The sequence below is a fragment of the Pleurodeles waltl genome, chromosome 4_1, assembly GCF_031143425.1.
Source record: "Pleurodeles waltl isolate 20211129_DDA chromosome 4_1, aPleWal1.hap1.20221129, whole genome shotgun sequence".
Taxonomy (NCBI): Eukaryota; Metazoa; Chordata; class Amphibia; order Caudata; family Salamandridae; genus Pleurodeles; species Pleurodeles waltl.
Window position 1 is genome coordinate 257099535 of NC_090442.1, and position 144179 is coordinate 257243713.

The window sequence follows — 144179 nt, forward strand, 5'->3', positions numbered from 1 at the left end:
CGCAACCTACGAGTGTTCCACCCTTTATATATACCTTGTTGTTGTGTAATTGCGCCATCACGTTAGGTGGAATGGATGGATTGTGCCCAACCTAGAGCAGACGGGAGTCAACCCCCTTTGTTAATTTCTCCCAGCTCAGGTGAGTCTCACCATGTATGATTTCAATTAGCCTAAGGATTTTCAGGACAGAGCAATTGTGATATTTTGGAAGAGATACAAACCATAAAAAAATCCAGAAGCTTTGAAGTTTTGGGCGACACTTGATATTGTTAGCCTGCGAGAATCATGGTCTAAGGAAGTGTTTTTTGTGCATTACTTAACCTGGCACCTCTCTAAGTTCGAACTGCAAGAACGGGAGACTCGAGGTTACAATTATTTATATCACTGAAATGGGATCAGACGGTACTTCATAGAGCCATTAAGACTATGGGGGTTATTACAACTTTGGAGGAGGTGTTAATCCGTCCCAAAAGTGACGGATATACCACCAGCCGTATTACGAGTTCCATAGGATATAATGGACTCGTAATACGGCTGGTGGTATATCCGTCACTTTACCGTCACTTTTGGGATGGATTAACACCTCCTCCAAAGTTGTAATAACCCCCTATATTCTGATCCTCTATATCATAAGGCCTTATAAACAAGCCAGCGAGACCTTCAAACTGATATTGTACGATGTCTATATTCCGCGGACTCACATAGGAAACGATTGATACAGAAAAAACCCCTAGATAACACTAGGTCCCACATTCACACACAAGCAGACTCTAAGTTTTAATCACAGGGGACTTCAGTGACATCTCTGATGTCTCCCACTTACTATTTGAGCACTCTCAAAGAATAGACATTACATGAGACATTCCAGAAATTATTTCAGCATACCTAATTAGATTAACAGATTGAATATTATTTGGAGAGAACTTCTTTCACTATGTTTAAGAGCCGGAATTGGAGAATAATGCCAGATAAACCGACCAGAGCTACACACTTTTTTCTGGAAAAATGCAACCTGCTTGCCTATACCTTAATGTCCACATCTGTCATATTGGTTATGTTTTTATCACAAGCCCCAAACATGTTTCTTTGATATGACGACAAATAAACACCTGTTATGTGAACAAATGGGGACGTCAAAGATAGTAGAAACAATTCTGAAAGTGAAATGGTCCTAAAGAACATTAGACATGTTAGCGGAATGGAAATGTAATGTTGGAAGCAAACTATGTTTAAATATACAGGGAAACAAGAGTATAGGTTCGGAAGTTGTTAACCAATGAGAGATTTCAGTCCAAGGTGTAGCATACTTTCTCGCATTCCCCTGTTAATAAATCATACCAGAATAAGTTATAACTAAGGGAAGAAATGAGGAACAGGATACAGGACTGGTTCACCCCAGAAATGAGACAAAAAAGTTTGGTGCTTAACAGACTTGCAAAAAAATCAGAGCTAAACCCCAATCATACTCTAAAGGTTGCAGAGCTAAATGAAATGTACCAGAAACAATAATGGATATCCAAGGGATCTTTCTTTCCAAAATGTTGGGCAAATATCATCAGTTGGGCACACTGAATCCGCTCTTTTGGAGAACTAGTGGTAAACTTGGACAAAGGTCATGAACATCTGAATATCAATATTATACAGTCATGTTGGACATGTAAAGACACTATGGACCTTATTTCGAGTTCGGCTGACAGTTTAGGCCGTCCGCCGAACTTCCAACAGGGAGGTTGCCATCATAATGGCTACCTCCCCGCTGGGCCCATTAAGAGTTTCCTGCTAGGTCAGCGGGCGAAAACCTGATTGTCCACCCCCTGGCCTAGCGGGACACAGCCTACAGCATTGTCTCCGGCTGGTAATCCAGCCAGTGGCAATGAACATTCCGACTGTGCTGACCAAGGAGGCCCATGCCAAGTGCATGGGTAGTGCAGGGGGCCTCTGCACCCGTTCTCCGCTAGCCTTTTCATGCCGATGCTACTGCCATGAAATGGCCGGTGGAGAACAAGGTCGTAATCCTCAGGGCAGCACTGCCCTAGCGGATTAGGACCGCCGCAACCACCAGACCACTGGGATCTCCGATCCTGGTGGAGCTGGTGGTCCCACTGTGGCCCAACCGCCATGGTCCTAGTATGGCGTTCAGACCACCGCATTGGTGGCGGTCTGACGCCATCCGCAAGTCTGGTAGTCAAGTGACTGCCAAACTTGTAATGAGGCCCTTAATCATAATCTTATCATTTGGAAACCAATTTATCACCATGTTCTAAATTTAAGCATACTGACAGGATGATCTGGTCAAAAATCATTTTAGTATTTTGATCAAATGCTCCTCGGTCTAATGGGCTCCAATTTAATGCCATTAAGGAGGACTGTAATTGTTGTCTATTACTGCTTTATTTATGGTCACACTAGAGCTTAAAATAATCTCAGACTCGTGACAGAGATTGATTCTATACCTAGTATTTAAAAAGTGGGCACAAATATGTAACTATTTTTGCCAATATTCTTCTTGAAGATATTGAAACCTAGGTAGAAGACAGAAATCCTTGACACACATACCAATCCATTGCCCATAAGGAAACCAAGACAACTAATTATATTCTTGCCTTGAACATTCTAGCTCTGAAAAACAAATTGTCTTAAGGCAATTAACTATTGACCAGCATTTTAGATTATCAATCTGCCTTTCATCAGGGAAATAGGTCTATTTTATGGAAATAATTGTCTCACTGGGTAATCTCCGAAGCACTGCTGAGAGCAATTCAGTTATTACAATAGAATACCTGGGTGTGATTTAAGGTAGGAGGCAGGACCAGGGTGGGCAAAAAAATACCATTGAGCAGAGGGCTGAAACACTGACATCTTTGCTCTTTAATTTGTATAGCACCAATATGGGTGAGAGTTTGAAGGAGGGGGCAATTCCCAACAGAGGGGGAAAATCTTTTGTTGCTAAAAGACGCAGAAGACACATGCATTCTCAACACTACTCCAATTGCTTGGAAAATGTCTCATAAAGTAATAAATGCCTATGACATATTTTATTAAATCACCGCCAGTGTTGCTAAATCAAAAATATTAATATATTAATCAAAAATATTAATATATGGTAATATATGGTGAGTACAGGAAGGCATTCGCTTGGAGGAGAAGAGTGGAACTACTTGCTCAGAAATGCATACGATGGGGGGGGAGGTGAAGAAAGTGCGACACAGTCGCCCAGGTGGGCCAGGCTCCTGTACACTGGTCGCTGGGCCCAGAGAGCACTTCTGGAACCGGGAGGACCGTAAGGAGAGCAAGCGGCCGGGAAAGGAGGGCGGCCCGGCTCACCACAGCAGGCATCGCCTTTCCGGACAGCAGGCTTCGGCTGGACTGCAGGCCTGTGGGGGGAAGGCGGCCACAACAAGGAAAGCGATGTGGCTGGGCCAGAACAAGGAGGGAGAGGAAAAATAGAGGAGCAACGGCCCGAGGTAGAAATGTGACAGTGGTGGGGGCCCGTTGCCCGGCGGGGCAGGGCCAGCAAGCAAGTGAGTGTGGGATGCAGAAGGTGAAGGTGGGAGGTAGCAGCCTGGGAGAGGTCGCGGTGGTGGGGAGGTCCCCCCTCCAGAGGACGTGTGGGGGGCAGACTGAAAAATTATGAAACCAAAGAGCCACCCAAATGCTCAATTAAACAAAATGGACAAGTACACAGTGGCGAAGCAACTGGTGGCGAGTGAGGTGGATGAAGAGCCACAGGGGGCCTTAGAGCACTCCTTGGGAGCCATAATGGAGGCCATTCGAGACCTCAAGAACTCGCTAGAACCTAAATTAGATGCGGTAACGCTCGATGTCAGTGCCCGGCTAGCGTACTTCCACAAGATATCTGAAAAGGTTAAATCTGCAGAATCACAAATGCACCTATTGCAATCTACAACAAAAAAGCTGGAAGACCAGGTCCAGTCTCTAACAAAACAACAGGTTCAGATGGCGGCCCGGTTGGAGGACCAAGAAGGCAGGGCAAGGAGAAACAATATTGAGTGGTGGGGGGGTCCAGAGGGGGCGGAGGGGCCTGCTGTAGACGTCCTCCTGGAGGACTTGATCACCAACCACCTCCGTCCAAAGAGACTCTCCAAATTTTTATCTATCGAGCGGGCACATAGGGCACCAGTGCCACCGAAAAGGCCGGGGGCCCCACCGAGGACTATTATAGCTAGGATGTTTGATCACAGGGAGGGAGATGCCATTCTGAAAGCAGCCTGGTCACAGGGAGACTTCCTTTATGAAAACACCATGGTGAGGCTCTTCCCTGACTTTACACTGCAAGTTCAACGCCAGCGATGAAGTTTTGATGAGGTCAAGAAGGCCCTCAAAAGATATCAAATACATGATGCTCTTCCCAGCCAGACTGAGAGTTGTGTCGGAGGGCAAATTATGGTTCTTCGCTACACCAGCAGAGGCATGGGACTGGATTGAGGGCTGGCACACAGGGGGTAAGCGTACCCCAAGGAGCGAGAAGCCAGCCAGGACCTCGGACCAACAATCTATGGACACGAACGTACAATCGGTATCATTCACACCGGACCAGAACCCAGCTTAGGACCGGAGTAATTGTCGAGATGGGCACCGGGGAGCAGAGATGGTTCTGGTAGACACTGAGTCGCAACAATCAGGGGACAAGGAGTGAACATAAACAGACAGATGGCAGAAAGTTGAGAAACATATTCGGCTCAGAGTGTTGATATCCAATAATGGAGGACTGCAGTCACCCTACTATGAACAAAACACTGTCTATTAGGAAGTTTGGTAGAACCAATGTTTGGTTACAAGAGAGTGACAAGGGGTATAGGATACGCACATTCACTTTCTAAACACTGATTGGCAACACCAGCCAGTCCTATTCTAGTTAGACTGTTCCAAGGCGACAGGCGCTCTGCAAGTTGGGGAGGTGGGCAAGTTCAGGTCCACAATGCAGGGTAGCAGGGTGGGGGGGAGGTTTGGGGAAGGTTATCCAGGGACAGTTCCCGTCCCTTTAGAAATGTTTGTCTCAGTTCAGCAACACGATGCTCGCAGGGTGGGGACACGGCTACGACTCGTGAGGGGGTGGCACACACAAACATGACATGTCAAAGCAGACTAAAACAGAGGTCAAGATTATGACCTGGAATGTCAATGGCCTTTGAAACAAAATTAGTCCTACAATACATCCGGCAACACGCACCAGACATTATCCTGCTTCAGAAAACTCATTTGAAAGGGAACAGCTATAAGGCACTAGATCAAACTGGTTACTCCCTGGTGGCGCATGCGGGTTATATAACCAGTTCAAAGGGGGTTTGGAATAATGGTCAACACAAAGGTGATATATACCACGGGTACTACGCGCGCAGAGCCCTTGGGCAGATTCGTAATACGGACAGGTACCTGGGAGGGACAAACGATAAACATTTGTTCGCCCTATATGCCACCCAGGTTACAAGGGGAAACACTCTGAGAGCTGGGGGAAGCTACTGGGGCTTCCCAGGGGCATCTTGATCCTGGGTGGAGATATGAACGATGTTATGGATGCCGGGAGGGACAGACTGTCAGGGCTCAAAGTGGGGGCAGGGGAGAATCAGAGTCAACTCAGGATGTTTGTGAATGCGGAGGGTCTGGTAGACCTCTGTAGGGAACACAACCAGGGGGGGACCCAATATATGTACTTCTTGACGGCACACAACATCTTCTCATGACTAGATTACATCTTTACACTCTATCCTCAGACGGGACAGTTCTATGGGGCGACTCATCTTGGGAGAGGGGTCTCTGATCACTCCCCGTTGACGGTGATTCTCAGCGGTCCAAATAGGGAACGAGGGCTGCCTCCAAGGTTAGATACCTGGCACTTCACAAATCTGGACTTCAGGGTTAAGTTTCGCGAACAGACAGCTCTGTACTTCCAGGAAAATGACGGGTCTGTGGCATTGCCAATTATCCTATGGGAGGCGTACAAAACAGTGACCCAAGGCCTAAACAAGCGCTAATTGGTGGAATAAAAAAGGAACAATGGATAAAAGCAGAGGGTCTGGAAGCAGAGATCGGGGCACTAGAGATGGCAGCCGTGCAGAGCGCTCGACCGTGTCCTGAACGATCCCATCAGCTTAGGCTTCTCCAGTACGAGTTGGGCGAGGGCGAGGGCTCACGAGCTCGCAACCCAACGACGAATGTACGATGTAGGGGATAAGGCCAACAAACTAATAGCCTGGTTTGAAAGGAGAGACAGGGGGAGAACGTGGGTGGTGACAATTAGAGATGAGGTGGGGCAGGCGTGCACGACTAGCGGGGACATTGCTGTGCCCTCTGCAGAATATTACGAGCGGCTGTATGAGTCCAGGGTCGAGTTCACTGGGGTGGAATGCGCAGAACTTCTGGGGGATGTTTCCCTACAAACCCTCACTCCTGAGGACCACAATGCATTGAAGGAGGAAATCACGGAGGAGGTAGTACAGGCCCTCCGAGTGTTACAACCCAGAAAGGCCACTGGGCCAAATGGTAGTCAAGGAGGTGGCAAAGTATATGCTGTAAATGTTCAGGACAGCAAGAACAGAAGAGATCCTACCATGGGATCAGAGAATAGCCACTATAGTGTTAATCCTAAATAAAGGGAAAGACCCAGAGACCTGCAGTTCGTGCAGGCCCATCTCACTGTTGAATGTGGACGTTAAGGTCTTGGCAACAATCCTAGCCTACTGGTTGAGGAAGGTAATTACAAGACTAATTCACCCTGACCAGGCAGGGTTTGTGCTCAAGAGGGGAACTAGACTCAACCTCCCTTGCCTGTATGGGGTTCTGCACATAATTAATGATGCAGACCACGAGGACATGGTAGTGCTGTCACTAGATGCCAGGATGGCATTCAATAGTATAGAATGGCCGTACTTATTTGCGGCCCTAAATAGGCTGGGATTCGTCCATGGATTCTGCAAATGGGTGCGGCTCCACTACTGGTCCCCCCTAGCGAGGGTGCAGGTGAACGGGACGGTGTCCTGCCCATTTGCGCTGTACAGGGGGACGAGACAAGGATGCCTCTTGTCCCCCATGATTTTCAAACTGGCACTAGAACCACTGGCTGCTTGGGTACGTCAGAACCTCTTGGTATACAGGATAAGAGGAAAAGGGAGAGGAGAGGAGCGAATCTCCTTATACGCCAACAACATTCTGCTCTACACTGCAAGACTGAGAGTTAAGGTAGATAGGCTGCTCCATATCGGTAGCTACTCTGGATACCAAATTAATTGGGACAAATCATTGATTTACCCGCTCATGGGGGAGCCCTGGAGCTGCCTGCGTGGTGTGTTGCCCCTGTGGGAATGGAGGGGTTTCACTACCTGGGTATGTATGTCACATGAAGCGTGTCCAGGTTCTTGGAAGAAAATCTGTTGGTACAGCTGAGATGCCTCCAGGTGGATATCTCACACTGGAGGGGCCTCCCAGTTTCCCTGATGGGATGGGCTGTACTCTTTACGATGGTGGCCCTTCCACGTTTGCTGTACTGACTGCAGAATACCCCATACAAGGTGCCACTTGGACTGTTTCAGAATCTAAATAATGAACTAAGGAAGCTCCTCTGGGATTGGGGTAGCTCACGCATCTCCCTGACTAAACGCCATAGGGCAGTCTTTGAGGGGGGACTAGCGGTCCTGGACATACATACATACATGCATACTACTTGGCGACACAATTGTGCATAATCAATGACTGGATGTTTGGGGAAGGAGAGGACCCAGCATTTAGGGTGGACTGAGAGGCAATGGGAACCCGGGGCGTTCAGACGCTCCTCTATGGGGTGGGCAGTGGGTCGACTCCTGGTCCATAAGTAATCGGTGGTTAGAGCTTGGAGGGTGGCCAATAGATTTTTGGGTTGGGAAGGGAAACTCACCAACAGAACTATGGGCCAGTGCACTGCTGTAGGAGGTGGGGAAGCTCTGGGGATTTCGGAAATGGGAGCTCATTGGGATAGAGTCCCTGGGAGATGTGTGGAGAGGGGGAACATTAGTGATATTTGAGGACCTTGAATGTGAGTACGAGATGTTGCAGTCAGAGCGCTTTAGGCTGTTGCATTTGGGACACACACTACATAGGCACAGGGTGGAGGTAAAGCAGCTGCCTGAGTCATCCCCTCTGGAAGATAGACTGCTGACAGAGCCTTTGACGAGAAAGGGTATCTCCCTGATCTACTAGAAAATAATTAACAGCTCCCCAGACCCTCTGAAGTCTTTACGGGCCGCCTGGGAAAATAATCTAGGAACGATCAAGGATGAGGATTGGATGGAGGCGGTACAGAGCCCCTGGGAGATAGCTATAATGGCCCGCTTCTGTCTCATACAGTTGAGGGTTCTCCACAGAGCATATTACTCCAGAGCACTATTGCATAGCATGGGTCGTACTGACTTCAGCCTGTGTGCCAGGGGATGTGATGCGGTGGGATCCTTTTTCCATACCCTGTGGGGCTGCTCAGTGATCCAGGAGTACTGGCAAAGGGTGGTACAGGAAATGGGTAAAGTAACGGGCTGACTACCGCTGGAGGCGAAATGGCTACTACTGGGCATTATGGGAGACGAGCGGTGGCCCAGACGGTGGCTGGCATGGCTAAGTGAAATATTGCATGGGGATAGGGGGCAAGGGGCCATCCACAGCCCGAAGATTGGGAGAGAGACTTAGATTGGTGCCAAAGGGCGGAACAAGTAATATTCAAAAGCAGGGGATGCAAGAAATAAATATGAAAAAAATGGTCAAAATGGGTTTCATACAGAGACACAACAGAATAGCTTGGAAGGAGTGGTTATCGCTTGGACCCCCGGGAGGGGAGGGGAGTGGAGGTAGGAGTGGTAGGTCATGGAATAAGAGATGGTCTAGGTACAGTGGTCATGTGACGTTGATTGATTGCCAGATAATATTGTCTACCTTGTCCGAGCTACTATTACTATGTAATTGATACGGGTTCCACTTGTATGCTGAGCTCTGTTTGCAATAAAAAGATTTTTTTTAAAAGAAAGAAAAAATAAATTCATATCTTTGTTCACATAGCATGACAGTAGCCCTAATTCTTGGAGTGATGAAAGCTAAACTAACCATCAGTTTCATATAGCATTTCATGTTGAGCGATAATATTCTGGTATCAGGTTTGTATACGCATACAGCCAATGTTAGGCCCAACTAGACACAGGACAACAAACTCACATGTAGATGCTGTTGCCTGTGCGGGAGGAAATGGGAATTGATATCACCCCTACTCTGCGTATGTCCAACAATCAAAAGTGATCACATCAAACTCCTAGGCCAATTGTACGAAAGTATAATACTCTCAATCACAGATGCAATAAAGCTATATGCATTATGAACCGTTTGAAGCTGTGTCAGAAGATTGACAGGGTTTATAGAACTTGCATTGATTCATTTAGAAAAGAAATCAGACGGTACACATCATCTCACTTGTACTCATTGAAAACACACCATATGTGTTGATATGGTCATTCTTGCAGCATTTCTAATCCCAGTTTAGGTCCAACTTCAAATGAGTCTACAGGATGTTTTAAGAAAGGAACTTTTATACGGTGTTCCATCGTGATATTATAAATATACATGTTTTTATTGCACTCCAATACACTCTTGTACTACCTCATATAAGATTCCATGATGTTTTAGGAATTGAGTTTTTACAGGTGTTGCACTTTGATTACCTTTGTATACATTTTTGTTATCCATCAACATATTTTTTAAATATCCAGGTAACTGTTTCATATTTCTACTTGTACATAAGAATTTATAGTTTATTTAAAAATGTTAGCTGTGCCTAAAGTCATCAATAAAATAAATTAGGCTCAGTGTTTATAAAATAATACAGTTTCATCTGTTTATAGGGAGAGCAGTATTTTGCGCAAGCCAAAACTCAGTCTACTGTCAGCGTGGAAGTTCCTAAGCAGGCAAGCTAGCAGTTTAATTCCCAATACAAACAGGAGCAGGGAGAGGGGGCATCCTTGTTGTGTGTCTCTTGTGACAGGTGTCAGATCTGAGCTCAAGCCCTTCACTCCATCGTAACCATAGGCTTAGTACATATGAGTTTAATCCAGCTCAGTACTTGATTGCCCACTACCATCCTACTCAACACTATGGAGTCAAATGCTTTGGCTACGCCGAGAAAGACTGTAGCCACATGAAGGTTAAGCTTAGCTTGGTGTACAATACAGGATAGTGTGTGCAGATTTGACGTAACTCTGCATGGTATGAAGCCGGCCTGGCCCAGTAGAGACAGCCCCTGCAGGTATGGAAGCAGCCTATTTGCTATCACTTTTGCCAGAATCTTGTCTATATTTATGAGAGCTAAAGGGTGATATGATTCCATGACCTGGGGGAAATTGCCAAGTTCAGGGGTGTAGCTTGGTTTGTATGATTGGAGGGAGTGTGAGCTTCATATTTCCTAACAATCACACTGGCATATAGGCCCTCATTACAACCCTGATGGTCGGTGATAAAGCGGCGGTAATACCGCCAGCAGGCCGGCGGTAAAAAAAAAAGAATTATGACCATGGCGGAAACCGCCAACACAGACAGCCACTTTAACACTCCGACCGCCACGGCGATAGCAACAAACACTGTGGCAGTAACCGCCAACGGCCAGGCGGAAGACAATGTACCACCCACAGTAGTATGAGAGGCCAAGCCGCCAGCCTTTCCAGGGCGGTACCAATGCCATCAAAAGCACAGTGGAAACAGTACACAGAAGGGAAACGACTCACCTCTCGACACTCAGGGAAGAAGCACGACGCCATGGAGCCCGAACTGCACATTTTTCCAATGCTGGTCTTCCTCTTCATACACAGGAACACGAACGGCGGCGAAGATGACCACGGTGAGTACCGCACCTAGCACACAATGGAGGAGGGGAGGAAAAAGAGAGTGACATACACACACACAACACGCAACACCCCCAACACCATACACACAAACAGACCAAAAACATTACATATGTACCCCGTAATCCTCAGGAATAACGCAAGGACAAAAGGAATTGATTGGATTGAGTGTAATAGTACAATATTAGATAAATACGTCCTTAAAGCAATAAACAGTATGTACAATATATACAAATGGAGGGACAATGCCCACTCGAAAATGTCCGTGGCCCACGGGGCCATAACACATAGGCCAAGGCCAAACTTGACTCCTGCCTCAATACGGAGAGAACTGCTGCAGGGGCATCAGGTCGAAAACACACAGGCACCTCAGGGGGACGGGGAATGGGCGGCACCTCAGCCGGAAGATGGTACAATGCCCACTGCTTGGTCCTGGGGAGTGCAAAGAAAAAAACTCCTCTCTCAGGTTATTCAAACAGACAGTCAAAACATCAAATAATCCAAAACATTAACTAACATATAAACAAATACATAATTATCAAATATTTATTCATAATAATATACAATAAATACAATTGAATCAGCACCGGACATGGAAAAACAAAAAAGACAAATGTCACACACAGACATAACTCAAGACTTCAGACATATACACAACAAATAACACAATTCACGACAGGCTCAATATAAACCTTTCCTATTTCAAAATATACAAAAGAAAAATTTAATACACTAATACATCATACATGCAACAATAATATAAATGCTTAAATTTATCATCAGCTGTAAAAAAACATTTTTTTCTTTCATCCACGTATATTTTTCTTAAATCACCTTTATATAGTCCTTATATTTCAAAGAAACCTATGATTCTAAAGAAAGTTCTTATTGATGGATCCAAGATATATCCACAAATATATATTTTCAAAAAGCCTCAGCTGTATTGATCAAGAAGCAAGAGTATAGGTCTTCAGCCAGCCATCCAGTTCATCGCCGACACGCGTTTCGGTGGGTAATCACACCAACAAATATTTTTAACCACTTTCCTCAGGGCTGTGCACCAAAGTGCATAAATAGGCTGGAATCTTATCTCGCTATATGACTCTTCCTCATTAGTTGTCACCAAAGAAGGGCTGTTTACGAGCCGAAACGCTCAATTTCAGATAATTGGTACTGCACGCTATTTCTTTTATGCCTCGCTTTCCATAACCATGCGTGATCGTCGTTACTCCATTTCCGATAAGCCGACTAAGTGCAAAGCCATTGTCTCTCAAGTGGGTGGTTTGCCCACTGCTTGGTCCTGGGGAGTGCAAAGTCACAGTCTCTCAAGTGGGTGGTTTGCCCACTGCTTGGTCCTGGGGAGTGCAAAGCCACAGTCTCTCAAGTGGGTGCTTTGCCCACTGCTTGGTCCTGGGGAGTGCAAACCCACAATCTCTCATGTGGGTGGTTTGCCCACTGCTTGGTCCTGGGGAGTGCACAGACACAGTCTCTCAAGTGGGTGATTTGACCACTGCTTGGTCCTGGGAGTGCAAATCCACAGTCTCTCTAGTGGATGCCTTCTTCCACTGGTTCTGTAGGGGGCTTTGTGCCCAGTGTGCTTCATCCTGGCAAGGAGGGGGTGAGTGGATGCCTTCTTCCAATGGTTCTGGAGGGGGCTTTGTGCCCAGTGTGCTTCATACTGGCAAGGAGGGGGTGAGTGGATGCCTTCTTCCACTGGTTCTGGAGGGGGCTTTGTGCCCAGTGTGCTTCATCCTGGCAAGGAGGGGGTGAGTGGATTCCTTCTTCCACTGGTTCTGGAGGGAGCTTTGTGCCCAGTGTGCTTCATCCTGGCAAGGAGGGTGTGAGTGGATGCCGCCTTCCACTGTTTCTGGAGGGGGCTTTGTGCCCAGTGTTCTTCATCTTGGATGGTGCAAGGTCACAGTCTCTCACCTGTGTGTCACACCTACAGGCATTGCAGGGGCCAGGACGCACTGCAGCCCATGTAGTCATGACTACACACTGCTCGCCGACGGTAACGGCTGCTCAGTGGATGGCAGTTGCAGTGCAGGTGGCGGATGGAGTCTCCAGCCCTTCCCCTGCAGCCTCGGAAGGCTGCCCCCTGGGGCTGCTGCTGCTGGCAGTGGTGCTGGTGGCGGTGCTGGCCGTGGTGCTGGCTGCGGTGCAGGTGGCGGTGCTGGCCGCAGTGGAGGTGGCGATGCTGTCAGTGGTGGGAGGAGACCCCATCCCTTCCCTTGCAGCCTCGGACGGCTGCCCACTGGGGCTGCTGCTGGCAATGGTGCAGGTGGCGGTGCAGGCGGCAGTGCTGGCCGCGGTGCAGGTGGCGGTGCTGCCCACGGTGCAGGTGGCGGTGCTGTCAGTGGCGGGGGAGGCCCCAGCCCTTCACCTGCAGCCTCGGATGGCTGAAGTGCCATGGCTGGTGTTGTTTCCCCCTTCCTGCCCTTGGCAGATGGTGGTGCCTCCTTGCTTCTTCCAGCTGGTGTTCCCTTATTGCCCTTCCTGGCTGGTGGTGCCTCCTTCCCCTTGCTGGCTGGTGTCCCCTTCTTGCCCTTGCTAAGTGGCGGCCCCTTCTTGCCCTTGGCAGGTGGTGCAGGCACACTGGCTGTGCTGACGGGTGCCTCCTTGGAACCTCCTTGGGTGCAGAAACTACAGTGGCCGTGGACTGGGTAGCTGAGGTGCTGGGCTGGGTTCTGGCCACCCTGGCCCGAAGTGAAGGACAGGGGGAGGGGCAGGGAATAGGTCAAGGGTTGCGAGGAAAAGGTTCTTAGGGTCACTGGGGCGGGAAGAGGGTGAAGGTTTGAGAGTGGAGGAAGAGGGAGTGGTTGTAAGAGGTGTCTGCTGTGTTTGGGTGCAGGTGCATGGGCTGGATGCTGTTGTGAGGTGGATGGCTGTTGGGTGTGAGTGCTTGCGTTTGTGTACTTTGGGAGCAGGGGTCACAGACACAGGGGGAGAGGACGCAGGGGACGTGTGCATGGATGTGGGGGTGGTGACTGCCAGTGAGAGGCGTGTAGTGATAGGTGTGCTGGTGATGGAGGTAGTGGATGAGGATGTAGTGCATGCAGGTGTGAGTGGAGACGCTACTGGGAGGGAGGTGGACGAGGGGGAGGAGGGGACACAGTGGAGGCAGTGGATGTTGGTGTGTCTGCATCTGGATGGTGCTTGTGTGAGTGCCTCTGGGATGAAGTGTGGTTCTTGTGTTTGCCTGAGCCACTTCTGTGTGTTGATTTGGGTGACTGCAGGTCTGAAGATGTGCTTGGGATAGGCTAGGGTTGAGGGGATTGGGACTGGGTAGAGGAAGTTGGAGGGGGGAGGCTGGAGACAGGGACAATGGCTTCCATCAGTGAGTTGGCCAGAGTCTGGAATGCTCTCTGTTGGGCCGCCACACCAGAGTGAATGCCCTCCAGGTATGCATTTGTTTGTTGCAAATACCCTGCTAGACCCTGGATGGCATTCAGTATGGTTGACTGCCCAATAGATAGGGATCTCAGGAGGTCAATAGCCTCCTTACTGAGGGCAGCAGGGCTGACTGGGGCAGAGACTGAGGTGCCTGGGCAAAGGAGATGCCCACCCTCCTGGGTTAGTGGGCATGGGAAACACTCTGAGGGGCTGTTGGGAGGGCGGTGCTGGTACGGGGTGGCGGCTGTACCTGTAGTTGGGGTGGGCGCAGAGGTGTCCGCCACCCCCAGGGAGCTTCCATTGGAGGAGGAGTCGCTGTTGGTCTTTCCCCTACTGTCTCTGCCGTGGTGCTCCCCTAGCCCTCTGGCCCACTGGTGCCCTCACCGTCGGTGGATTTGGCCTCCAGGCCCATGTGGGATGCAGCTCCCTCTGTTGCCGGTGCCTCTGCTCCTCCGCCAGATGATGCTGATGCACACAAGGACAGGGTGACAAAACAAAAAGGGGGGGGGGGAGAGACAGAGGATTCACTTGGTCAATGCCAGCAACAACACTACCGTTGGCGAACACAACTCAGAGGGAACAGCCCTATGCACTAGGCCATGCACTACCAGTTACAATGCTAGTCACCATGCCATGGGGTACAATGCCTAACGCCATTAGCTGCACACCTGAAACCCACAGGACCCTGCCCAGTAGTAGATACTCACTAACATAATTGGGGTTGGAGTGCATCTGAGCTTGCCCATCATGGAACCTACCCTGCCATGTTCTCCCTGGCCTAGGGACACCCAGAGCCCATATCCCCCACCCAGGTAACACCTTAACATGCGCAAAGTCATGATTCTGAATCTGTACTCACCCCTTTGTGGCTGCTGTGATGCCTTCAATCGCCCATCCAACTCCAGATAGGCCACCGCCAGGATGCGGAACATCAGGGGGGTCAGGGTACGACGGGCACCCCTCCTCGTTGGGAGGCCAGCGCCACCTGGACCTCCGTCGTCTTCCTTGCCCAGCGGCGCAGGTCCTCGCACCGTTTGCGGCAGTGGGTGTGAAGAACCGGGAAAGGCGGCCTCACCTCTCCCAGTGTTGGAGGGGACACCCTAAGTCTTCAGGGTCCTTTACCAGCAGAGAACACAACAGACGGAGTCACAACTGATGAAGAAGAGTTTTATTAACAACAGATAATAGCTCGAGCTAAGCACAGAGTCCCAGGACAGTCTGATGGACTTTCCTGCGGAGGCTGCTGCTTCATTCCGCAGCATACAATCTTATATAGTTAAGCTGCCCCACAGTCAAGAAGCCACCCTTCCCCATCTTGTGAGCGCAAAAAGCTTCAGTCAGCTCTCCCTTTGACCCGGGAGCATCCTGCTGACATACACACTTTAGATTTCATTTTTCCTGCCTGCACTTCCACTGTCTCGGGAGTATCCTGCTGATACACAGGCAAAGTGACAGTTCATCTATCAAAAGTTAGTCTTTCAAGGCCTGTCTGATAATTTACGAGGATATCTCATGTGAAAGGCTCCTGGAAGGAGTTGGTACGAGGTATAGTTTCGTTTTTGCACAGAGATAAGCAGGATGCAGCTGTGGCTCGTATTTCTAAGAGTCAGCTTAATTAGATAGAGTGGAGAGGCCTGGATCATGAGAAGGTTTAGTCAAAGCAAAGTTGACAGAAAAGTCAACTTGCACAGTTCGATGAAGAGTCAGCTTGTCGAGCACATGGCAATAGTAAATGAATAGCCAAAATGGTGCCTGAGGGAGACCAAAATTAGATTTTTTTTGTGTACAGACCCCTGGTGGACCTGGCGACAATGGAGGACAGGCACATTATCCTAACCTACAGATTTGATAAGTCCACAATCCAAGAGCTGTGTGCCAAATTGGAGGCAGACCTAATTTCAGGTATCCGCCACCCAACAGGTATACCCCCCTCTAGCGCAGGTCCTGTCAGTGCTCCATTTCTTGGCAAGTGGTTCCTTCCAAGTGACAGTGACCATGGCATCAGGGATGTCACATCCTATGTTCTCAAACGTGCTGACCAGAGTGTTGTCTGCCCTGTTGAAACATGCCCAGCTACATCGTATTCCCCCAGGTGGAGGATTTGGCCACAGTCCCCCCCACCTGGAGAAATGAACAGGTGTTCAGAAATCGAAAGAGCTTTCACTCTCTGAATGTGCAGATGGTGTGTTTGGTGGACCAGTACATCTCCCATGACAATGCAAAGTATCCTGGGTCTGTGCATGATGCCTTAATCTTGAGGAATAGCAGCATCCCATATGTGATGTCTCAACTCCGGAGGCACAGGGTGTGGCTAATAGGTGAGCCCATGGTCCCCACCCAGTTGATGTAGGTATATGGGTGTGGGTTTGGCTCTAAGGGTGAGTGACTGGCTAACAGGTATCCCTCAATATTTTCAGGTGACTCTGGTTACCCCAACCTTTCATGGCTAATGACCCCAATGAGGAATGCCAAAACAAGGGCAGAGGAACGTTACAGTGAGGCACATGGGCAAACAAGGAGGATCATTAAGCGCACCTTTGGCCTCTAGAAGGCCAGATTCCGGTGCCTCCATCTGACAGGTGGATCCCTGTACTACTCACCCAAGAAGGTGTGCCAGATCATAGTTGCATGTTGCATGTTGCACAACCTGGCCTTGAGACGCCAGGTGCCTTTTCTGCAGGAAGATGAGACTGGAGATGGTCGTGTGGCAGCGGTGAAGCCTGTGGACAGTGACAAAGAGGAGGCAGAGGAAGAGGATGTGGACAACAGAACTACTATAATTCAACAGCACTTCCAGTGACACACAGGTAAGACACTGTAACTTCACCTTCCATTGCAGTTTTGTGTTGGACATTGTACAAAGCAGCCTGAATTTCCGATTTCTGTGGCCACTTACTGTACCCTTTGGCATCTCTATTTTCAGATATCTGTGCCACACTCTGGCTTCCGGTGTGTTTACTGCTGCCCACTACAGGTCATACCTATGTATATGTAACTGTACATTTGAATTGCAGTGTTTATAGCTTGTTAAACTAAACTGTCAGTTGACAGACTCCATACTTTTATTAGTTCCAAGGGTGTTTATTTCTGTGATAATAAGTATAGGGGGTACTGCAATGGGCTGGGTTGATGGTGGAGGAATGTCTAGGGTAAAGTTCCAGTCTATTTGTATCACAGGTGCATTGTCCAAGGGGGCATAGGAAGTGGAGCAATGGCAGGTGACGGTGGACAGGGTGACAGAGTGGGACACAAGGGTGACATTCAGGGGAGTCTTATTTCCTGGCGGGGCCTTGGCAATGTTCTCTGGCTTCTACCTGGATCGCAGGGACCTTTTGCATGGAGGTTCTCCTTCTGCTGGTGGCCTGTTGTTCCAGTGGCGGGGCCTCCTGTCCACTAGCGTCAGCGGAGGTGGAGGGCTGTTCATCGGTGTGGCTAGTGTCAGGGGCACATTGGTGTGCCACTGCCTCCCTCATAGTGTTGGCCATGTCTTGCAGCACCCCTGCAATGGTGACCAGGGTGGTGTGGATGTCTCTCAGGTCCTTCCTTATCCCCAGGTACTGTCCCTCCTGCAGCTTGGCCAGTATCTGGCCCATAGTCTCCTGGGAATGATGGTATGCTCCCAGGATGTTGGTGAGTGCCTCCTGGAGAGTCGGTTCCATGGGCCTGTCCTTCCCCTGTCACAGCAGTCCTCCCAGCTTCCCTGTTGTCCTGTGCCTCTGTCCCCTGAACCGTGTGCCCACTGCCACTGACCCCAGGTCCCTGATCGTCCTGTGTTTGTGGGGTTGTCTGGGGTCACTGTAGTGGTGGACACACTGCTGATTGACGTGTCCTAGGGACAGAGGGATTGGCCAACTGGGTGGGTGCTGTGGTGGTGTTTCCTTAAGGGGGAGGCTCTGTGGTGGTTTGAGAATGTGGCTGGGTCACCGACTGTCCAGAGGTCCCTGATGTGGCAGGTTGGTCATCGAGATCCAGACGTGCAGAGCTGCTGTCATAACTGTGGCCCTCTTCTGTGGGGGGACTGGATGTTGCTGACACCTCCTCTTCCGTGACGTTGGATGGGGATGTAAATGCAGTGATATTGTTTCAGCGTATGACATCTTGTGCATGGGTATATTCCCCTCTATGGTTGTTATCACCAAGGCATCTTTGGCTTGTGTGAGTTGTGATTTGGTTGGCTAAGTGATTGTCACTAGTGTGCATGCTGTGGTGATGGATGTCCATGCATGTCTGTGATGGGGGTCCATGCATTGGTGTAGCATGCAGGGCTTGGTATTGGGATGGGTGGTTTGTGATGGTGGGGTGTATGTGAGGTGGTGCAGTGATGGGGTGAGGGTAGGGGTAGGAGTTTGTGATAGCATGCAGGTAGGGGGGACAAAGTAGTAAAGGTGTGACTTCCAGAGTCCAGTCCTCCTGCTACGCCTGCCAGGCCCTCAGGATGCATGATTGCCAAGACTTGCTCCTCCTATGTTGTTAGTTGTGGGGGAGGTGGTGGGGGTCCACCGCCAGTCCTCTGTACAGCTATCTAGTATCTTGCTACCACGGAATGCACCTTCCTCCGTAGGTCGTTCCACCTCTTCCTGATGTAATCCCTTGTTCTGGGGTGCTGTCCCATGGCATTGACCCTGTCCATGACTCTCCACCATAGCTCCATCTTCCTAGCAATGGACGTCTGCTGCACCTGTGTTCCGAATAGCTGTGGCTCTACAGATTTCCTCCACCATAACCCTTAGATCCTCCTCTGAGAACCTGGGGTGTCTTTGTGGTGCCATGGGTGTAGTGTGTGTGGTGTGTGTGAGGGTGTGTGGGGTGATGTGTTGGGGTGTGTGCTGTAAGGTGCCTGGATGGTGTATGGGTGATGGTGTTTTGTGGCTCTGATTCAGTGGGTGCTCCTGGCTTGTCTCTCTCTCAGTTGTCAATTTGTTTGTCGTAAAGGGTTGTGGGTAGTGTGTGTGTGTTTTATATTGGTGTGGGTGTGGTGTGTGTATGTGTGTCAGGTGTGTTTAGTTTGAATTGTCCGATGTGGTGTTGTTTTGTTAGTGTGTGTGTATTTTGAGCGCAGCGGTATGTACCGCCAATGGTTTACCGCGGTTGAATGTCCGCTGCGGTGATTCGTGGGTCATGGTGTTGACGTATTTCTGTTGGCGTAACAGTGTGGGTTTTGGTACCGCCATTTTATCACTAACCTTTGGGCTGGCGGACTTGTGTGTGTGTCTGTACAGTAGCGGATTTCTTTGTGTTGGTCATAATCCGCGTAGCAGTATACCGCAGCGGTATGTTGGTGGCAGTAAGCGGCACTTACCGCTAATGTCATAATGAGGGCCATAATGTTAAAATACATTATAGGCAGGGCCACTGGAATTGTGCGGCAGGAGAGAGCCAACTTATGTGACAGGGTTGAGTAAATATCGAATCACTGTACTGGTAGTTCATTAGTCTCGCTATGACACATTTTTTACAGCTTTAACAATTTGCATCAGCACCAGTTCCAGCCTAGGTGCTAAAGAATGATGTGCCCTCTCCACAACAAACTTCTATGAAAAGTGCAACTGTTCTGCTCTACTGCAAACTGAGAGGCGATGAAATAAAAGCAATGCCAAAAATGAAGCACTCAGTCTGAGTAATGAGTTTATTAAGACACTTCCCAAGTCTCATGCACAAAAAGAATAATGTGAGCTTTTATTTCAGATGCAAAAACTTGTGCAATTCTGAAAATGATCACAGCAGTGAAATAATACTGATCAAAGAATTCAACAATGGTTATAATATATATATATTGATTATGTATTCATGCATGCACAATGCAAAGCTAAAAATAAGAATTAAAAATGCATCACCATGGGGCTTGACATCTACATCATCCCTTCATCTGCCAGTTTTAGGCTGAGGAACCCTCACAACCGAGACAGAGGGAGTTTTTCCCAACTGCATGGGATTCTGAGCAAGGAATCCCCCCTCAGAATGAGTTGATTCTAGTCCCAGTTGTCAAACATCCTCCTCTTATAATCTTTAAACAAACTGAAGAGGAGAATTCTAGAAACTCCCCCTCCCATACCATAAATTGTTCCTCAAACGCTGGCCGCACCAGGTCGGTGTTGGAAAGGAACACGCTTGAGACTGGCCAGCTCTCACATGATTTTGCAAGACCGAGCTGTTCCCTGCCTTACCATAAACATTCTCAGCCTGGTACATCTTATCCCTGATACTCCCCCATGTTATGTATCTATCCTTGGTGAAAAAGAGAAAAAACATGTTGCACAAGCTATGCACGGAAAAATAGGGAAAAATACCTGCGCCACCAATGTGATGGTGTGTAAGGCTAAGCTAAGCGCAAAATGGAGTCAGTGGTCAAGACGGAGCTGGTGGTTAAATACAGATAGCACTACAGCAACGTATCAAACTAATTAGTGATCTTGTTTTCAAAATATAGATTAAAAATCACCTATGTCAGTTGATTCATATGTCATTTCTTCTTGATGTGGACTCCAGATCAAGAAGAAAAAAAATCTAATTTGGGTTGTATAAGGCCTCTTTCCAGGCTTTGATAAGCTCCAACAATTCCTCCATTTTCAATTGTTTTTAATTTCTAACTGCCATTTAATCTTCCACCTTGGATATGCGGTGCAGTGCCATGTTGATGTGTGTGCCTTGTTTGTCAATCTTTCCTTCATTGCACCTGCTCTGATGGTTATTGAGACAATTTTACCATCTGTGGTAGATGAGTTTTTCCTCATATCTGTGGTAGTCGGTTTTGACTCTTATCTCTGCATTACGACTTACATTATCCAGTTTGCTTGCATATTTGTAAAGTTCAGACAGGTCAAAGGTCTAACTTTGATTACCCCGACTTTTGCCCTACTTATAGTTTAATTAAAATGGTACTGGGCATGGCAGAGGATAGACTACTTCTTTTATAGTCATCTCACATGTGACTATGCATTAAGTCATTGAATTTGCATAGCTGCTGCTACGTAGCAGTTACCACCCCTATGTGGATTGTGGAAGCACTTACCCACACATATAGCACACTACACTGTGTAGTATGTGTGTTATTAGAATGGGGTTTATTTTTGTATTGAGGCTATGAGGGAAGCATTATAATGTCATGCGTGATGACCACTGAGGCGCAGTTACCGTATATGGAACACAGAGCAGGATTAGGATATAGGAGAAATAGATGCACAAATTATAATTGCAAATTAGACTAACCATATTAGCTACAGGGACAGCAAGATGGTCTGTGCCTGTACACCAAAAAAGGGGGTAAACAGAGAGGGCCCCGTAATTTACATGGAAGCATGCTCTAGGTAAAGATTCTGTCAAATGAGTGAAAGGATGCCAAAAGGACAAGAATGAAAATTGGAGACATAAGCCGCAACTGTGCACATTAAGAATTCTTATTTATGTATTTAATACTTCAGCCGCTGGTCTCCTGAGCTCCCTTGGTGGCATTCAGACATCGCTTCCACTCCTGTGATTTGCTTTCGCGCAGCTTATATAGCGATGACAAATTTTTCATGATGATAATGTTGGATCTTGACCATCCTGGATCTCAGCTCTCTGTCTCTTACTATTCTAACTCAAATCCAAGTAATATTTGGAAACATGAATATATTTGTGAAGGATTTAGGGTCAGAGTTACTATTCTAGCTCCTGTCTAAAAGCATTTTGGAAAATGCAAATGTTTGGAGGAGGGGCAGATTTACAATTCTAACTTTAATCCAATAAACATTTTCGAAAGTGATTGGGGTACATCTGATCTGCCATTTTAATTATGGCCCGCAGACATTAGAGAAAGTGCACAAATATGGAAAACAGTGTGGAGTGGGGGTAACATTTTCTATCTTATTTAGGGTCTAAATACAGTGACAAAAGTGTATTTATTTAGGGGTGAGATTTACTATTGTTATTCCAGTCTAAGTAATGAGCAAAACGCTCATATATAAAGGTCAAAATCCATGTTCCAATTCGAGTCCAACAAGCATTAGGAAAAATTGATATATTTTAGAAGGGTATGCATTTTGGGTGGAAGATTTATTATTCTAAGTCCTGTCCCAACAAATATTGCCAAAAGTATACTCTTAATAGAAATGATTCTAATAATTAAAATGAATAACACAACCATAAATGTAATTAATTTACATTTTTTAAAAATATATATTATTTAATATTTGTTTTAAATAATATTTTATCCCAATAATCCATACAACCCAAAATGAAGAAAAAAATGAAAATAACACAACATACAAAATTAATTACAATTTACAAATTAACAATCACTGTATCAATAAAATAATATCAAATATTATGGTGTTCATTATGATCCTGGCGGTCTTCTGTCCGCTAGGGTTAATGTGGCGGTATCACCTCCAACAGGCTGGCGGTAATGACCACCAAATAATGACCATGGCGGTAAGCCCTCCCATAGACAGCCAATGTACCACACCAACCGCCAGCGCAGTACGAACAACGAACACGGCGGTAGCCACCTACAGGCAGGCAGAAGAGAAGGATCCGCCCACCATATTATGACAAAGCACACCACCAGGATTTCTGGGGCAGTAGCAACAACACCAAAAGCCTGGTGGAAACACATCATACAAAAGGAGACACTCACCTCCAGGGACATATAGGAGGATTCCGTGGCAGCAATGGAACCTGAACTGCAAGTCTTCCCAATGCTGTACCACGCCATGGCCGTCCTGGAGCACCAAGCCCGACGAAGACAATGACGGTGAGTACTGCCGCCTAGCACACAAAGGAGGGAGAGGGGGAGAGTGACACGCACAACACACAGCATACACACACCTCACACCCAGAACAAGATGCACAGGAAAATAACAGTAACAGAACTCCGGAGTAAAGAAACCCAGGACGCATACACTGTTCCAACCACTGTATTCCTGTTGTATGAATATGTAAAATGCAAAAACATACACAACTGCAGAAATAAATACATGCAGGCCCAAAGGCCAGTCCAAAGTCACAAATGCCCCCAGGGCAATGCCCAAGCCCCAACCTGACTCCTGACAACAACGGGACTCCACTGTTCTGGGGCATCATGTTAGAAATTGGCAGGCACCTCAAGGGGTGTGGAGGTTGAGGGGGGCACCCATGGGGAGGGGGCTTCCTGCCTACTGGTTCTGGAGGGGGCTTCCTGCCCACTGGTTCTGGAGGGGGCTGCCTGCCCACTGGTTGTGGAGGGGGCTGCCTACCCACTGGTTCTGGAGGGGGCAGCCTTCCCTCTGGTTCTGGAGGGGGCTTCCTGCCCACTGATTCTGGAGGGGGCTGCCTGCCCACTGGTTCTGGAGGAGGCTGCCTGCCCTCTGGTTATTGATGCGGCTCCATGGCCTCTGTTTCGGATACTGCTCCTTGGCCTCTGGTTCGGGATGCTGCTCCTTGGCCTCTGGCTCTGAATGGGGCTCCTTGGGCACAGTTTTGTAGTGGGGCCTCCTTGGCCATGGTTTCGAGTGGGGCTTCCTTGGGCATAGATTTGTGTGGGCCCACCTTGGCTTTGGATTTTGGTGTGGGCCCTCCTTGGCTTTGGATTTTGGTGTGGCCTCCTTGTCCTTGTCCTTGGATTTTGGTGTGGCCTCCTTGTCCTTGGATTTTGGTGTGGCCTCCTTGGCCTTGGATTTTGGTGTGGCCTCCTTGGATTTTGGTGGGGCCTCCTTGGCCTTGGATTTTGGTGGGGCCTCCTTGGCCTTAGTTTTTGGTGTGGTCTCCGTGGCCTTGGATTTTGGTGTGGCCTACTTAGCCTGGGATTTGGGTGGGGCCTCCATGGCCGTAGGTTTTGGAGGTGGCCCCATGGTCTTGCCAGTCAGTTTGGGAGGGCGTGGCACTTTAGGCCTCTGTTTTGAGGGGGGGGGTGTCCTTGGTGTAGAGGGGCGGCGTCGCACTCATGTGCCCCTTAGAGACTTTGGTGGTGGAGCTGTGTAGGACTGGGTGCTGGAGGTACTGTGTTGGGGTGGTGGGACCTTCCTCTTACAGGCAAGACGGGGAGCGGGAGGGAAGAGGTCAATGCGGGCAAGGAAAAGCCTCTTAGGGCCAGTGGGGTGGGATGTGGGAGGAGGGATGGGAGTGGAGGTAGAGGGAGTGGCTGTAGGAGAAGGAGGGGTGCTGGACTTGGGTGCAGGTGCATTGACAGTGTGCGTGTGTGAGGTGGATGGCTGTTGGGGGTCTGAGTGCGAACGTGTGTGTCTCTGGAGGGGGCAGACAGGGTGGGGGTGGACAAACAACGTGAGGATGGATTTTGTAGTGGGGTCTGCAAGTGAGGTGGGTGTGCAGCATCAGATGGTAGCGGTGGTGACTGCGCATGTGGTGTGTAGGGTGCATGTCTGCGGGTTTGCTGTTGTGGTGACTGGGCAAGGCTGTGCAGGTGGCAGGGTCTGGGACTGTTGATACAGTGCTTGCAGGTTTGAGTGAGTATGTGACTGTGAGGAAGGAGGAGGACACAGTGGAGGCAGTGGATGATGTTGTGTGTGCATCTGTGTGTTGGCTGTGTAAGTGATTGTGGACTGAAGTGTGCTGCCTGTGTTTGTGTGTGCAAGTCTTGTATGTTGTTTTGGGTGCATGCTTGTCAGAATGTACGCGTGGGATGGGTTCGGGGTGACAAGACTGGGACTGGGTAGTGTTACTTGGAGGGGGGATGCTGGCTGCCATCAGTGAAGAGGCCAGAGCCTTAAACGATGTCTGTAGGGCCGCCAAGCCACTGTGGATGCCCTCCAGGAAGGCATTGCGTTGCTCCATCTGGGATGCCAGCCCCTGGATGGCATTCACTATGGTTAACTGTCCTACAGAGATATCCTCCTCATTGAGGGCAGCAGGGCTGACTGGGGCAGGGCCTTAGGTGCCTGGGGCAAAGGAGACGCCCATTCTCCTGGGTGAGCGGGCACGGGCAACTCGGTGGGGGGCTACTGGGACGGCGGTGCTGGTACGGGGGTGGTGGTAGAACCTGTAGCTAGGGTGGTCCCAGAGGGGTCCGCCACCACCAGGGTGCTCCCATCAGAAGATAAATCAGAGTCAGTGGTATCACCTCCTGTAGGTAGACAAAAGAAGAGAGAGGGAGAGAGAGAAAGGGAGCACAGGGTCAATCTCAGCACCAACAGCACAGATGGCAGACACATCACTGTCACACACTAAGACTGAGAATGGCCAGTATGGACCACACTGGTATACCATTGGCTAAGTACCATAGCAGGTAGGAGCCAAACACTGCAAGCTACACACCAACTGGGACCAGCTAAGCCCTGTCTGAGATAGGAATCCACCTCCCTAGCTATCTAACACATGTTTTTCACCCTATTAACCTGAGCTGGACCATGCAGCAATGTCTGAACTGGCATATTGGGTCATCCACTGACTAGTACCCTGCACCCAAATCCCATGCCAGGCAACAGAGTTGGTTGACAAACCCACTGTACCCACCCCCTTGTGGCTGCTGTGATGTCCTCAAGCGCCCAACCAGCTCTGGGTTGGCCACTGCCAGTATGCTGGCCATCAGGGGGATCAGGTTCCAACAGGCACCCCTCCCTCGTTGGGAAGCCATCCCCAGCTGGGCCTCCGCAGTCTTCCAGGCCCAGCGTCTCAGATCCTGCCACCATTTCCTGCAGCGGGTTCTCTGCCTGCTATAAACCCCCAAGGGTCAGAACCTCCTTGGCTATGGAACGCCACAACCCCTTCTTCTGATGGGCTCTAACCTGCAGAGGAAACACATAAGGTGGGACACCGTGAACCAGACAATCCAGCCTGTCATATATACGGCCCACAAAAAGCATTATCCCCTCATCAGACACCCACCTGACTCGTACTCCTCCATTTGCGCTGCCACCAGCCATACCCCCCACCTGACACACTGCCAGCACACACACACATCTCCATGGAGCCATGTCGCATGCAACGTACCCATGATGTACTCACCTGTTGGTCTGAAGGCCCATACAACTGCCCATACTGGGGTAGGACCCCATTCACAAGGCTCTTCAACTCCTCCAACGTAAAGGCCGGGGCCCTTTCCCCTGTTGCACGAGCCATGGCAGGTTCCAGACACAAGTCACAGCAGCACACGCAGTGGAGATGTTGCCCTGTGGAAAGTCAGTAATCAATTGAAGTGGTAAAAAGGAAATGGCGATCACGTCTGCAGCGGTGAACACTTTCAGCGCCGGCATTGATCATCATTGGTTCCCATTCTCCATAGAGGTCCATGTTAGCCAATGAGGAATTCCACGGTGGTGCAGACCGCCTTCTGCCATGACGCGAACGCCAGCATAGTGATGTCACTTCCACCTGTCCATGAATACAGGACAGGCGGGTTCCATTTTCTAATGCTGGTACACATGTACAGATTGATAAGTGCGTCATTGTAGTTGAATGTACTCACCTACACAATTCCAGTGTCCAACATACAAGCATGCTCTGTGTACACTGCTGTAGTGTGTTCACGGTTCCTGTTGTCACTCCTTTCTTACATGTGAGTCCTTTAGGTACCAACCACTGCGGAGGAATAGGAGGAGGCAAACACCTGTGTAGAGACCCCTTGTGGACTTGGCTATACTGGAGGACCAGCACATCATACTAACCTATCGTCTGGACAGGGCCACAATCACAGAGCTCTGAGAATAATTGAAGCCAGATCTGATTCCTGCTATCCGTAGCACCACAGCAATCCCCCCTCTTGAGCAGGTACTCTCAGTGCTCCATTTCCTGGCGACTGGCTCTTTCTAGGTGACAGTGGGCTTGACAGCAGGGATGTCACAGCCAGTGTTCTTGATTGTGCTTGCAAGGGTTTTGGCAGCCTTGCTCAAACACATGTGCAGCTACATCGCATTTCCCCAGGTAGATGATTCACCCACTGTGAAGGCTGGATTCTGTGCAATGGGACATATACCACATATTATTGGGGGTCATTGACGGGACCCATATTGTCTTAGTCTTCCCCAAAGCCAATGAACAAGTGTACAGGAATCGGAAGAGTTTCCACTCACGCAATGTCCAGATCGTGTGCCTTGCTGACCAGTACATCTCCCACGTCACTGCCAAGTGTCCAGGGTCGGTGCATGATGCCTTTGTCCTGAGGAATAGCAGTGAACCACAGCTAATGGCACAACTACAGAGGCACAGAGTGTGGCTAATAGGTGAGCCTGAGTCCCCACCCAATGGATGTCATTGTATGCCTTCAGGAGTCATAGGCCATGGCATTGTGCAGGGCTAATGTCTGTCCCTTACTTCTTGCAGGTGATTCCGACTACCCAAGCCTGTCCTGGCTCCTGACCTCTGTTAGAAATCAGAGAACAGGGGCTAAAAATAGGTACAATAATGCTCATGGGCGCACCAGGAGGATTGTAGAAAGGACCTGTGGGCTCCTGAGGCTAGGTTCAGCTGCCTCCATCTGACAGGTGGATCCCTATGCTTCTCTGAGAAGGTCTGCAGAATTGTTGTTGTGTGTGCATGTTGCACAACTTGGCCCTCAGACGGCATGCACCCTATCTGCAGGAGGAGGGGGGTGACAACGCAGCTGTACCAGCAATGGACACTGAGGACAGTGAGGAGGAGGATGTGAACAATAGGTCACATTTGATCCTGCAGTACTTCCAATGACACTCAGGTAAGACTGTTGAACTAAACATTTCTCCAGTTTAGTGTTGTCCTGTGTGACTTCAGCATGATGCAAGTCATTACCTTTGCATCCCACCTGGCTGTCACCTATGCCTTCCCTTATTGCACATTTTGGTGTTGTTCCAACAGTGTACTGCTGTGATGTTTACAGACGGCTGAGACACATTTGTTGGATTGATCAAGATGTTACTGTACATTTATACAGGATCATGCAGTTCATTACAGTTCAATACTGTTTGAAATGGGGTTTCTGGTTGGCTAGGGTATGCACCTCAGCCAGGCAGAACTTACCCACTTTAGTCAGGGCAAGGGAGTTACACGTCCAAGATAACCCCTGCTCACCCCCTTGGTAGCTTGGCACAAGCAGTCAGGCTTAACCTGGAGGCAATGTGTAAAGCGTTTGCACAACACACACAACACATGTGACGCAATATCCCCACCACAAAGGAAACACAACACCAGATTATATGAAAATATACTGTATTGTACACAAGGCAATTATCAGACCAAACATCACATATCAGTACTATCCTGCTACCTTAGCAGTTGTCAGAACGTTACACATTAGTTACTCTGCAACCTAGCAGTAGTCACACATAACACACAGGTTACTCAGTATTCTGCAACATAAGCAGTAGTCAGGAAAACACGTTATTACATCACAGTACTTGTCATAAGAATATCATAAAATGCCCATAGTAGGAACATTAGAAAACATATGGCAAGATAGGAAAACATATTAGCAAGCATGTCCATAAAAGGAACATTTGCATACACATATGTAAAAACATCAAACGCAGGTAGGTAATATATGAATCAAATAAAAGTCTGTAGAAAGAACTTTGGATTGCAACTATATTGGTCCTTTAAACAGTACCTGGTTGGATGAAGGCACCTCCAGTGCCTAGAAGGCAAACAATGGGGCCCCCGGCGCTCCTATGCGCAAAACGGGGGCCTCCCTTATACTCTGGGGTCAGAGGAGGGCAACATGCACCTCCTCTCTTTTATAGACAGGCCCCTTCGGGGACTGTGATTACTGGGGGCCCCCCAGGGCCTCTACCGGCCCTCACGAGGGGGGCCAAAGCCAGCAAAAACAACTTAGGGCAGGAGGGGGGCCCACGCACCCCCTCCGGTTTAATGACAGGCCCCTCCCGGGACCCGTGATCTCTGGGGGCCCCCCCCGGGCCTCCACTGGCCCTTCCACCAAGGGGGGGGGCCCACAATAATGCCCGTTTTACCCAACAGCAGAAAAGGAGCGTCCTGCTCCTAACGCAGAGGCCAGGGGGAAGGGGGCACTCCCCGCGCCTTCCCCTGGTTCTGCCGTGAAGCCACAAGAAGATCAGACCCCTCCTGGGGCCCGAGCAGACACTCGCCTGCACCTGATGCGGTACGCGAGTGTTCTTCCAGCTTCCAGGGCAGCTGCGGTGATCTTATTTAAAGGGGCACAATGCAGCAAGGAGCCTACGAGCTCCCAAGGCTCCATAAGCACGTTGCAATCAGCGCATGGCAGCCGCAACCACAGAGAAGCACCCCTCATGAAGAAATGGATGCAGGGGTCAGGGGCCACAGCACCCTGCCCCTGGGGAGCAGAATCTTAAGACAAGGTCCTCAGGTGGAGGGCCCAGCTACAGGCCAGCACAAGGGAAAGGCAACAAGTGGCCAGTCCTTCCCAGTGACCAGGCAGGTCACAGGTCAGCACAGCAGCAGTAGTCCATGGCGGTTCCTGGTGAGTCCTAACAGCCTTTGGTGTCCAGTTCCAAGATGATTCCAAGAGTCTCCAAATTGTGGGGAAAATTCCCCTGTACTTATAGTCAGTTCTTACAGTGTTTTACAATGGTAGGGAGAGGAGGTTCCAGCCAGTTACAACTGGATCTGGGAGTGTCCCCTCTCTCCTTTCAGCACAGGCTCCAAACATCAGTGGGGGGTTAACAACCCTATTGTGTGAGGCCAGGGCACAGCCTTTACAAATATAGGTGTGCCCTGCCTCTCCCTTCTCTCAGCCCAGGAAGACTATTCAGTATGCAGATGCACCTCTGTGACACCTCCACCCTCCCTGTGTACAGGCTGTCTGAAAAGTATGCACAAAGCCCCAACTGTCACTCTGCCCAGACGTGGATTGGAGTCAAGCTGCAAAACACCAGAGTCATAAGATAAATGTGCACTTTCTAGAAGTGGCATTTCTGTGATAGTAATAAAAAATACACCCACACCAGTAAGCAGTATTTATCATCACCATCACAACCATACCAAACACGCCTACGCTACCCCTCATAAATCAGACAATACCCTTTACACATAAGGCAGGGCATTTCTAATGCACTCCTATGAGAAGGCAGCACTCACAGCAGTGAGACACCAAGTTAGGCTGTTTGTCACTACCAGGACAGGCCATGCAATATGGCACATGTCCTGCCTTTCTACATACATGGCACCCTGCCCATAGGGCTAGCTAGGGCGTACCTTAGGGTTGACTTACATGTAGTAAAAGGGGAGTTCTGGGCCTGGCAAGTAAGTTTAGATGCCAGGTCCCTGTGGCAGAAAACTGTGCACACAGGCCCTGCGCTAGCAGGCCTGAGACAGGCTTGAAAGTCTACTTCAGTGGGTGGCGCAAGCAGCGCTGCAGGCCCACTAGTAGTATTTAATTTACAGGCCCTGGGTATAGAGATACCACTGTACAAGGGACTTATAGGTAAATTAAATATGCCAATTAGGTATAAGCCAATCATACCAACTTTAGATGGGAGAGCACCTGCACTTTAGCACTGGTCAGCAGTGATGAAGTGCTCAGAGTCCTAGAGCCAACAGCAAAAGGTCAGAAAAACCAGGAGGAAGGAGGCAAAAAGACTGGGGATGACCCTGCAAAAAGTCCAACAAATACATTGTACATTACCTGTAGATAAAGCACTATTCTCAAGTTGTGTCCAAGGGTGTTTATTGAAAATTGGTATACAATGCAAAGTGCAATAGAGTAGGGTGATTGTCGGGAAAAGTCAAGTGTAGTGGGCCAGTCTGTTTGTAGCACAGGTCCAGTGTCCAAGAGGTCATAGGAAGAGGAGCAATGGCAGTTCAAAGTGGAAAAGGTGACACAGTGGAACACAAGGGGGACATTCAGGAGGGCCTCATTTCCTGTCGGTGGTCTTTGTCTTGGCAAGTGTCTGATGTCTGTATGGGTCGCAGGGACTGTTTGTGGGGTGGTTCACCTTCACAGGGGGAGGGGTGCTGGTGGTCTGTGGGTCCTGTGGCAGAGCCTCCTGTCCACTAGCTGCAGCAGTTGTGGAGGGCTAGTCAGTAGACTGGCTAGTGGAAGGGGCCCACTAGTGTGATGTGTAGTCCCTCATGATGTTGGCCATATCACCCAGCACCCCTGCAATGGAGGCAGTGGTGGTGTTCAGGGCCTGCAATTCTTCCTTGAGCTCCAGGTGGTGTTCCTCCTGCATCCACTGGTTCTCCTGCTGGAATTTTAACACCTGACCCATCTTGTCCTGGGATTGTTGATAAGCCCCCAGGACATTAGTGAGTGCCTCCTGGGCAGTCGGTTCCCTGGGCCTGTCCTCCCCCTGGTGCACAGCTGTCCTTTGACCATCCCTGGCCTCCTGTGCCTGTGTCCCCTGAACGGTGTGCCCACTGCCACTGACCCCAGGACCCTCATTGTCTTGCCTGTGAGCTGTGGACTGTGGTCCCTGTACAGGTGGGCACACTGCTGATTGACATATCCTGGGGACAGAGGTCTGGGGACGTTGGGTGGCTGCTGTGGTGTTGGATACTGAGGAGGGGAAGACTCTGTGGTGGACTGGGTGTAGGCTGGCGTAGCCGACTGAACAGTGGTCCCTGATGGGCCATGGAGTTCATCCAGATCCAGAACTCCAGAGTTTCTGTCATCACTGGGGGCATCTTCTGGGGGGGGGGACTGGGTAGTCGTGGCACCTCCTTGCCGCTGAGATTGGCTGGGGCACCTGTGGGGATGTAAGTGGTGTATTATGCTACATGTCTGTGACATATTCTGCAGCCCTAGCTTCCCCTATATTATTGCTGTTGCCTTGCCACCTTTGTGTATGGTGATCGATTGTGGGATAGTTAGTTCCCCATGCTGTGCATGCATTGGTGGTGGGTGTACATGCAAGGCTGAAAGGGATGTGCATGCAGTGGGTATGGCATTCAGGGCTTGGCATTTAGGTTTGTTAATTGTGGTGGAGCACTGTGTGGGATGGAGAGGGGTGATGGGTGCCAGGGTGATGGGTGGTGGTGGCATGCAGGTATGGGGGGAGATAGGTTATAAATGTTGACTCACCAGTGTGCAGTCCTCCGGCAACTCCAGTGAGTCCCACAGAATGCAGTAATGCCAAGACTTGCTCCTCCCATGCTATCAGCTGTGGGGGAGGAGGTGGGGTCTACCGCTAGTCCTCTGGATAGTGAGCTGGTGCCTTGCTGCTGTGGAGCGCCCCTTCCCCTATAGTTCATTCCACCTCTTCCTGATGTCGTCCTTTGTTTGTGGATGCTGTCCCACGGTGTTCACCCTATCCACGATCCTCCGCCACAGCTTCATCTTCTGGCAATGGATATCTGCTGGATCTGTGCTCCAAACAGCTGTGGCTCTACCCTAACTATTTCCTCAACCATGACCCGCAAATCCTCATCAGTGAAACAGGGGTGCCTTTGTGGGGACATGGTGTTGTGTGGTGTGTGTGTTGTGCAGAGGGTGTTGAGTGTTGTGGGGGGTAGTTGTGGTTTGTGTGTGAAGTTGTCTTTGTGATTTGCATGGCTAGCTGTTGCGGTCTTTTCGTGTTTGCAAAGAATTGTGGTTGATGTAGGTGTGTGTTTTATAGTGTTGGTGGGTGTGTGTATTTGTGTCAGGTGTGGGTTTTTTGTTCTGGCCAATGTTGTCTTGTTTTGTATTTGTATGGCGATATCCACTGTGGCGGTATTCACCACCAATGGTTTACCATTGTTGAATGTCCGCTGTGGTGATTTGCGGGTCATTATTTGGAGGGCGTACAATTGGTGGCGTAATGAAATGGGTGATAGTACCGACAGCTGATTACGTTCAGTGGGTCTGGCGGATTTGTGGTTGTGGCTGTTTTCTGTTGGTTTTGTATATATGTGTCATAATGCGGCAGACGAATGACCGCCTCCGCAGCGGTATGCTGGCGGCAGTCAGCGCGCCGGTATTCTGTATTTACCGCCAAGGTCATAATGAGGGCCTATATGTTTATTTAAAATACAAACAACCAAATTCTCCAATAAACACCACAACTCCAAAAAAAAACTACTGTGAAATAATTAAACATACATGTGAATAAATAATTACCAATTTGAAAATTCACATAATTAATATGAAGAAATATATATTTGAATTAACATAGTACCCATACAATGGCCCAGAATCCCCTCAGCCTAAAATTAATCATAATAAGCAATACGTATTAAGAAATACAGTACCCACGCAGTGCCCCCAACAAATCTAACAGCCCCAAGCCAAAAATTATTTGGTATCCCCAAAAAGAATGAAACATGTAAATATAAAATTTACCAATTTAAAAATTACCTATTTAGTAAAATAATCTTTATAAGTTATTATACATTTTAAATAATGCAATCAATCCGCAATAAACATAGCAATGTGAAAGTAAAATAAATAAGAAAACACAAATATTTAAACAAAGAAACCATAAACATCAGTTTAAAAATGATACAAATAACATATCAATCAAGTAATGTTGATTAACATATACTTTAAGAAACTGCCCACCTAATCCTCCAATAACCCCAACAACCTCCCCAACAAATTACATGTTACTATAATTTTAATAAACCATTATGAAATCAAAATGTCACATTAAGATAAAGAAATAAAAACGTAATATAATGCACTAAAACATTATAATAAATGCTATATTTTAGTGAATGCAATTTTAAACTTCAATTTTATTGTAACAAATTTAAAAAAGACCTACCTTCTGAACTTTTGTCCATGATATTTTTGTAGTTCCGATATTATGACCATGATGTTATGATTAGACAATATTTCTGAGTTAAGATTATGGAGGGATGTCCCTTTTAATATCAATGCTGCTAATTTCCTTACAAGGTAGCAAATGCCTTTTAAGAGAAGGTAAATGCTATGACAGAGAATGATCTTGAGTTTGCTGAAAGAGGGGCATGCTTCTTAAGACTATGATGCTTCAGCTTTGGATTAGGCAGTGGCCAAGTGTTAGGAGATAAGCCTCCCCTACCCCTGAGATCCCTGTCTATCCTGGCAATATAGCAGCGCACCATTGAGGAAAAACAGATTTGTTTGGAAATGCCAGAGCACACTGCTTGTTAGTATCACTGCTGCTAACTCGCTTGCAAATGCCCTTTCAAGTGGAGGCAAAGAGTGAGAGAGAACATGGTACAAACCAGCATGCTTTGGCTTTGTATATGGCAATGAACAGCTGTTGGGAATCCACCACATGGAAGCCACATACACCACAGCTGCAAAAGCTGCATAAAGGAGACAGACAAAGCTTGGCACTGATGGACATGGCTGTGTTCCACTCGAGCACCTGAGGGAACCACGCGTCTATGGTTTGATGTCTTGGAAAAGTAATACAAGAAATCATGGACTTATTGGTGGAATTGAAGATGACATGCTGTCACTAAAATGCTGTATCATGTAGTCTACCCCTATAGGGGTGATTGCTTCCACTCTACCTCTTCTCAGTGGGAAGGCCTGTCAGCAACATGCCAAAAGCTAAAACAATCCTGCAGCCCAATGGGGAGTATGTGTCCCCCTCACACCTACTGTAGAGCCTGACATCATCTCCTTTACCAGATTGGCATCATTCATAGCTAGTGTAAGGAAATGCCTCCTTGGCATGGTTACCTCCTAACATTTTGCCTTTGCTGATGCAAAGTTATGATTTGAAAGTGTGCTGGGACCCTGCTAACCAGGCCCCAACACCAGTGTTCTTTCCCTAAACTGTACCTTTGTCTCCACAATTGGCACAACCCTGGCACTCAGGTAAGCCCCTTGTAACTGGTACCCCTGGTACCAAGGGCCCTGATGCCAGGGAAGGTCTCTAAGGGCTGCAGCATGTCTTGTGCCACCCTGGGGACCCCTCACTCAGCACATGCACATTGCCTCTCAGCTTGTGTGTGCTGGTGGGGAGAAAATAACTAAGTCGACATGGCACTCCCCTCAGAGTGCCATGCCCACCTCACACTGCCTGTGACATAGGTAAGTCACTCCTCTAGCAGGCCTTACAGCCCTAAGGCAGGGTGCACTATACCACAGGTGAGGGCATATGTGCATTGTAGGAAAGTACCATCTTGCCTGGCATGTTACCCCCATTTTTCACTGTATATATGTTGTTTTAGTTGTATGTGTCACTGGGACCCTGTCACCCAGGGCCCCAGTGCTCATAAGTGTGCCTGAATGTGTTACCTGTGTAGTGACTAACTGTCTCACTGAGGCTCTGCTAATCAGAACCTCAGTGGTTTTGCTCTCTCATTTCTTTCAAATTGTCACTAACAGGCTAGTGACCAATTGGCTTACTGGAACACCCTTATAATTCCCTAGTATATGGTACTGAGGTACCTAGGGTATTGGGGTTCCAGGAGATCCCTATGGGCTGCAGCATTTCTTTTGCCACCCATGGGGAGCTCTGACAATTCTTACACAGGCCTGCCAGTGCAGCCTGAGTGAAATAACGTCCACGTTATTTCACAGCCATTTTACACTGCACTTAAGTAACTTATAAGTCACCTATATGTCTAACCTTTACCTGGTAAAGGTTGGGTGCAAAGTAACTTAGTGTTAGGGCACCCTGGCACTAGCCAAGGTGCCCCCACATTGTTCAGGGCCAATTCCCCGGACTTTGTGAGTGCGGGGACACCATTGCACGCGTGCACTACATATAGGTCACTACCTATATGTAGCCTCACAATAGTAACTCCGAATATGGCCATGTAACATGTCTATGATCATGGAATTGCCCCCTCTATGCCATCCTGGCATAGTTGGCACAATCCCATGATCCCAGTGGTCTGTAGCACAGACCCTGGTACTGCCAAACTGCCTTTTCAGGGGTTTCACTGCAGCTGCTGCTGCTGCCAACCCCTCAGACAGGCTTCTGCCCTCCTGGGGTCCAGCCAGGCCTGGCCCAGGATGGCAGAACAAAGAACTTCCTCTGAGAGAGGGTGTTACACCCTCTCCCTTTGGAAAATGGTGTGAAGGCAGGGGAGGAGTAGCCTCCCCCAGCCTCTGGAAATGCTTTCATGGGCACATTTGGTGCCCATTTCTGCATAAGCCAGTCTACACCGGTTCAGGGACCCCTTAGCCCTGCTCTGGCGCAAAACTGGACAAAGGAAAGGGGAGTGACCACTCCCCTGACCTGCACCTCCCCTGGGAGGTGTCCAGAGCTCCTCCAGTGTGCTCCAGACCTCTGCCATCTTGGAAACAGAGGTGCTGCTGGCACACTGGACTGCTCTGAGTGGCCAGTGCCACCAGGTGACGTCAGAGACTCCTTCTGATAGGCTCCTTCAGGTGTTGCTAGCCTATCCTCTCTCCTAGGTAGCCAAACCCTCTTTTCTGGCTATTTAGGGTCTCTGTCTCTGGGGAAACTTTAGATAACGAATGCAAGAGCTCATCCGAGTTCCTCTGCATCTCTCTCTTCACCTTCTGCCAAGGAATCGACTGCTGACCGCGCTGGAAGCCTGCAAAACTGCCACATAGTAGCAAAGACGACTACTGCAACTCTGTAACGCTGATCCTGCCGCCTTCTCGACTGTTCTCCTGGTGGTGCATGCTGTGGGGGTAGTCTGCCTCCTCTCTGCACTAGAAGCTCCGAAGAAATCTCCCGTGGGTCGACGGAATCGTCCCCCTGCAACCGCAGCCACCAAAGAACTGCATCACCGGTACCCTGGGTCTCCTCTCAGCACGACGAGCGAGGTCCCTTGAATCCAGCAACTCTGTCCAAGTGACTCCCACAGTCCAGTGACTCTTCAGTCCAAGTTTGGTGGAGGTAAGTCCTTGCCTCCCCACGCCAGACTGCATTGCTGGGAACCGCGACTTTTGCAGCTACTCCGGCCTCTGTGCACTTCCGGCGGAAATCCTTTGTGCACAGTCCAGCCTGGGTCCACGGCACTCTAACCTGCATTGCACGACCTCCTAAGTTGTTCTCCGGCGACGTGGGACTCCTTTGTGCGACTTCGGGTGAGCACCGTTTCACGCATCCTCGTAGTGCCTGTTCCTGGCACTTCTCCGGGTGCTACCTGCTGCTGAGAGGGCTCCTTGTCTTGCTCGACGTCCCCTCTATCTCCTGACGCAATTTGCGACATCCTGGTCCCTCCTGGGCCACAGCAGCATCCAAAAACGCTTACCGCACGATTTGCAGCTAGCAAGGCTTGTTGGCGGTCTTTCAGCAGGAAAACACTTCTGCACGACTCTCCACGGCGTGAGGGATCCGTCCTCCAAAGGGGAAGTCTCTAACCCTTGTCGTTCCTGCAGAAACCTAAGCTTCTTCTGTCCAGTAGAAGCTTCTTTGCACCCACAGCTGGCATTTATTGGGCATCTGCCCATCTCCGACTTGCTTGTGACTTTTGGACTTGGTCCCCTTGTTCCACAGGTACCCTCGACTGGAAATCCATCGTTGTTGCATTGCTGGTTTGTGTCTTTCCTGCAGAATTCCCCTATCACGACTTCTATGTTCTTTGGGGAACTTTAGTGCACTTTGCACTCACTTTTCAGGGTCTTGGGGTGGGCTATTTTTCTAACCCTTACTATTTTCTAATAGTCCCAGCGACCCTCTACAAGGTCACATAGGTTTGGGGTCCATTCGTGGTTCGCATTCCACTTTTGGAGTATATGGTTTGTGTTGCCCCTATCCCTATGTGTCCCCATTGCATCCTATTGTAACTCTACATTGTTTGCACTGTTTTCTAAGACTATACTGCATATTTTTGGTATTGTGTACATATATCTTGTGTATATTTCCTATCCTCTCACTGAGGGTACACTCTGAGATACTTCAGGCATATTGTCATAAAAATAAAGTACCTTTATTTTTAGTATAACTGTGTATTGTGTTTTCTTGTGATATTGTGCATATGACATTAAGTGGTACTGTAGGAGCTTCACTCGTCTCCTAGTTCAGCCTAAGCTGCTCTGCTAAGCTACCATTATCTATCAGCCTATGCTGCTAGACACCCTATACACTAATAAGGGATAACTGGGCCTGGTGCAAGGTGCAAGTACCCCTTGGTACTCACTACAAGCCAGTCCAGCCTCCTACATTGGTTGTGCAGCGGTGGGATAAGTGCTTTGAGACTACTTACCACTCTTGTCATTGTACTTTTCATAAGAGAAAAATATACAAAACAAGTTCAGTGTGTGTACACATAGTAAAAAGTTTTGCATTTCCTCTTTTCATTCTTTTCTAAGTGCTGAAAAGTACTTCTAAACTTTCAAAAAGTTCTAAAAAGTTTTAAAAGTTTTTTCTCTGTCTTTCTAAAAGCTCTGACAAACTTTTTTCTCTTTTGCTATCACTTTAACTCTCTCTAAAAATGTCTGGCACAGGCCAAAATGTTGATCTGTCCAAAATTGCATATGATCACCTTAGCTGGAAAGGAGCAAGGAGTCTCTGCATAGAGAGAGGTTTGAGTGTAGGGAAGAATCCTTCCTTGGAATTGTTACTTAACATGCTTAGAGAACAAGATAAGGCTAAAAGTGCCCCATCTGTTGAAAAAGTAGCTAATGGTTCCCAATCTGATCCAGGGACTCCCCAAGGAAAAGATTCAGGAAAGAAACTTCCAAGCCTGCCCATTACTAGACAGTCTAGCATAGTTGGTACTGATGTTGAGTCACACCATACAGATAGTGTTGTCTCACATCATAGCAAGAGCATTCATTCTCATCACAGTAGAAATGATGTTTCTGTTAGCCAAGCTGTTAGGGTGCCCTCTGTAAGGGACAGGTCTCCTTCTGTCCATTCTCATCATACTTCTGTTTCAAGACATGTCCCTCCCACCCACCCTGATGACAGATTGTTAGAAAGGGAGCTCAATAGATTGAGAGTGGAACAAACCAGACTGAAGCTCAAGAAGCAACAGCTGGATTTGGATAGACAGACCTTAGAAGTAGAGAAGGAGAGACAGAAACTGGGTTTAGAAACCCATGGTGGCAGCAGCAGTATTCCCCATAGTCATCCTGCAAAAGAGCATGATTCCAGGAATCTGCACAAGATAGTTCCCCCTTATAAGGAGGGGGATGACATTAACAAGTGGTTTGCTGCACTTGAGAGGGCCTGTGCTGTACAGGATGTCCCTCAAAGGCAGTGGGCTGCTATCCTATGGCTATCATTTAGTGGAAAAGGTAGGGATAGGCTCCTTACTGTGAAAGAAAATGAAGCTAATGATTACAAAGTTCTTAAGAATGCACTCCTGGATGGATATGGCTTAACCACTGAACAATACAGGATAAAGTTCAGAGAGACCAAAAAGGAGTCTTCACAAGACTGGGTTGATTTCATTGACCATTCAGTGAAGGCCTTGGAGGGGTGGTTACATGGCAGTAAAGTTACTGATTATGACAGCCTGTATAACTTGATCCTGAGAGAGCATATTCTTAATAATTGTGTGTCTGATTTGTTGCACCAGTACTTGGTGGACTTTGATCTGACCTCTCCCCAAGAATTGGGAAAGAAGGCAGACAAATGGGTCAGAACAAGGTTGAACAGAAAAGTTCATACAGGGTGTGACAAAGATGGCAACAAGAAGAAGGATGGTAAGTCTTCTGACAAGGGTGGGGACAAATCTAAAAATGAGTCTTCATCAGGCCCACAAAAACACTCTGGTGGGGGTGGTGGGCCCAAATCCTCTTCTAATCAAAACAAGGAAAAGAAACCATGGTGCTATTTATGTAAAATAAAAGGCCATTGGACAACAGATCCCAGTTGTCCAAAGAAAAGCACCAAGCCTCCTACCACTACAACCCCTACTGCTACACCTAGTGTCCCTACTAATAGCAGTGGTGGTGGGAGCAAACCTACTAATAGCCAATCCAAGGGAGTAGCTGGGCTCACTTTTGGTAACTTAGTTGGGGTTGGTCTTGTTAGGGAGACCACAGAGGCTGTGTTAGTCTCTGAGGGGACTATTGATTTAGCCACCTTAGTTGCTTGTCCCCTTAATATGGATAAGTACAAGCAGCTACCCCTAATAAATGGTGTTGAGGTTCAGGCCTACAGGGACACTGGTGCCAGTGTGACTATGGTCATAGAGAAACTGGTCCTCCCTGAACAACACCTACTTGGTCACCAGTACCAAGTAACCGATGCTCACAACAACACACTTAGCCACCCCATGGCTGTTGTAAATCTCAACTGGGGGGGGGGGTTACTGGTCCAAAGAAAGTTGTGGTAGCCCCAGATTTACCTGTAGACTGTCTACTAGGAAATGATTTGGAGACATCAGCTTGGTCAGATGTGGAGTTGGAGGCCCATGCAGCAATGCTGGGCATCCCAGGGCATATTTTTGCTTTAACCAGGGCTCAGGCCAAAAAGCAAAAAGGACAGGGAAGCTTGGATCTTGAAACAATGGACCAAGTGCTCCCTAAAGCTAGGGCTAGTAGAAGTAAAGCACTTCCTACTATCCCTCCCTCTACAGTGGATTCTACTTCTGAGGAAGAAGAATTTCCACCCTGTGCAGCACCTACACCAGAGGAGCTGGAAGCAGACACTGCTGAGCTTTTGGGTGAAGGGGGGCCTGCCAGGGAGGAGCTGAGTGTGGCACAGCAAACCTGTCCCACACTAGAGGGTCTAAGACAGAAAGCTGTCAAACAGGCTAATGGGGATGTCAGTGACTCTCACAGAGTTTACTGGGAGGACAACCTCTTGTACACTGTAGCAAGAGATCCTAAACCTGGAACTGCCAGGAGGTTAGTGATTCCTCAGGAGTACAGAAAGTTCCTCCTAACTCTAGCCCACGACATTCCCCTAGCTGGACATCTGGGACAAATGAAAACTTGGGACAGACTTGTTCCCTTGTTTCATTGGCCTAGGATGTCTGAGGACACAAAGGAATTTTGTAAGTCCTGTGAAACCTGTCAAGCCAGTGGCAAGACAGGTGGCACTCCAAAGGCACCCCTTATCCCACTGCCTGTGGTTGGGGTTCCCTTTGAAAGGGTAGTGGTTGACATAGTTGGCCCCCTTGACCCTCCTACTGCTTCAGGCAATAGGTTTATCTTGGTGGTAGTGGACCATGCCACAAGATATCCTGAAGCTATTCCTTTAAGGACCACTACAGCACCTGCAGTGGCAAAGGCCCTCCTGGGAATATTTTCCAGGGTGGGCTTCCCAAAGGAAGTAGTATCAGACAGGGGAAGCAATTTCATGTCTGCATACTTAAAGGCCATGTGGAAGGAGTGTGGTGTGACTTACAAGTTCACTACACCCTATCATCCACAAACAAATGGACTGGTGGAGAGATTTAACAAAACTCTCAAAGGCATGATTATGGGTCTCCCTGAAAAACTCCGCAGGAGATGGGATATCCTGTTACCATGCCTCCTTTTTGCCTACAGGGAGGTACCCCAGAAAGGAGTGGGCTTCAGCCCCTTTGAACTCCTCTTTGGTCACCCTGTTAGGGGTCCACTAACACTTGTCAAGGAGGGTTGGGAACAACCTTTAAAAGCTCCAAAACAAGATATTGTGGATTATGTACTTGGCCTCAGATCAAGGATGGCTGAGTATATGAAAAAGGCCAGTAAAAACCTTCAGGCCAGCCAAGAGCTCCAAAAGCAATGGCATGACCAGAAGGCTGTTTTGGTTCAGTACAAACCAGGGCAGAAAGTGTGGGTCTTGAAGCCTGTGGCCCCAAGAGCACTCCAAGATAAATGGAGTGGACCCCACACAATTGTTGAGAAAAAGGGTGAAGTCACCTACCTAGTTGACTTAGGCACTGCCAGGAGTCCCCTTAGGGTGCTCCATGTCAATCGCCTGAAACCCTACTATGACAGGGCTGATCTCACCCTGCTCATGGCAACTGATGAGGGACAGGAAGAAGACAGTGATCCTCTACCTGATCTCTTCTCTTCCACAGAACAAGATGCTCTTGTGGAAGGTGTAGTTCTGGCTGATTGTCTTACTGCTGAGCAGAAAGACCATTGCATAAATCTCCTGGGTCAGTTTTCTGAACTCTTCTCTACTGTGCCAGGTACCACTTCTTGGTGTGAGCACACTATAGATACTGGAGACAGCTTGCCTGTCAAAAGTAAGATCTATAGGCAGCCTGACCATGTCAGGGACTGCATAAAGCAAGAGGTGCAGAAAATGCTAGAACTGGGAGTGGTTGAGCACTCTGAAAGTCCATGGGCTTCTCCTGTGGTACTTGTACCAAAACCTCATTCCAAAGATGGAAAGAAGGAAATGCGGTTTTGTGTAGATTACAGAGGTCTCAACCAGGTAACCAAAACAGATGCTCACCCTATACCCAGGGCAGATGAGCTCATAGATACACTGGCATCTGCCAAGTATCTAAGCACTTTTGATTTGACTGCAGGGTATTGGCAGATCAAATTATCAGAAGATGCTAAACCTAAAACTGCATTTTCAACCATTGGAGGACATTACCAGTTCACAGCAATGCCTTTTGGTTTGAAAAATGCACCTGACACTTTTCAGAGGTTGGTGAACACAGTCCTGCAAGGGCTGGAAGCTTTCAGTGCAGCATATTTGGACGATATAGCTGTCTTTAGCTCCAGCTGGGATGATCACCTGGACCACCTATGGAAAGTTTTAGAGGCCCTACAAAAGGCAGGCCTCACTATCAAGGCTTCAAAGTGCCAGATAGGGCAGGGAAAGGTGGTTTATCTGGGACACCTTGTTGGTGGGTAACAGATTGCACCACTTCAGGGGAAAATCCAAACTATTATAGATTGGGTTCCCCCTACTACTCAGACTCAGGTGAGAGCCTTCCTAGGCCTCACTGGGTATTACAGGAGGTTCATTAAGAACTATGGCTCCATTGCAGCCCCTCTTAATGACCTCACATCCAAGAAAATGCCTAAAAAGGTATTATGGACAGCAAACTGTCAGAAAGCTTTTGAGGAGCTGAAGCAGGCCATGTGCTCTGCACCTGTCCTGAAAAGCCCTTGTTACTCTAAAAAATTCTATGTCCAAACTGATGCATCTGAATTAGGAGTAGGGGCAGTCCTATCACAACTTAATTCTGAGGGCCAGGATCAACCTGTTGCTTTTATTAGTAGGAGGTTGACCCCTAGAGAAAAGCGTTGGTCTGCCATTGAGAGGGAGGCCTTTGCTGTGGTCTGGGCACTGAAGAAGTTGAGGCCATACCTGTTTGGCACTCACTTCATTGTTCAGACAGACCACAAACCTCTACTTTGGCTAAAACAAATGAAAGGTGAAAATCCTAAATTGTTGAGGTGGTCCATATCCCTACAGGGAATGGACTATACAGTGGAACATAGACCTGGGAGTAGCCACTCCAATGCAGATGGACTCTCCAGATATTTCCACTTAGACAATGAAGACTCATCAGGTCATGGCTAGTCTTATTGTCCTTCGTTTGGGGGGGGGGGGGGGGTTGTGTAGGAAAGTACCATCTTGCCTGGCATGTTACCCCCATTTTTCACTGTATATATGTTGTTTTAGTTGTATGTGTCACTGGGACCCTGTCACCCAGGGCCCCAGTGCTCATAAGTGTGCCTGAATGTGTTACCTGTGTAGTGACTAACTGCCTCACTGAGGCTCTGCTAATCAGAACCTCAGTGGTTATGCTCTCTCATTTCTTTCGAATTGTCACTAACAGGCTACTGACCAATTTTACCAATTTACATTGGCTTACTGGAACACCCTTATAATTCCCTAGTATATGGTACTGAGGCACCCAGGGTATTGGGGTTCCAGGAGATCCCTATGGGTTGCAGCATTTCTTTTGCCACCCATGGGGAGCTCTGACAATTCTTACACAGGCCTGCCACTGCAGCCTGAGTGAAATAATGTCCACGTTATTTCACAGCCATTTTACACTGCACTTAAGTAACTTATAAGTCACCTATATGTCTAACCTTTACCTGGTAAAGGTTGGGTGCAAAGTTACTTAGTGTGAGGGCACCCTGGCACTAGCCAAGGTGCCCCCACATTGTTCAGGGCCAATTCCCCGGACTTTGTGGGTGCGGGGACACCATTACACGCGTGCACTACATATAGGTCACTACCTATATGTAGCTTCACAATGGTAACTCCGAATATGGCCATGTAACATGTCTATGATCATGGAATTGCCCCCTCTATACCATCCTGGCATAGTTGGCACAATCCCATGATCCCAGTGGTCTGTAGCACAGACCCTGGTACTGCCAAACTGCCTTTTCAGGGGTTTCACTGCAGCTGCTGCTGCTGCCAACCCCTCAGACAGGCTTCTGCCCTCCTGGGATCCAGCCAGGCCTGGCCCAGGATGGCAGAACAAAGGACTTCCTCTGAGAGAGGGTGTTACACCCTCTCCCTTTGGAAAATGGTGTGAAGGCAGGGGAGGAGTAGCCTTCCCCAGCCTCTGGAAATGCTTTCATGGGCACATTTGGTGCCCATTTCTGCATAAGCCAGTCTACACCGGTTCAGGGACCCCTTAGCCCTGCTCTGGCGCGAAACTGGACAAAGGAAAGGGGAGTGACCACTCCCCTGACCTGCACCTCCCCTGGGAGGTGTCCAGAGCTCCTCCAGTGTGCTCCAGACCTCTGCCATCTTGGAAACAGAGGTGCTGCTGGCACACTGGACTGCTCTGAGTGGCCAGTGCCACCAGGTGACATCAGAGACTCCTTCTGATAGGCTCCTTCAGGTGTTGCTAGCCTATCCTCTCTCCTAGGTAGCCAAACCCTCTTTTCTGGCTATTTAGGGTCTCTGTCTCTGGGGAAACTTTAGATAACAAATGCAAGAGCTCATCCGAGTTCCTCTGCATCTCTCTCTTCACCTTCTGCCAAGGAATCGACTGCTGACCGCGCTGGAAGCCTGCAAAACTGCAACATAGTAGCAAAGACGACTACTGCAACTCTGTAACGCTGATCCTGCCGCCTTCTCGACTGTTTTCCTGGTGGTGCATGCTGTGGGGGTAGTCTGCCTCCTCTCTGCACTAGAAGCTCCGAAGAAATCTCCCGTGGGTCGACGGAATCGTCCCCCTGCAACCGCAGGCACCAAAGAACTGCATCACCGGTACCCTGGGTCTCCTCTCAGCACGACGAGCGAGGTCCTTTGAATCCAGCAACTCTGTCCAAGTGACTCCCACAGTCCAGTGACTCTTCAGTCCAAGTTTGGTGGAGGTAAGTCCTTGCCTCCCCACGCCAGACTGCATTGCTGGGAACCGCGACTTTTGCAGCTACTCCGGCCTCCGTGCACTTCCGGCGTAAATCCTTTGTGCACAGTCCAGCCTGGGTCCACGGCACTCTAACCTGCATTGCACGACCTCCTAAGTTGTTCTCTGGCGACGTGGGACTCCTTCGTGCGACTTCGGGTGAGCACCGTTTCACGCATCCTCGTAGTGCCTGTTTCTGGCACTTCTCCGGGAGCTACCTGCTGCTGAGAGGGCTCCTTTTCTTGCTCGACGTCCCCTCTATCTCCTGACGCAATTTGCGACATCCTGGTCCCTCCTGGGCCACAGCAGCATCCAAAAACGCTTACCGCACGATTTGCAGCTAGCAAGGCTTGTTGGCGGTCTTTCGGCGGGAAAACACTTCTGCACGACTCTCCACGGCGTGAGGGATCCGTCCTCTAAAGGGGAAGTCTCTAACCCTTGTCGTTCCTGCAGAAACCTAAGCTTCTTCTGTCCAGTAGAAGCTTCTTTGCACCCACAGCTGGCATTTCCTGGGCATCTGCCCATCTCCGACTTGCTTGTGACTTTTGGACTTGGTCCCCTTGTTCCACAGGTACCCTCGACTGGAAATCCATCGTTGTTGCATTGCTGGTTTGTGTCTTTCCTGCAGAATTCCCCTATCACGACTTCTATGTCCTTTGGGGAACTTTAGTGCACTTTGCACTCACTTTTCAGGGTCTTGGGGTGGGATATTTTTCTAACCCTTACTATTTTCTAATAGTCCCAGCGACCCTCTACAAGGTCACATAGGTTTGGGGTCCATTCGTGGTTCGCATTCCACTTTTGGAGTATATGGTTTGTGTTGCCCCTATCCCTATGTGTCCCCATTGCATCCTATTGTAGCTATACATTGTTTGCACTGTTTTCTAAGACTATACTGCATATTTTTGGTATTGTGTACATATAACTTGTGTATATTTCCTATCCTCTCACTGAGGGTACACTCTGAGATACTTTGGCATATTGTCATAAAAATAAAGTACCTTTATTTTTAGTATAACTGTGTATTGTGTTTTCTTATGATATTGTGCATATGACACTAAGTGGTACTGTAGGAGCTTCACTCATCTCCTAGTTCAGCCTAAGCTGCTCTGCTAAGCTACCATTATCTATCAGCCTATGCTGCTAGACACCCTATACACTAATAAGGGATAACTGGGCCTGGTGCAAGGTGCAAGTACCCCTTGGTGCTCACTACAAGCCAGTCCAGCCTCCTACATGCATGAGCACTATGCCCCTACAGTGTCTAAGCAAAACCTTAGACATTGTAAGTGCAGGCTAGTCATAAGAGTATATGGTCTGGGAATTTGTCAAACACAAACTCCACAGTTCCATAATGGCTGCACTGAAAACTGGGAAGTTTGGTATCAAACATCTCAGCACAATAAGTGCACACTGATGCCAGTGTGCAATGTATTGTAACATACACCCAGAGGGCATCTTAGAGATGCCCCCTGAATACCTACCGACTTCTAGTGTAGGCTGACCAGTTTCTGCCAGCCTGCCACACACCAGACATGTTGCTGGCCACATGGGGAGAGTGCCTTTGTCACTTTGTGGCCACGAACAAAGCCTGTACTGGGTGGAGGTGCTTCTCACCTCCCCCTGCAGGAACTGTAACACCTGGCCGTAAGCCTCAAAGGCTCCCCCCTTTTGTTACAGCAGCCCAGGGCATCCCAGCTAGTGGAGATGCCCGCCCCTCCGGCCACTGCCCCCACTTTTGGCGGCAAGGCAGGAGGAGATAATGAGAAAAACAAGGAGGAGTCACCCACCAGTCAGGACAGCCCCTAAGGTGTCCTGAGCTGAGGTGACCCCTGCCTTGAGAAATCCTCCATCTTGAGTTTGGAGGATTCCCCCAATAGGATTAGGGATGTGCCCCCCTCCCCACAGGGAGGAGGCACAAAGAGGATGTAGCCACCCCCTCCCAGACCTAAACACACCCCTAAATTCACTATTTAGGGGCTCTCCAGATCCCAGGAAATCAGATTCCTGCAACCTGAAGAAACAAGAAGGACTTCTGACCTACAAGCCTGCAGAGAAGGAAGAAGACGACAACTGCTTTGGCCCCAGCCCTACCAGCCTGTAACCAACTTCGAAAACCTGCACCAGCGACACATCCGACAGGGACCAGCGACCTCTGAAGCCTCAGAGGACTGCCCTGGACTAAATGATCAAGAAACTCCGTGAACAGCGGCCCTGTTCAAAACCAGCTACTTCTTTGCAACAAAGAAGCAACTTTCAAAAACTGCACGTTTCCCGCCAGAATCGTGAGACTTCACACTCTGCACCCAACGCCCCCAGCTCGAGATTCAGAGAACCAACACCTCAGGGAGGACTCCCCGGCAACTGCAAGCCCATGAGTAACCAGAGACGACCCCCCTGACCCCCCACAGCGACGCCTGCAGAGAGATTCCAGAGGCTCCCCCTAACCGCGACTGCCTGTAACAAGGGACCCGACGCCTGGAACCAACACTGCACCGCAGCCCCCAGGACCTCAAGGAACCGAACCTCAGTACAGGAGTGACCCCCCAGGCGACCCTCTGCCTTGCCCAGGTGGCGGCTGTCCCGAGAAGCCCCCCCGTGCCTGCCTGCACTGCTAGAGTGACCCCCGGGTCCCTCCATTGTTTCATACCTGACACCCGATGCCTGCTTTGCACTCTGCACCCGGCCACCCCTGTGCCGCTGAGGGTGTGTTTTTGTGTGCCTACTTGTCCCCCCCCAGTGCTCTACAAAACCCCCCTGGTCTGCCCTCCGAGGACGCAGGTGCTTACCTGCTGGCAGACTGGAACCAGAGCACCCTTGTTCTCCATAGGCGCCTATGTGTTTTGGGCACCTCTTTGACCTCTGCACCTGACCGGCCCTGAGCTCCTGTTGTGGTAACTTTGGGGTTGCCTTGAACCCCCAATGGTGGGCTGCCTGTGCCCCAGAACTGAGACTTGTAAGTGTTTTACTTACCTCCTAATCTAACCTTTACTTACCTCCCCAAGGAACTGTTGATTTTTGCACTGTGTCCACTTTGAAAATAGATTATTGCCATAAGTGCATGCCATAATCATGGGTAAACTAAGAAAATATATTTTTCAATATAAAATCCTATTGGCCTAGAGTACGCATTTGAGTGTGTGTTCCTCATTGATTTCCTGTGTGTGTACAACAAGGGCCAGATGTAGGAAGCATTTTGCATGGTGCAAACTGCAAAAATCGCAGTTTGCGCCATGCAAAATGCTCATCACGATGCTCATTCACATTTTGCGAGTCGGTACCGACTCACAAAATGTGAAAGCGACTCGTAAATAGGAAGGGGTATCCCCTTCCTATTTGCGACTCGCATCGCGATGCTAAATTGCTTTGTGACCGCAAACGCGGTCGCAAAGCAATTCGCAGTTACCACCAGTGTCACACTGGTGGTAACCCATTCGCAAAAGGGAAGGGGTCCACAAAGGACCCCTTCCCCTTTGTGAATGTTGGCAAAAATGTTTTTTCAGAGCAGGCAGTGGTCCAATGGACCACTGCCTTCTCTGAGAAAACGAAACCAAATGGTTTTGTTATATTTTTTGTATTGCAACTCGTTTTCCTTTAAGGAAAACGGGTTGCAATACAAAAAAAAAACTGCTTTATTTAAAAAGCAGTCACAGACATGGAGGTCTGCTGTCTTCAGCAGGCCACCATCCCTGTGAGTGCAGGGACTCGCTATGGGGTCGCAAAATACAACCCATCTCATTAATATTAATGAGGTGGGTCTTTGCGACCCCAAAGCGATTCGCAGACGGTGTTTGAGACACCGTTCTGCATCCGAATTTGCGATTCAGAAATTGCGAGTCGCACCGACTCACAATTTCCGAATCGCATATTCGGACCTTGCTACATCTGGCCCCAAATGCTTAACACTACTCTGATAAGCCTACTGCTCGACCACACTACCACAAAATAGAGCATTAGAATTATCTAATTTTGCCACTATCTTACCTCTAAGGGGAACCCTTGGCCTCTCTACACATTATTTCGTACTTTGAAATAGTATATACAGAGCCAGCTTCCTACATTGGTGGATCAGCGGTGTGGTCTAAGACTGCATTTGCTGAACTACTCAGCCAATACCTGATCACACGTCTAAATTCCAAAGATTGTCATTAGAAACTGATTTTTTGTAATTTGAGCTATTTTTCAAAAAATGTTAAAGTCCTGCTAGGGCCTTGTGTAACTCCCTGTTAGCATTTCTTTTAGAGTTTAAAAGTTTTGTAAACGTTTGGATTAAGTTCTAGAAATAGTTTTAGATTCTTAAAAAGTATCCCAACTTTTAGAAAAGTAATGTCTAGCACAGATGAGATGGTGGTAGAACTCACCTTCACCACTTCCCTGCATCTAGGGATGTCAGAGTGAAGGACTCTCTGTAAACTAAAAAATATAAAGACTGGGTCAAACCCTACCAAAGTTAAGCTCCAGGAGCCTTTGGTAGAGTTTGCAAGAGACCACCCCTCTGAGGATAATCCTACAGAGGGGGAAGCTAGTGGGCAGTAGGATGATTCCCCCCCTCCTGTCCTAGTTAGGGAGGCCAGGGTCCCTCAAACCCTGACTCCACAAGTGATAGTCAGAGATACTGGTTCTTCCACAGGGGAGTCCAGTAACTCTGGAAGCACTGAGGGCAGCCTAAATGAAGATTACCTCCTGTTAGCCAGGATGGCCAAAAGTTTGGTTTTGGAGAGACAGCTCCTAGCCAGAGAGAGGGAAAGGCAAGAGATGGGTTTAGCTCCCATCAATGGTGGCAGCAACATAAATAGGGTCAGAGAAAGTACTGACATGCTAAAAATCCCCAAAGGGATTGTAACTAAATATGAAGATGGTGATGACATCACCAAATGGTTCACAGCTTTTGAGAGGGCTTGTGCAACCAGAAAAGTAAACAGATCTCACTGGGGTGCTCTCCTTTGGGGAATGTTCACTGGAAAGTGTAGGGATAGACTCCTCACACTCTCTAGTAGAGATGCAGAATCCTATGACCTCATGAAGGCTACCCTGATTGAGGGCTTTGGATTCTCAACTGAGGAGTACAGGATTAGGTTCAGGGGGCTATAAAATCCTCGAGCCAGACCTGGCTCAGTCAAAACACTAGATGGTTGGATTAATGGCAGTGGTGTAAATTATTATGATGGACTGTAAAACTTGTTTATGAAGTAACACCTTTCAAGTAATTGTTTCAATGATAAACTGCATCGGCATCTGGTAGACCTAGGTCCAATTTCTCCCCAAGAATTGGGAAAGAAGGCAGACCACTGGGTCAAGACAAGGGTGGCCAAGACTTCCACAGGGGGTGACCAAAAGAAAGGGTTCACAAAGCCTCCCCAGGGGAAGAGTGTTGAGACATCCATGGGAAAAAGTAAAGAGTCTTCTACAGGGCCCCAAACACCTGCACAGGTGAGTGGGTCCAAAGCCTCTTCACAATCCTCATTTGAGTACAAGGGTAAAAACCTTGATCCCAAAAAGGCCTGGTGTTGCAGCTGTAGTCAGCATGGACACCAAACTGGAGACAAGGCCTGTCCCAAGAAAGGTTCCACTTCAACTACTACTCCAGTTAGCACTGGAATAGCCAGTCTCCAGGTGGGATCAACAGTGTGCCCAGAGCAAATCAGGGTTCACACTGAAGCTACATTAGTCTCTGAGGGTGGGGTGGACCTAGCCACACTAGCTGCCTGGCCGCCTAACATGCAAAAATACAGGCAGCAGCTCTTAGTTAATGGGACTAGAGTAGAAGCCCTGATGGATACAGGTGCCAGTGTCACTATGATGACAGACAAACTTGTTTCCCCAGGACAGTACCTGACTGGACAAACTTATCCAGTCACCAATGCTGACAATCAGACTAAAGTACATCCCATGGCTATGGTAACTTTAGAATGGGGAGGGGTCACTGGCCTGAAACAGGTGGTAGTCTCTTCTGCTATACCAGTAGAATGTCTGCTTGGAAATGATCTGGAGTCCTCAGCGTGGGCTGAGGTAGAACTCAAGACCCATGCAGCCATGCTGGGAATCCCTGACCTGGTGTGTATCAAGACTAGGGCACAGTGCAGAGCTCAGGGTGAAAAAGAAGTGTTGGAGTCTGGAATAATGGCCCAACCTTCCAAGAGAAAAGGAGAGAAGACTGGGGAACCAGCTTCAGCACAGAAAAAGAAACAGAACCTCTCATCTCAGTAAGACGTTCTATCTCCTGAGGGAACTGAGTCCATGGAACTGGAACATTACCAGGTTGAGCTTTTGGGACCAGGGGGACCCTCAAGGGAACAGCTGTGCAAGGGGCAAGAAACGTGTCCCTCTCTTGAATGCCTAAGACAGAAAGCAGCTGAACAAGAAAAAGGAATTGTCAGTGGAACACACAGGGTCTATTGGGAAGATGGACTCCTTTACACTGAGGCAAGAGATGTCAAACCTGGTGCCACTAGGAGAGTGGTAGTGCCTCAGGAGTTTAGGGAGTTCATCCTGACCTTAGCCCATTACATTCCCCTTGCTGGGCATTTGGGACAAACAAAGATATGGGGAAGGTTAGTAAACCATTTCTATTGGCCCAATATGTCCTAGAAGGTAAAGGATTTTTGTGCCTCCTGTGCCACCTGTCAAGCCAGTGGTAAGACAGGTGGCCATCCAAAGGCCCCCCTCATTCCACTTCCAGTGGTGGGGGTCCCCTTTGAAAGAGTGGAAGGGGATATAGTGGGTCCACTTGAGCCTCCCACAGCATCAGGGAATCAGTATATTCTAGTAGTAGTGGATCATGCTACTAGGTACCCTGAGGCAATTCCTCTTAGGTCCACTACTACCCCTGTAGTAGCCAAAGCACTCATTGGTATTTTTACCAGAGTGGGATTTCCTAAGGAGGTGGTTTCTGACAGAGGTACCAACTTCATGTCAGCCTACCTGAAACATATGTGGAATGAGTGTGGGGTGAATTACAAATTCACCACATCATACCATCCACAAACCAATGGTCTTATTGAGAGATTTAACAAGACATTGAAGGGCATGATCATGGGGCTCCCTGAAAAAGTCAAAAGGAGATGGGATGTCCTCTTGCCATGCCTGCTTTTCGCCTACAGAGAGGTGCCTCAGAAGGGAGTAGGGTTTTCCCATTTTGAACTTCTGTTTGGCCATCCTGTTAGGGGACCACTAGCTCTTGTAAAAGAAGGCTGGGAGAGACCTCTCCATGAGCCTAAACAAGATATAGTGGACTATCTACTAGGCCTATGTTGAAGGATGGCAGAGTACATGGAAAAGGCAAGTAAAGACCTTGAGGCCAGCCAACAACTCCAGAAGATGTGGTATGACCAAAAGGCTGCTATGGTTGAGTTTCAGCCAGGGCAGAAGGTCTGGGTTCTGGAGCCTGTGGCTCCCAGGGCACTTCAGGACAAATGGAGTGGCCCTTACCCAGTGCTAGAGAAGAAGAGTCAGGTCACCTACCTGGTGGACCTAGGCACTAGCAGGACCCCCAGGTGGGTGATCCATGTTAACCGCCTAAAACTCCTGCATGATAGGTCAGATGTAAACACGTTGATGGTTACAGATGAGGACCAGGAAGCAGAGAGAGAACCTCTCCCTGATCTCCTCTCCACTGACCCTAAAGATGGCACAGTAGATGGAGTGATCTATTCAGACACCCTCTCTGGCCAACAGCAGTCTGACTGTAGGAAAGTCTTAAAACAGTTTGCTGAGCTCTTTTCCCTAACCCCTGGTCAGACACACCTGTGTACCCATGATGTGGACACAGGAGACAGCATGCCTGTCAAAAACAAAATATTCAGACAGTCTGAAAAGTTAAGGAAAGCATCAAAATGGAAGTCCACGAGATGCTGGAGTTGGGAGTGATTGAGCACGCTGACAGTCACTGGGCTAGCCCAGTGGTCTTGGTCCCCAAACCTCACACCAAAGATGGCAAGAGAGAGATGAGGTTCTGTGTGGACTACAGAGGGCTTACTTCTGTCACCAAGACAGATGCTCACCCCATTCTAAGGGCAGGTGAGCTGATTGACAAATTGGGTGCTGCCAAATACCTAAGTACCTTTCACTTGACAGTAGGGTACTGGCAAATAAGAATGGCACCAGGAGCAAAAGAGAAAACAGCATTCTCTACACCTGGTGGGCACTACCAGTTTACTGTGATGCCCTTTGGCTGAAAGAATGCTCCTGCCACCTTCCAACGGTTGGTGAATCAAGTCCTTGCTGACTTAGAGTCCTTTAGTGCAGCTTATCTTGATGATATTGCTGTCTTTAGCTCCAGCTGGTAGGATCAGCTGGTCCACCTGAAGAAGGTTTTGCAGGCCCTGCAAGCAGCAGGCCTCTCTATCAAGGCATCTAAATGTCAGATAGGGCAGGATACTGTGGTTTACTTGGGACACCTTGTAGATGGAGGCCAAGGTCAGCCACTCCAACCCAAGATCCAGACTATTCTGGACTGGGTAGCTTCAGAAACCCAGACTCAAGTCAGGGCATTCCTTGGCTTGACTGGGTACTATTGGAGATTAGTGAAGGGATATGGATCAATAGTGACACCCCTCACAGAACTTACCTCCAAGAAAATGCCCAAGAAAGTGAACTGGACCATGGACTGTCAAAAGGCCTTTGACACCCTGAAACAAGCAATGTGCACAGCACCAGTTTTGAAAGCTCCAGCTTACTCTAAACAGTTCATTGTGCAGACAGATGCCTCTGAACATGGGATAGGAGCAGTCCTGTCCCGGGCAAATAATGATGGCCTTGACCAGCCTGTTGCTTTTATTAGCAGGAGGTTACTCCCTAGGGAGCAGCGTTGGAGTGCCATTGAGAGAGAGGCCTTTGCTGTGGTCTGGTCCCTGAAGAAGTTGAGACCATACCTTTTTGGTACTCACTTCATAGTTCAAACTGACCACAGACCTCTCAGATGGCTAATGCAAATGAAAGGAGAAAACCCTAAACTGTTGAGGTGGTCCATATCCCTACAGAGAATGGACTTTATAGTAGAACACAGGCCTGGGACTGCCCAGGCCAATGCCGATGGCCTTTCCAGGTTCTTCCACTTAGAAAATGAAGAGTCTCTTGGGAAAGGTTAGTCTCATCCTCTTTCGTTTGGGGAGGGGGGTTGTGTAAGGAAATTGCTCCTTGGCATGGTTACCCCCTAACTTTTTGCCCTTTCTGATGCTAAGTTTTGATTGAAAGTGTGCTGGGACCCTGCTAACCATGCCCCAGCACCAGTGTTCTTTCCCTAAACTGTACCTTTGTCTCCACAATTGGCACAACCCTTGCACTCAGGTAAGTCCCTTGCAACTGGTACCCCTGGTACCAAGGGCCCTGATGCCAGGGAAGGTCTCCAAGGGCTGCAGCATGTCTTATGCCACCCTGTGGACCCCTCACTCAGCACATGCACACTGCTTCACAGCTTGTGTGTGCTGGTGGGGAGAAAAAGAGTAAGTCGACATGGCACTCCCCTCAGAGTGCCATGCCAACCTCACAGTGCCTGTGGTATAGGTAAGTCACCCCTCTAGCAGGCCTTACAGCCCTAAGGCAGGGTGCACTATACCACAGGGGAGGCATATATGCATGAGCACAATGCACCTACAGTGTCTAAGCAAAACCTTAGACATTGTAAGTGCAGGGTAGCCATAAGAGAATATGGTCTGGGAGTTTGTCAAACACGAACTCCACAGTTCCATAATGGCTACACTGAAATCTGGGAAGTTTGGTATCAAACTTCTCAGCACAATAAATGCACACTGAGACCAGTGTGCAATGTATTGTAACATACACCCAGAGGGCATCTTAGAGATGCCCCCTGAATACCAATCTGACTCCTAGTGTAGGCTGACCAGTTTCTGCCAGCCTGCCACACACCAGACATGTTGCTGGCCAGATGGGGAGAGTGCCTTTGTCACTCCGTGGCCATGAACAAAGCCTGTACTGGGTGGAGGTGCTTCTCACATCCCCCTGCAGGAACTGTAACACCTGGCGGTGAGCCTCAAAGGCTCCCCCCTTTTGTTACAGCGCCCCAGGGCATCCCAGCTAGTGGAGATGCCCGCCCCTCCGGCCACTGCCCCCACTTTTGGCAGCAAGGCTGGAGGAGATAATGAGGAAAACAAGGAGGAGTCACCTACCAATCAGGACAGCCCCTAAGGTGTCCTGAGCTGAGGTGACCCCTATCTTTAGAAATCCCCCATCTTGAGTTTGGAGGGTTCCCCCAATAGGAGTAGGGATGTGCCCCTCCTCCCCACAGGGAGGAGGCACAAAGAGGGTGTAGCCACCATCAAGGACAGTAGCCATTGGCTACTGCCAGCCCAGACCTAAACACACCCCTAAATTCAGTATTTAGGGGCACGCCCGGTTCCCAGGAAATCTGATTCCTGCTACCTGAAGAAACAAGAACTGCTGACCTACAAGCCTGCAGAGAAGGAGGAAGACGACAACTGCTTTGGCCCTAGCCCTACTGGCCTGTCTCCAACTTTGAAAACCTGCACCAGCGACGCATCCGACAGGGACCAGACACCTTTGAAGCCTCAGAGGACTGCCCTGGACTAAAGGACCAAGAAACTCCCATGAACAGCGGCCCTGTTCAAAACCAGCTACTTCTTTGCAACAAAGAAGCAACTTTCCAAGACTGCACGTTTCCCGCAGGAAGCATGAGACTTCTCACTCTGCACCCGACGCCCCTGGCTCGAGATTCAGAGAACCAACACCTCAGGCAGGACTCCCCGGCGACCTCGAGCCCGTGAGTAACCAGAGACGACCTCCCCCCCCACCGGAGCTCCCACAGCGACGCCTGCAGAGAGAATCCAGAGGCTACCCCTGACCGCGACTGCCTGTAACAAGGGACCCGACACCTGGAACCAACACTGCACCCGCAGCCCCCAGGACCTGAAGGAACTGAACTTCAGGGTGGAAGGGACCCCCAGGCAACCCTCTGCCTAGCCCAGGTGGTGGCTGTCCTGAGAAGCCCCCCCTATGCCTGCCTGCACCGCTAGAGTGACCCCCGGGTACCTCCATTGTTTCCTATCTAAAACCCGACACCTGCTTTGCACACTGCACCCGGCCACCCCTGGGGCCGCTGAGGGTGTGTTTTGTGTGCCTACTTGTGTCCCCCCCAGTGCTCTACAAACCCCCCTGGTCTGCCCCCCGAGGACGCAGGTACTTACCTGCTGGCAGACTGGAACCAGAGCACCCCTGTTCTCCATAAGCACCTATGTGTTTTGGGCACCTCTTTGACCTCTGCACCTGACCGTCCCTAAGCTGCTGGTGTAGAAACTTTGGGGTTGCCTTGAACCCCCTACTGTGGGCTGCCTACGCCCCAAAACTGAGACTTGTAAGTGTTTTACTTACCTCCTAATCTAACCTTTACTTACCTCCCCCGGAACTGTTGATTTTTGCAGTGTGTCCACTTTGAAAATAGATTATTGCTATTTTTACAAAGACTGTATATGATATTGCTTTTATTCAAAGTTCCTAACGTATCTAAGTGAAGTACCTTGCATTTAAAGTGTTTACTGCAAATCTTGAACCTGTGGTTCTTAAAATAAACTAAGAAAATATATTTTTCAGTTTAAAACCTATTGGCCTGGAGTAAGTCTTTGAGTGTGTGTCCCTCATTTATTGCCTGTGTGTGTACAACAAATGCTTAACACTACCCTCTGATAAGCCTACTGCTCGACCACACTACCACAAAATAGAGCATTAGAATTATCTACTTTTGCCACTATTTTACCTCTAAGGGGAAACCTTGGAATCTGTGCACACTATTTCTTACTTTGAAATGGTATATACAGAGCTAACTTCCTACACACGCCCACTGTCACCTCTGGGATCTCTGGACGCTTTGGTCCCTTGTCTTTTTTCAGAACTCTGTCAGGGATGGTGCTGTTCAGAGGTGTAGCAGTGGGGAGTTCCAGGCCTTTCCGGCAGGTGTAGGAGAATGATTGGCCTCCGGTGTGGCTGCGACGTATGCGGGGGTGTGTGCGAGGTCAAGTGTGGTGGAACGCAGGTGTCTTCCAGGCTGGTGGAAGTTTAAACGGTGGTTGATATAAGATGGCCCTTGGTCATGCAGTGCTTTGTAGGTGTGCATGAGGATCTTGAACACTGGCATCTCTTCTGGATGGGGAGCCAGTGGAGGTGTCTGAGGTGGGGATGACGTGGGTCCGTTTTGGTAGGTCCGGGATAAGCTTGGCTGCGGTGTTCTGAATGGTCTGGAGTCTTCTGAGGAGTTGGCTGTGCAGTCAGGTGTAGAGTGCGTTGCAGTAGTCAAGGTGGGTGGAGACGTGGGCCTGTGTGACAGTTTTTCTCGAGTCCGTGGGTATCCATCTGAAGATCTTGCGGAGCATGCAGAGGGTGTGGAAGCATGTGGAGGCAACAATGTTGATTTGATGTTTCATTGTCATTCTGCTGAAGTTGCACACCTGGGTTGTTGGTGTGGGCGTGGGTCCCAGTTCTGCTGGCCACCAGCTGTGGTCCCTGGCGGAGAAGTTCTTACCAAAGATCAGTACTTCTGTTTTGTCAGAGTTAAGCTTGAGGCAGTTAAGCTTGGTTACGTCTGTCATGGCCCTACTGAAGTTGATTTTGTGTTGGTAGAGTCTTCGTGAGGGAGAGGATGAGTTGGGTGTCGTCAGTGAAGGAGATTATGTTGAGGCCGTGGGATCTAATGATGTCCGCAAGACAGTAATGTAGATGTTGAATTTGATGGGGATGAGGGAGGATCCCTGGAGTACTCCGCAGGTGATGTCCTTTGGTATGGAGGAGAAGGGAGGCAGGTTGATAGTCTGCATTCATCCAGGTAGAATGAAAGCGATCCACTTGAGGGCGTTTTGCTGTATGCTGATGGTGTAGAGTCTGTAGATGAGGGTGTGGTAGAAGATGGTGTCAAACACTGCTGAGAGGGCGAGGAAGATCAGGGCCGCAGCTTCTCCACGATCCAGGAGGGCTCTTGTGTCTTCTGTGGCAGCGATAAGCGCGGCCTCCGTGCTGTGGTTTGTGCAGAATCCAGATTGAGATGAGTCAAGAAGTTGGTTGAGTTCCAGGTATTTAGTGAGTTGTCTGTTAATGGCCTTCTCTAGTACTTTGGCAGGGAAAGGGAGGCGGGAGATCGGTCGATACACCTTGAGGTCCCTCAGGTTGGCCAAGGGCTTTTTCAGGAGGGGTCTGACCTCTGCATGTTTCCATTCGTCTGGGAAAGTTGCTGTGGAGATGGTGGTTTTGAGGATGTTGAGGAGTTCTGTGCTCAGAGGATTGGCGCCGAGGTTGAAGAGATGGTGGGGGCAGGGGTCAGTGTCTGCCCTGGTGTGGGTGAATGGCATGATGGTGAACGACATTATGGTTATGGTAGTCTGAGCAGTAAGAGGAGTCAAGGTGGTGAATGTTCGGTTAATGTTTCCTGAGGTTGGCGGTCGAAGTTGTTGGAGATTGTGGTTATCTTGCTATGGAAGTAGTCCGAGAGGGAGTCACAGAGTTCCTGGGAGGGATGGATGGCGTTCGCTGTGGCCAGAGGGTTGGCGAAGTCCTTGACGATCTTGAAAAATTCCTTAGTATGGTTAGTGACGGAGTTGATGCGGTTGGTGATGGCTGCTCTCTTGGCTTCTTTGGCTGCTTTCTTGGCTTCTTTGATGTGTCGGTGGGATGTGCTGAGAGCTGACTTGTATATGGCTCGGAGAGGTCTTTGGAGGCTCACCATTACTTCTCGAGTTGGTAGCAACTGCGCTTGGCGTTTCTGAGCTCTGGGGTGTACCAGCTGGCTCATTTCGAGGTTTTGAAGGGTTTGGCTGGTTTCTGTGGGGGGATTTTGTCAGCACAGTTGGTGATCCAGGTGGCGAGGTTCTGGATGGCCCGGTTGAGATCTGCTGAGGTTTCGGGTTGTGAGGTGCTGAGGAATTGGGTCCATTGCGTTTTGGTATTTTTCCCCCATCTGCAGTGGGTTGCCTTGTGGTTGTGGTGGATGTGTGTTGATCTCTGCCCGAGAAAGCAAAGTGGGCGTAGGCATGGTTGGTTCAGGTGAGCTCTGTGGTGTGGGTGAACTTGATTCTGTTGCTGAAGCTGAAGATGGTGTTGAGTGTGTGTCTGGCTTTGTGCGTGGGTGCGGTGACTAGTTATATGAGGCCGATGTTGTTGAAGTTCTCGAGGATGGGGGCGGTGTTGGTGTCTTTGAGGTCATCCATGCGGATGCTGAGATCACCAAGCAGGATGTAGTGCTGGAAATCTGTGGCCAGGGGAGCGATAAGGTTGGGGATGGCGTTGCAGAAGTCTGGATGGGGTCCCAGTGGTCAGTAGGCGAGGGTACCTCTTATCGTGGTCTTGGCACCTGTATGAGTTGGAAATTGAGGTGCTCCATGAGGGGTGTGGGGTTGTCGTTGGTGATGGTGCAACTGATGGTTTTCTTGAAGATTATGGTGATTCCACCACTGTGTTTTTTTAACATGGTCTTTGTGTATCATCATGTAGCTGGTGAGGGTTTCAACTGTGGTGTTGGGGTTTGTGGTTAATATGGGAACTGGTCTCATACAATGGCATACTGGCACACACCCAGTGTTCATCTTGATTTGGTGCACATAACCCTTCAACTTTGCAATTATATTGTTAGTTTGTTGTATTTCTTTAATACATTGTCTATTTCTTTCTCAGGTTCACCACCGTATCCCAGTTTTATGTCACGTGCAATTCGTACTGGTATTTCCATACCACAATGCCTGGGCCTCTTTCTTCCACATATACTTCAAAAACACAAAAGCTGTTTTTGAATTACATTTTTCCTTTCCAAAACTCGATTAAAAGTATGCTTCCACCATTGTATCAGTCCAGTTTTGTGTCACTTGTATTTATGGTTCTATTCTGTTTATTAAAGCCACAGAAAAGTTACTATGACACAGCTAGTGGCCTACCACCATATAAGGCCAGCAGAGTTCAGTAACCAAACAGGTTGAGTATTCACAGCTTCTCGCCTACAACCCTGAGGCCAGCAGCAAATCTGAGGCGATGTACTAAAAAAAATAACACGTAGAACCAAGACAAAAAAAGAAGAAAAAAAACACCCCCTTGTTCTTCCAGAGAATAGAGCTAAGTGGTCAGAGATAGGAGTCAGTTGCGGCATAGGGCAGAAACAGTTAGAGCTGGTAGCCCCTTAGCTTAGGTAAAGGTGGTAGTCGGAGAGGCGTTAGTTGAAGGCACCAATCAAAGTCATTTTAGACAAGCTGGACATGTTAACTCTTTAAATTCGAATGAGAGAATGCATATAATGGGAGCCCATTCTGTGGTATATGATTCCGCCTTCTGATCAATAGCTAGTGACATCTTTTCTGTACCTAGTATGAAGCAGAGTTTGTGTAACCAGGTTAGGTATTGCGGGCTCTTGTCTGTTCCCCATTGGGCAAGGATCACCCGATATACCGCGCCTAACGCTCACTGCATGTGCCTCCCATGAGAAGTGGGACCGTCAATGGGTTGGGCAGGCCAAGTATTGTATATACCCGAAACCTGGGGATCGAAGTGAGAAAAGCACTGTCAATATTGTGAAGAACTTGCTCCCAATAGTGAGTGAGTTTCGGGCAATGCCATAGGAGGTGTATCATCAGTCTCCTCGTCTCCCCGCATTCCCGCCAGCACTCCTTTGAGCGTTCCTGGTTCCAACAAGCGATACGTGCAGGTGCCAGGTACCAATAAGAAACAATTTTGTATGCTATTTCAATGCTAAATATATTATGCGCAGTGTGCCGTGCTTTGTGGAAAATGTTGGGCCAATCGTCATCCAAAAGTACCCGACCTTTGCCTCCCATCTCCTTTGGCTCGCAGTGGGAGTGCTGGATTAACTCTGTCCCAAGAGAACGTACCGCTCGGTAATGAGGCGCCTGTCATTTCGCTTGAGTAATAACCATTTTTCAAAGGGTGTTAATGATCTCTCAACATGAGGTCTGACGGAGGGCTGCATAACACAATGACGGACCTAAAGGTACTGGATGCGGTACGCCTCTTTCCAGCCATAATCCGTTTTTAGTTGGTCAAAAGAAATGATCCCATCAGCATCAAACATGCACCCAGCTCTTTTACATCCACCTTACTGCTACCAACGTAACCTATTTATTTGTAGTCCAGGGTTGAAGTCTGGATTCTCTAAACTTGGTGTCACTGGGGAGGGGAAGGATGTTAGCCCCTCCTTAGTCACTAATGCATCCCACATTTGAAGCACTGAGTTAGTGACTGGTGAAGAGTAAAGTTCCCAGGCTCTGTGCTTCTGGGGAAGAAAGGCTCTTTCCTGATATGGGTGCTTGCCACAGCCTGGTCCGTGAAGTACCAGTGCTTCTCTGTCAGTGGGCAGCTCCACTCCACTAAGAAACGCAGTTGAGAGGCCTTGTAATAATGAATTAGAGAAGGCACTGAGAGTCCTACGTCATGTGTTTGGGGGATATATTAGATGGTTTGCAAGATGAGGTTCCCTCCCATATAATTGTATTAATGTCAATTTGCATTGATCGAAGAATGTGGTGTGGTGGGGTTAAGGCCAGAGCTTGGACGAGGTAAAGGTTGCATGGTAGAGTGGTCATTTTATTGGCACAGACTCTGCCAAGCCAAGAGAGGCCAAGGCGTTCCCATTTGTTAATAACAAACCTTACTTGTTTGGTCAAGGTGGCGTAGTTAAGTGTGACAGATTTAGAGATGGAGTTCACCAACTTGATCCCAAGGTAGGGGATGTAATCATTTGCCCATTCGAACTGAAGTTGGGAGAGGAGGAGAGTTTCAGTTTGGGCTGTGACAGACAGGATTAAGATTTGAGATTTTTGCATATTAACTTTATAATCAGAGAAGAACCCTAAAGTTTGAGGCTCTGTGACTAGGGTGGGGAGAGAAGTTAGAGGGTTCGTAATGGCCAGTATCATGTCATCCTCGTATAAGCTGATGAGGTGTTGTTCTCTACCAAACTGGATACCAATAATATCTGGACGGGCTTGTAGATGTTATGCAAGGGGCTCCTTGTATTACGTGAAAAGAAGGGAGGAGAGGGGACAGCCTTGGTGCATGCCTCGACGGATGGAGAAGGGTAGAGACGAGGTTCCATTGACTGAGACCGTGGCCCTAGGTGAGCTATAGATGCTCTTAATCCATCGTAGGAACCTGTCAGCAAAACCAAAGAGCTCTAAGGTTTCAAAGAGGTAGGGCCAATGGATTCTGTCAAATGCTTTTTTTGCATCGACTGAGAGAAGCAAGGATTCCTTTTTTGACTTAGATCCTTTGTAGAGGAGGTGGAAGATGCATCTGTTGTTATTCCCACATTGATTTGCAGGATTGAATCCAGACTGGTCCAGGGCCATGAGACTGGGCATTAGAGGGTTAAGGCGTTGGGCTAGTATGCTTGTAAATAATTTGACATCGACGTTCAGAAGAGATGTATTGTCTATAAGAACTGCATAACGTGGGGTCTTTACCCGGTTTAAGGATGAGCGAGATTGATGCTTTTAACTTGGAGTCCATAAGGGAGCACATAGCGGCAAAGGAGTTAGACAGATGAGTGAGCACTGGGGCCAGTTCATGACAGAAAGTTTTGTAGAATTGAGAGGTGAACCCATTAGGTCCTGGAGACTTCCTCAACTTTAGGCGGACTATGGCCAAGATGATCTCCTCAATTCTAATGGGTTTATCCCAAAAATAAGCAAAGTGAGTGGAAAGGAAGGATGGTGGGTAGTCAGCGAGGTAGTCTGAGGGATGTAATGGAGCCTCAGGTGGATCCATATAAAAGGAACTGTAAAAGTGTTTAAATTTCTTTGCAATCTGTAGCTCTGTTGGGTGGGGCAGAACATTTCAACCAAGTCTGAGTGAATCTTAACCCGTAAGCAATGTGCAAGGTGGCGCCCACAGCAATTACTGCTGAGGTAACATTTATGTTTGAGCCAGACTAAGGCGTATTCCACCCTATCTTAGTCTGTTTGAGGAGTTTCCACATTTTTTCCAGCTCTATTCAAATCCGTGGCTCCCCAGTGCATTTGTAGATAGCCTCTAGCTTCAAGACTTTCTACTCGAGATTCTGTTGTTTCTCCTTGAAGATACGATTTTCAGCTGCTGATATAGCTATAAACTTCCCGAGAACTACCTGTTTCAATGCTTCCCATAGGGAAGCCAAGGCTATCTGGTCATTATCATTGGTATGGAGAAAATTGACGATCCTTTTGCGTAGCTGTAACTGTCGAGGGGGATTGCAGTAAGCTATGCCTAGGACGCAAGTGTGAAGTTTTAGGTTGTCCTGTGTCAATCTGCGCAATTAGGGTGAGTCGGCATGATCGGATAAAGATCGAGGAGGAATGTGGGAGCCTTGCACTAGTGTCTGGGAAGCTGACATTGCTAGAAAATATCAATCCAGGCATAGGTTTTATATGCTGCCAAGTAGTAGGTGTAGTCCCAGATACTAGGGTGTTTGGACCAACAGATATCATCCAGGCCACAGACTGCTAACCAACGGGGCCCTTGTGTTAAAAGAGCCACCTTTTAGTCTGAGCTATGTCCAGAGCAGTATACGTCATTGTCCATCACAAGGTTTAAGTCACCAACAATCAGAAAGGCAGCATCTGGAGTCTGAAGTACTGGTAAGAAGGCTTCAATGAGGAACGATTCTTGTTGTTCATTGGGAGCATGCTTGTTAAGGAGGATTTAGTGGAAGGAGCTGAGTCGTATTTGGTAAGCAAGTAATCAACTCCTGCTTTCAGCCACTCTGTACATTATTTCTCCTTTAAAACACCTGGACAATAATATGGCTCCCCTTCTATGCTTATTAGAGTTGGATGAGCGGAGCTAGCGGGGGAACCACAAGTGCATCTCCTGGATTAGGCAGATGTTGCTGCCTGAGTGTTCCAGAAGGGACAGCACAGTGTTCTGCTTAGTAGGACTGTTGAGGCCTCTAACATTGAGGCTCGTTATTTTGAGATCCAGGGCAGACGGTCAAAGGAAGGCTAGTCCGTGTAAATGGGAGGGCAAGAAAGGAGATGGGCATTATAGGTGCCGGATGTGGTGCTCCTAACCTAAATCAAAAGCAAAAGTGTCCCAATCAGACCATGTACAGTGAAGGAATTAAATAATTAAAGACCCCAGAACCTGAGTTAAAAAAAGAGGAAACAATATGAAAAACATAACTATTTGTGAAAGTCCATCTCCGGTGGTTGGTCATGAGTTCGACTAGGCCGGGGACGAGGAGTCAGAGATCCAGTCTCTCGAAATGGTGGAGAGCCGCAGTCAATTCTGAAGATGTGGCGGGTTAGTGAAGTAGCTTATGTTGAGCCAGAACAATGAGGCGTATTCAGCTGGGTGGTCTGCCCATGCGGAGGCAAGTTGGTCCAGAACTGCTCAGCGCTCCTGAGTGCTTTCTTCAGGGCCAGGGCGGGCGTGTTGCCTGTGCCTCCCAAACCTTTCGCCAAGACAATGCCCGTGTCAGGGTTCCGCGGGGAGAGCCAGTGCCGGTAGACGAAGCAGACTTAGCAGGTAGGTCCAGAACAGGATGCGCATCTCTCAATGATCAAAGTTGGTGGAGTTGACCTTCTCATCGGAAGATCAGCCTGAAGGGGTGGTCCCAGCCATAGGACACCTCTGTGGAATGCAGAAAAATGGTTACTGGCTTAAACATTCTGTGGCGTTGGAAGATAAGAAGGGAGAAGTCTTAATAGAGGCCAATTGTGTGACCTCTAAAATTGATGGGCTGTTTCAAACTGGCTGCTCTCAGAATGTCCTCTTTGATACAGAAGTTGTGGACGCACACCAGTACATCTGGTGGCTTGGCTGTGGGACCCCCAGGTCTGCGCACCCAGTAGACTCTCCGTAGGAGCAGTTCAGTGTTGTTGTCCCATTCGAGGATGGAGCAGAAAAGCGCCTGGGTGTACTCCTTAATTTTGGAGCCTGCTGTTCCCATGGGAATCCCCCTGAGGTGGATATTATCGCAATGGGATCTGTTTTCAAAGTCCTCTGCTTGGGCTTTCAAGTTGTCGTGCTGTTCATGGAGGCGTATAATTTCCCGCAGTAGCATCTCCACTTCTTACCCCCGTGAACTTTTGTCATCCTCCAATTAAGAAACTTGATCCCCCATTGAGGAAAGGTCCTGTTGCAGATCCTGCATATCTTGCGAGAGGTCTTTTTTAAGGGCTGAGAGATTTGCCTTCAGTGAGTCAAAGAGAGATGCTAGAAATCCCCAGGTCAACAGGTCCAAGTCTGGATTGGATGAACTTTCTGGCAGAGTAAGTAATAGACTGAAACCCTGTCTCCAAATCCTTGCCTTGAGCTTGCATGGAGTGGGTGAGGATTTCACTGAAGGATTGATCCTCCTTGGTCTTAGAGGTCGCCATTGTGAGAGCAGAGTGAAAAGTATGAGTGACCCCAGTGTTAAAGTTGGTGATCTGGCAGTTAATCTCCCCCAAAATGTGAGAGCGCCAAGGTAGGCTGAGGGGAGCCCTTTGGGCAGGGCGTGCAGCACCAACAAGTAGCGAGTGCCTGAGGGAGTTCCCAGATGATGTAGGAGTAAGGCCCAAGCAAGGCAGTAACAGGGATCAAAGCCCAGTATGAATGAGGTCTGAGGCAGTTCTGGTAGCAAGTGTTCGTAAATAGTGCAGGCTAATGGCTCAATGCTATTAGATCCGGGTTGCACAAGTTGAAGTTGGGCTGCAAGGGGACCGCCTCAGGAGGAATGCGAGGGAGCGCTGTGCTGGAGGGGTCATTGAATGCTGATGAGGTTAGAAGAGGCAGAAGTATAGGTAACCGGTGTCATCAGTTCACCAGGACCCAGCAGGAATTGAAGCTCTGCGACAGATTATATAAGCCACTCAGGACAGTTGCCGTCTTGATAAGGGCCAAATGGTGTCCGAGCAAATTAGAATTGCGGGGGCTCTGCAGGGTTTCAAAAAACAGTCTTACCAGACTTCTCCGGAATGCAGCTCATGCGTGGGCCTCTTCAGTGTTGGTAGTGTTGGCCTGCAATGCATAGATCTCTCTGCCCCTCACCCATATGCTGGGATCCAAGTCCTTGTTCTTCCTCAGCCAGTGTGGACACACTAAGCAGCAGAGAGCAAAAGGGGGTCCAACGAGGCCAAGGGGCTTGGATACCACCCTCAGCCACTGCAAGTGTGGGGCTGCTGTGGTGCATGGGTGCCTGACAGATGCTCCACTCCATCTTCAGTGGTACCTGCCTAGGAATATTGCAGACCGCGGTGAGCTCACTCCCAGGGTCGACTCCGATAATGAGGGTCGTCGCTATGCAGAGCCCTGGGTCCTGGGGTTGTTGCAGGATGCCAGACTCAGTAGTTGTTGGCCTCCTCTGGGCCTCCACGGTGGTTGCGAGAAAGCAGGCCTCGCGCCCAGGACTGGTCCTAGATCCCGGTCTCCACTCGCCCACAGGACTGGGCAGTGTGAGTATTGCAGGGGAGGATGCACAAGCTCAGAGGCCTCCTCCTCGAGTTGTGTGCATCAAGCCGGGAGCAGCGAGGTCCTGGGACAGCCATCTTAGATTATTCAAGCCTGGAAGCATTGGTGTGTCCGGGAGCTTGCTCTGAACCCCCGGCAGTCCGAGTGCACTCACTGCAGCGATGGCCTACTGGCTAATAGGGTGGTGCTGGCATAGAGCCTGTCAGGAAGCTAATACTACGGGCAAGGGTGGTAGAGAGATGAGGGCTGCATCCTACTCTGCCGCCATCTTGGCCACACCCCGATGTCACTTGTTTTTTAATGCTTATCTTGCCTCAGTGTCTTCTGTGTCGCCCTGGGTATAATAGTGTGTGTATATATATATATATATATATATATATACATAAAAGAAAACGCTGCACTCCCAGAGGCTGCTGATAAACTTATCATTTATTCATCCTGGTTTATGTTGTTTCAATACCATCAGTGCTCAGTCCAGCACCACAACGCGTTTCGACTGACTCGTCTTTCTCAAGTGGTTCCTGCCATCATGAGCAAGGGGGCATTTCAGTATTTATTCTCCACGGAGTCCTTTAACAGACGAGGCACTTCCGATATCAAACATACTTGTGCAATTTTAATCCGTTCAAAAAGCCTCTGTGCCTTCTCTGGTATCAATGGCACTCGTACATTTCAGTTTTCGTTTTTCCAAGCCTCTAATATTTATTCTCCCCTTGCTCATTTTGGCAGGAACCACTTGAGAAAGACGAGTCAGTCGAAACACGTTGTGGTGCTGGACTGAGCACTGATGGTATTGAAACAACATAAACCAGGATGAATAAATGATAAGTTTATCAGCAGCCTCTGGGAGTGCAGCGTTTTCTTTTTTTGTGTGATATGTAGGGTTTGGTCCTTTACCCTGACGCAGCACCGACAGTTAGGCACGCCGCTGTGTAGGACCAATTATTTTGTTGTAAATTGATTTACAGTGGCAGTGCCCGGCATTGGGACTTTAATGTTTGGGGCCAGCAAGGAGATACTTATCCCCTGCGTGTGTATTTGCACTGGAAGATGAATGACAAATGAGTCGACTTCCATCAGCGCTTTATGCTTGCTTCGTTTAAGGCACTATGATACTGGTTGCCTGATTATGGATCCCAGTTTGCTGATGTGGCCCCAAACGGGGTCCGGAGACTGTTCATAGACTTTGGTTTATTTTACAAAGGCAGGCGAGCAGGAAGTGGTTTACAAGTTGCACTGAAACCATATGCACAGAGGCCGTGGGGTGTTCGCTTGACATTTAATATCGAGTTGCAGAACATGTGAGTATTGTGGGAATTTCATATCATCTCATGCTCTAGTGAAATGTATATTGTTATCTTGGAATATGAAGTCGTTATTGTTAATTAATTGTTACAACTAGAGCATGACGGAATCCCGGGATTTCAATTTGACTCACATGACTCGGAAGTGCCTCGTCTGTTAAAGGACTCCGTGGAGAATAAATACTGAAATGCCCCCTTGCTCATGACGGCAGGAACCACTTGAGAAAGACGAGTCAGTCGAAACGCGTTGTGGTGCTGGACTGAGCACTGATGGTATTGAAACAACATAACCCAGGATGAATAAATGATGTATATATATACTGTATATATATATATATGTTATAAAAAGAAAACTCCGCCTGCTCTCGTAGACAGAAAGGTGCACTCTACATCCAAGATTTCTTTGAAAACAAAGGTTTATTGGCAATGCATTTCAATAGTTTTTTATCATCAATTTTATACGTAAAAGACAGATTCAAATCATTAGAGGAAATGTGAGCAAAAATATCAAGAAAAGCCTCCCCAGTGCCATCCCAGATGATGAACAAATCATCAATGTACCTAGTCCACAAAACTATGTGGTTGACCCAGAGTTCATTTTATCAGTCCATACATATTGTTCCTCCCACCAGCCCATAAAAATGCAGGCAAAACTTGGGGCAAAGCGGCTGCACATTGCAGTCCCGACCTTCTGTTGGCACCACGTTTCATTAAACAGAAAAATATTGTTTTCAAGACAATACCTAAGCATCTCCAAGAGCATCATGGAATGATCATAAAAGTGTATTGGTTTGTCCCTAAAACAATGCCTACATGCAAAGATACCTTGGTAATGATTAATGCAAGTATACAAGGAGGTAACATCTATAATAACCAATAGGTATTTATCTAACCATATGATCCCAGTAATTTTAGAAATAAAATCAGTGCTGTCTCGGCAATACAAGAGTAAATTAAGAACATAAGCCAGCAGATAATAATCCCAAAAAATGGAAGTCGGTTCCAATAAACTATTGTTTGCAGATACTATAGGCCTCCCAGACGGGTTATGCCTGTACATGTGTATTTTAGGAAGCAAGTAGAAACAAGGTGCTACCGGTTTTTTAACATACAAAAATGTATATTCATTATCTCCCAGAAGACCTTTATTGCTCCATCCTTCCAACAATGTATGATATTTACCAACAGATTATTTATATGCCTCATATGTTGTTAACTCATAATCTTTAGATTGAATCAATTGCCTTTGAGCTTCAGCAATGTATTTTTTAAGATCCCACAAAAAATATTGCCTCCTTTATCACAAGGTATAATAACAATACAGTACTATGGTCCTGCCTCAGGATCTTAATTGTCTGTCTCTGTTGCTGTGACAAATTATCAGATTCACAGGTCTTAGTACTTTTCCAAATATGAAAGAGATCCCTCACTACTATATCATGAAAGGTATCGATGTAATCATGTGGTGTTCTTGGATTGCATATTGACCTTGCACTGAAAGGATTTATGAAATCCAAAGGAGTTCCAAATTCATATCACAAAGCAATTCCCTCTCTGTTGCCCAGTCCACCTGACCCAACTCCAATTTCCTAAGTGCAGCAAGACCCTCAATGTCACCCAAACATGTCACCATCACTTTCTGTCCTGTCACAGGTAGGAAAGTATTTTTCTCCACTTATTTTCTTTTTGTTTGAAAACATTCATAAGCTTTAATTTACGTATAAATAGAAAAATGTCTATCTGGCTTCTACAGTAGTCCTAATTCCAAAAGTGATTGTTCATCATCTGTAAGAACATGATCAGATAGATCTATAACTGTTAAAGATCTCTCACCCATTATTTCTGTCTTGTCTGCCGAGTTGCTCTCCCATGCAGCAAAAAAATATATTTTATATATATATATATATATATATATATATATATATATATATATATATCCTACTGGCGGTCACCAGTAGGTAGTATAGTTAGGGCCATGTTTCCATAGAAAAAGCGTTTTTTGACTTGTCTATATCTTTGGCACCGTTCGATGAACCTTCAAACCTTCACAACATTTTCAAAGAAAAAGTGCCTCAGTGATTCTTGTTGTGCATTGAAAGTTTTGGGGTGATCCATTAATCAGGGGCCAAGAAAAAGGGGGGGGGGGTAAAAAAGTTGTGTTTCCCATGTTAATTCCCAAAGGACTTTTAGCCACAACTACACCCTGAACCACTAGACTGAATTACACCAAATTTGGCAGAAAGCTAGCTGTCGGTACGCAGATTGCACTTTTGGTTATTTGGTGTGAATCTGTTCAGTAGTTTATGAGAAATAAAAGGAAATCCAAATTTGTATATCTCTGGCTGTGAATAAATTATGAATATTTTTTGCGAATGCGTGTTCGAATAGAATCGCTTTAATTGGGTGGCCACAACCTGACTAGAACGTTTGCAGCTGCCATCTTATGTTATGGGAGAGGGTCTCCGGGGCAGAAAATAGAAATGATAAGTGGTATAAGGTGTCAGGGTGGAGGTACCCTGACCACAGGGGTGTGATATATACGGGTGTTATAGGGTCAAATTATGGGTTTAAAATGATTTTTCCTCACCAAGTGCGAGAATATTTGAGGATATTCAAGAATATCCTAAATATATATTTTTTTAATTCACAGACTCATTCATACACTAATTCATTTACTTATACATGCACTCAGAGACTCATGCGCCTACTCACACACTCATGCACCCACTCAGACCTACTCATAGATGCACACCTACTTTCAGACCCACTGAGACACTCATGCACCCACTGACGGAAACAGGCCATGTGGCCAAACCCTGTTTCAAATGGCCAAAGGCCGTGCGCGGCACAGGATTGAGTGGTTATAAGGACTTAGCCAGGCCCTGCGACCAACCCCCGCCGTGCACGGTTAAAAAACCATAGAAATTCACTGAAAAAACAAAGGTTACAGGGACGTTATAGTTAGGTTCTGAATTTACTTGTTCAAAAACCATAGAAATTCAGCAGTTATAGCTAGAGTTATTTCAAGTAACTATAACTCGAGCCCTAGGGTTACTATAACTCATGCCTGCGCCATGCACAGCTAATTACAGCAAATTACTCTACATATTATTATATCATTCATGACACCTTCTATGGCATCTTTGATATTATCACTGTAACATTTGCAATAAAATTATTGATAAGAAAACTGTGCATGGCAAGGTCCCGAGCTATAGTTACCTTAAGGCATTTAGACCCCCTTACCCAGCCTTACGCTCCCCTTTTATTACGAATAAGTCACCCCTAATGTACCCGTTAGGTAGTACTTTTACGTTTTACATGTCCTTGTAGTGAAAAACTTCCAAAATAATTTTTTCACTACTGCTAGGCCTACTTCACTCATAGGCCAGCATTTGGAATTCCTTAATGTTCCTTTAAGCTTTAATTCCTGATCAGAAAAGAGTAGCTGCATCAAGTTTCATATCATTGGAATGATAATGGTAAATCAAATTTAATGGTAAAGTCAGATTTAACATTGCTATTTTAGAAACGCCACTTTTAGAAAGTGGCCATTTCTCTGCTGTTAGAACTCTGTGTGCCTGCTGCCTGTCTCCAATACATGTCTGGATGACAGACAGCTACACTTTGTGCATTCCCTCAAAACAGCCACAAACACAGGAAGGTTAAGTGTGTCATACCACTCATCTGCATTTATTTGCTTTCTGATGGCTTTTCCTGGGCAGGAAGGGTGGAGGGGAGCTGACACTTACACCTGAATAGGGAGTGCCTGTCCCCACACAAAGGGCTGATTACCCTGCAGTGATAGCCTGGAGCCAGGGCTGAGGAATAAAGGACCTCTGTGCACTTCAAAGACCCTTCTTTGAAGTCACCCCTTCTTCAGAGGCACATTTGGGTTTAAGAACTGGGTCTCTGACCAAATCAGTACACTACTGGACCTGTGAGGAACTCTGGCAGGAGCAAGGACTGCTGTGCTACAAGGAGTGCTACTCTGCTGGACTGCTTTACAAGAAGGACTGCTCTCTGCTTTGATGAGTTACCTTGCTGCCTGCTGAGATCTGCCCTGCTGAGGAAGGACTGGCCCCTCTCATCTGAACCCAGAGTGACTCCAATGGCTTGTTGGCTTGCCCCCTGTTTTCATGCAGTCTCAGGGACATCAAAGACTGTCTGCAACCTACAACCTAAGCAAAACAAAAGGATGATGGATGAAGTGCTGAAAAGTTTCAAACAATCACCCCAGTCACCAATCTGGGTTTAATCCAATATTCTGTTGCTCACCATGCCATCCCAGTTTGGACTATGCACATCAGTCTTGACCCTGTTTCCCATGGGAACAGTCCAGCCCGAACTGCCATGTCAAGTCCTCCTTGGACAGGAAAGAAGCTTCCTGGGACAGGTGTCAGGGTATCATCCTTCATCAGCCAGGCTAGCTTGAATCCAGGGGCACAGTGAGCACAGGACCCACGTTTGGGCATACCCTTCCCACTTTGGGCAACTTTTCAAACACTCACCCCAGTCATGGTCTCCCCAGTCAGACATCTGGGTTTAATCCATCATTCTTTCGCTCATCATGCTAACCCAGTTTGGACCCAGCCATATGAAAATCAGTCTTCATCCTGTTGCCCATGGGAAAAGTCCAGCCCAAACTGCGAGGCCAGGTCCTTCCTGGACCAGAAACAAGCATCCTAGGACCGGTTTCATGGTATTACTCTGCATCAGCCAGGCTATCTTGAATCCAGTGGCACAGTGAGCACGGGACCCACGTCTGGGTATACCCTTCCCAGTTAGGACAACTTTAGGAAAACAAAAGGATGATGGATGGAGTGCTGAAGCTTTTCAAGCACTCATCCCAGTCACAGATCTGGGTTTAATAAATCATTAATTTGCCCACCATGCCACCCCAGTTTGGACCCAGCCATATGAAAATTGGGATTGACCCTGTTCCCCATAGGAATAGTGCAGCCCAAACTGCCAGACCAGGTCCTCCCTGGATCGTAAACGAGCATCCTGGGTTTGGTTTGAGAGTATCACCATTCATCAGCCAGTCTAGCATGAATCCAGTGGGACAGTGGGCAGGGGACCCACGTCTCGGAATACCCTTCCCGTTTAAGGGAACTTTAGCAAAACAAAAGGATGATTGACGCAGTGCTGAAACTTTTCAAACACTCATCCCAGACACATAGCTCAGTTTAATCCATCATTCTTTTGCTCACCATTCCACCCCAGTTTGGACCCAGCCATTTGCAAATCAGTTATGACCCTTTTCCCCATGAGAACAGTCCAGCCCAAACTGCCAGGCCGGGTCCTCCCTGGGCTGGAAACAAGCATCCTGGGACCAGTTTCAGGGTATCAGGGCATGAGGTGCCAGGCTGAAGCCTAAGCAGCAGGTGATGTCTCTGGGAGCTATCACATTTACTGGTAGGACATCGTCCTTTACAGTGAGCCTAAGGCTCAAATGCATGGGATGGCAAGGGCCATGGTGGTCCCCCAATGCTACAGGGCCTTCCTACTGGAGCTGGCTCACCAGATTCCTGTGGCTGGACACTTGGGCCAAGACAAGACCTTTGCAAGGCTTGTCCCCCACTTCTATTGGCCCAAGATCAGAACTTCCTCATACATTCTGATACATTCTGTAGGATGTGTGTTAACTGACAGGCCAGTGGGAAGACAGGGCAGAGGCTGAAAGCTCCTCTTAATACTTTACCTGTTGTTGGTACTTACTTTGATTGGGTGAGCATCAACATTGTTAGGGCTATGGACCCCCAGACTGGTTCTGGTGGATCATGCCACTAGGTACCCAGAGTCTGAGGACCACAACTGCACCTGCAGAGAGAAAGGCCCTGATGGAGATCTTGTACCTGAGTGGGTTTCCCCAAGGAAGTTGTGTCTAGCAGGGGCATGAGGTTCAAATCTACTTGCATGCAGTCGATGTGGAAGGAGTGTGGGGTTACATACAAATTGTCCTCTCCTTACCACCCACAAACAAATGGGCTTATTGAAAGATTCAAGAAGACCACAGCTCAAAACCAGCCCTCCCATACTTTCTGTTTCAGTGCTATGTCTTTGTGCCATGGTCCTTCCTCAAGTGGGCCACCAGTGTCCTCACAGTGTGCTACTAATGCTAGAAGTGGGTACCATTCCTCTTATCCACGTGAAGTGACACATGGTGACATAGAGGTGAGGTGGTAGGAAAGGGGTTTATTGGGAGTAGGCATATATTTAATCACTTATTACTATTAAGGAGACAGGTGGGAAGGCAAGCTCTGTCCATTCCCAATTCGTGCTGCCATTTCTTTTACTGACACGCGCCTTTCCCCTGAGGCTGTCCAAGGATCGAATGCTGACAGAGGCCATCATGCGCTGCTGTAGAAAGAAATAATAGTGCAACAAGAGTTGTTGGAACTATGAGAGCTCATTGATGATGATGCATGAGGAAGACTGTGACACCAGACCTCTGGCTAGGGAAACTCCATATTGGTCACAACAGACCAGAACTGATCAGCATTGGCCAGCAGTAAGTTCTCATTTTGATTGGGTGGTCTGTAAACATAGAAAGAGAGCTGGTACACTGGATAAACTTTGGTCACTTTTACATCATCAATACTTCCATGACCCTGTTCCTGATGCAAGATACATTGTGGTTTATTAAATTCTATGTCCAAATCCTTCTGGAACAATACTTTGCTGCACGTTCTACATCCTGGAGACTTTCGAACTGCTCTGTGTTTAAGGTCTTTATGGTATAAAAGACTAATTAAACACCTCATGTTGCCACAGTGGTAAATATTGGGTGAACTCTGAGCCGTTATATGAGTTCTCGGACCTCTTGTGGCTACGATATGCATTGCTTAATTCAGCATGCTATTGCTATTGCACTAGAGTCTCTGAGTGTTGTGGGATCAGAAACGTTGAGGTTACAGAAGGCATACTGACTTTTAAACTTTAAGTGCAATAACTATTACATTGTCAGGCCCCTAATAAACCGGAGTGAATGTTGTCTGACAATCCACCGTTTTTATTCTTTACGTAGTGCATTCGGAGACCAGCTGTCATCCATTTCACCACTGAATTCTACCAACCACTCTGTTCTCATTCAATGTTTAGACAGAAGTTGTACCAGCAGCTGCTTTTTTTCGGATCTGCATCCAATAACCTCAAACAACTGCTCCAAGCAGGAGATACATATGTTTGGAGTTAAGTCTGTTATTCCTCTCGGAAAACCAATGCAGCTTTTGACCTGGTATTCTTGGGTCTAGGTGTTATTCCCCATTCTGGGAAAAATAACTTCAATCCCCCCAGATGTAGGTGCTGGGATACTGGCCAGAATCAAATATTCTGGGCCCCAGAATCCCAAACCCATTTACGTAGTACTTGCAATAAGGCCCAATGTGGCATGAACATATTTGAGGCAGATGACTATTAGTTAAACAAAGAATGAACAAATAGCTAATGCAGTAATTCCAGTGCAAGAGCTTTATTAAAGGTGTAGTGGCACTTAGAAGCCTGGCATTTGTGTAAGTGGGCAGATGAGCTTACGTCGCAGTAGTATCTAATTCAACCAATGTCTTGGGATGTGAGACAAATGTTAGTGAAGATCTGCCTATGTCAGCATCAGCTTCAGCCCTTAATCATATGCAAAAAAGAGTGCACCTAATTCAATTCAACCTGTCCTTTGTAATACAGAACAAGAACACAACCTCTCCATGTGCGGTAGCTTTGCTCGGGATTAGTTTACATACTTAATTATTTTTAGGAATGTTTGCATGCCAATGGAAATGAAAACAGAATAACTTCTCTGGCATTTTATCATTTTGGAGAAAATAACAGGTGCTGCGAAATGTTGTTTGTGTTTTAGATCAGTGATAATACAATCAAGTATGATGTAATTATGAACTTAGGGCCATATGTACGAAAGCTTTTTCCCCATAGACACAGAATGGGTAAAATCCTTTCGTACATCTGGCCCTAAATTGGTCAAATGCATGCTATTTATTAACATTAGATCCAGTTATGTTGAAGGCCAGACAATAGCTATGGTGAAGTTTTACCAATGTTATGATATTGTTTTACTTTAATGTTTTAGATTGATAAAGATGTTATTGACATGAATTGTTTTAAGATGTATGATGATGTGTGTATTAGTTAACACATTTGATGTATGCTAAAATGAATTGTTACCAAATATGGCAATACACATTTTACTTAAAGTTATTTGTAATTTTCTTTGAACAACAATCACACCAACATAATTAGTATATACAGTCTTAATGAAGTATTTTGCAAAAAGCTGACAATGTAAAAGTTTAATGTGAACAATCAGAAATGGCGATTTCACAAGTCTCCTCACCATTCACCATTATTTTGAGAAATACTATATATGCTTATGCTGCTCATCCTCTAATCATAGATAAAGGCTTACTGAGAATAGCTCAGAATATCTGTTCTTAAGATGAAAAACAGTGGTGAGGTCCTCAATTTCATATAGTGACCAGAAAAGGAAAGTTGTAACCAATGTGGCCAGCCCTCAACAAGACAATGGGCAACCTTTTTGTGCTCCCCTGATCACACCATGTAGTAGTCGTAATGGAGTAGAAAGTAGAAGAGTCTAGCAGCAGTGAGACAGAAGAAGACCACACACCAATGACCGACCATGATCCATGCTGTTCACTTCATGCCCACGAGTAAGTTCAAGTCCATGCTGTGATCGACCATACAGTGCACTTTCTGAAAATATACTAGTCCCCAAGGAACATTATCCCTCGCCTCCTTCAAGTTCCTCAGACACATCCATTTGGCAAAAACTGTACTAGTGATGTCAAGACGACACACAGAATCCTTTGATCTTTGTATTTCTCTTCTTGAAAATCAGAAAGATTGTGCCTCAGAACCAGGATGACCAAGATGATTTAGCTTCAAGTTACCTGTTTAAAGATGGGTTACAAGTACAATCAAGTCCCATCAGGTCTACAGCAAGACTGGACTGCAAGACCAAGTAATTTTGCACAAGATAACACTTCATTTTCCACAGGAGGATCAATCTCCCAACAACTGGATGGTGAGCCCACTAGTCAGAGTTTGTGAAGAAGAGGTTTACAACAAGACTGGATTGACCAGCAACATTGCAAGACCAATTCATTTTGCACAAGATAACACTTCATTTTTTATGGATTACTCTCCCAACCACTGAATGGTGAGCCTTCTGAAGGAAAAAGATCTACTATTCACAAAACATTACTGTAGTAAGACACACATTCCTTTAGAACATGTCTGGATTGTTATGTATGCATGATTTATGAACCAAAAGGCACTAGCTGAAAAAACCTTCACTTGGCTTTAGTAGCTGTCATGTTTGCTAGGATATCCCAGCTTTTGTGCTTGTATTCTCTTACGGAGGGCAAGAAGCATTTATAGTTCTAATTTCTGTTAGGCAAACAGATTAGCTCCCTTTTAGTCTGTTTGTTTAGTGCTGCTTCATCCTTCTGATGCTCAGTATAATTTGTGTACATCTAACAGTCAGAAGAGATTACTTTTTTATTTGATCTTGCTGGCAAGGTGGGAGATTTGTGTAAATTGGTCGAAGGCGACTTCGCTTCTCCTGAGTAATTGGATAAAGGCAGTTAGCAGGACATGCAAATGGACATGGATTGTAACAGAAGTATAAGGGTGAAAGGACTGTAGGCAAAATACACTGCGTGGCAAGAATGCAATCCTGACTCCTTTCTGCCCTGTGATTAAGCCAAATTTGCTGGCATGTGGAGATGTAAGGTGGCTCCCTTCACTCCTTGACTGGGCTATAATTATGTCAGATGATCAATGGACACCGCACATGTTGAGGCCCATTGTTTCTGAAGGCATAGGAGGGCAAAAAAGCAAGAAATAAAACATCACTGTAGTGAGACACCCATTCCTCTGGGTATACTGGGAGTATGTCTGAACCAACAGCCACTAGCTGAAGAAAAACTCTTATATGTCTTTAGTAGCCCCCATATTTCTATGGTAGCCGAACGTTTGTGCATGTATTCCTTTTTGGAGGGCAGAAAGCATTTATAGTTTTAATTTCTTTCAGGTAGGCACATTTAAGAACTCTCTCTTGTGACTGTGTTTGTTTAGTGCCGCTCTATCCATCTGTAATCTTCAGGATTTTGTTATAGCCAGTAGACACAATCAAACAGGTGACTAAAAGTTTCTCACTATGCATGCAAACAATAACCTATCTGCCGGCCTAATAAGTGAGTACCAAATAAGTATTTAATTGTTCTGGAATATTCAGTTGTCCTTATTTTTGCTTCCTGGATCTTACCTTATCTCAATAGATACCCACATCAAAGTACGGATACCAAGATGCATCATTAACTAAGCCTATTGATAAATCGGACGAAGATTGAACATGATCAACACATTCACGTTCTCCAGTCATCAAATTAACAGATTTCCATGGACCATATGTCATGTTGGTACTTCAGCTACATACGTTCTTCTCTCTGCTATCATTGCAATCTCTCGTGTCACTGCAAGCTCCACCTGACTGTCAATACTCTGTGCTGACCAAATGAACCCAAGGAGAAGGGGGCCTGGACTAAGGGTCTGATTACGAGTTTGGTGGTTCTGTGACCACCATGTTGTTGATGGCGGTCTGACTGCCAATAGACCGGTGGAGCAGACCACCATATTATGAGTTTGATGCTGCAGGCAAAAGAAGACCGCCAGCGGTCCGCCGGCACCACCAGCTAGCCCAGACCGCCACAGTCTGTCAGAGGCACAAACAGGCCGGTGTAGACCATGTTTCTGCTGAACCCATTACGAGGTAGCACACCGCCAATGTGACCACCGTGATCCAACCACCACGGATCAGGAAGCGGAAATGAACAGCACATAGTGAAGCACGGAAGCCATACACGTCCGGAGCTGCCATCATCCCTCTGCTTCTGCTTGCAGAAAGACAAGAGAATCCACATCGACGAGGACAACAACAACCATAAGTAAACACACACTCACCTGTTAAAGGGTAGTATATGGTGTAGAATGCCGCACCTCCAAGAAGTAATCACAGTAATAAGAGCATGGCTGTGTTTGATGGACGTTCCCTCTCAATGAAGCAAACTGCGTTCTCAAATAAAAAGATTTTCTATTAAGAACGTGGGACATTAACGTGCCTTATTCACCAATGAACTCTACACACCTTGGATGTTACTATTTATGTATCGCTGCTGTGTACATTGTGTGCTGTGGTCTTTATTGCTCATTGTTATTTGTGTATATCCATACACATTCTCTGTGCTTATGGGTAGTAAGGCACCTGACCACTTGCTCCATCTATAAACTGGGATATTTCCATGCTCTTATTACTGTGATTACTTCCTGGAGGTGTGGCATTCTACACCATTACTACCCTTTCACCTTTGTCCTAGGCCTTTTTTTGCCTTATTGTGGTGAAGTGCACTCTGGGTCACAACCTTATTACGGTATCTGGTTGCTTTACTTTGAATGTTTATGACATGGCTTCTTTTGACGATAATCGGGACACCTTAGCTGCTGAATTGTTCGCAAAAAAACCTACTACCACTTCCACTGGTATCAATTTGACTATGAAAGAAGGACTTAGACAAAAATTTATTAAACTTGAAAGACTCAAAAAACAGGAACTGGCGAGTTGGTGGGATGCCACCACACTCAAACGCTACATAGAACTCAAACAAATCCCTAGGGGTTTACGGGTGATCATTTTCCCAACTTTTGACGACCTTGACCCTGATCTTCTAGGGGAACGGGAACACCTGATTGCCTCATCTTCTATTGGAATGATGAATATACTTATCAAACATGCAGATAGAAAAAGGGACAAACTACTACTTGATAGTGCCTCCTTAGAAGAGGAGATTAAAGACTTAAACCTTCCTGAGGCAACTAATACAAACTATACCATTTTGAGAGAAATACTCAATAGCTATCAACTATATATTAAGGATAAAAAAATGAAAAAACTCATTAGGGATGAGAATGATTAGAGCAACGGCCGTATTTACACCTTTGCGCGTAAATTTGACCAGGTTAACAAGGAGTTCCTTGGCAAGATGACTGACACTAACCTTACGGATGTGTCAGCACCTAGCAGCTTATCGGATGTTTCAAGTATTTCTAGCAACAGCTTGGACCCCTTTACTGAAGGGTCCTCTCGCAATATACCCACTCCCAACGTTACTCATCCATCTTCTTTTTTGGAGGAACTAGGACATTATAGAAAGGGTGTACGACAAAATTACAACAGATCAAATCTAAACATAAACCCACCTGTAGGGGGGGAACATAATGCCAGACAAAAGGGAGGGCGTAACAACTCGCTCAATCGCAAGGATTCAAAGAACTTAAGCCTATGTAATAACTTACGTCCATCTGCTTTGAATGAAGACTCTGTGCAGGTGATTAACTTGTCTACTCTCATACTGTCCAACGATGAAATAAACATGTTGAAGAAAGGTTTGGGCTTTTGTCCTGTTTCTAAACCTGATTTTACTGACATTGACGTTGACCTCTTTAAGTTCATACACCACTTGAAACTTAAAAAGATTTTCCTCAATAAACCACCATACAGTACAGTTCCTCACTTACCTTCTTGCACTTGCAACAAAACAATAAAGGACATACAAGACATTCACACTGTCCTGTCTTTAGATCCTACTATCCAACCAAATCTTAGTTTGGAGGAACTACTGTTCCACCTTGATATTCAACCCAACTTGGATCTTGATAGTGGCCTTAAACCCAAATCTACCTTTACTTACCACCTGACAACAGCATAGATGCCTTCTACAAGGCAGTGAGTGCTGATCTTTTTGTACTTGAGGACAAATTCAGGCTCATGCCCCTAGATTGAAAAACAACCTAAATCGAATGGAGTTTCTGGCCCTTAAGAAACTTTCTTCCTGCACCGACATTGTTATCAGGGAAGCGGATAAGGGGGGGTAACGAGGTGACTATGAACAGATCAGACTACATGTCTGAAATCAATTGACAACTTAGCGACACCCAAGCCTATATACATCTGCCTGATAACCCTATGCCTAGGATCATAAGTATAATTGGCAATAGACTGGCCCATTGGAAGAATTTGTGCCTCCTCTCTGACCACGAATATAAATATATGTACAACAGCGTACCACGAGCACCTTGTATATGTATCTTACCCAAAGTTCACAAATCTGGGACCTTCCCCCCGGTAGACAGATTATTTCTGGCATCGGTTCACCTACGGAACAAATATCTGAATACATTGATTTGTTTCTTCAACCGATGGTACACAACTTACCCTCCTTCATACAAGATACGAGGGACCTATTGTGTCAATTGGAAGATATTGATTGGACGGATGAATGTACCTTTGTTAGCTTTGACGTCAGTTCACTCTACACATCCATCCCCTTGGAACGGGGTCTTGATATGCTCTCTCTAATACTTGCAGATAGAGATGCCACTCTCTATGAACACACCCAAATGCTACTTGACTTTACCTGACTAGTTCTTGAGAATAATGTTTTCTTACATGATGGGCAATGGTACCAACAACGCCAGGGGGTGGCCATGGGAGCTAAATGTTCTCCTTCTTACGCCAATCTATATATGGGACAGTTTGAAAAACAACATCTTTGGTCAAACAGTCCCACTCACATTACTCAACACATTCTGTTTTGGGGGAGGTATATCGATGATTTACTCACCATCTGGACGGGCAACAGAGAGGCCCTTAACACACTCATAGACCACCTTAACTCTAATGAGTTTAACTTAGCCTTTACACACAAAGTTGACTGTGCTCAAATGTAGTTTCTTGATCTCTTACTCTACATTACCAACAACAAGATCTCGTCTAGACTCTATAGTAAACTGACTGCCTGTAACTCTATCCTCCATGCTCACAGTGCACACCCTATGGCCCAAATCAAAGCTATCCCATATGGGGAAATGTTGAGAATCCGTCGTAACTGTAGTGACGATAAAACATTTACACAGGAGTTGGAATACCTAGCACAACGCTTCCGAGATAGGGTTTACTCAGAAGACTTAATTTCCACGGCTAGCAAACGCATATCTTCCAAACAACATCATTCCTTACTTATTAGAGGCTACAAAAAAGCTCGTACCAATAGAAGTAAGGCCATCCATCTCATTTGTCACTACATTCAGTCCCGCAAGCAAGTCAGTGTTTCGCATACTCAAAAAACACTGGCACTTACTACTTTTAGATCCTGGATTAGGCTCTGTAATTGATAAGATACCATCTATTACACATAGCAGGGTCCGGACGTTGAGGAACACTCTTTGCCCCAGTTTTCTCACGCCCCTCATACAGAAACATCCGCCAACATGGCTTTCCAGCAAACCTATTGGTTTTTACAAATGTAGTTGCTGTGTGTCATGCCAAATGGCCCTTAATAAAACCTTGACATTTACCTACAACACGGAGGCTATCCATTATATTAGACATTTCATCAATTGCAACACTAGATACACAGTCTATTTTATTATCTGTGCCTATGGACTCAGTTACGTGGGCAGCACTATTCGTCCTCTCAAGGAATGTATACAAAAACATATCAGATCGATTAGAAATCATGTTGCCACATATTCCCTTACAAGACATTTCAACTCACAACATGGAGAGAAGGACATTCTCAACATCAGATTTCATGGCATTACCTATGTATCCTCCTCACCCAGATTGGGGGCTAGAACTAAGGATCTACGTAAGTGTGAGGCGAAATGGATACTGAAATTACGGGCTGTAGAAAAGGGTCTCAACATTGACAGGGAACCGCATGTATTTCTAACTTAAGTCTATTTCATTGGAAAGGAGTTTGTGATTATCACCCTCATGGTATCCCCCCTATGTTTACACCAGTGTTATTGTGTTTTCTGCATAATTGTAGTACTGTACATATTGTTCTTTCATACACTTATTGAACGTTTGATATTGTCTTCAATTTGGTTCCGTGATATATCATTTCAGCTCCTTTCTCAACTGACACATGCCTTTTTGCCTTGTCTCCGTCTTGTATACACCCTGGGGGTGTCATTCCTATTGGACACTAGCCGCAGATTTGTGTCTATCTATAGCCTTATATCTTGTAGTTTTTAGGTTAAATGTATTCCATCTCATAACCATGTATGCTTACATGTTCCTCAATTTGTCTGGCATTTTAATTGATACCATTAGTTGTACGCACTGTCGCCATTTATATGTAATGCATGTGTAAATTTTTCGATTTATTTGTAAATATTTGAAAATTTTGTGCCAAACTGAACACTGCCACCTGTGTTTTAAAATACCAATGCCCCCCTCTTTATTTGAGGGATATGTCCTTATACTATTATCACTTTTACCTCTTTTTCTTCAAGACTCTTAATTATGCACGTGGTATCTTTCATTAAAATATATTTGGCTTACACATCGAGCCCGTTTAGATTTTGATTCACAGTTTCTCTTTTCTTTTACAATATGGCCACTACCTTTCAGTTCAATTCGAGGTCTACTACTCATTGCCATGGCACCGTTACCCCGTCTCTTAGTCCGTTTTCTATGTTGTTGTTGATTACCTTTTGAGTAGTCCTTCCTTTATTTTCATGATACCTTTCAGTTCTTAACATCGCGGCTTCCCGCGATGCCGTTGATACCGATTCCACAAGAACATAACGCTACACGATACTTTAATGGGCGTCAGCCCCCCTTTTTTTACTTGCAATTTTGTATCTCTTTCCAGGACTGCGCTAGGACTTATCAAGGTCCTTCCATCCAAGTACTCTATAACTGTGTCGACATTCCGTATCCGGACGCGTTTAATTACCGGCCCAATACAGGTAGTTGACCTAAGTAATTATTTTTATATCTATTATTTCCCGCTTCCCATTTGGCCAGCCCCCATTTTGTCTACTTTTACTTACAATCCTTCTATTTCTTTTTCCAGTTCCCGATTTGCATATTGCATCCAAATTTGGAATTTTCTACAACTCTACCCACTTTTTAGGTACGGTTATAAACCACTAATCCCTCCCTCCCTTCAGGCACACATTTTTTGCTCAGTTGACTCACAAAATTTTATATTTCATTTTCAACACAACGGACCCATTTAGTGTGGGCTGACTATTTCACTTACGTTGCTCACAAACTCCAATAACAATCACTTCGGGTTCTTAGTACTAAGGTATGAGCACATTTTATTTTGGCGTTAACCTTGGATTTTTGTAACGCCGTTTTTTCACTGAGGTGTTTCCGTATGGTGTCTGCTCACTATCCTAATTATTTTTGATTGCCATGTCCACGGTCTTTTCTATCTGTTTTATGTACTGGGTTTGCGTATTTTTGGTTTCTGCACTGAGCTATCTTATCTTTTTCATAGACTCTATAAAATAATTTATTTGTTGTTTTTGCTTCTACGGTGATCAGTTCGGAACAAAATGAAACCCTAGTGTGTATATATGTCTCTCTGCAGCCTTGAAAAAGTCACCTGCGTGACGAAACACGTTAGCTGTGTTTGATGGACGTTCCCTCTCAATGAAGCAAACTGCGTTTTCAAATAAAAAGATTTTCTATTAAGAACGTGGGACATTAACGTGCCTTATTCACCAACGAACTCAACACACCTTGGATGTTACTATTTATGTATCACTGCTGTGTACATTGTGTGCTGTGGTCTTTATTGCTCATACACACTCACCTGTGTCAACTGTGAAATGTAAAGAATTGTCATGTAACAAACCATAACATAGGTAGGGAGTGCGAGGTGCTGCACACACACTTCACAGCACATCGACACACACTCACAAACAGCATCAAGGAATACCACACATACACAACACTCACATCTCAGCCCGCACACACACATGTTACACATCAATACCATGCATATACGTGTGGAAACACAATACAGGCCCAGGCTCGCACAACCCCCACACAACATACAAACTCACAACACAACTGCTCCACACATACAAATACAATACACGCACTCAAACCCAACACTGGCCACGGGTTGACACACATACAACACACATATACATCCATGTGCCATCATTGACACAAAATATCTCCATCAAACCACACAGCAATTGCACACACATCACACACACACAAACATACCAAACACACAAAGCGACTCACCACAAGACCACACTTGGAAGGAGCCCATACTGGTACAGGTGTCATTTACAACAAGGCCCAAACAAACATATCTACATGAACTGGCCACATTCACACCTCAGAGACAAACATTACCAAAAACAAAGGTACTGCACAGGCATACATATGGGTGAAGGGGAAATTCACAAAGCATACACCTCTCCAGACACCATACAAAATACCAGAGAGGCCTGAGGCAGTGCTTAATTGGTGCTTGTGATTTCCGGTGCGGGCACCAGTGCTTATTTTTGAGGGCGGGCACTTATTTTTCTGCTTCAAGCACTTACTGCGAGCAAAAGACACATAAGGGAAAGATGGAGGAGGAGAAAAATGAAAAAGCGTCACAATGGAAGAAAGCAGAAAGCTGGAAGAGTGAGCTGAAGGGGCAGGGAGTGGCTGTAAATGGATTGAAGAGGCCCGAGATGGCTTCAGGATTACACTGCCTCAGTATTCCGTGCTTGCACATTTAATTGTAGCAGCTGCGTGTTTGAGAGGAGGGCTTTGGGCACCAGCACGTTTTTTATATACAAATTAAGCACTTCCCTGAGGAACACACACCTAAACGGTCAAATGCACACAAAGGCAAAGCAAAAAAGCACAATTCAACATACTCCATGTCTGCGCTGACAATACTCCACAACACACAACATGTACACAATAGCCACATCAGGGTACAAGGTATACACCAAACATGTCCACATTGCACATAACCACATCAAACACATACCACCACAAACAACACAATATAATCACAACAACATTTATGATACAAATACAAACCTAACACACCACACACACCCTTAACTTGGAGGACCATAGCACTGCACACAAACCCACATACAAACCACCACACATGGATCAGCAAGCAGCACACACATGAATACTCACAATCAACTAATGTCAGCCATGAACAATATACACTTAGGGAATCAAATGCAGGACAAAGATGTAACCAACAAACCAAAAACTGGTTGGCTTTAATGTCATAGATATGAAAGATGTCATAGTCCAAGGCCATTGGCCTGTCCACAATAGTGCCATGAGCACCAAAGGCAATAAAAGGTGTCCAAACTTGACTCCTGGCTGCCATTTAACCTCCCCAGGTAAAAAAGGGTGGACCATCTTGTCTCCTGACTGCCATGTTACCTCCACAGGTAGGACATCAATGGGGCAGCAAGGCACCTCAGAGGGCATTGGGCGGTGGCGGAGGAGGGTGTTTGGGCTTGGGCTTGGGAAGAGTGGGTAGAGGCTTGGGTTTGGGAGGGGGGATCCTTCGTGGGAGGGGTGGATTTCTTCTTGGTGGGGGAGGGGTAATGGGTGCTGCGGGGGGGGGAGGCCTTACAAGTGAAAGGGATGGCCTTTGGGAGGGTGACTGATATTTTGGGGGTGTCACGGGGCGGAGTAGGGAAAAGGTTAGCATTATATAGGAAGACATCAGAATGGGACGGTCATCAGAAGGGGGTTTGGGTGTGGAGGGTGAGGGAGTGGTTGTATGACGTGTATGTGTGAATGTTTTGGGTGCGTGTTTGTGGGAGGTGGGCTTGTGTGTGGTGGGTGTGTGCTGGGTGCTTGAGTGTGGGTATTTATATGTCCTGGGCTCGGAGGGGTTGGAGGTGCTGGGGGATGCTTTGATGAGTGTGTGGCTATCTGTAGGGGCGGTGACTGCTGATATAGTGGATCTGCTGCATGTAGGCGTGTCAGTGGTTGTGGTGTATGCAGGTGTGGTGACTGGGGCGGATGTCTGAGAATCTGCTGGGGTGCTATCTGCAGGTAGGATAGGTGTAGTGGCTGGATCAGTGAATGTTGGTGTGTCTGCAGGTGTGCCAGGTGTGTGTCTGTGATGCTGGAGGTGGTGGCGGTGTCAGGGCAAGTTGTGACTGTTGCTGTGTCTGCAGGTGGATGCTGTCTATGTGCGTGCCAGTGGTGTGCCTTGTGCTGCTTATGTTTGTCTGCACTACCCTTGGACGTTGAGGTGGATGCATGCCTGTCTGTTTGTGTGCTTTAGATGGGTCAGGGAAGGGAGGATTTGGACTGGGAAGAGGAAGGTGGAGGGGGGACGGTAGACAAGGGGTGAATGGCTGCAGTCAGTGTCTAGACCAGAGCCTGAAATGATCTCTGTAGGACAGAGTTTGCACCGTGAATGCCCTCCAGGAACGCATTGCTCTGTTGGATCTGGCTTGCCAGTCTCTGGATGGTATTCACGATGGCCGTCTGAGCCACAGAGATAGACCTCAGGAGGTCAGTAGCCTCCTCACTGAGGGCAGCAGGGGGAACAGGGGCTGGGGCAGAGGTGCATGCGGCAAAGGAGACGCTCACCCTCTTGGATGAGCGGGCACTGTCAACTGGGTGGGGAGCTACAGGAAGTGCGGTGATAGAACTGGGGGTGGCGGACAGAGATGGTACAAGAGTGGTTCTCGATGGGTCCGCCACCACTAGGGAGTGGTCCCTGGAGGAGGACTCAGATGAAGATATTGCCAATCCGGTCTCCCACGTGGCACTCCCCTCATCCTCCGGGTGCCTGGTTGTTTCTGATGTCTTGACCAGAGGTCCTGTGGCCAGTAGCTTCCCCACTTGGCTGTGCCCCGTCCCCTTCGCCTGCCAGTGCTGACACTGAGAACAGATAGTGAAGTGGGGTCAGGACATACACATAAGAACACTTCCATCATAATGCAGATGTACAAAACATATCCTAAGGACAACTGAACCCCCATAGGAAGTGCCTGAAAAATGCCAACATCATATAAGAACACAAAACAATGCATGTGTATCACATTCATAAGAGAAACACACCATCAGAGATACCTATCTGAAAATCACATTAGCATAGATTACCTAGAACAAACACACTAACTAAACCATATCTAGGGGACCTATCTACAAATAATGGGTGTCATTTTGCAATTTAAAAAAAAAGCAGTAGACATGCAATGGATTGCCATTGCCAAGGTAGCTGAAGATTGACACAGACCCAAATGCCATCCTAAGACCTTGCCCTGGAATCATTAATCAAACCATTACATAGAATTCCAAGTAAAGGCAGGCAATCCTGGTATAAGCAAGCCATACCTACAGCAAGTGGCATTGGATAACTCAAATCACCATGGACACGTGCCATTAAATGACATATTGACATGTAAATCCTGCCCAATGCAATGCGAGAATAGAATCCTTGGTCCATGTATCACTTTGTCAGCAGCGAAGAGGCAGACAGAACCTGCTATCACTACATGGAATACACCTGATGTCAGCAGATTGAAAACCTACATCAGTACACACAAATCAGACATGGTAAGTATGGCATCCTTCAGTGGGGTTAACCCAGATTCCCTACATTAGAAAGATGAACATGGTTATACCCAATCCATGTTGGGAAGCCATACTCAGTGGACACATCCCAAGCTATACACAGGTGTATTAGATCCAGCACAACATCCCCAATGATGTCAAAATTCATACATAACATGGCCAAAAACCCTGTCCTCATGTGTTAGTTCATTCATAGCTATAGCAGGGACTTATCACAACATGCAGTCAGTGAGGTGTGATCATTGAAGACAGTATACACATGATGTTGACACATGACTGTCTTGTCCATTGTTGTAATTGGACATCCATTGCCTGAGTACCATTCCTACTAATTGTGTAAGAAGGACACCATTCTCCGAAGTATCATGCATAAGGACATCATCATGGGTGTCACATGCTTACAACTCATACACAATACTGTGTCACAGTTGAAAAGCAGTTCAATCACACAGGGATATAACATGCATTAGGGTAATTGTGGTATAACATTACACATAGCTATGTACATAACTCACTTACCTGCAACACCTGACAAGAGTTCATCTCTGCAAATCATGTAACATGTATAATGGACACAAATACATCACATAAAGCTGTGACACATCATTGAGCAACGTTCAGTCAAAATGCTTTGCCCATTTATGCATCACACACTCACATAGACATATCCTATAGTACATAATAGTGGACTGTGTGCTAGAACCTGTCCACCTTCTTGAGGTAACATTAGGGATGATCTACCTGTTTGTGTGAAGTTACACCCACCTGGGGAGTTACAGCTGATCATACTGAGACAATACGATTTCAAATGTTAGCCATGCTGTAATATAGGACTGAGGGGAATTTATAGTAAGTACCAGGTCCAGAGCCCAAATGGATGTGGATACATCTTGCCAGTACATCACCCAAGTACACCAATGTGGGCACAGAACAACTGTAACACATGACACTTCACACACACTCAGATGTAACATTCAGTCCCACACTCATTCACCTGGATGTGGTCAAATATGAGTTAGGACTGCACTTACCCCCCCCTTGTGACTGCTTTGCTGTCTTAAAATGCCCATCCACCTCAGGATAGGCCACCACCAATATGCAGGCCATTGGGAGGGTCGAGGTCCGACAGGCACCCAGTCCTCATTGGGAGGACAACCCCAGTTGGGCCTCTGCGATCTTTCGGGCCCAGCATCTCAGGTCCTCCCACCTCTTTCAACAGTGGGTGCTCCACTGGCTGTGGACCCCCAGGGTGTGCACCTTTTGGGCGATGGCTTCACAAATCCCCTTCTTCTGATGGGCATTAACCTACAGGGATGCTAAAGACAAGCAAGGAAATTATGAACACAAGTCCCACACAAGAACATCCAGTGTCATATACAACTAATGTCAACAAGTCAATTAGAACCTGTCCAGAAAATCCTGTCCATCTGTGACACATAGTAGTTATTGGATAGAGGGAAATCACTGCACACTCTCACCATAAGGGTGCCCAACACACACCTTAGCTACACATGTGTATAATTTCCATGGTGGGTCAGAGAACACTCATTGTACACTTCACATGTTGTGTCTGGACTCCAAACCTGTCACCTCATGTAGTTACATGCACAGTATCTCTACCATGTATGCACAATGTTAGCAAGGATTACATGACACAATCTAACTTTTAACCCATATGCCCGGGCAGGACTAACTATTGTTGGTGGTGAGCAACTGTAACAGATATACACATGGTGCTCTTACCTGCTCCTCTGGTGCACCATAAAACAGTCCATACAGGGAAAGGACCTCCTCCAAAAGCTTCTCCAGCTCTTCTTGTGAGAAGGCAGGGGCCCTTTCACCTGTAGGATGTGGCATGATTGCTCCTGGAGGCAGTACACAGCAGCTCATGTCGTGGAGGTCTTGCTGGCAGCAGTGTCAGGATTCAAGTGAGTGATTCTGCAGGAGATTGCAGTCACGTCCGCCATGATCGCAAGCGTCACCACCGGCAGACATTGCCATTGGCCCAGGACTACCATAGGCAGCAATGTTATCCAATGGTTATGTCCCCCATTATAGCAGCCGCCTACGTCCATGATGACATCTACCCGCGGTCACGGTCGTCACAGTGACTAGTGGAGTAGATCAGGCAGTCACCATTTTAATGCCTTTACATGGTGGTAAAATATAATTTTTGATGCGTCACAACGTGTTAAGCAGTACCACGTCCTGCACATTTGTGTTGGCCTTGACTACAAATATGTGTATTTATGGATAGGTGGGCCATGTTGTAATATTGGCAAGTTCATGTCAAAGGAATCGAGGGGGTACTGCCCACTCTCTCGGTCATGGGCTGACATGTGTATTAGACAACTGACCACAGCCAATGTCTGATGTAAATTTAACCAAATTGTTGCTGATGTAAGGGATGTATCTGTTTATTTGGACAATGTGAAGAAATTTCAGTATGGTGTCACTGATTCCATTGGTATGTCATGTGTGACGTGTTTACACTGTTTCAATTGGCATGCCATCGTTTTGATGAGACAAATGTATTGTCACATACAATTGACACAATGATTGATGGTAATACCTTCTTATTTCCTCTCACAGTTTTCCTGGCATAAGAGCAGTCAGACAACCTCCTGTGTACCGTCCACTGGCAGATTTGCAGACGATGGAGAATCGTCATGTGATACAAACGTACCTCCTGAATAGGCAGGCAATCAAGGATCTTTGTCATCTGTTGGAGCCAGATCTCCTGCATGCGATCAGGCATCCAAATTGCATACCACCCATTGTGCAAGTCATGACTTTGCTGCATTTCCTGGCTACAGGTTCTTTTAAAAATACAGTGGCCCTAACTGCAGGGATGTCCCAGCCTATGTTCAATCTTGTCTTGAAGGATGTATCTGCATTGTTAAAACACCTCGACAGCGACATCAGATTTGCTAAACATGAGAATGTTGCCCATTTGAAGGCAGAGTTCTATGGTTTGGCATAAATCCCACATGTAGTAGGATCTATAGATGGTACCCATGTAGCCTTGGTTCCTCCACATGGCAATAAACAGCTCTATCGGAACAGGAAAAACTTCCATTCCATAAACATCCAGGTAGTCTGTTTGGTGGACCTCTACATCTCCCGAGTATGTGCCCGGTCCTCCGGGTCAGTCCATGATGCCTTCATCATGCGGAACAGTGTCATTCCCCAACTGATGGCACCACCATAGCCCCGAGAGGGCCTGGCTGGTTGGTGAGTCACATATGTCATGTGTGTTAATATGCTATGTCTGCTGCCACATGCGATGATGCCCTGAACTTATGTTTATACCCATGTTGCACTCCCTTACAAGGGGCTCTGCATACCCAAACCATCCCTGGTTGTTGACACCAGTGAGAAATCCAACCACGCCAGGGGAAGTCTGCTTCAACGAGGCTCATGGAAGTACAAGGCGTTTCATGGAGCGTGCTTTTGGGCTCCCGAAGTCAAGATTTCGCTGAATTGATAAGTCTGGCAGAGCCCTCATCTACTCACCTGCTAAAGTATGTCAAATCATTGTGGCCTGCTGCATGGTCCACAACCTTGCCCTGAGGTGACAGGTACCATATATCCCAGATGAGAGGGAGCTGCCAGTGCCACCGGATGAGATTGCAGATATGGCAAGTGAGGATGACCATTATGTGAATAGGGCTGATCTCATCAATCAGTACTTCACCTGAGTTTAAGTATGTGATGATCTGTGATTTCACTGATTCGTATTGGTACTATGGGGTTCATGGTTGTATTTGAAGGGTCGCTGTGTGATCATCTGACAGGTCATATGATGCTATGCAGTATGCAGCACAAGTTTTCAAGATTTCACTGACTTGCACTTGAGACTTTTGTTGGGAACACCTACTTTGGCCATTGCAAAGCACACTCAGAGTTAACAAACAAATTGTCCTGGTAACCTGTAGGTCATGTAAGCCTTCATCTGGCAAACATTCTGGTGTTACACTTTATCCTTCCAGGTCTCTTCACCATACCATCCTTGTGGGGACATATCTGAGTTATGTCATTGGAAAATGGATGGATCTGGTCTGACATGTGAAGTGGACATGGATTGATACTTGTATTATGTTATAACAAATTGGGCTTTATGAGACCCATGCCCAGGCTGCCAGGACAGTGGGATGGCAGACACCTGTTCTACACAATGGAATTGTTTGCCATGGTAAGTGGGTACAATAGGGTTACTTTTTGTGATTTTGTGTCGCTGTCACATGTAATCCTGTGCAAACCATTCCCTCTACCTTCAAATTGGGTTGGCAATTATCCGGTGCGACAGGTATGTAGCTGTTACTGTGTTCCGTGATTGCAGGCCACAGTGCCTGTGGCACAGCACTGACATAAGTGTGTCACATGTCCACAGATGTCTGGTCATTGTAAGTGGAATGACCTCTGACTAGGGACTGCAGTACTTTTCTGTGTCTGTATAATGGGGTATGTAGTTTTGCTATGCATGGTGTAGGTATGTGATAAGAGTGAAGCTGATGACAATTCCAATCATTCTGTTGACCTATTCAGTTGGACATAGCCTGACATCCATGACTTCAGTGACTAGTGAGATGGTACTCACTTATACCTGAGAAAATGGTCCCAGTGGCAGGTAGACCTATTGAGGATGCGAAACAGACTGTTACTGGTTGTATTGTGACGTGCCATCAGTTAGGTATGCTTTTGGACATGTACAGATTGGTCTTGCTTGATGCCCTTATGTGACAGGGACTTCAACTTTAGATATCACGATGCTGCCCTTAGGGGTTTCAGGGGATTTTATTTCAGGTCACCCTGCTACAGGATGTCTCGGTATCTTGGCACTTGTATGTCTGTTCAAAGACCCATATCTTGGTAGCAGTGGAGCTTCATTAGTTTCATGCTACCTCCCAGTTGGATAAACAAAATGCTTAAGTTTATTGACAGCCGCATATTGTCATGTGGACACTGATGTCTACATCAGATTTGGATTGACCATTCTCCCTAGCTATATGAGACAGGTTACACCAAGTACAACACACTGCATATATATGTGCTATTTCCCCAGGTGAGTACAGTTCTATGGGTGATGGGAATTAGAGGGGCCAGAGTATCAGTGGACACAGTCGTAGCATGGTGTTAGTAGTATCCCAGTGCAGATGTCCTTAGCACTCCTGGCATTAGGTGCCCTGTGCCCACAGACTATACAATTATCAGCCCCCCAGGTGAGTACAATTCTATGAGTGATGGGAGGTAAAAGGGACAGTGTAACAGAGGACACATTTGTAGCTGGGTGGAAGTGGTTTTGTATACGCTGCTGTCCATTGCATTGTTGTCATTGCCTGCCCTGTACCTACAGTGTATACTGATATTAACCGTTCACTTGAGTATTCTCCATTGTTAAGTTTCCGAGCATGGCTATTACAAATTGGTACACAGTTATAATTTTGGTTCCGGTGAAACAGTGCCTGTTGGGAGTTGTAGTGCTATCAGTCCTTTCAATACCCACAATTATCCGGTGCAACAGGTATGTAGCAGTCACTGTGTTCCCTCATTGCAGGCCACAGTGCATGTGGCACAACACTGACATAGGTATGTCACATGTCCACAGTTGTCTGGTCATTATAAGTGTGCCCCCTGGTGAATTCTCTCCACATGTGAAATGACAGACAGGGGTCTTTGGACAGTTGTACACAGGGGTGGTGAACGTAAAGTCTGTCGCAGGACTCCCGTGGTCTCATTCTGATCCTGGAATCTACTCCCAACACTCCCTTTGTGTGTCACCTAAGGCTCCTGGGTTCCAAGTTCACCTGTATGAAATGGGTAGCACTATAATTTTGGGCATCATAATAACTGACTTTATCATCCTAGTTATACTTCCTTAGTTCCAGACAAATCATCCATGAATTGTTGCAAATAATCCAAAGTATGCTCTAGTCCAGGGCTTCCCAAATGTTTTTGAACCATGACCCAGTTTTTGGAATGGCAAACTTTTGTGACCCTCCTACCTTCAATGTATGTAAGGCGGGTCGATTTTTTAATGTAACTAAAGCATCGTGTGGTAGTAGTGTGTCATTTACAGACACCACATTGTACTTTGAAATAGCCACCAAATTTGCACGGGCATACAGTTTTTAGTGATAAAACTATATAATACACAAACATGTGGAAATCCAGTTTGTGAATACTTATTAATTGTGCATCACCATTACCACCATGTTGGCGGTAATGGTCCTGCTGCTGGTTAGTCCACTGCCTTGTCAGTCCACCCTCCCGATTTAGATGTTGGCAGATCCATAGACAAGAGACGCCCGATTCCCGCCGACTCCACCAAGAATCTACAGTCTCATCAACGGGGACCTTGAGAATTGAATTTGAGGCTGACGGTGGGACTCCAGAAACCTTTATCGCCAAGCAAATTTGATGTGCCTTACCTCCAAGCCAACTGTGGCAGTCCACCCTCCACACCCTAGTTGGCAGATTGGGGGGGAAATGATGTAAAAACCTACCTTTTTTCCCCATTCCGCTTTGGTTTCTGACTGAACATGACTGTATAAGGCCCCCCATTGCTGCTGGCACTGGTCCACGGAGAAAACACGACCCCCATCCCATCGACAAACTGACAGGTAGGTAACCTGTATTGCCTGTGTACGTTGTGTGGTCACTGCATATGTGCACAGGACCACTGCAGTTATATATGCCACCATAATTTTTTGAATTACTGTGACATGCATGTGTCGGGAACACATTTGTGTGGGACATGGATGGAGCACACATACGCAACTGTCATTGTGGTGTTTTGCCAAGTGAATTCTGGCACCACAGTGAAGTTACATTCACACCGGCCAACTATGTCCATATTTGCATATTGCAAGGGGACCTGTACATGTGATGTTATGCTACCAATTATGTATGTGTGTCAGTACATGTATTTGTGTGTGCGATTGGCTGGTTGAGGTGGAGGGAGCTGGAGTTGGTGATATGGTTGTGTCTGTCTGTGTGCCACTTGCATGTGGATTCGATGTTGTTGTGTATGTTGTGTTGATGTGTGTAACATTCAGTTGTTTGTGGTTGTCATTGTCATGATATGTGCAGTAGTGCTTGTGTGTGGTGTGTTTATGTAGCTAAGTGTGTAGTTGTGTTGATTGTTGTGGTCGTTTTGTGTGTGGGTGCAGTGTCAACAATGACCGTGTGTTGTGTCATGGATGTATATGAATGTGCATTTCCGGGATGTTCGTGTTGTGTTGTAATGGAATGGCAATGGATATAAGTGGATATCCATAAATGGATATAAGTGTGTATGTGTTGTGCTGACTAGTGTGGAGTGCAGGGGGACACATGGCTAAGGTACAGTGTGTGTGTGACTTACCTCTATTCCATGGCCACTGCCCTTTTCCGATGTCCAGTGACGGTCTCCCTCCCTCAGCAATTCACCGCCAGTACACTGCCTGCAGAACTGTCACATCTAAATAGGGTTGGCGGGAACCCGCCAGCCTGACAGCTAGGAAGAGCACTCCATTGTGGCAGTGTTTGGCTCAGCCGCAGTACATCTGAATACGGCGGGCAGAACACCGTCAAATTGACGGTCTTTTGGGGTCCGCCGCGGATTGGCAGTAACCCCGCTAAGATCTCAATCAGGCCCAAAGTGTCTTGAGTTGTTTTGAATCTCTGTTTCCAGCACGCTTTATAATTACAAAAAATGTGCTTAATTTTTGGTTCCCTACCTGCTGAATCCTTACAGTTTATTTACAGGTATTTGCATTTTGTTGGGTGTTGCAAAAAAACCACATCCTACAGCCTTTCTTTTTACACTCCCTCTACTCTAGCATGATGAACACGTAACTCACTTTAAAAACTTCTCCCGCTTTACAGTCAGAGAAAGACAAGTAAACAACAATTCCCATATTAAAAAACATAAGCAGCCATTTGTCAGGACATAGCATGCCATTTGATCTCTGTCTGTGAAGCACAGCAAATGTGACAAGATAATCACAGAATTTAAAGGCATCTTTATTTATTGTGTGGCCTTTCCTGACCCAGCAAAAACCGGCTCTCGGCCCACACTTTGGGAAACGCTGCACCACCTTTATACTAAATCTGGGCGGGAGTGGGCGGAGCCACGCTACGTGGAACTCTGTGAAGTGGCAAAAACACTGCACCGCGCTATGTGAAGTTCCGCTAGCGGGTGGAGTTCTCCATTGCGCCTGTTCGTGTTGCATTTGATGTTAAATGCAACGCGAAGGATGTACTCGCGTTCAAAATCATCGCACTCGAATTGCACCACACGGTTCACATGAGCACGGACATTTTGTTTTGCACTCTGTTTATGGTGCTGGGTCTTCTACTTCAATCTGCCTCAATCTTTGTAATCCTCCACCCCATTCTTGATCTATCACTATTTTGTATTTATTGTATAAGGGTTTCTTTTTGTGTCTCATTATTTTTATGGTGTTTTAATTTTGTGTGTGCTTTTTTGTGACTTTTTGTATCTTTATTTCTCCGTTATTTCCTTCCTTTTCTGTCTGCTTCTTTTCCTACCCTATCCACCCAGCACCATGGCAGAGCAGCGGAGCAACAGCGGCTGCCTGCCTTGAGGGTGGCACCTCCGTCAAGGGGTGCAGCCTCGTCCGATCTTCAGTAAGGAGGAGTTGGCAGGACTGGCTTTTTATGTGCCGCGAGACCTCCCTCCATGCTGGCAGCAGGCGGCAGGCCTGGAATTGGTTTCCCTCTGAAGGAACATCAGCAGCGCTGGGCTAGGGTGCGCGGGTTGGTCAGGGCCTCCACCCATGACCAGCACACCACCCAGCAGCTGATGCACCACTTGGTGGATATCATTGACCACGAGCAGGACCTGCTCGACCTGCTAGGTGTGGAGATCGTGGGCTTTTTGAGTATTATATTTGTATTGTGTTTATGTTCTACAATGTACTGTATTGCCAGAATGGGTGATGCAAATCCATTCTTCTTGGAATCACTCTAGTGCCTGTCTGAACTTGTTCAGTAGGTAAGCTGGAGTCTTGAGCTTTCCAAGTTTTGTTCTTGCAGGAGGGACAAGGAGAAGGCCTGTGTATTGAAAGAAACAGTAGCTGTATTACAGAGTAAAGGAAGAGGACAAAAGAAAGCAAGCTGAGCATCAGGAGTGTACCAAGAAGACTCAGTGGCTGAGCAAGAACATAAGAGGGGTTTCACATTTGAGCTAGCAACGCAGCAACTACATACTAGGCAGTATTTCCAAATCAATGCACCTCTCTCTAGTTCACAGAGCTGAGTAAGAACTAGGCCTCAGAGTCTTTGCCATCTTCATGGGTTCTCTTTGAAGTCAAAAACGTTCTTCTTTCTAGCTGTTGAGGTAGTTCCACCCTGAGTCCTTCCATCTTCCTCCATATTCAGAGTAACTCCGTCCCAGTCCCAAACCAAGCAAGGTAGACTTGTGAAGTGCACTACTTTTGAAGAACAAATAGAGAAACAGAACTGGAATATTTTTGTGTAGATTTGTGTTGGGTAACTAAGGTGGCTGGTTTGTTACGAGGAACCAGAGAAAAGGATTAGACCCTGCAAGTAAATTTCACTACCTTTAAAAGGCCATTCACTTTCAGGAAAAAATGCTCACCTGTCAGTCCCCATATTATGCAAGTTACTGGGAACAAGATTAAAACATTTTTGCTTACTGTTAGCCACCACATACATCAGTCATCCCTCTTAAATTCCCAATCACAATTAATCAATATATCACCACTCATTTATGCAATAGTTACTTAGGGCCAGATGTAGCAAAACTCCAAATTGCGACTTGCAATTTGCGAGTCCCAGGGACTCGCAAATTGCAACTCGCAATTTGGAATGCAGAAAGGTGTCTCAGACACCTTCTGCGAGTCGCTATGGGGTTGCAAAGACCCACCTCATTAATGTTAATGAGGTGGGTCGCAATTTGCGACCCCATAGCGAGTCAGGGCACTCACGGGGATGGTGGCCTGCTGGAGACAGCAGACCACCATGTCCGTGACTGCTTTTAAATAAAGCAGTCTTTTTTTTCAAAGTGTAGCCCGTTTTCCTTAAAGGAAAATGAGCTGCACTTTGAAAAACAACCGAAACCTTTACTTTCGGTATTTTTCAGGGCAGGTAGTGGTCCCTTGGACCACTGCCTGCTCTGATTTTTTATTTTTTTTCCAGACACAAAGGGGAAGGGGTCCCATTGGGACCCCTTCCTGTTTGCGCCTGGGTTACCATCCACTTCAAGTGAATGGTAACTGCGCTTTCATTTGCGACCGCAATCTCGGCTTTTGCGACTCGCAAATGGCGATTTTCGCCGTTTGCGACTCGCAAAACCCTTGCTACATCTGGCCCTTAATTACCTCTTCCAATCCAAGCACGGTGGTTGAACAAAAATACCTCCTCTTTGATTGTATCTAAACATTGGAATTAGACATTAGCACTGGCAGTCTTTTAATAAATGATCTTCTAGGGCAGCCCTGCTAGGCAATGTAAAAATAGGATAGGCAATGGTATATAAGGGAGGCAGGCAGCATCTCTAATGTTCTGAAGAGTATGTGGGAGCTTCTTTACTGCACACAGGTCTAACTCCAATCCGGGCTTGTATGTGACTATAAAATCGATGACGGGGCAGCAAAAATCTGACACAAACAATGTTGCACCAGCATATATTTAATTTTTTTGCAAACTAAGAAAGAGAAAAAGAAGCTTAAGAAATAAAGAAATAGTTCTGTGATGGAACTGGCATACTCAATTCTGGAAGTAGAGTTCATCCTCAAACTCTGGTGGCTCACCCAGAAGATGGTCAGCTAACACGCTTGATACTGACCAATCATCCTTCTCCTCCTCATGTGGTGTTTCAGGAATGGTGTAATCAGGTGGTATAAAATACTGGTTCATTTTGATCATGGTCAATCTCTTCACATTTTGAAGAGTGAGACTGATCTTTCTCACTGTAACAACTGCACCAACTGCACTGAGCACACATTCAGCAGACACACTGGCTACAGGACAAGCCAGAAGCTTTATTGCCAGCCTGCTGAGCTCTGGCCATTGGCGCATCTTCCTATACCAATACACCAATGGGTTTTGATCCACATACACCTCTTTGGGGTCATCCAGATACTCCTGGAACATCCTCTGAATGGTCATTGGTTCTGCCACCTGCTCGATCACTTTTTCCTTCACCTCTGCACTGGACTTAAGACCTGACACTTGAAACCAAGCCAATGCAGAGGTTGGGTCCGATTCTACTGTTGCTGTTGTCGTTGGTTTTCTTGTTGGTGGGGTTTGCGGATGTGAGACAAGACTGCCCTCTCTGGAAGTTGAAGGTGGTACCCCAGAACTGCAGAGGGGTACTCTAAGCTCCAACCGTTCTTCTTTCAGTTCTCCTGCTTTCTTAACAATCCACAGCTTGTATTGTGAAACACCCCTTCAGAAAAAGGATTTTTTTTGTAGTGTGGATCGAGTAGGCTGGCTCAAATGTGCTCTGTGGAAGAGATTATGTCATTTTGTAGCCTTGCATTACAAGCCAAGTGATAGCTTAGACTAGTAACAAAGGCATGCTCTTCTGGGTTTATGTTCGCACCCCTGAATGCAAACCTTTCAGGCACCTTCTTTAGCTACTCGTGTAGCAGATGCAATAATGGGATAGTATGGCCCGTTGTACTGTCCTTGCTAACTTCCTGCATGAAAACCTCAAAAAGGAGCAGCGTCTGTGAGAGGCATTTGACTAGGTCCCATTTGTCCGCATCCATTGTCTGAGCTTTCCCAATTGCATCAGCTCCTCTTTAAATGACATAGTCATTGATCTGTTTGTACTGCTCAAACAGACATTACAAAATATAATAGGTTGAGTTCCAGCTTGTTGGCATCTCCTGTATCAGGGCTTTAACTGGTATTCTGTTATCACGCTGAATAATCCGCAGCTGTTTCCGGGCTTTAAAAGAATGGCTGAAATGCGTGCAGATGCGTCTGCAGGTGGTCAGTATGTTGCTAACTATGTCTTCTTTTTTAAGAAAGTCTTGCACAACTAGGTTGATGCAGTGTGCCAAACATAGGACCCTGAAATAGCCACAGTCTGCCATGGCCTTGACTATGTTACTGCCATTGTCCGTGGCAATAAATCCAACTCAAAGACCTCTGGGTCTCTTCCATTCAGACACCTTGCTATTAAATTCCCCCAAGATGTGTGCAGCTGTGTGTGACTTCTCCAGGCTGAACATGGCTACTGTTGCATGCCACGGAATGCTCTTAAAAATCTTTTCAGGGCCAAGACCTACAGATAGATTTTGCTTTACCCCTAGAAAAGAGATCCAGTGTCTGACAACTGGTCTACATGTCTGTCGTCAGGTGGATAGTGTGGACAACACTTTGCTATAAATGTCCAACCAATTACAACACATTGTGATGCAGCGCTGGAACAGAAACTCTGGCAAAATAGGTCCTGCTTGGAACCTTCCATTTCGAGACAAGGACTGCCTCAAACTCTAAGAATCTCATTCCTTCCACAAAAGAAAAAGGGAGGACTTCCAGCGATAACATTTTTGCCAGCCTGCCATTATACAAACGTGACATTGGGTGGTTGCAGTCGTAGGGCCCCTCATGCCGAAACATGCCTGTAATTGTAGCCTGGATTTTCTTCTTTTGTGGGGCCACTGACGCAGGCGACTTTTCAGATGTAGGTAGTGGTAGACTCAATGCACATGGTGGTACAGTCACTGTATGCTTTGGAGTCTTCATCTGACTCTGAGTCTTCCTGTGCCATTGTGAGGTCGCTGAAGTAGGTGATTCTGGCACACTGCTGGGGATAGGGCTGCTTTGTGTGAGGATGATGTCACTATCTTCTTCCTCACCTTACACCGTGATTTGACCAGGTGTAGCTGTTGTATCCTGGCTATCCCCACATTCACCACTGTGACCAAGTTGAGCCGTTTGTTTAGGGTGCTTCTCCTACCGGATTGCGTGATGTTTTTTCATATGGGTTGTCTGGCCTCCAGCACCATAATGTGAACCAGGCTTACCTCGACAAACACTTGTGTGGCAATTGAAGCATATGGCAATGCTCTCCTCCTGTTTGCAAATCGTTAAAAAGTCTCAAACTGGGGAGGAGTATTTTCTTATTGGGCCAGTGCCTGAAAAAGAACTGGATGCAGGTGGTCGTGTTCAATTCCTCTCTGAAGTGCATACTTGTACTAAGGTAGGGGTTGGCACAAGTCTCTGCTGGGGCCTTACAGATATGGGGGCTGGCAGTGCTGTCTGTACCACTTCCCTCTGTGAAAGCGAGGATGCGGAGAGCGTTCCTCCCATTGAAGTCCCCGGGCCAAGCACAGAGTACTCCAGATGCACTAAGGAGAGCTGGGCCTCACCCGGAAGTACTCTTTTAGCAAGGACTGATGAAAAGAGATGACAGACACCACACGAGGAGAGAGAGGACACCGAGAGCAGAGAAAGGAGAAAAGGCAAATGACCGGAGGGCGGCGAGGATGGCAGAATCTCAGAAGACGACCTACTAGAGGAAAAGAGGCCCGAGAGAAAAGAAGAAGGAGAGAAGAGGAGGAGCGACTTCCCGGAGATACCAGATCTTCCTGGGGAGGACCCTGGAGCCGGACCCGCTGTGACAGCTCCAGCCACATCCCAGGAGGGACGTGGCTTAGCCAGGTATATGCCCGGGGCTGGCACTGGATTAAAAAGAGCACAGGGAATCTGAAAGGGCAGGGATTGTGGGGCTGAGGGGCAAAGGAGCACTCTAAATTAAACAAACAAAAAAAGACACGAGGAAAACACGAGATTGGTCTTATATTGCACTACCCCTTAACCCCTCACTGACACAGACCGGTCCATCCCTCCACTACCTCTAAAATAAATTACAAAAGATATCATAAAATCACTTACCTGACCGCAAGTCCATTTATTGTCTCTCTGTTGCTCGAGGGCCCTTCACCAGCCAGCACAGAGTGCCCGAACGCCTGGGAAGAGAGAAGAGGAGACAAAAACAAAGACGTTACCCAAAGGATGACCTATTCTGGATATAGAGATCTATTTATACATATAAAAGAGCCAATAAAACGGAACCAAACTTCATGAACAGACTCTTGTGTGCTACATATATTCTCCAGACCCTTTAACAGTGGCAAGTCAGATAGGAGACGACAGGCATGGAGAAACCTGTCAGCATGGAAAGCGTAATTCGACAGTTAGCTGAGGCCCAAAGACATTTACATCTTGTGATGGAAGAACACGCTTGTACTCCCCAGAAAGAGCGTGAACATTTACAGGAAGCCTTAAAAATACAGTCCTCTATGACAGTGAGTAATCAGTTGGCTCATGAGAACACAATTCAGAAAGTGACTGAGTCCATTGCCAGTGCTAGGGTCCATCCCAATGTCCCTAGCTCGGTCCTACAAAAACATCACACGGGGGAAGACCCCGATGAATTTTTTGTCAACTTCAAAAGAGTAGCTTCTTCGGCTGCCTGGCTCAAAGAAAGATCAAGTCAATACATAGCACAACACGGATATAACCACTCAGAAGGCCCTAGACTTAGCCTGTACGTACCAACATTCCTATGAGCAGAGACAGGGGGCCTCCCGAAATAACAGCAGTAATGTCAAAGCAGAAAAACCACCAATGGTAACACCTCCTTCCCCAAGGGGCATAAAAAAGGACACAGATGGGAACTTTCTACTTGGAGGGAAATATACCATCAACTCCAGTGTTTTCAATGTATTGACTGGGGTCATATAGCCCAGCAGTATCCCCAAAAACTATCTGCCCAAAAACCAATGGAAGTGGGCTTGTCCAAAGGCAGGGTCTTGATCGCCAAGGATCAACAGTCCAGGTTTCTGTTAGACCTCTTGATAAACAATAAACCGGCACGGGCCCTGATAGACTCTGGCTGTCGATATTCAGAGATAAACGCATCATGGGTACAATCCCATCAGTGGAAAGAAAACGAAGAAGCTGCCAGCATGTGTGTTCACGGTGAAATGAGAAATTATCCGGTGGCAGTGGTAGAAAGCTAGTGGAAAGGACAGAAAGACAGAGTAAACGTAGGTGTAATTCCACAACTGATAGAAGACTTAGGGCCTGATTTATACTTTTCTAGCGCCGCATTTGCGTCATTTTTTGACACAAAAGTAGCGCAAACGTACAAAATTCAACTATATTTTGTAAGTTAAGTTTGCGCTGCTTTTGTGCCATAAAATGATGCAAATGCGGCGCTAAAAAAAGTATAAATCAGGCCCTTAGATTATAGCAACTTTGCATCTTACTACAGACAGCATCTTCCCTCCAATCCGCTCCTGATGAGAACCCAGAGAAAATCCCTCTCTATTCGGCGGAGACTCAAACACCGGGAGCATCCTCCTTAGTTGAAGAACATAAGGAAACCACAGGTAGAATACCCCCCTACTAATTTGTTATATTTTCCCCGTCAGACCAAACACCTGAAGAGAACCCCGGAAGTTTCCGTCTCGCGCAGAGGGAAGACCCCACATTAAAACATGCCTGGGCTCAAGTGGTTTGAGATCTATCCCAAGAGGTAGGACTCTTCTTTGCTGAACATCGGTGTCTGTTATATAGGAATTTAACCACATCCGAGGGGTCTAAAAGACAACACATAGTCCCACGTCCCTTTAGATTGCAGGTTCTTCACCTAGCTCATAGCAAAACGGGGGTGGGAGGCATTATGGTAGAGAGAAAACCAAGAAGTACTTACTAACCCGATTATATTGGCCCGGTGTTTATTCGGACGTTTAGAGACATTATGCTTCCTGCCCCCGATGCCAACGGACCAATCATCACAAACCTCCCAGAGCCCCTTTGCAGCTGCTCCCCATCATAGAGGCCCATTTTTCAAGAGTAGGAATGAATCTAGTAGTCCTCTTAGTAACGTCAAGTAAAGGCTACCAGTATATCATAGTTCTAGTAGATTATGCTGCTCGTTATCCAGCGGCAATTCCTCTGAGAAGCATGACTACCAAATCAGTAGCACAAGCCATGATTGACTTCTTTTCGAGCGTTGGGATTCCAAGAGATCCCCCTTTATGTCAAAACTTCTGGCCTGGATCTGCCAATTACTAGATATTGAACACCTGAGGACTTTTGTGTTTCATCCCCAAACGGATGGCTTAGTGGAAAGGTATAACCGCACCATCAAGTCACTCCTTAAGAAAACAATTTCTGACCCTGGGAGGGACTGGGATAGGAAATTATTTTTAGTACTTTATGCTATTCATACACATGAACAGTCATCTACGGGGTATAGCCCTTTTGAATTGGTGTTCGGTAGACAACATAGAAGTCTTCTAGATATGGCGGCCTAGCAATGGGAGGAAGAGGCTGATGAGGGTACGGAATTAGTAGAATATGCTAAGGACTATAGAAATAGCCTAGTAACCCTATGGGATAAGGTTCACATACATCTACAGACAAGTCAGAACACGTAAAAACGTTTGTACAATCGCTCCAGTAGACTGAGAGAACTGGCTATAGGTAGCCAAGTGCTTATCCTGCTCCCGACTACTGATAAGAAACACTAGAAAAATGGCAAGGACCCTATAAGAATCTAGAACGTCTCACTCCTGTTACCTACAGAGTAACAATACCAAACACTAGATGGGATGGGCAGATATTCCACTTCAACTGCCTTAAAGAATGGGTAACAGAGGAAGAAAGCACAACCCCTGGGGAACGAGCTGTATCCCTCATTAACATCACACAACTAATAACTATTCAGTTTCCGCCGACCACACCAGGGGACTGGGATAGCCTACCCCCGTTAGGTAATCACCTATTCAAAGTCCAAAAGGAACAAAAACTGGGGGTACCAAAAATCTACTCCCAGGAGAAACATCTCTTATCTAGCATGAGATAAGGACTGATTCCAAAAAAGTAGTAAAGCTTTGGCCTTAGCGAATCCCAGAAGCTAGAAGAGCAGCTGTAGAAGAAGAAGTGACCAAGATGCTTAAGAAGAAGATTATAGAACCCACCCAAAGCCCTTGGTGTTTGCTTATTGTATTAGTACAAAAACCGGATGTAAGCTTCCACTTTTGTGTTGACTTTCGACAATTGAACGTCATCTCCAAATTTGATTCTTATCCTATGCCCTGCGTAGATGAATTAATGGAACGATTGGGAACTGCAGAATAACTGTATACTTTAGATCTAACTAAGGAATATTGGCAAGTTCCCCTAGCTGTTGCAGACCGAGAAAAAAACAGCCTTTTCTGCACCATCAGGACTATATCAATTCTAAATAATGCCATTTGGATCACATGGTGCCCGGGCTACTTTCCAAAGGCTAATGGATCTTCTTTTGCGAAGACAGTATGCAGCCACGTATTTAGACAACATAGTGATCCACAGCCCCTCTTGGGACTCCCACCTAAATCATCTCACAGCTATATTGAATACACTGAGACAAGCAGGAGTAATAGCCAACCCTGAAAAATGTTGTTTAGCCAGAGATTCTAGCCAATATTTGGGTTATACCATTGCGAAAGGAACCATTAAACCTCAGATAGAAAAAATACAAGCCATCAAAGCTATTAACCCCCGTGTACAAAAAAATAAAGTACAATCATTCTTAGGTTTGGTTGGGTATTATCAACGCTTTATTCCTCAGTTTGCTGAAAAGGCGGCTCTCTTAACAGACCTGTTGAAGAATAACAAACCCCAAAAAATAGGGGCTCTCAGTGAACTAGAAAAGACTAGTGTTCAATATCTAAAAACATGTCTCTGCCAAGATCCTGTCTTCCGATGTGTTGATTTCTTTAAACCTTTTGTGCTCCAAACAGATGCCTCAAATCAAGGTCTTGGGGCTGTCTTATCTCAACCAGATGAATCCACCCTGCTTCATCCTGTCATATAGATAAGTTGCAAGTTATCCTCTAGGGAAACTAAGGCGGTCATTACAACATTGGCGGTAAAAGCCGCTTACCGCCGTGCAGAAGACCGCCAACACACCGCCGCGGAAAACCGCCACAGCTATTATGACCCACATTTCGCAATCCGCCAAAATTCAGACACCCACACAAGTCCGCCACACCAAAGGTCAGTGATAAACTGGCAAAAACAAAACCTCCACCGTCACGCCAACAGAAATATGCCCACACTATCACAACACACGAATCCACGCGGCGGTCTTTCAACCGCGGTATTCCATTGGCGGTACACACCGCCACACTCAAAATATACACACTCTTACAAAACACAGCCACATTGGACAATTCCAAATATACACACACCTGATACACATACACACACCACTCTCACACACCCATTACAATATAAAATACACACCAACATTACCCACAAACCCCTACGACAAAAAATCCAGAAAGAAGGCCAGAGATAGACACCACCAGCAAGAACAACAGCATCCACAGGCACACAATACCATCACCCACACAACTTCCACGCACCTCACACAACACACCACTACATATCAGCACACTGATCACCACACACACCACCCCACACATCACCTACACCACCCCATGGCACGGCAAAGACACCCCAGGTTCTCAGAGGAGGAGCTCAGGGTCATGGTGGAGGAAATCGTCCGGGTAGAGCCACAGATATTCGGAGCACAGGTGCAGCACACCTCAATTGCAAGAAAGATGGAGCTATGGCGAAGAATAGTGGACAGGGTCAACGCAGTGGGACAGCACCCAAGAAATAGGGCTGACATCAGGAAGAGGGGGAAGGTGCGTTCTGTGGTCTCAAGACACCACCAGGCGGTTCAGCGGACTGGCAGCGTACCCCCACCTCCTGACCTACAACTAACAACATAGGAGGAGCAGGTCTTGGCGATTCTGCATCCTGAGGGCCTCGCAGGAGTAGGCGGAGGAATGGACTCTGGTAAGTCAAATCTTAACTATTACATCCCCCACCATACCTGCATGCTATCACATTCCCCGACCCTCACCACCAGCACCCCAACTCCTCACATATGTCCCAACATCACAAACCACCCATCCCAACACCAAGCCCTGCATGCAACAACAGAGCATGGACACCCATCACTAAAGCCTGCCCACTGCACATACCCATACAACCCCCTAAACCACCATCACACAAGCTCCCACACAGGAATGCAAGCACTGGGGTACACGCTCACCCACACATTGCACACCATGACACATACAGATGTAATAACCATCCTTTTATACCCCTGCAGGACCCCTACCCAACGTCACCGGACAGGAGGGTCCACACATGTCCACACCACCAACAGAAGAGGCCCACAGTGATGACAGCACCTCTGTCCAACTGGATCTAGATGACCAGCCCGGCCCGTCGGAGACCTCTGGACAGTCGGTTCCCCTCACACTGGCATAGGCCACCACAGACCTTCCCCCCTCTGAAAACACCAGCACAGCACCCACCCAGCGGGCCCATACCTCCGTCCCCAGGACACCTCAATCAGCAGTGTGTCCACCACTACAGGGAACCCAGGAGAACCCACCACCCCAACAACAACAGGGACCTGGGGGCAGTGGTAGTGGGCACACGGTCCAGGGGACGGAGGCCCAGGAACACAGAGGAACAGGGAGGGCTGCTGTGCGACAGGGGGCGGACAGGCCAAGGGAACCCACTCTCCACGAGGCCCTCTCCTCCATCATGGGAACCTACCACCACTCCCAGGAGACGATGGCAACGGTACTGGCCAAGTTTCAGGAGACCCAGCACCTGCAGGAGGAACAGTATATGGGCTTCAGGGAGGAACTCAGAACCATCAGCTCCACCCTGGGCACCATCGTAGGGGTGCTGAAGGAACTACTCAACACCAGGAGGGACACTGTGGCACTACAAGGGGCCCCTGACACTAGCATGGACGATGAACTGCCCACCACCTCCGCCGGCGCTAGTGGACAGGATGCCCAACCACAGGACAACCACATCAGCACCCCACCCCCTGCAGAGGGAGAACCACCCTGCAAACGGTCCCTGAGATCCAGGACAAAGACAGAGCACGATGCCAAGACCCCCGCCAAGAAATGAGACCACCCTAATTGTCATCCTACTGTCCCACTTTTTCACCCTGTCCATACTTAAACTGCCCCAACTCCACTTTCTATGCCCATTTGGGCAATGCACCTGTGAGACTAATAAACTGGACTCTGCCATGGACATTCCTCCGCCATCACCCCTCACCATTTCACTACCCCCTCCAATATTGAGCACTTAAATAAATACACTTACAACACAAAACAATCTGCACCCTGTCTGTGATTTCAAAATAGTGTATTAGCAATTACAGTGACAAAATGCTCTTTCAATTGTAATGTCAACATACCTATGTCACACAGCTCAAGTCCATGAGGAATCAAAGCAGATGTCACACAGTGGGACCCACATCTGTGAAATCATAAGGGAAAGTGACAACTCAGTGACCAAACACTGGGTGAAAAGGACAGACAGTAGAGAGGTAGTTGTGTCTAAGTACATGTAGTAGGCAGGTCTGTACTGTTACCTGTGTCTCACTGGAAATATTGCTGGATCACTGAGTCCCTGTTGTTCATGTCTTCTTCCTCTGCTTCCTCATCTTCACTATCCACAGGCTCCAAAGCTGCAACAACACCGCCATCTGGACCATCCTCCTGCAGAAAAGGCACCTGTCATCACAATGCCAAGTTATGAAGCATACAGCAGGCCACGATGATCTGGCACACCTTCTTTGGTGAGTAGAAGGGGGATCCACCGGTCATATGGAGGCACCGGAACCTGGCCTTCAGGAGGCCGAAGGTCCGCTCGGTCACCCTCCTAGTCTGTCCATGGGCCTCATTGTAGCGTTCCTCTGCCCTTGTCCTGGGATTCCTCACTGGGGTCAGTAGCCATGACAGGTTGGGGTAACCAGAGTCACCTGCAAATGGCGAGGGACAAGTATTAGATACACACTAACCTGTAGGGTAACCCCAGACCCAGACAACCATTCCCACTGTCTTGCTTCCAGGTGCTCACCTAATGGCCACACACGGTGCCTCTCGAGTTGACCCATCACATAAGGGATGCTGCTATTCTGCAGGATGTAGGTGTCATGCACTGAGCCAGGGAACTTGGCATTCACATGGGAGATGTACTGGTCTGCCAAACATACCATCTGTACATTCATAGAATGATAACTCTTCCGGATTCTGTACACCTGTTCACTCCTACTGGGGGGGACCAAAGCCACATGGGTCCCATCAATTGCACCTATGATGTTGGGGATATGTCCCAGGGCATAGAAATCACCTTTCACTGTAGGCAAATCCTCCACCTGAGGGAAAACGATGTAGCTCCGCATGTGTTTCAGAAGGGCAGACAACACTCTGGACAATACGTTGGAAAACATAGACTGGGACATCCGTGATGCTATGGCCACTGTTGTTTGAAACGACCCACTTGCTAGGAAATGGAGCACTGACAGCACCTGCACTTGAAGGGGGATTCCTGTGGGATGGCGGATTGCTGACATCAGGTCTGGCTCCAACTGGGTACACAGTTCCCGGATTGTGGCACGGTCAAGTCTGTATGTGATTATGACATGTCGCTTCTCCATTGTCGACAGGTCCACCAACGGTCGGTAAACCGGAGGGTGCCGCCATCTCCTCACATGTCCCAGCGGACGGTGCCGATGAAGGACAACAGCGAGCACAGAGTCAATCAACTCAGAGGTACGTACCCACAGTTTACACAGAACACCAATCATACACAAAAGGTGGCCTGTATGTGTGTTGAGTCTAGTCCTAGGTATGTGTGACGCAGTTGGAAATGAAGCCATGTGGGCCCCTGAAATGGCGGCTGCTTGACCTCTAAAGTGGGACAATGGGATGTAAGGTAACTGTGATGGCGTGGTACACCGTCGCGGTTGGCGGTCGAAGACCGTGGCGCAATGCTGCGTTGGTTAACATTGGACCCTATGGGTCCCAGGAGCCAATGACGATGTGCGCCGGCAGTGACGGTACGCACCGCCGCGGACGTGACCGACATTTTCTATCTGTTCAATCACTCGATACCTGATCTTCGACAGGAGAGGACCTACACTGCAAGTGCTGCTGTGACCTCAGTCTGGAAGAGACAATGGCTCGAGTGTCTGGGGAAAGGGCCCCTGCCTTCACATCGGAGGAGTTGGAGAAGCTCGTGGATGGGGTCCTCCACCAGTACACGCTACTCTATGGTTCTCCAGACAAACAGGTAAATACACTGTGAGCATGCTGTATGGGCTATGAGTGTGTGGAGTGGGGTTGATGAAAGATGGGGGGGGAATTGAGGCATGCATGAAACATACAGTGAGTGCATGTGCATCATGGCAAGGGTAGGGATGGGGGCCAATCACTTTGACGGTGCAGTTGGTAATAACTACACTTTTTCCCCTGTACATTTCATGTAGGTCAGCGCCCACCAGAAAAAAGATATTTGGCGTGCCATCGCCAAGGACGTACAGACCCTGGGGGTCTACCACAGACGGAGCACACACTGCCGGAAAAGATGGGAGGACATTCGCCGCTGGAGCAAGAAGATGGCGGAGGCTCAGCTGGGGATGGCCTCCCAACGTGGGAGGGGTGCCCGTCGCACCATGACCCCCCTGATGTTCCGGATCCTGGTGGTGGCGTACCTGGAGTTGGATGGGTGCTTGAGGGCATCACAGCAGACACAAGGGGGTGAGTACACTCTCATTCTGCTGACTTTGTGCGCAGTGGAGGTGTCTGGGTGGGGGAGGTGGGCTGTGGGTTTCCCTAGGCCAGGGCGAGTTCCGTAGGCAAGGCCCTTCCGTAAGGTAGGCCATGTGGCACCCCAGCCCACCTCTGTAGAGTGCCAAGTACACCTAGTCATGCCCCTGTGTCATCTATGTGTGCAGATGTCGTCCATAGCCTTGTAGGCCATTTCCCAGGAATTGAACAGTGGAGCCCAAGAGCGTGGCGTAGTGCAGGGGACATCTGTGTCTGTCGTGTCCGCCAACGGTAGCGGTAATGCATGCACTCAACATGTCTCTCTTCTGTCTTCCCCCCCTTTTTGTGGTCTCCCTGTTCTTGTGTGCATTAGCATCATCAGGCGGAGGAGCAGTGGCACCGGAGCACGAGGGAGCTTCATCCCACATGGCCCTGGAGGGTGACACTACGGAGTCTGAATTCACCAGTGGGACGGAGGGCGAGGGGAGCTCCACGGCGGGGACAGGAGCTGAGACCAGCGACACGGACTCGTCCTCTGATGGTAGCTCCCTTGTGGTGGCGGCAACATCTGTGCCCCAGCATTTACAGGTACAGCCGCCACCCCCCCTACCAGCACCGCCCTCCCAGCAGCCCCTCAGCCTTTGCCGCGTGCCCGCTCACCCAGGAGGGTGGGCATCACCTTCGCCCCAGGCACCTCAGGCCCTGCCCCAGTCACCCCAGCTGCCCTCAGTGAGGAGGCCATTGACCTCCTCAGGTCCCTCACTGTTGGGCAGTCTACCATTTTGAATGCCATCCAGGGTGTAGAGAGGGAGTTACAACAAACAAATGCATTCCTGGAGGGCATTCATTCTGGTCAGGCGGCCCTTCACTGAGCTTTTCAGACTCTGGCCTCAGCACTGATGGCAGCCATTGTCCCTGTCTCTAGCCTCCCCCCTCCAACTTCCTCCACCCCGACCCAATCCCTTGTACCTCAGCCTATCCCAAGCACACCTACAGACCAACATGCACACACGTCAACACCCAAGGGTAGCTCAGGCAAACATAAGCACAACACATCCCACAGGCATTCATGCAAGCATCACACACACATGCAGACACACCAACATCCACTGCCTCCACTGTGTCCCCCTCCTGCTCGTCTCCTTCCGCCCTCCCAGTGACTTCTACACTCACACCTGCATGCACTACCTCTACAGCCACTACGTCCCTCTCCAGCACACCCACCACACCCCGCTCACGTGCAGTCACCACCCCCACTACCATTCACACGTCCCCTGTGTCCTCTCCCAGTGTGTCTGTTACGCCCCCTCCCAAGATACACAAACGCAGGCACACACCCACCAAACAGCCATCCACCTCACGACAGCCTCCAGCGCATGCACCTTCACCCAAAGTCACCAAACGTACGCCTCCTACAACCACCACCTCTTCCTCCACTCCCAAACCCTCTCCAGCTACCCGTCCCAGTGTGTCCAAAAACTTTTCCTGTCCACCCTTGACCTCTTTCCCACACCTCCTCCACCCCGTCCATCTCATAGGTCCCGAACTAGCACCTCAGCCACAACATCTCCGGGGCCAGTGGTGCCTGTAGTCACCGGAATCTGGAGTGCACCGGCCACCAGGGCAGCCAGTGTGGCCCAGAGCCACAGCACAGACAGTCCCCCACCTGTGGAGCATCAGAAGTTGGCCAGTGCCTGGCGGGAGAGGGGGAAGACTCCAGCCACCAAAGCCTCTCCCAGGGATCCCGGTGGGAGTGTGGAGTCAGCTGTGACACCTTCCAAGATGGGGAAGGGCCACAAGAAACCCGGCAAGTCTGGGAAAAGCAGCACAGCGGAGAAGACCGCCATCATCCCCGCTGCCCAGGAGGCCACCGCCAGCCCAGCTGCCCAGGAGGCCACCGCCAGCACCAGCCCAGCTGCCCAGGAGGCCACCGCCACCTCCAGCACCAGCCCAGCTGGCCAGGAGACCACCTCCAGCACCAGCCCAGCTGGCCAGGAGGCCACCTCCAGCACCAGCCCAGCTGCCCAGGAGGCCACCGCCAGCACCAGCCCAGCTGCCCAGGAGGCCACCGCCAGCACCAGCCCAGCGGCCCAGGAGGCCACCGCCAGCAAGAGCCCCGTTGGGCCATCAAGGACCGCCAGCAAATGCCCCGTTAGGCCATGAAGGACCGCCAGCAAAAGCCCCGTTGGGCCATGAAGGACCGCCAGCAAATGCCCCATTGGGCCATGAAGGACCGCTAGCAAATGCCCTGTTGGGCCATGAAGGACCGCCAGCAAAAGCCCCATTGGGCCATGAAGGACCGCCAGCAAAAGCCCCGTTGGGCCATGAAGGACCGCCAGCAGCTGAGACCCTGCAATGGAGACCGCCATCTCAAGCACCGCTGCACAGGGCACGCAATCTCAAGCACCGCTGAACAGGGCACCGCTATCTTAAGCACCGCTGAACAGGGCACCGCCATCTCCAGCACCGCTGAACAGGGCACCACCATCTCAAACACCACTGCACAGGGCACCGCCATCTCAAACACCGCTGAACAGGGCACCGCCATCTCAAACACCGCTGCACAGGGCACCGCCATCTCAAGCACCGCTTGCCCATGAGCGGCAAGGGCACTGACGCAACTGAGTCCGTCACGGGGTGAATGTAGCACTCTGGGCACAAAGCCCCCTCCAGAACCAGTGGAGACATACATCCACTCCCTCTGTCCTTAGCAGGATGAAGCACTCTGGGCACAAAGCCCCCTCCAGAACCAGTGGAGAAAGGCATCCACTCCCTCTGTCCTTAGCAGGATGAAGCACGCTGGGCACAAAGCCCCCTCCAGAACCAGTGGAGAAAGGCATCCACTCCCTCTGTCCTTAGCAGGATGAAGCATTCTGGGCACAAAGCCCCCTCCAGAACCCGTGGAGAAAGGCATCCACTCCCTCTGTCCTTAGCAGGATGAAGCACTCTGGGCACAAAGCCCCCTCCAGAACCAGTGGAGAAGGCATCCACTTGAGAGACTGTGGCTTTGCACTCCCCAGGATGTAACAGTGGGCAAACCACCCACTGTAGAGACTTGAGAGACTGTGGCTTTGCACTCCCCAGGATGTAACAGTGGGCAAACCACCCACTGTAGAGACTTGAGAGACTGTGGCTTTGCACTCCCCAGGATGTATCAGGGGCAACCCACCCCACCCCACAGGGTACATCGCCACTGTAGAGACTTGAGAGACTGTGGCTTTGCACTCCCCAGGATGGAACAGTGTGCATGTGGCCCCCTCGTGGATTTGGCGTTGTGCACTCAAGCGGCTGAGGTGCCCCCCCTTTCCCTCCCCCTGAGGTGCCTGTTTAGTTGCTGTCTGCCCCTGCAGTGTTCTCTTCGTCATGGTTGGGGATCTTGTGTGGGCCTCGCCCATACCGTGTGGTCCCAGTGTTCCACTGACTTTCTTAGAACACTACATGAACTACTATGCTTGGTATATATTATGTACATGGTGTATATATCTATTTCTGCCTACTTGCTTTTAATATATTACAATGGTTACACTCATTTTCTATTGTCTTTGCATTCTTCCGGGGGGTTTGGGGGGGTGTAACTGTGATGTATTGATACGCATTAGTGTGTGTGTTGTAGTGGGTGAGGGTGGGGGTGTTGCGTGTGTGTGTCCCTCTTTTTTGCCTCCCTCCTCCCCTGTGTCGTAGGTGCAGTACTCACCGTGGTCTTCGCCGCCGGCGATCGTGCTCTTGGTAGAGGAGCAAGAAGATGAGGGCTGGAAAAATGTGAAGCTCTGGTTCCATGGCGTCCTCATGGAGTGTGTAAAGGTGAGGGTTTTCCCTTCGGGATTCCTGTTTCTGCCGTGTTTTTATCCACGGTGAATCCGCCCCGGAAAAGGTGGCAGATTGGCCTGTCATAATACTGTGGGCGGTACATTGTCTCCCGCCTGTCTGTTGGCGGTGACCGCCGCGCTGTTTGTTTGTACCGCCGTGGCAGTCGGAGTGTTAAAGTGGCTGTCTTTGTTGGCGGTTTCCGCCACGGTCGTGATTCCAAAGTTTTTACCGCCGGCCTGTTGGCGGCTTTAACACCGACCGCCAGGGTTGTAATGACCACCTAAGTATCCTACCATCAAAATGAATTGTCTTCGTATCAAATGGGCTGTTGAAGCCTTGCAATATTATCTTTTAGGCAGAAACTTTACTCTCTTAACAGATCATGCACCTTTGACCTGGTTGTCAAGACACAAAGATACTAATCCCCACATCCTGCGGTGGTTCTTAGTGCTACAACCTTTTTCATTTCAGACTCGCCATATACCCGGATCCCAACAGACCATAGCTGATTTTTTGTCCAGATGTCCTAATCCACACTGGCCTAATCATCCAGACTCGGTGGGGGTGTCTTGTGAAAGGGAGGACGCGGGGAGTGTTTCTCCCATTGAAGTCTCCCGGGGCCGAGCACAGAGTACCCCGGGGACACTGAGGAGAGCTGGGCCTCACCCAGAAATGCTCTCTTAACCTAGGCTGAGGAAAAGAGAGGATGGACACCACAAGAGGAGAGAGAGAATGCCGAGAGCAGATAAAGGAGAAAAGATGACCGGAGGGAGGCAAGGATGGCAGAATCATGGATGACAACCCACTAGATGAAAAGAGGCCTGAGAGAAAAGAAGAAGGGGAGCAGAGGAGGATTGACTTCCCGGAGGTACCAGATCTTCCAGGGGATGACCCTGAAGCCAGGACCCACTGTGACAGCTCCAGCCACGTCCCAGGAGGGACATGGCTTAGCTGGGAAACGTGCCTGTGGCTGGCACTGGATTAAAAAGAGCATGGGGAATCTGAAAGGGCAGGGATGGTGGGGCTCAAGGGCAAGGGAGCACTATGAACTAAACAAACAATAAAAGAGACGAGGAAAAAACGGGATTGGTGTTTATTTGCAGTACCCCGTAATCCCCTCACTGACACAGACCGGTCCATCCCTCCCCTACCTCTAAAATAAATTACAAAAGATATCATAAAATCACTTACCTGACCGTGAGTCCGTTTCTTGTCTCTTCTGTTGCTCGAGGGCCCTTCACCAGGCAGCATGGATTGCCCGATTGCCTGGGAAGAGAGAAGAGGAGACCGAAACAAAGACGTTTCCTAAAGGATGACCTATCCTGGATATATATATATATAAGAACCAATAAAACAGAACCAAACTTCCTGAACAGACTCTTGTGTGCTACATTCATTCTCCATACCCTTTAACATCCTCAGAGCAGGTTAGATAGTAATGTCGGACTCCTCTGTGCCACCTTCCACAATGACTGTGCCCTCATCAACATCTTCCTCATCATCTCCTTCTATGATTCTAAGGCTTTCAGGAACTTTTCTTTTACCTTGCCTCTCCTGGTGTCTCCTTGACTCTGCCAGGGTCCACTCCATGTCCCTATCATCCTCATCAGAAGTGGTGCTTGGAGAAGAAGGTGGATTAGTACCCTTCTTTTTTCTTACTGGATATCTGGGAGCCCTTGATTCTAAAAGAGGAAGTTCTTGCTTGACAGAAAGCTTGACCTCCTGTTCTGCTCCAACTTTGGAAAGTTCTGGCTGTGGCTGCTGCCCACTTTGCTTTGTTTCCTGAAACGATTGGGTACTACTTTGCGAAAGGGACACATCCAGTTCAACATCACTGCTTGTCTGCGTCGCCATGATTGCAGTGGCTGCTGCACTGACAGACATGATCTTGGGTTGGGGTGATGCTTCACGGAAGCTGGTGTGACAGACACATGTCTCCCGAAAAAGTTTGCGATTGGCACAGCACTGGCGGAAAGCTGCTTCTTCTTACTGCCCACTTTCTTGGGAGAAACTTTCTTTGGGGCCATCTTAACTAGCTCTAGGTTGGCAGTGGCACTAAGAATCACAAGCAGAAGAGTTTGGTGCCTGTGGACAGAAGTATCTGTTAGGTCTTCACTTTGGCAGTACAGCGGGTGATGTGGGGTATCTTCTCTTGTACACCTAAAAACAACCAAGCAAGAAAAACATGCAGTTACTGAAATGTGGCCTTGTTGCAGCAGTTTGAAAATAGTACAGAGAAATGCAATCTTAGTGCGGTTGGTTACTTATATAATCTACCTAATATTTAATCAAACATTGTAAAGGCAAACCACACCACCATTCCATAAAAAAATACTTTTCAAATCAGACAGTACAAGAGGCAGGTCTAGCTCTTTGCTTTATCTCCATCTGTTTTAGAAGATACCAGGGGTAGTCACAGAGAAGTGAATGGGTAACTGGAATAATTCTTTAAATAAAATAACCTATGGTGGCAGGGTTATCCTGGGGAAATGGAATAATCACTGACAAAATTAATTATGCTGTTGATTTGTCTGCTGTGCTCCACAGCCAGGGTATCTTGGAGGAAATGGAATTACACATAAGAAACTGAATGCTGTAGTGCAGCTGTGCGTCTTTGGTGGATGGATGGATGGAGGAATGGAACTGATCAGATGGATGGATCAATGCAAAATACAGAATTAAATAAAAATAAAAATTCAAAATTATAAAAAAAATACAATTAAAAACAAAATGTAACAATATAAAAATTAAAAATCAAGATTGAAAACATTAAAAAAAAAACATTACAAATAAAATATAACATTTAGAAAGTGAAATAAAAACAATTAAAATTAAGATTAAAAAAAGTAAAAAATATAAAATAAAATAAATATAAAAATTAAAATGAATTAATTTAAAAAATAAATGGCATAAAATGACATTAAAATTAAAAATGTAAAAAGTTAAATAGAAAAAAAACAAAAATGGAAACAAAAACAAATGATCAATAATGAATGATGTTTGCATGTAAGCCTATGTCAAAGACACTGGCTGCACAGTGTACGCACAAAATGGCTGCCAGCCAGCCACATGGTCAAACAACAATGAATAAGGAGGAAACATGGAGAACAAGGAACACATGCAAGCCTATGGCAAAGGGACACTGGCTGCATGCACAAAATGGCTGACAGCCAGCCACATTGTCAAACCACAACAACAAGGAGCAAGGAGGAAGCATGGCAAAAAAAGAACACATGCAAGCCTGTGGGGAACAACACTGGTTGGATAGACAAAATGACTGCCAGCCACATGGTCAAACAACAACAACATCAGGGAGCAAGGAGGAAGCATGGAGAACAAAGAACACATGCAAGCTTATGGCATGGGACACTAGTTGCATGCACAAAATGGCTGTCAGCCAGCCACATGGTCAAACAACAAGGAGAACAAAGAAGAACACATACAATCCTATGGCAAAGGGACACTAGCTGCATGCACAAAATGGCTGCCAACCGCATGGTCAAACAACAACAGCAAGGAGGCATGGCATTTAAAGAACACATGCAACCCTATGGCAAAGCACATTGGATGGATGGACCAAATGGCTGCCAGCCAGCCACATGGTCAAACAACAACAAAAAGGGGCAAGGAGAACAAAGAAGAACACTTGCACGACTTTGGCAAAGGGACACTGGCTGAATGCACAAAATGGCTGCCAGCCACATGGTCAAAGAACAACAACAAGGAGCAAGGAGGTATGACAAACGAATAACACATGAAAGCCTATGGCAAAAAAGACTGGCTGAATGGACAAAATGGCTGCCAGCTAGCCATATGGTCAAACAACAACAAGGAGTAAGCATGGAGAACAAAGAACACATGCAAATCTATGGCAAGGGACACTGGCTGGATGGACAAAATGGCAGCCAGCCAGCCACATGGTCAAACAGCAACAACAAGGAGCAAGGAGAACAAAGAAGAACACATAAAAGCCTGTGAGAAAGGGACAGCTACATGGTGAAACAACATCCTCCTAAGCCATCAAATATTATTACCCCACTATATATACACTTTTTGCAAAAAAATGAAATGCAAACAATAGCCAACATTTTAAATTTAATCCAATGCCATCCCTGCCCTAAATTAAGTTTTAAAAACATATACCACTGATACGTTTATTTTATGCCCTGATGATTACTAGTAGTGGCCTGGCCTGACTGGCTTAAATGGCCCTTTGGAAATCTACACCACACACTAAAATAATATTGCAAATGTTACAAGCATGTAGAAAAGGTACTGAGCTGTGCAACAATATTCTTTTACAAAAGGTGAAAACTCTATGAAATGCAAAATAAATCATAAGTAGGCCCATACTTAAACTCCAGGCCATCCACCACTATACATTTATAAAATCAAATCAAATTAAAGTACAATGAATTAATGATGCATGCCCAAGCAAACAAACAGCAACACCCTTATTCAATAGTTGATTTCACAAAAACAAAGGCCCTGATTTAAGCCAAAGTGGTGCAGCATGGTGCTGCACCAAAAATAGCAGCGCTGCTCTGCACCACTTTTGAAAGCAGGGATGCACCGTATTTACAGAACTACAGAGCAGCCCTGCATTTCCCTCTGCGCTGGTGCTAAATTAAGGTGTCTGCACCAACGCAAACATCCTTGCACCATACTGCAAGGGTGTCTGCGTTGAGGGGATAGGTTGTTTATGTGCAGGAAGGTGTCTCTTCCTGCACATAAACTCGTAAATCTGAGTCAATGTCACAAAAAGCGATTCTCTAGTGGTGCTAGAGGCTGTTAAATCTGCCCCAAAGTCCTTTAATCCAAAGGTATATCCAGGAGACAAAGAGAGTGATCCTTCCGCCTCAAAATCCAAGTGAAAAGTGACCAGGGGATGGACAAAGCACTGGGAGGAGCCTGCTAAACAGGAACAGGAAGTTGGATTCTTTGACACACTTCCTTCCTGTATGAAAAAAAAGTCATCTCAGTCTAAAAAACAAATTGCAGGGTCCATTGGAGAAGACAATTTAGTCAAAAAAGTTCTTTTTAACTAGATTTAGTAGCTCTGCAGTAGAAAACGTGAGTGTCTTGTTTTGGCTGCCGGCGGGGCTGGAAGCAACACTAGTGGCTCTGGAGAATTGTTGCGCTAGCGAGAGTGCGCCAAAACTCAATCTCACAAGTGGGAACAAACTCCATGTTGGAGAGCAGAATTCGGGAACTCTGCACTACTCTGTGTAGCGCTAAGTGCCCAAATTCTGCAAATTCTGCCAGTGGAGTGGAGTTCTCCCCAGGCCTAGTTTATACCTCCATGAAGAAGAAAGGGTGTAATTTCTCAGGCGAATCTTCCAGTGTTGAATCACACTATCCAGTCGTCTTTCCAAAGTATATATTGTCCAGCGCTCAAATCATGCATGCCATGTACATGGATGCTAAGTACAAATTAATGCAAACAATCTTAAGCAGTCATCAGAGGCTGTACTCAATTCACGAGTGTTAATGTACCCTCAACCTGTTCAGGAAATGTATGCCTGCAATATCCAACTTTAACAAGCATCCTGTGTTACTTAACAGCTATATCCAACAAAATCACTTTTCTAGGATATTTACAATGATCCCTTTGCAACTCCTATGTACATCAATATTAAAGTTCAAGCTGCTGATAATTATGGCAGCTGCTCCCGCAGAGGTGGCTGAGATCTCCTGAGTCTTGCGATATATAAACCTCGCTGGACTTGCTGTGGATCTCCGGTAAGTGCAGTCATTATCTCCAAGCCTGCTATGGTCGATGTCAATGGTGAACTTTAGGTAATGTCTGAATACAGGTTTTATTAAAAAATGTAACCCTTGAATAGCACTACAAAGAATATTTCCTAAAACGCCAACACCGCAACAGAAGTGCTCATAGAAGCCACTGACCTGGGGGGCAATTCTGACAATACATGACAATAGGACTGCTACCAGGATTTTGGCTCATGGTTTTATTAAACTCTACCTCGTGATTAATCTACTTGCACCAAATCCCCTGAGTCAAAACCCATTGATGCAACTGAAAGAGGACCTGTTATGCTTCACATTTATTGGACTTAGCCAGATAAATTAGTTAAAAGTTGGATATTAATATGGTCTCTTTTAATATTCTCCTTCTTGGACAGACCCATAAAGGCTATGTGGCAACAAATACAGAAAGCTTCTGAACACATTGTTACTATGGCCGTCATTACGACGCCACAGTAGCAGTCTGACCGCTGCCAAAGCAGTGGACCGACCACTTTGGCGGCAGTCAGATTGCCACATTATGACCTTGTCACTTCACCCATTGCGTCCACTTTAGCTACTACTGTATATACGCTTATCATTTAATGCAGTGGTTCCCAATGTTTTGACTTCTGTGGATCCCTACTTTAGCATTCCTGGAATCTGGGGACCCCCACTGAATTATTTTTGGAATCCGGGACCCTCCCACAGAGTCATTACTGGAAGCCAGGGATGCCGGCCTAGATATTCTTGATGATTTGAAACACAAAACAATAGATAAAAAAATAGAGAAACAAGCATTCATCAAACACATACACGAATGATAACACATTTTATTTAATTTGCAAACAAATATAAATACAAAAAATAAAAAGAATAATACTAATAAGAAGGTTGGAGCTTTTCGAAATTCAGCTGAAGCCACATAACGTCCTATTACGTGAAGGAGTTTGTTGTCACAAGAACTATTCACAAATGATGGTTTTTTTTAAAGTTAATTATATGTTAGTATGTTGACAACAACTTGTGCGTGTGTAATCCATGACTCATTAATGCACCTTGTATATAAAACATTTTCGATATCTAATTAATGTTCAGATAGGTCGCCTTGCCCCTGTATCATATCACAGTGCTGACATCATGTGTGTATGTAAACCATGACCCATCAATGGGCCCTGTGTAAAAAACATTTTCAATAGCTAATAAATGGTAAGTTAGACCATCTTGCCCCTGTATCATATCACAGTCCTGACATCATGAATTCAGTCCACGAAGGTGAGCCGGACAGCAGGCCCTTTTGCAGCGATGCACCAATCTTGATGGTGCTAGGTTACTGCCAGCCGTTCATAGTTCAGACCGACACGTCTGAGCATGAGACGGGAGTAGTAGATCACTGAATAGAAGGTGTTAACAGCACTCTGATGCCTTTTGTCTAGGGGTGCGCGTTAGAAAAATCACATTCATACAAGGTCTCCAAAGTAGAAGAGGGCGCAGAAGCATGTCAGAAAACTCTGCACATAAGACATCGTGGTCATACTACCAACTAATGACTTGTGTATTTTTATTGAGGTGAAAACTATTATGGAGGAAAAGAAAATGGGGCATTTTGCAGGGTGCTAGACATAACTCGCAACCTGTTGCTATGTGAGCCGAAAGGTGTATCCTTCCGTTAGCATGAAAAGGAGTCTCAAAGCAACAATGCATACACTGCCTCAGTCTGCCCATGGAGAGGCACCGAGGAGGGAAGCAAATCTCTCTGCCAGTGCCCTCCCAGGATACTTGATGACTGCTGATGCTACTTCCCCAGTTAGCCACTTCAGCCTCTTCTCCTCTTGCCCCTGTGATCAGCATTGATTACCCTCTCTTCACCCTGCACACCTCCTTACCCTTTCTTGTTTCCCATCCTCCTCCTGAGAGCATTGATCGGGAGCTGCATGGAATCAAAAAGAATATTAAAAAGCATTTGGCAAAGCCAATAGTTTTGGTTTTATACTACAGCCTTTTGGCAAATTGTGTTTTGGTTTGTCATGGTTTTTGGAAGTCTTTATTGTTTGGCAGGCTGCCGGGCATTTGCCAATTAAAAACAAGTTTTTTGGTCTCATAAAAAAACACATATTACGATACTACTCCCAGGCACTGTAGGGAACAACTTAGTGTGGTTGTGGCACCTTGTGAAAAGGCAGCATGCAGTAACTCATAGTGAAATCAGCCAGTGTCTCAAGTGGGATGACATATTGCCCCTTGAAGCATGCTGTAATGGGTGTGAATTACACAACCACAGCCAAATGGGTGAAGTTTGGTTGAAAACCATTGAGAGTAACTATGTCATAAATAAAATTTTAGTAAAATTAAAAGGTCTTGTTCAACGCAGACCTAAAATAGGAAATGATTTTGCCATTGGCTGCCAGCCTCTTATCTTTGAGAAAGAAAGAAGAAAAGAAAGAAAGAAGGGAATCGAAGAAGATAAGAAAGCAGTAACAAAAGAAGAAAAACAAGAAGGAAGAATAGAAAGATGGAATGAAGGCAAGAAAGAAGGAAAGAAAGAACAAATAAGGGAAAGAAAGCAAGACGGAAGGATAGAAAGACAGAAGGAAGAAAGATAGACAGAAGAAAAGAAAAAAGAAACAAAAAAAGCAAAAAAGAAGGAAACTAAGCAACTAAGAAGAAAAAAAGAAACAAGAAAGAAGGATAGAAAGAAGGGAAGAAAGAGGGAAATAAATAAAAGGAGAGGAGAGGAAGAAAGTAAGAAAGAAGGAAGGCAAGAAAGAAGGAAAGAAAGAAGGGAAGAAAGGATAGACAGAAAGAAGGAAGAAGGGGAGAAAGTAAAAGAAAGCAAGAACAAATGCAAAGCACATGAAAGAAAGAATGAAACAAAGGAAAGAAGGAAAATAAAAACACGGGAAAGGAAAACTAAAAAGGTCAAGTGACAAAGAAAGAATGACAGAAAGAAGGAAGGAAATAAATAAATAATAAAGGCCCTCATTAAGACATTGGCGATAATGACCGCCTTCCGCTGCGGCGACGGCCGCCAAAACACCATCGCCATGGCTACCTACCGTCTGCCATATTATGACCGTAGATGGAATTGCACCAGAAGGATGGCGGAATTCTGGCTAGGGTCATGGTGGCGGACAGCGGTAAGGTGGTACTGCTGCCAGCAGCAGCGCCTCAATAGTAGACCACCGCAGACCGTACTATGATCCATGATACGGCCTGGCGGTGTTCTGCTGGTGGACGCTGCTGCTGGCCCAGCAGCTGTTACCGCCCTGGCGGACTGAGTGGTACATTGGCAGTTTGGCTTGAGCCAAACTGCCAATGTCATATTTTGGGGAAAGGTACCGCCAGCCTGTTGGCAGTACCTTTCTCCAAAATACCTGCGTCCGCCAGGTACATAATGAGGGTCATAGTGTTACAAGTGCTGCAAATTAAACATGATAACACTGGTTTTCTTCCAGAGCAAAGTGTATTAACGAACCATTGGTGAAATTAATTCCAGAATAAGCATGCTCTGAAGACTTGTTTGCTTATGAATTCACATGTATAATTTGGTTTGTGGATAACTTAATACAGAAATGAAAATAGGGTAACATAATACAGAACAGTTTCAATTGGATGCAATTTGTTATGCTGTGAAATACCTGCAATCAAATAACCAAAGGATACTCCAAAAGGAATTTACAATAGCATTGGCAGGGGACAGGAACTGATAAAGCATGGAATATGACCTATGCTCACACTTTGTATAAAGCGTCCTGCTTTCACAGAAAACTCTAAACACAAAGCAAAAACTGAAGTAATTATAAAGTAAACAAAAGCACTGGCACTGAAGAGAACTACTTTGTCTGCAGGCGCCTTCATTGTGTGAGGGTGAAATTCAGTCACTCAAAGTGAAGTTAACGAGTGGCTGAAATAGACTGATGCATTGCCCCATGCTGTATGCTGTAGTGGGCACAAGCAAAATGTGAATGCACAACAACAGACTAGTGTATGAAGAGAGGTGGCTGACAGTCCCTTTAAGTAAGTATATTATGCATATAATTTTAGCAAAATCAAAAGGGCTTGGATAGCGATAGACATAGTAAATGAATCAAAGGGAAATTAATTGGCCCTGATTCTGAGTTTGTCAGAATAATGGCCTGTGAGAAGAGGCAGGGCAAACAGGGCAGTAGCAGGTGTGAGAAGGAAAGTTAATTAAAAAACTTTCTGAACTCTGTGTGTGAATATGTCTGCAGGTATGCTAGTTTTTATGTATACCTGTGTGTGTTTGTCTGTGTTCTTATGGCTATTTTCATATGTCTGTGTACAAATGCAGGTATGCATGTATTTATGTTAGTCAAACAACTACTTTATTTCGATTCCGAGAACCATAAAAACACACAAATGAAAACAAATACAGACATTTAATAAAACACAATAAATTACAGAACTCGATTTGCTGTGGTGCACTTGATTAGACTTGTGTAATTTCAAGTTGCGTCCATTAGCACAAGTAATTGATGGATCAAGTGGACTACTCTCAGTAAAATATCTGCATACTAAAACAAGTGCCAGAAAAGCAAAGACCTCAAACAAAAGCCAAATGGGTCAGTTATGCCGTCAGGCAAACTGGGAAAGTACCCGTTGGCGAAGACTCAAGTACGCTGGCTTTCAGAAAAAATTAAAGTGCATAAGGCAATTTATCAAACATCTCAATGAATAAATAAATGTTAACATGCATAAAGGTTTTGTAATTGAAGCTGTGTTTGAAACAACTTAAAACAATATATGTAAAATGAGTTTATAAAACACACTTTATAAAAACTGCATGATGGGTTTGGTAAAAAAAGAAAATAAATTCAACTATTTGGGAAATGCCTTCAGGAAGAGTATTATGAGTAATTACATTTCAAACACCTGCCCACTATAGTCAATCCTTTAGCAGTTTTGCGTCAAAAAAATTTGCGCTGGCTAACGCCACTCTGAAGCACCATGCGGGCGCCGTATTTAATCAATGACGTTAGCCGGCATTAGCCGCCGGCGCTGCCTGGCGTGCGTGAAAAAAAACAACGTACACCAGGCAGCGCCGGCGTAGGGGGATATGGAGCTTGGGCGCCAAAAAATGGGGCAAGTCAGGCTGAGGCAAATTTTTCGCCTCAACCCGATTTGCGCCATTTTTTCCGACTCCCAACCCCCATAGAAATGACTCCTGTCTTAGCAAAGACAGGAGTCATGCCCCCTTGCCCAATGGCCATGCCCAGGGGACTTCTGTCCCCTGGGCATGGTCATTGGGCATAGTGGCATGTAGGGGGGCACAAATCAGGCCCCCCTATGCCACAAAAAAAATAAAAAATAAAAACTTACCGGAACTTACCTTAATGTGCCTGGGATGGGTCCCTCCAGCCTTGGGTGTCCTCCTGGGGTGGGCAAGGGTGACAGGGGGTGTCCCTGGGGGCATGGGAGGGCACCTCTGGGCTCCTTCCGAGCCCACAGGTCCCTTAACGCCTGCCTTGTCCAGGCGCTAAAAAACGGCGCAAAAGCGGGCGTACGTCATTTTTTTTGACCCGCCCACTCCCGGGCGTGAATTTTGCCCGGGAGTGTAAATACGGCGCACATGCCTCGGAGTAAATTTTTTAGACGGGAACGCCTACCTTGCATATCATTAACGCAAAGTAGGTGTCCACACTAAAAAATTACGCTAACTCCATGGACTTTGGCGCTAGACGCGTCTAATGCCAAAGTATAAATATGGAGTTAGTTTTGCGTCGGAATTGCGTAAAAAAAAACGACGCAATTCCGGCGCAAACAGAGTATAAATATGCCCCTTAGACCTAGATTTATGTGGGCCTAGAGCCATTCCAACGCCACATTATTGTCATTTGGTTACGTTAATGTGACGTTGGAAGCCCAGAAACGCCGTGCCATATTTACAAAGTGGTGCAATGCTTGCATTGCGCCACTTTGTAACCCCTTACGCCACATTATGCCTACGACAGGCACAATGTATTTAAGTGAGGACATTATGGCGGTAGTGAGGGCCCAAAAAAATGGCGCAAAGGAATCGAAGAGATTTCTTTGTGTAATTTTCATCGTCATTTTTAACCCCTGCAAAGAGCAGGGGTTAAAAAGAGGCTCCCATTGTGTTCAATGGGCCTCTGTTGGTGCATTGCAGGATTAGCGCCATCATTTTTTATGCTAATCCTGCAAAGCGCCGGACTAGCGTAAAAAATTATGAAGCTAGTCCCCCTGACTACCCCCATGGTGCACCATATTTTAAATACGGTGCACACATGGTGACGTTAAGGGGCGCTAAGTGGCGCAAGTAATGTGCATTATATGCAGCGGCACTTTTCATAAATCTGCCCCCTAGATTGGCCTTCGGTATTATTTGTGCTCCTAAAGAACAAAGAGACCTTGCTTTGAATTTAATAGGCTATAATACAGTATTATGCTGTTTTAGGCATGATAACCATCACAGGATCGTGGCCTGCTGGTGTCAGCAGACCATCATGTCTGTGATTTGCTTTTAAATAAAGTAATTGCTTTTTTAAGGGCAGCCTTCTTGCACATAAACAAGCATTCAAAAATGACGATTTGGTATTTCTATGTTTGCTACATTATGCAGCACACATAGATGTGCAAATCGCCATTGTAGATTCTTTATGTGCAGGAAGGAGGACCTTCCTGCACATAAACAATCAATCCCCTTGAGAGAGCGTAGTTTTGATATTACATATTATAGACGTGAAATGCTTATGATTAACAATGCTGCATTAAATAAAAATATTCATTGAAACATATTCATTAACGTAAAGGATTTTCATGTGTATGAACTAATGTTAACTGTAAGAAGTAATCGTTCATAGATTGCAAAGCTGTGCACATTAAAAACACATAAAGACTGCATTCGTTAGAATCATATATCTTAAGTTAGCGTGAGTCAAGCAAAGCTGTGTAGCTCTCATATTAAAGCGTATTTTTCTGTCTCTTCAGTGTACTGACTTGCAAAAGACCATGACCCAGCGATTGTTCTTTTCTTCACTAGTTTGCAACATCCCCCGATTCTCCCATCCGCATGTTAGTAGCTTCTAGTATAACAGATATATACTTTGAAACATTAATGGACACTTCCAAGGATGATGAAGCGAGAAGAAGAGAACTTTTGACCTGATACGTGCAAAGTTGATGAAGTAATCCCGGATGAGCCACCTATGAAAATACGTCAATTATGAAGACCAATTAGAAATTAGGAGAGTATCAAAAATGACAAAATGCATTACTTAATGTATAATTTGATAGGTTACCAATGGTGGGGTGTATTGACTGACCAATAGAATTTTGGGGGAATGTATCACGAAAAAGAGATAAAAACCCATGACACAGGAGACAAACATCATTAGGTAGGGAATGATATCGATTGCATCCCGAAACTCTGTCACTCTATTTTGTGACTTGAGACTTAGACAAAACCATCCTTGCTCATAGACTGCCCCTTACACTTTTCTCCTTATGAGGAGAGTGTCCCCCTTGCCTTAAACTTAGATAGACTGACGGTGATCTAACTGATGTCCTGAAGACGAAGACTGATCCTGTATGCTGACCTATTCTGAGGAGGGTAATTATAATTATTGCTAATGGAAATGCATTTATTTGCCTTTTCTTTCTAGGTACCAACTGCTGTATGTTTTTGATTAGAGACCTTAGTTAGATGTTTTCCAAATTGGTGTTCAAAATTGTTTTGCATGACGCCCAACATGCTAATGCTAATTAGAGGTTAGATGAGGTATTCATTCTGACTGACAAACTGACATGACTGACGTGATGCTATGCTGAACTAGTATGTTAGAAAGTTCGATGTATTACGATTTGCTTATATCCATCTGATTGTCTATGCTACTGATCTTTGCATTATTGAAAGCTTATTATGGTTGTCATCTTGTGACTATGCTTATATGCTTCTTGGTTTTGAGATTGATGCATTTGCTATTAGATTGTAATCAATAGGGAATAAAACTCATAAACCTCATTAAGGTGTGGTTATTCATGACTGAAAGGTCATGGTTGCGCTGAATGTTTATTAATGCCTAAAGCAAGATATATTTTGGTGTTGAATGTTGACAATGTTATTGACATATTGATTGATATTTTGATCAGTTATCTTGTCCTACGGTGTCTCACCACTGAGCCCAAAGATTCATCGGCCTAAAACGAGTCCTGATGTGTATAAATTAACATAGACGGACACGTTAACAGTTCTGGTAGCAGAGTACGGTTACGCCCTTGGAGGCCCTAGGACGGAGTTTCATTGTTTAATGAGTTTTTCTGTGATAATGCAATTTGGAGAGATGATGAGTTGCTAGATTCGCCATGGCTTTCCCGGGATCTCGGAGCCTGCCTAAATGAGTTGGGAATGTTCTCGGTGCCATAGTATGTGTGGTTAGGGTCTTTGCGCTTATTAAATCTTTATGCATTCTGCAGGTGTTTGTGAATATTTGAGTGCGATTAGGCCAAATTAAGTGTTGTTTAAAAGGAAGGAGTGGGCGTACTCCATAGTATGAGAGTAGGGAAGTCGGCATACTTCATGTGAATGCAGCGCTTATTGCTCAAAATTATCCACATGGTTGGTTGTTGTATACGGGCCTATTGAGGTCTAAGACTCCGGAGTATGATGCTAAATATGGTTTATGTTGTAATCTGTGCGGTTTAGTAGGTCAATCGGGCGTGGTTGACAAGTCAAGTTTCGAGTTATGATGCATGTGTGAAACCTTCGATGGAGATTTGACAAGTTCTAAAGTGCACTAGAAGGAGTCATTGACAAGTCGAGAGTAGGATTTGCAGGTCGAATTCTGCTTGCGTATGAGGGAACTGAGAAGGAGAGAGTAGCGGCCGAGGCTTCAAGTGAAATCTCTGTAAAGTTCTGAAGCAAATGTGTTACCCTTCCTGTAGTAAACCGGCAGATTTGTGTTGTTATTTAAGTGCTGGCAATAATTTGCATTAGTTTGTATGAGTTGTAAGGAGTTAGTGAGGTGTGGACAAGCCGCAAGACTTTGTCAGTTGCAGTGTGTGTGAGTGTGACGTCAGTGGTGCCGCGCTGAGATAGGTCAGATGCCGAGAGGGGTCGCGCACGGATTGGCTGCCGTCCGTGGGAGGCAATAGGTTGAGCAAAGGGTAGGTGAAGAGTGTCCTGGAAACTAAGCCGTTTTCTTGATTAAATACAAAATAAAATGAATTTTGTTAAGGCATTCAAAAGCGCTTTGAAAGGAGATGTGTATATTGTTGCAACTGATGGGGAACCTACACCACCTGAGGGTACACCAGCTTATACGGTTATGGAGGAAAAGGGTGTTGCACCATGTTTATGGATAAAACAATGGCGCAAATTAACAGAGAAAGAGGGGTGTCTAGCGTTTCCGGAACATGGAACATTTAATCTAAAAGTGTTAGAAAATTTGAGGTGGATGTTAAGTACGCAGAAACCACCTCCAAGACTGGCACAATATGAGGCTTTGGCGATTTCGGACCTGATGGCTCTTAAGCATAGACAAGAAAGATTTCACAGAAGATTGACAAGAGCAGAAAAATCCTATGCAGAGGCTAGGTGGGATAATGAGAACAAAATGTGGAGACGAGGGATAGTAGATGGGTTAAAGCTGTTTCCGGCAATAACACAGGGAGAGGAGACACAGGGAAAGAAAGCTTCTTGCAAAACTAACAAAGATTCAGGCAAATTCAAAGAGAACAAAAGGTCCTGGGAAGAAGAGGATGATTCAGATGATGAGGCGTTTATGGATAGATTGTTACATGATCGTCCGCCACCGTATGCGGTGAACGACAGTGCTCCAAGTACTAGCTTGGATCCTGGGAACCAGACGAAGGAGAAGGGCGTTACTGATACGGTGCAGACTAGCGATACAGCTTTGATACAGAATGGTGTCAGTGTACCCACTGCACCAGACTCGCCGATACAGTTGCAGCCTCCACAGCAGATAAAAAGAATTTACCCCGATGTCCCAGTACTCGAAACTACTACGAACTTGGTGGTGCCACCGGACCCGATATATACAAAGCCTAGGTTAATACAGATTGAGTCAACTCCACAGTTAGTGTCACAGCCGCCACAACTGATACCTGGGTATAACCCTGTAGCGGGTCCTTTGAAAGAACCTGCACCAGGGACATTAGAGCAGACCTATGGTGTCGCCGCTCCAAGAAGCTTGGGATCAGGCCAGACACCTGCCGCTATATTGCTACCTATTACTGTTGGTCCCCCAGTACCATTATATGCACAGGAGAAAACAGGGACATGCGAACAAGGGGTTATGACTCATGAAGCGATAAGAGGAGGGCCTATTAGAACTCCACAAATAATGGCCCAGGGAGGACAGGTTTGCGAACAATCAAGACCCTTAATGGACCTCAGTCCAATAGGGGCACCTCTTGAGGCAATGCGACAAGCAGGGTTGGGAGTCCTGACTCCCCAAACTATGAGTACAAATACCTCATACACTCCAATGATACATGCAGGGAACATTTCACTGCAGGGTTTTACAGTACAACAGTTAAATGAGTGGTTAGAGAAAACTTGCACCTCACAAAAGACTACAGTGACTACAGTCGAACCTGAAAAAGAAAAACAAGATGAATACCTGAATCTAGTACGACTAGGAGCAGAAGCTGCTGAATTAGTGGATGGAACAATGGGAGTAAATAGGTTGGAATCTTACACTGAGGCAGAATTAAGGTACTTATGCCCTAAGATTACCAAAGAGGTAGGCAAAGTACACCAGAAATTAACGAATTTGGCAGACAAATACAATATTGACATTGGAAACACGAAATATTTGAAACGAAGCTACAGATTAGATTTTGACACGAAATATTTTGAACACATGAGATCTGCAGGCATGAAGACACACTTGAAAGAGTTGCTGCAAAGCGCACAAATTTGGGGAGCACTAGAGAAATGGGAAGGTCGGTGGGCAAAGAAAAGAGATAAGGAAAAAAGAGATAGCCCAGGATCTAATGAAACAACAGTCACACCTAACTTAGACATAGTGAAAATCCTACCTATGAGAGAAACAGCTGGTGGTGTCTTGGTGCATGTGCCTTGGTCCAGGGGAGACATTTTGTCCTTTACGAATGATTATCCCAGGTTAAGAGAAAAACCGATTGAGTGGTATCAACAGACAGATAGATTCCTGAAGCTTGCGAAATGTCTCTGGGAAGATTTAAATACCTTGTTTGAGATTATTGTTCCGCCAGACTTGTGGCTCGAGTGCAAGAGAGGGGTAGATTGGCCCACAAAGGAACCGGCAAGGGATAAAGTGACTGGAGCACCTTCTGAAGAGGTGATGAAATATTATCATAAAGTAATTGAGTTTTTGAAACAAAGGTGTCGCCGAAGGTGACTGATTGGCAGAAAATCATCCGGACCTCTCAAGAGGTTAAAGAGTCAATACATGAATATTATGAAAGGTTGTTGAAGGCATTCAAACATTACAGTGGTACTGAAACAATTGAACCGAAGGACATGAATCATCTTGTGTTCAGATTCGTCGAAGGGCTGAGACCGGAGGTCAGCCAAATGATTAAAAATCATTTGATTTGTTGGCAAGCTAAACCGATTTATGAAGTATTACAGTATGCAAAATACTGTAGTGACAAAATTGAGTTGAAGAAGAAAAAGTTGAAGGAGAAAGTGATGGTGATGCAGATAAGGGCTGCACAGGCTGGAATACAGGGAAATGGTGTTCAGCAAATGATACAGCAACAACCGCAAATAAATGGTGTGTTTCAGGCACAGCCGAGAGGTAGAGGTCGAGGGTTTGTGAACCGTGGTTCGGACATGAATAATGTCGTTATTCAAAATGATGGTCAAGGAGTGAAAAAGATGTCACCATGTAATGCGTGCGGGGGCGTGGGGCATTGGAAACGGGATTGTCCGAATATGATGCAGGATGGTACGGTTCAGCAGAGTATTAATGCTGGTACACAACAAAATTCACGAGGTCCAAGAATGAGACACCAGAATCAGAATTATCAAAATAATTTGGTGCAAATGTCAGGGGTGCAACCCATGCAGCAAATACAAATGCCGCGTTTCCAAACAGTGTCAGCACAACCAATACAACAGCAGATCCCTATGGTGCCTAGACAGCAAATGCAGTTACCCCTAGCTCCGATGGGACAGCAACAGGTGACGCTTCCTCAGCAGGTCACAGGCCAGGTAACAAACCAAAACAACACTGTACAACAATTCCCATTAAGAGGTGAAAAAGATATGAATGACGGTTGGTCAGATGACAGCTCAGATAGTGAAGAGTGCAGACTTGCAGCATCTCTAGAGGTAGACCAGAGAGGCCCATATGTGGAGGGAAAAGTAATGGGCTACAAAGTTTCATTTTTAGTCGACACAGGAGCTACACGCTCTACGGTTTGCAGTGCAGAAGTACCGAGATTACCTCTCTCGGGGCGCACAATATGAGTGGTCTGTGTGGCTAACCAGTACCTGACTAATCCAATCACTGACCCAGTGCAGGTTGAAATCGGAAATTTTCAGGGCCTGCATAGATTTGTTGTATGCGACTCAAGCCCAGTATCTTTATTAGGAAGAGACTTATTATGCAAAACCAAATGTTCGATTACCTGTTCCAATGGTGGAATAGAGGTACAGACAAACAGTGATGATGAGGGAGATGAGGGACAACTCATAGAAGAAGGAGGAGAGATGAATGAAGATTACCCTCTAGTTACTCTATTCCCAGTGTTTAACTTGATTGATCTACCTGCTGACCTACAAGGATCCGTAACAGAGAAGGTGTGGGATTTGACTGGAAAAGAGGTCGGATTAATCAAGGGAGTAGGTCCAGTCAAGGTGCAGATAAAGCCAAATGCAGTGTTCCCGCAAGTGCCACAATACCACATGACTCAGGATGTTCTTATTGAAGTGACACAGATAATTGCAGATTTTCTCAGACAGGGAGTCTTGAAAGAAGTCCTGAGCAGTCCGTGTAACTCTCCTATTATGGGTTTGAGGAAGCCCTGTGGAAAGGTTCGAATTGTGCAGGACTTGAGAAAAATAAACAAAATTGTGATAAAATGCTGCCCTGTGGTTCCCAACCCAGCGGTAATAATGTTCCAGGTTCCTTGTGATGCTGAATGGTTTACTGTAGTAGACCTATCACAAGCATTTTTCTCGATACCACTTCACGAAGACAGCCAGTTTTTGTTCAGTTTCAAATTCCTGGATAAGGTGTACAGTTGGTGCAGAATTCCTCAGGGGTTTTCTGAGTCACCATCCATCTTCAATCAGATATTGAAGAAGGATTTGGAACCTCTTGTGCTGCCTTTCAATTCGACTCTTGTGCAATACATTGATGATTTGTTGATTGCATCCAAAACCAGAGACAGTTGTAAATATGATACCATTGCACTGTTGAATCATTTAGGGAAGAACGGACATAAGGTGTCACCTAAAAAGCTGCAGTACTGTCAAAAAGAAGTGAAATATTTGGGGCATCTGATTGAGAAAGGGTCCCGAAGAATATCAAAAGAGAGAATAACAGCTGTTTTACAAATGAATCCCCCAACAACAAAGAGAGATGTCAGGATGTTCTTGGGAATGGTGGGCTACTGTCGCCAGTGGATACCCAACTTTTCGATCATTTCAAAGCCCTTAATAAAACTGACAGGAAAAGAAGTTAAGGATGAACCATACACAATCACTTTGACAAAAGAAGAGCTTGAGTCATTCTTAGAGCTGAAAGAGTGCATGTGCAGGGCTCCAGCATTAGGAATGCCTGATTATGAGAAACCATTTCTGTTGTTCTGTCATGAACGTGATGCTTGTTATTTGTCTGTTTTAACACAGGTCCACGGAGATGCAAATCGCCCTGTAGCATATTTTTCAGCTACTTTGGACCCTGTCGCAGCAGCCTTACCGGGTTGTTTGCGAGCAGTTGCAGCAGTTGGTCAGAGCCTTTCACAATGTGAGGGCATAGTCATGGGATACCCTTTGACAGTATTGGTTCCACATTCTGTTGAAATTCTGTTGATACGAACTAAGACACAACACATGACAAATGCACGACTTACCAAATATGAGACGATTATTCTGGGGTCACCCAATGTTATATTGAAAAGATGCACTGTGCTGAACCCGGCAACTCTACTTCCCAATGAGAATACAGAAATCAAAGATGGGGAAGAATTTGAGCATGATTGTCTGGAGGTGACTGAGCTCTGTACCAAACCTCGTCCAGATATAGAGGATACCCAGTTAAAGGAAAACTGGGCTACAAAGTTTCATTTTTAGTCGACACAGGAGCTACACGCTCTACGGTTCGCAGTACAGAAGTACCGAGATTACCTCTCTCGGGGCGCACCATACGAGTGGTCGGTGTGGCTAACCAGTACCTGACTAATCCAATCACTGACCCAGTGCAGGTTGAAATCGGAAATTTTCAGGGCCTGCATGGATTTGTTGTATGCGACTCAAGCCCAGTATCTTTATTAGGAAGAGACTTATTATGCAAAACCAAATGTTCGATTACCTGTTCCAATGGTGGAATAGAGGTACAGACAAACAGTGATGATGAGGGAGATGAGGGACAACTCATAGAAGAAGGAGGAGAGGTGAATGAAGATTACCCTCTAATTACTCTATTCCCAGTGTTTACCTTGATCGATCTACCTGTTGACCTACAAGGATCCGTAACAGAGAAGGTGTGGGATTTGACTGGAAAAGAGGTTGGATTAATCAAGGGAGTAGGTCCAGTCAAGGTGCAGATAAAGCCAAATGCAGTGTTCCCGAAAGTGCCACAATACCACATGACTCAGGATGTCCTTATTGAAGTGACACAGATAATTGCAGATTTTCTCAGACAGGGAGTCTTGAAAGAAGTCCTGAGCAGTCTGTGTAACTCTCCTATTATGGGTTTGAGGAAGCCCTGTGGAAAGGTTCGAATTGTGCAGGACTTGAGAAAAATAAACTAAATTGTGATAAAATGCTGCCCTGTGGTTCCCAACCCAGAGGTAATAATGTTCCAGGTTCCTTGTGATGCTGAATGGTTTACTGTAGTAGACCTATCACAAGCATTTGTCTCGATACCACTTCACGAAGACAGCCAGTTTTTGTTCAGTTTCAAATTCCTGGATAAGGTGTACAGTTGGTGCAGAATTCCTCAGGGGTTTTCTGAGTCACCATCCATCTTCAATCAGATATTGAAGAAGGATTTGGAACCTCTTGTGCTGCCTTTCAATTCGACTCTTGTGCAATACATTGATGATTTGTTGATTGCATCCAAAACCAGAGACAGTTGTAAATATGATACCATTGCACTGTTGAACCATTTAGGGAAGAACGGACATAAGGTGTCACCTAAAAAGCTGCAGTACTGTCAAAAAGAAGTGAAATATTTGGGGCATCTGATTGAGAAAGGGTCCCGAAGAATATCAAAAGAGAGAATAACAGCTGTTTTACAAATGAATCCCCCAACAACAAAGAGAGATGTCAGGATGTTCTTGGGAATGGTGGGCTACTGTCGCCAGTGGATACCCAACTTTTCGATCATTTCAAAGCCCTTAATAAAACTGACAGGAAAAGAAGTTAAGGATGAACCATACACAATCACTTTGACAAAAGAAGAGCTTGAGTCATTCTTAGAGCTGAAAGAGTGCATGTGCAGGGCTCCAGCATTAGGAATGCCTGATTATGAGAAACCATTTCTGTTGTTCTGTCATGAACGTGATGCTTGTTATTTGTCTGTTTTAACACAGGTCCACGGAGATGCAAATCGCCCTGTAGCATATTTTTCAGCTACTTTGGACCCTGTCGCAGCAGCCTTACCGGGTTGTTTGCGAGCAGTTGCAGCAGTTGGTCAGAGCCTTTCACAATGTGAGGGCATAGTCATGGGATACCCTTTGACAGTATTGGTTCCACATTCTGTTGAAATTCTGTTGATACGAACTAAGACACAACACATGACAAATGCACGACTTACCAAATATGAGACGATTATTCTGGGGTCACCCAATGTTATATTGAAAAGATGCACTGTGCTGAACCCGGCAACTCTACTTCCCAATGAGAATACAGAAATCAAAGATGGGGAAGAATTTGAGCATGATTGTCTGGAGGTGACTGAGCTCTGTACCAAACCTCGTCCAGATATAGAGGATACCCAGTTAAAGGAAAACTGGGCTACAAAGTTTCATTTTTAGTCGACACAGGAGCTACACGCTCTACGGTTCGCAGTACAGAAGTACCGAGATTACCTCTCTCGGGGCGCACCATACGAGTGGTCGGTGTGGCTAACCAGTACCTGACTAATCCAATCACTGACCCAGTGCAGGTTGAAATCGGAAATTTTCAGGGCCTGCATGGATTTGTTGTATGCGACTCAAGCCCAGTATCTTTATTAGGAAGAGACTTATTATGCAAAACCAAATGTTCGATTACCTGTTCCAATGGTGGAATAGAGGTACAGACAAACAGTGATGATGAGGGAGATGAGGGACAACTCATAGAAGAAGGAGGAGAGGTGAATGAAGATTACCCTCTAATTACTCTATTCCCAGTGTTTACCTTGATCGATCTACCTGTTGACCTACAAGGATCCGTAACAGAGAAGGTGTGGGATTTGACTGGAAAAGAGGTTGGATTAATCAAGGGAGTAGGTCCAGTCAAGGTGCAGATAAAGCCAAATGCAGTGTTCCCGAAAGTGCCACAATACCACATGACTCAGGATGTCCTTATTGAAGTGACACAGATAATTGCAGATTTTCTCAGACAGGGAGTCTTGAAAGAAGTCCTGAGCAGTCTGTGTAACTCTCCTATTATGGGTTTGAGGAAGCCCTGTGGAAAGGTTCGAATTGTGCAGGACTTGAGAAAAATAAACTAAATTGTGATAAAATGCTGCCCTGTGGTTCCCAACCCAGAGGTAATAATGTTCCAGGTTCCTTGTGATGCTGAATGGTTTACTGTAGTAGACCTATCACAAGCATTTGTCTCGATACCACTTCACGAAGACAGCCAGTTTTTGTTCAGTTTCAAATTCCTGGATAAGGTGTACAGTTGGTGCAGAATTCCTCAGGGGTTTTCTGAGTCACCATCCATCTTCAATCAGATATTGAAGAAGGATTTGGAACCTCTTGTGCTGCCTTTCAATTCGACTCTTGTGCAATACATTGATGATTTGTTGATTGCATCCAAAACCAGAGACAGTTGTAAATATGATACCATTGCACTGTTGAACCATTTAGGGAAGAACGGACATAAGGTGTCACCTAAAAAGCTGCAGTACTGTCAAAAAGAAGTGAAATATTTGGGGCATCTGATTGAGAAAGGGTCCCGAAGAATATCAAAAGAGAGAATAACAGCTGTTTTACAAATGAATCCCCCAACAACAAAAAGAGATGTCAGGATGTTCTTGGGAATGGTGGGCTACTGTCGCCAGTGGATACCCAACTTTTCGATCATTTCAAAGCCCTTAACAAAACTGACAGGAAAAGAAGTTAAGGATGAACCGTACACAATCACTTTGACAAAAGAAGAGCTTGAGTCATTCTTAGAGCTGAAAGAGTGCATGTGCATGGCTCCAGCATTAGGAATGCCTGATTATGAGAAACCATTTCTGTTGTTCTGTCATGAACGTGATGCTTGTTCTTTGTCTGATTTAACACAGGTCCACGGAGATGCAAATCGCCCTGTAGCATATTTTTCAGCTACTTTGGACCCTGTCGCAGCAGCCTTACCGGGTTGTTTGCGAGCAGTTGCAGCAGTTGGTCAGAGCCTTTCACAATGTGAGGGCATAGTCATGGGATACCCTTTGACAGTATTGGTTCCACATTCTGTTGAAATTCTGTTGACACGAACTAAGACACAACACATGACAAATGCACGACTTACCAAATATGAGACGATTATTCTGGGGTCACCCAATGTTATATTGAAAAGATGCACTGTGCTGAACCCGGCAACTCTACTTCCCAATGAGAATACAGAAATCAAAGATGGGGAAGAATTTGAGCATGATTGTCTGGAGGTGACTGAGCTCTGTACCAAACCTCGTCCAGATATACAGGATACTCAGTTAAAGGAAAACGATTGCATTATGTTCGTTGATGGGTCCTGTCTAAGAGATTCAACAGGAACATTGAGAGCTGGTTATGCAGTATGTACCATATCTGGCATTGTCGAGGCCTCCTGGCTCGAGAAAGTATTTTCTGCACAGGTGGCAGAATTAATAGCTCTCACAAAAGCCTGCCATGCTGCTGTAAATTTAAAAGTCACAATCTATACTGACAGCAGATACGGATTTGGAATTGTACATGATTTTGGTCAACTCTGGTCACAAAGGGGTTTCATGACATCCTCTGGTTCACCAGTGAAAAATGGAGAACAAATAAGAGATTTGTTACATGCGATTCAGTTGCCTCTTGAAATTGCCGTGGTGAAGTGCAATGCTCACACCAGATCACAAGACTTTGTGTCAATGGGGAATGGTTATGCAGACCAAGTTGCCAGATTTTGTGCATTAAACTGTATATCATTTAAAGAGCAGTGGGAACTGTTACCACAACCTGAGAATGACACAACTTTAAGCCTAGCATTACGAGTGGTTGATACCTTAGATGAATTAAAGACATTACAAAGCCACGCTAGTAAAGAAGAAAAACGTTCCTGGCAGAAAATGCAGTGTGTACAAAGAGCAGATGATATATGGGTTTCAGAAGAGGGAAAACTGGTTTTGCCAAACAGTCTTCTGTCACAATTTGCCCGATTATACCATGGGCAGGCACATTTAGGAAGAGATGCCATGATTAGATCCTTTAAGATTGATTGGTTCAATCCAAAATTCAGACATGCCGCAGAAATTACTTGTCACAGGTGCGTCATCTGTCAACAGATGAACGCTGGAAAAGGAACCGTGGTAACTTTGAGCCACATTGGGAGAGCTGGAGGTCCATTTAATAAAATACAAATGGATTTCATTGAAATGCCTGTTTGTGGAGGTTTGAAGTATGTGTTAGTGATTGTGTGTGTTTTCAGTCATTGGATTGAGGCATATCCTACTCGTAGGAATGACAGTCTTACAGTTGCAAAACTGCTACTCAGGGAATTAATACCAAGGTTCGGGTTTCCGGTTTCTATAGAATCAGATAGGGGAAGACACTTCGACAATGAGGTGATTAAACTTCTGTGTGCCGCACTCAACATTGAACAAAAGCTGCATTGTAGCTATCGCCCTGAAGCATCAGGACTAGTCGAACAGATGAATGGTACTTTAAAATCAAGAATAGCAAAAATGTGTGCAGCAACAAACATGAAATGGCCAGATGCATTACCTCTAGTGCTGATGTCTATGAGAAACACGCCAGATAAGAAAACGAGACTGTCCCCCCATGAAATCCTCATGGGCAGAGCAATGAGGTTACCGGCGGTACCTGCAAATGCACTAGTGAATATTACAGATGATATGGTGTTGGATTACTGCAAAAGTTTGGCTGACGTGATTCGCTCTTTCTCTCACCAGGTGGAAGCTAACACGTTACCACCAATCGGCGAACCAGGACACTCTCTGCAAGCTGGAGATTGGGTGGTTGTCAAGAAGCACGTGAGAAAATCGTGTCTTGAGCCGCGTTGGAAGGGGCCATATCAAGTGATATTAACGACAACTACTGCTGTGAAGTGTGCCGGGGTTCCCAACTGGATACATGCCAGCCATACAAAAAGGGTAACGTGTCCTGTTGAAGAGGAATCTGAAAATTCCGGTACAGCAACTTCAGGAGGAGAAGTCTCAGAGTCAGAGATCAGTCAAGAAAGATCTGAGACTACAGGAGAGCCCGCTGAGAACAGCCTTGTCCCTCAAACTATCAGTGAGTTCGAGAGAGGTGACAGAGTGCCAATCTCAGTGGAGGCGGCAGGAGAACAAAGGCAAGGAGAGCTTCCCCCAGAAGCAGACGAATACAATTCAGAGCCTGAATACAGTATCGAACCAGAAGACGACAGAGACGGAGAAGTGATAAATTCAAATCGAAACGAATCAGAGTCTCCTGAACAAGTTGCAAGCCTATCAGGAGAAAACACCATATCACAAGAGGAGGGTGCTGTCCAAGGTACCGAAGGGAAACGCCGAAGCAAGACACACAGAGGTGACAATTGGCCAGACAAATCACACCTTAGAATAAGAGAAATAGCAAACGAGACAATAATAGAGGAAAGCGACACCTCACAAGCAGATGATCTGAGTGAAGGAGAACAACAAGGAGAACGAAGATTAAAAAGAAAGAGAATAGCAAACAGAAGATATACAGGTCCTGAATGGGCATATGCTACAACCTCTGAATGGCAACAAGAATTCTTAGCATTCTGTTTTGATCGAGAAATACCAGGCCAATACTACGGTACCTGAAAAAATATACAACAGGGAAACTGAGATAAAGATTGAAATTGCGAAAGCTGAAGAAGAAAAAAATAATAAAGAGTCTTAAGAGAGAAAAAAAATAAACTACCGGAAAGTGACATTAAACCTGAATTTGACTTATAGAAACCTGATTACGACAAGCTGCTAACCTGAATTGACGAAAAAGGGTCCTGGAGTGAGTGAAGACGCTGTAAAATACGCAGAAAGAGTTTTGCTTCTCAGAGTTGATTGTTGATCTGCTATTCTGATTCTATACAAACATGGCTTATAGTAGCAAAGGAAGTAAAGTGTGTGGTTGGTTAGGACTTATGATAGGTGTTGTATGTGCAATAATGATTGTGGGAGTGATTGTAGGAATGCCATGGAGAGAGAGTGAAACTATTAATGCAACTTCAAAACCTGAGACTACTACTACAACTAATAAACTATCACTATGGGAGAAATTCGAGCAAGACGCAAGACATCTGAATGAGGGAACTAATGCAAAAGGGGAACTTTCTACTAATGTTTTCTATCGCTTACTAAACGAGTATGTGGAAACTATGGATGCGAAAGACTGTTATGTATGTACTAAAATTCCTTCATCTGTGCAGGAGGGAGTTACTTATCACAGCCTCCCTCTTACGTATGGAATAAGCTGTAGCTTGCTATTAACAAGATTTTATGATCAAGAGCATGTGCAATACTTTTATTCAAATTTAGATGTGTTTTCTTTTGTGCCTGTTATTGAATTCTTAAATAAGTTAGCTAAAGAGCATGATATTAAAATAGTTAGAGGATTCTTTGAGCCACCACTAACATTTGGAACTGCTTATGCACATCGCAATAATTTGACCTGCTTACTATCTCCTGTAGAGAAAAGTTTTTTAGATCACACAGATGATAGACGCAAAGCACTAAAAGAAAGATTAGAAAAAGGTTTAGAAAAACGCACTTATGCAAATGATTACGCTTATACTGCAATTAAAACACAAGGCAAATTAGCTATAGATGCATTACATGTAGGTAGACTTTGTGTATATAGACCGAAATCTGATCAAGATAATTTGTTTGTGGGAACGAGTGAATGTAGGCATGTGTTTCTGTTTCAGAGCAAATGGACCTTTATGTTAAATGGACAAGACCCAGCGATTCCTGGAATATATTACATCTGTGGGTTGAATGCATATTACCGTCTCCCTAAGGGATGGTATGGGACATGTTATTTGGGAATAGTATTCCCAAAGATTTACCAGATTGATGACTTAAAACAAATACCTAAAGCGTCTGAATTACAACATACCAGACAAAAACGAGAATCAGTGGCGTCTGTCATTGGTGACATATTTGGAGCTATAATCCCTTCAGTAGGGGTTATCCTAAATTCTATGAAAATTCAAAAGTTGTCTACTATGATAGATAACATGCTGACAAATTTTACAGGAGCTATACTTCTGATGGATACTGAACTTGCTGCAGAAAGAGCTATGACTGTTCAAAACCGGCTTGCTTTAGACATTCTTTTAGCAAAGAGTGGAGGTGTGTGCAAAATGCTTAATGAACGTCATTGCTGTTCATTCATACCTGATAACAGTAAGAAAATTAGAAGCATGCTTACTAACCTTACTAGAGATAGTACAGATTTGAAGGATTTAAAAGAACTTGGTGATTGGGAGAAATTTGGGAAAGGAATTGCCCGAGTGGGAAGCTGGTTTACCAACATTTGGAATGGGGTTCTTGCAAAAATTATGATGGGTTTATTAATTGTTCTGATTTGTTTATTGGGATTATGGGGAATATGCAAAATTAATGATAAAGTGAAAAGAAATTGGACTATAAGAACCAAAAGAAACGAAGAAAGTGAAAGAGAGAAAATGTTCAATGAAATATGGGAAAGCTCACATAAAGCGCAGGATGTTGAAATGCATATTATGCGCAAGGTGAAAAATTAAGATCAAAAGATTTTTTGTGATGACGAGCGTCATCAGAGGAGGGACTGAGAGAGTGTAGTTTTGATATTACATATTATAGACGTGAAATGCTTATGATTAACAATGCTGCATTAAATAAAAATATTCATTGAAACATATTCATTAACGTAAAGGATTTTCATGTGTATGAACTAATGTTAACTGTAAGAAGTAATCGTTCATGGATTGCAAAGCTGTGCACATTAAAAACGCATAAAGACTGCATTTGTTAGAATCATATATCTTAAGTTAGCGTGAGTCAAGCAAAGCTGTGTAGCTCTCATATTAAAGCGTATTTTTCTGTCTCTTCAGTGTACTGACTTGCAAAAGACCATGACCCAGCGATTGTTCTTTTCTTCACTAGTTTGCAACATCCCCCGATTCTCCCATCCGCATGTTAGTAGCTTCTAGTATAACAGATATATACTTTGAAACATTAATGGACACTTCCAAGGACGATGAAGCGAGAAGAAGAGAACTTTTGACCTGATACGTGCAAAGTTGATGAAGTAATCCCGGATGAGCCACCTACGAAAATACATACATCATTAGGTAGGGAATGATATCGATTGCATCCCGAAACTCTGTCACTCTATTTTGTGACTTGAGACTTAGACAAAACCATCCTTGCTCATAGACTGCCCCTTACACTTTTCTCCTTATGAGGAGAGTGTCCCCCTTGCCTTAAACTTAGATAGACTGACGGTGATCTAACTGATGTCCTGAAGACGAAGACTGATCCTGTATGCTGACCTATTCTGAGGAGGGTAATTATAATTATTGCTAATGGAAAAGCATTTATTTGCCTTTTCTTTCTAGGTACCAACTGCTGTATGTTTTTGATTAGAGACCTTAGTTAGATGTTTTCCAAATTGGTGTTCAAAATTGTTTTGCATGACGCCCAACATGCTAATGCTAATTAGAGGTTAGATGAGGTATTCATTCTGACTGACAAACTGACGTGACTGACGTGATGCTATGCTGAACTAGTATGTTAGAAAGTTCGATGTATTACGATTTGCTTATATCCATCTGATTGTCTATGCTCCTGATCTTTGCATTATTGAAAGCTTATTATGGTTGTCATCTTGTGACTATGCTTATATGCTTCTTGGTTTTGAGATTGATGCATTTGCTATTAGATTGTAATCAATAGGGAATAAAACTCATAAACCTCATTAAGGTGTGGTTATTCATGACTGAAAGGTCATGGTTGCGCCGAATGTTTATTAATGCCTAAAGCAAGATATATTTTGGTGTTGA